This window comes from Nannobrachium achirus (assembly GCF_963921795.1).
Source record: "Nannobrachium achirus genome assembly, chromosome: 9".
Lineage (NCBI taxonomy): Eukaryota > Metazoa > Chordata > Actinopteri > Myctophiformes > Myctophidae > Nannobrachium > Nannobrachium achirus.
In genome coordinates, this window is record NC_137818.1 from 44135743 (window position 1) to 44279921 (window position 144179).

General features: G+C 42.6%; 4 protein-coding genes across 4 annotated transcripts; 3 read left to right on the forward strand and 1 right to left on the reverse strand.

The window, feature by feature from the left end:
• Nucleotides 1–832: 832 nt before the first annotated feature.
• On the forward strand, nt 833–7176 carry LOC308291565 (uncharacterized protein). The gene is made up of 6 exons (XM_080733597.1): nt 833–1058; nt 2239–2289; nt 4962–5243; nt 5907–6106; nt 6263–6389; nt 6570–7176. Exons 1-6 carry the CDS (start codon nt 879–881, stop codon nt 6987–6989), a joined length of 1260 nt encoding a protein of 419 aa, XP_080589723.1. The 5' UTR covers nt 833–878; the 3' UTR covers nt 6990–7176.
• Nucleotides 7177–8199: 1023 nt separating this feature from the next.
• Nucleotides 8200–71262, reverse strand: cfap74 (cilia and flagella associated protein 74; the record flags this gene model as incomplete). The annotated part of the gene is made up of 36 exons (XM_080732806.1): nt 8200–8325; nt 9169–9303; nt 10073–10206; nt 10685–10817; nt 11416–11570; nt 12085–12217; nt 12814–12975; nt 14033–14152; nt 14624–14679; nt 14798–14907; nt 16159–16287; nt 17449–17612; nt 18016–18159; nt 20535–20811; nt 22702–22835; nt 23483–23656; nt 25483–25570; nt 35382–35510; nt 40910–41031; nt 41858–41980; nt 48825–49058; nt 49308–49397; nt 50239–50305; nt 57778–57896; nt 58193–58381; nt 60714–60863; nt 61367–61571; nt 61713–61870; nt 62628–62730; nt 64396–64506; nt 66041–66214; nt 66913–67017; nt 67223–67321; nt 69272–69424; nt 70062–70137; nt 71163–71262. 36 exons carry the CDS (start codon nt 71260–71262, stop codon nt 8200–8202), a joined length of 4881 nt encoding a protein of 1626 aa, XP_080588932.1.
• Nucleotides 71263–77994: 6732 nt separating this feature from the next.
• On the forward strand, nt 77995–109814 carry gabrd (gamma-aminobutyric acid type A receptor subunit delta; the record flags this gene model as incomplete). Its single annotated transcript, XM_080733453.1, has 9 exons — nt 77995–78065; nt 93980–94095; nt 95967–96034; nt 98752–98972; nt 99898–99980; nt 103720–103857; nt 104559–104714; nt 107340–107548; nt 109497–109814. 9 exons carry the CDS (start codon nt 77995–77997, stop codon nt 109812–109814), a joined length of 1380 nt encoding a protein of 459 aa, XP_080589579.1.
• A 6313-nt stretch (nt 109815–116127) lies between these two features.
• On the forward strand, nt 116128–124809 carry LOC308290894 (transmembrane protein 26; the record flags this gene model as incomplete). The annotated part of the gene is made up of 3 exons (XM_080732807.1): nt 116128–116321; nt 121335–121479; nt 124033–124809. The coding sequence occupies 3 exons, from the start codon at nt 116128–116130 to the stop codon at nt 124807–124809; spliced, it is 1116 nt and encodes a 371-aa protein (XP_080588933.1).
• Between the last annotated feature and the right edge of the window lie 19370 nt (nt 124810–144179).

Consider the following 144179-nt stretch of genomic DNA (forward strand, 5'->3'; position numbering starts at 1 on the left):
AGTCTAGTTCTAGTAGCTTAATGACTAGTACTAGTCTTTTTAGGTCCAATGTATTTGTATTTAAGTTCATAAAGTTAACATAAGAACATATAAATGCATTTGAAATTAAAAACAAATGTTACTTTTCAGGATTCCAATTCAAGCGGAAAATAATTTAGGATTCCAATTCAAAAATAGCAGATCTACAAGCTCAAAACGCATCGCACTGCAACGCGTTTTGAGTTTGCAGATCGGCTATTTTTGCTAAGTTCGACTGTATATGCATTGTGGCCCTCTGGAGTGAGTGTGAAAATATATGGCCCTCTCTCCATCATCAGAGTTGCCCACCCCTGCTCTATACACTTGCAACTTTATGTTGGTTTGTTTACTGTTGAGTGAGAAAACCATGTTGCACATTAAGTTAATCATCTGGGGACCCCCCAAAATAATTTGGGCACCACCCTGGGGGTCCTGACTCACAGGTTGAGAACCATAGTATTAGGGTAATGTTAACTCCATAGACACATACAAAACAGAAAAAGTACAAAACTATGGCACCACCTCTTTAAAAAGAATCCAACCTCTGTTCTCTCAATGACCTGATTCAAGCAGAGAACAGAATAAAACGTATAAATAAACAAACAGGGAAAATAAATACAGCCTATTTGTCTATTTCTGTGCATATTTGCTTATTTTCAAATTAACCAAAACTGCACCTTCGTTTCTACAAGTATTTCTTCATCATTTCATGTATTCTTAAATCAGCAGCATTTTAAAAGGCATGCTACAGGAACAGGATATGACATAAATGTACGAGACAGACAGATGTAAACAAACCGGGCAACATGGCGCCAGTGGACGCCAGTCTCTCGTCTGTTGAGACTAGAAATGGCTTAATCATGTTAATGCTGCACAACATGATTTCGGCGGAAGTAAATTTTCGATATTTTCGACATTTATTTGATTCTAAACGACGCCTGAGGGACATCAGGAGGAGTCTGGAGGAGGAGCTGAAGACGTCCAGGGAGAAGTATGAGGCTGACAGGAGCCGCAGACGGAGGCGTCACATGCGGAGGAAGGTGATGATGTGCACTGTGCAGTGGTGTGGTGGAAAGTAATGATGCAGTGGTGGAAATTAAGTACATTTACTGTAGTTTTAGTAAACATTTTTGTACTTTACTTGAGTATTTCCAATTTCCAATACTTTTAGTTCTGCTCCATTACATCTCAAGAGGAAATTGTCGTACTTTTACTCCACTACTAGCCTTACATTAAGACGCATTCTGCCGAGACTTTCGCATTGTGAATTGGGGCGACGGCAGAAAGCGTCTTACCGACTTGTCAGACAGGTCCGGAGTATGGTCTGCAAAACTGCTACTGCGGCTCTACACATGCACACATGCGAGACATATCTTCCGTACAAGTTCTGCAAGGTTTTTGCGACTTGTCCGGAAGCCTTGTTTAAGTCCGTATTGTTAAATAAAATGAGTTTTTACTAAGTGTACAGCTTTTCCTCGTTTGCTACAACGTTAGCTGCAACAGCGCTCGTTGGTGGCTGGAAGCATTATTGTGCATTCTTCCGTCATGTCCTTGTATGAGCGAATGGGGGAATGGATGAACGTCACGTGATAAGTGCAGCCTTCTTTAACCAAACCAGAGATGCTAGATTTGGAAAAGACACACACTTGGTAAAAACTCATTTTATTTAACAATACTGACTAATACATTAAACAAGGCTTCCGGACAAGTCGCAAAAACCTTGCAGAACTTGTACGGAAGATATGTCTCGCATGCGTGCATGTCACGTGTAGAGCCGCAGTAGCAGTTTTGCAGACCATACTCCGGACCTGTCTGACAAGTCGGTAAGACGCTTTCTGCCGTCGCCCCAATTCACAATGCGAAAGTCTCGGCAGAATGCGACTTAATGTAAGGCTAACTCCACTACAATTATTTTTTAACTTTTAGTTTAATGCTACTTACTTTACTTTGCAGATTTTGATTATTACAAAACATACATTAACCACTTTAGCCCTATACATTGTGGCCTTTTGAAAACTTGTGAATTGGGACATTCTGCATAATTAGTACTTTCTACTTGGTACTTTAAGTAGCCTACATCTGCACCAATACTTTTGTACTTTTACTCAATAAAATGTTTAATTCCAGACCTTTACTTGTAACAGAGTATTTCTACATTGTTCTAGTATTGATACTTTTACTCAAATTAAAAATATTTGTACTTTTCCAATTCCAACTCAGGCGCTGTGTTGCCTCCTCAAGCTGAGAGGCCAGGAGAGAGACCAGTGGCAGGTAAACAAAGACAAAGCTTATCCTTTCCTCCCCCTGACCCTTTTACTGTAAATACCATTCATTTTTGTCTCCACCAGCCGAAGGCTTGGGGGAGAGTATGTTTTCCCCTTCGTCCGTCCGTCCGTGCATCCGTCCGTGTGTCCGTGTGTCCTCGCAGTTTGTGTGCAGCTAATCTCAGTCGCCGTTGGCCCGGTCGCTACCAAAGTGAGCACACACATTCCCTGGATGCCAATCTAGAACCTCTGCCCTAAATCTTTCAAATGGGCCTTTTCTAGCGCCACCTAGTGGCCGATGTTCGCAAAACACATTTCTGTGCACTACTCTTACATATTTTGTCCAAAAATCCTACAAATCGGTAGGCAGTATCTCGACAGTCATGTGATCGACACAGATCTGTCCGATTTTGCATATTCCATCCTGATTGGCTAAGATTGGCTTCCAAAGTTTGTAGGATTGAGCCGTTTTGAACAAAATGCCTCAAATCCCAAACGCAAAGTGCAATTATCATGAAATCGCGCACACACGTTCCCACTAGGCCGAGGAAGAAATGCCACTTATTTTTTTTAAATCAGCCTCATGGTGGCGCTATAACAGGCCGATTTGTGGTTTTACCTATAACTCCACCTATCAGTTTCAAACTTTGTAAGCGCACTCCCTAGAGTCTAAGGATAAACCTTTGCCCTGCATTTTTCACATCAGCCTTTTATAGCGCCACCTTTGGGCCGACTTATGTAAAACACATTTTTGGATATTACTCCTTAAGTTTTTATCCAAAAATCACGCAAATCGGTACACAGTATCTCTATAGTCATGTGATCAAGTCCGATCCGTCTGATATTTCATATTCCATCCTGATTGGCTAATATTAGCTTCCAAAGTTTGCAGGATTGCTCAGTTTTTGAAAAAAATGCTTCAAATCATCAACGCAGCTTGCGATTACCATGAAATTTGCCACACATATTCCCACTAGGTCAAGGAACAAATGCTACCTTTTTTCACATTGGCCTGTTATAGCGCCACCAGCAGGTATACTTTAGCAAAACACATTTTTGGAACACAATGCTTCAAATCATGCATGCAGCGTCCGATTTCCATGAAAGATCTATGGTGAAGAACATATGCCACCCTTTTTACATTGGCCTATTATACAGTAACACCACCAGGACAGACGGCCTGGTGGAGACCTGTGCTCGGAAGAGCACTGCTTCTAGTTTATTTTGTTTTCTGACTGTCTTATGATGATATTATTTGCATAGTACTGTTTTATTTGTCTGTCATTGTCTCCACCAGCCGAAGGCATGGGGGAGAGTATGTTTTCCCCTTCGTCCGTCCGTGTGTCCGTGCGTGCGTGCGTCCGTCCATGCGTGCGTCCGTGTGTCCTCGCAGTTTGTGTGCAGCTAATCTCAGTCGCCGTTGGCCCGGTCGCTGCCAAAGTGAGCACACACATTCCCTGGATGCCAATCTAGAATCTCTGCCCTAAATTTTTCAAATGGGCCTTTTCTAGCTCCACCTAGTGGCCGATGTTCGCAAGACACATTTCTGTGCACTACTCTTACAGATTTTGTCCAAAAATCCTACAAATCGGTAGGCAGTATCTCGACAGTCATGTGATCGATATGGATTTGTCCGATTTTTCATATTCCATCCTGATTGGCTAAGATTGGCTTCCAAAGTTTGTAGGATTGAGCCGTTTTGATCAAAATGCCTCAAATCCAAAACGCAAAGTGCAATTATCACGAAATCGCGCACACACGTTCCCACTAGGTCGAGGAAGAAATGCCACTTCAAATTTTTGAAATCAGCCTCATGGTATAACAGGCCCATTTGTGGTTTTACCTATAACTCCACCGATCAGTTTCAAACTTTGTAAGCGCACTCCCTAGAGGCTAAGGATAAACCTTTGCCCTGCATTTTTCACATCAGCCTTTTATAGCGCCACCTTTGGGCCGACTTATGTAAAACACATCTTTGGATATTACTCCTTGAGATTTTATCCAAAAATCACGCGAATTGGTACACAGTATCTCTATAGTCATGTGATCAAGTCCGATCTGTCTGATATTTCATATTCCATCCTGATTGGCTAATATTAGCTTCCAAAGTTTGCAGGATTGCTCCGTTTTTGAACAAAATGCCTCAAATCATCAACGCAGCTTGCGATTACCGTGAAATTTGCCACACATATTCCCACTAGGTCAAGGAACAAATGCTACCTTTTTCACATTGGGCTGTTATAGCGCCACCAGCAGGTAGACTTTAGCAAAACACATTTCTGGAACACAATGCTTCAAATCATGCATGCAGTGTCCGATTGCCATGAAAGATCTAAGGTGACGAACATATGCCACCCTTTTTACATTGGCCTATTATACAGTAGTACCGCCAGGACGCACACCCTGGTGGAGACCTGTGCTCGTTTAAATTATGTTGTATGAGTTAAATTGGGGGTCCCCAAAAGCTCTTTTAGTTGACCTTGTACCGGTGAACTGTATCTTTTCCTATGCAAACCTCTAATAAAATCTTCAATTAATCAAATCGATGTTGTATGAATTGAGGAAAAAATTGACCCCAATTTAAACAAGCCCAACAGCTTTCTTGTGGTCTTTGTCCTTTTAGTTGACCTACTATCCTATCCTATGTAAACTTCTAATAAAGTATTCAATCAATCAAAGGTGGAGAGGCCGTACGGGCAGAGGTTCTGGTCCACCGTTCTGAACAACTTTGACGCGGACCAGTGGAGGGAGCACTTCAGAATGTCGCGCAGCACCTTCGAGTACGTGCTGCAGCTGGTGGAGGCGAGCCTGCAGAAGAAGACCACCCACTGGAGGAAGCCCATCGAACCCCGGCGGAGGCTGGCCATAGTGGTGTGGTGGTACGCCACGGCCAGTGAGTACCGGACCATCGGCTCTCTGTTTGGGGTGGGAAACTCCACCGTGTGCAAGTTAGTGCGCCAGGTAACTTTGAAAAGCACAGTCTAAAGCAGGGGTCTTATTTGAGAGAGAGATGAAGCAAGGACCCCCACAACCTGTTCTTAGATTCCATATAGTTTCATTGTTTGACAGCACAATCGTCAGTGTATTTTTGATTCATGTCAATTTGTGTTTTCAGATATTTAACCACTTGATACTTACGGTAATAAAGTTGACCTTGCTTTCACTCTGTACTGCTCTTTACCCCCTATATGGATGTGGACGTTAGGGTTCAAGTGGTTAATATAAAAAAGGAGAAAAAAATTCAAGGTCTGGATCCAGGCAAACAAAGATTTGGAGGACCCCCTTTAGTAACTCTGAGGACCCCCTGGGGGTCCCGGACCCTGTTGAAGACCCATTGTCTAAAGTTCCATATACTCAGTGGTGGAAAATTTACTCACATTTTGTACTCCAGTAAAAGTATCAATACTACACTGCAATGTAGAAATACTGTGTTACAAGTAAAAGTCGGTAATTCCAAATTTACTTGTGTAAAAGTAGAAATTAGAAAAGTATTGGAATCAAAATGTACTAAAAGTAACAAAAGTACTTGCCTATAGCAACCACACTAATTATAATAGGGTAAATGTTTTGTCTACTCGCGGTGGATAAATTAACACAGAGGATTTTATGTGAACCCTATGGCAGGTGACCACAGCTTTGAAGACCACCCTGGCTGAACGTTTCATGTGCCTACCGAAAGGAGAGCGTCTTCAGGAGACACTTGGTGGGTTTTCTGACCGTGGCTATCGTATGTGTGCTGGTGCCATTGATAGAACCCACATTCCTATCATCGGCCCCGAGGATGACCACATTGTGCTGCAGGCTGTGGTGGATCACAAGTGCTGGTAAGTTGTAACAGGCATTATTGTAAAGGTGTGTGAGTGGTTATTTTGCCAAATTGGAGATGTGTTTTGTCACACAATTTAGCTGCACTTATTTTATGTCCAAAATGTGCTTTATATATAATTTTTTTTTTTTATACAAATGTCCTTTTTTCTTAGCTTCACAGATATATGTATAAGCTGGCCTATAAGCTGTCCTGACCACACACATGATGCTCAAGTGTTGGCCAACTCCCCCTTGTATAGAATGGCTGAAGACCAAGATGGTTATCTGTTCCCCCGAGAGGTTTGCCATTTATTTGTAATAACATTTACATCCCCACAGGTAGTCTAACTCCTGTGCATTTTAACCTGAAAACTATCTGACAGCAACATTTTTGAAAATGCCACTTTCTTGTAAAGCAAGGCACTAGTCAAAACAGAGTAACCCTACTTAAAACCAAGCAATGTTGCCATGTCTCCACAGAAATCCTTGATGGTGAATGGAGTAGAAATTCCTGTACACCTCATCGGAGACTCTGCCTATCCATTGAAGAAGTGGCTGATGACAGGCTTCACCAATCATCACAACCTGAACCAGGAACAGTGCAACTTCAACAAGCGTTTAGGCTCAGCTCGTGTGGTGGTTGACGAGGCCTTCTGCCGCCTCAAAGGCCGTTGGAAATGTCTGCTCAAGCGCAACGAGTTAGATGTTGAATTCATGCCGGACATTGTTACAGCTTGTTGTATCCTGCACAATGTGTGTGAACTCAACAATGAGGTATTCTTACCTGAATGGAACACAGAGCTTAAGGAACCAACACACAAGCCAGACCGTGATATTTACCAGGGAGAAATGTTGCAAAGCGCACAGGATATTCGACAGGCAATGATGACACTTTTGTAGGTGTGTTTCTGAGCATCAAGCATCGGCATTGAGGAAGGTGATACCAGGAGGCTGAACGGTCTTATTAGGAAAACTGGTTCTGTGCTCTGTATGAGGACTAAACTCCTGACCATCGTGGACAATCCCTCTCACCCCCTACTTCAGTAGTTCTCAAGTTTTCATGTCAACGACCAAATTGATACCTATTGGGCCGCAGACCCCCATTCAAAGAGAGTTTGTGCTAGGGACCCACCCCCATAAGAGAAGATTTTTGTTAGATCAGATTTTGTACATCATTCTATCACTGTCTATAGCTCGGGAAACAGTGCAGAGACTGAAACGTATGCTCTAATGTAATTCTTATCCATTCTCTCATTGGGTTAACTTCTAAGACGACGCAAGCTTCTATTTCCGCCGAATGTTTGCCTTCATGACATGCCCAGGCCAGAATACTGTATTTTGTTTCAGCTGTCAATGTTTTTTTAAATATTCTATTGTCTTTCTTGATGTGAGCTGCTGTAATCCTTCGGGGATGAATAAAGTACCACAGTTGAGCAGTAATGGTTTAGTGCTGTTTGGCTCGTTCCTAACAAATCATGTATAGGCTAGCCTACTTGTACTCACATTTGAGTATCAATATCAGAATGTGGAAATACTCAGGTATCAAAATTGTGCTTAAAATACCAAAAGTACAGTAAATGTACTTATTATGCAGATATTTTACTTTTAAGTAAAAGTCCTGTAGCCTACTCAACATTTACTTGAAGTGATAAATGTATGTTTTGCAATCAAAATATGCAAAGTAACTAGTTTTCAAATTATTGTAGTGGCGTAAAAGAACAATATTTGCCTCTGAGATGTAGTGGAGTAAAAGTATGGAAAATTGGAAATACTTAAATAAAAGTTTGAGTCTGATAAATAATGTTAAACAAGAACGAAGACTATCCAGCCAAACAATTTAATGACATGTAAATGGTACGAATCAGAATACAAATGTAAGAAGTACAAAATCATATAATTTCTTTACGTAAAATCTATTTGTGTTAGTCCAGGGGTCTTCCAACGTTTTCAGTCCAAGGACCCCTTAGTTGAGAGAGAGCTGAAGCAGGGACCCCCACAACCTGTTATTAGATTCCATATAGTTTTTTATAGGGGGTCCGACCCCCTGTAGTATCTCTGAGGAGTCGAGGACCCCCTAGGGGTCCCAGACCCCCTGTTGAAGACCCCTGTGTTAGTCTTTCACTGACTGACGTTCTGTAGGAGCCATGCAGGACAGAGCCAGCAAGGTGACGTTGAAAACCTCCGTCTCATCCCCCCTCAGAGTGAGTGGTGCACATACCTGGGCCACCTCATTGGGCTGAAAAGTACAGACACACAAAATCTGTCAATGTATACATTGTGTGTAAAAACACATTAGCACCGTCCGAAATCACATACTAACATACAGTACTTTTTAGTATGTGATGTATATTAACTTCAGGCAATTTTCTACTCTGTATAGAAAATGTACTCTACATTAGGGCATTCACCAACTATTCGAATATCAAAGTCACTATTCGACGTTGTTCACCGAAGTCAAATATTTTATTGTTTTCTCTTTAAAAAATATATAGTTTTTAATCTTGGCTAGATAGGAAGGAAGTCATAAGAATGAGTTGTCAGTGCCCCTGGTGGATGAATTTGTTAATGCTCTATACCAGGGGTTCTCAAACCTTTTTAGGCCGTGACCCCCAAAATAAACATATTTGAACTGGGGACCCCCACCCTGACAAGCACTTGGAATTGTAGGTATTACATTTAATGTGACTCGGTTCCGCAGATAAATATTGTAAAAATAGCAGATCTACATGCTCACAACGTTGTGAGCATGTAGATCGTCTATTTTCACAATGTTCGCCTCTTGCTTTCTTAATATTTGACAGTTTGGCCAGTCCTGTCGAATATTCTACTATTCGAATACTTTGAGGTCGAATAATTCGAATACTAAAAATCACTATTCGTGAATGCCCTACTCTACATACGTAGCTATAAATATTCTGCATGCATTGGTTGCGTCTGAAACCACATACTAACATACTACAGAGTATGTACATGCTATTTTCCTACCGTTTAGAATCTACTAAGCAGTGTGCTCTCACTTCAGACATACTGTACTATGGAGGTTAGAAAAGTATCTAATTTACAATGATTTACACCCTACCTTATGGCCACATTGGGGCGTCCACGTGACAGTGATGGTGCGTCTTTGGCCGGGCTCCACTGTGCCTCTGCTGGGCTCCACAGTGAAGCCTTGCTGCTGTAAGTTCAACAAGTTGTCCCAATGAAACTCTCCATTCTGTGGCGACAGACAGACATAGCCATCAACTAAAGTAGACTACTTACATTTTTGTGATAACTGTTCAACTAAAAGAAATGGTTAAATGTTGCACAGCGTTATAACTGGACTGTTTTGTATCCATTGATCCTTTACTGCAGGGGTTCCCAAACCCCTGCAGTAATAATAGCCATTTTGGTTAGAACTGACTAATAACTAATAACTAGGGCTGGGATGCGATTAACATTTTTAATCTAATTAATTACAGGCTCTGTGATTAATTAATCGCAATTAATCACATTTTAATCGCACATCAATATTTGACCTGAGAAGCATTTTTTTTTCAAGTAAAACACAATTTGTTGTACGAGTGAGTCAACAAGTGAGTTTTTTAAATCTAAATTTCGCATCCACTGGGCCAAGCAAAGCGCTCTGATCGGCTAATTCTCGCTTTGCGTTTGTTTTCTCTTCTTGGTTGGTGCATCACTATGATCGGTATGCCCGAAACTGAAGGTTATGTGGTGCAAAAACTAAGTGCGATTAAAATGCGTTAATTTTTTTAATCGCGTTAATTTTCTGTAATTAATTAATCGCAATTAATCAGTTAAAGTCCCAGCCTTACTAATAACTAATAACTTTGTACTTCAAGTTTTAAAGGATACTAAATATTTTTTTAAGTGTTCAAATAAATTCCAAATATTATCAAATGATCTCGCGGCATCCCTGGACTGCCGTCGCGGCACCCCAGGGTGCCCCGTCACCCACTTTGAAAACCCCTGCTTTACTGTACCTTTTTAACAGGATGTGTGGAGCGGATGCAGCCCACCTCCAGTTCTCTGACAGCGGGTCTCATGGACCCCTCGCTGTAGACCCCCCTCAGAGTCAGGAGCACAGGTACGATGGGCTTCTCTGACCTCTCTGAGTCTACACACAAGGACAGGAGAGAAAGATGCAGTTACTGCTACAACAGTAAATAAAGTGTTCACAAAATGTAACGCTTGATTACTTGGATGCCCATTGTGTTGGATACCGAAAATAGCCGAGCTACGAGCTCAACGCGTCACAGCATTGTTTTTTAGCTGGGAATAACATTGAACGTCCTCAAAGCTATCAATCAAAGCTATGACGTGATAATAAAATGAAAGATTTGCCCAGATAGAGAAGTAGGTTTAGGGTATGGTGGTACTAGCTTCTTCTGTTTCCAACATTCTTCATCTCCACAATGAATATTGTATTCTTTATTTCTTAACACTTGTGTCACATTATATCATTAAAGTCCTGATGAATCTGAGCACAGAATAAAAGAAAATCTGCTTGTGCAGACCATCTAAATTTTAGCAAGCAAGAGAGAGACAGAAAAGGACAAGGTAGAGAAAGAGAAGGTCGCCAGCCATGACTATACCTGTGAATTCAGTCCTCCTCTCTCCTATAGGGGGCAGCAGAGATTCAATGCTCACTGCCAGCGGGTCTCCTCCACACACATACATGGTGTGGGAGCAGGCAGCACCCTTCAGATCCATCACACACACTGTATTCTGTTGGATGAGAATGGCTGAGGTTAGGGTTAGTCTGGCTCTGTGTGCAGTGGTGGAAAAAAGTGTCAATACTGCAATATAGAAATAATATGTTACAAGTAAAAGTCGAAATGTGAGGAAAAACTACAAAAGTATTGGCATCAAAATGTACTTAAAGTACCAAAAGTGAAAGTACTAAATGTTTGAAAATAACAGATCTACAAGCTCACCGTTGTGGGCTTGTAGATCGGCTATTTTCAAATAGCCAAGGTTTAAAATAGGGCTAAAGTGGTTAATGTATGTTTATATTAATATTATAATGTATATCTGCAAAGTAACTAGTAACAAAAGTTTTCAAATAAATGTAGTGGAGTAAAAGTACAATATTTGGATCCGAGATGAAGTGGAGTAGAAGTAAAAGTATTGGAAATTGGAACAACTCATGTAAAGTACAAATGGTACTTAAAGTACAGTACTTAAGTAAATGTACTTAGTAACTTTACACCACTGTCTGTACGTATGGGCACACAAACACAACGCATTGTGGACTTTGGAAAATGCTTGCCTATACTGACATGCCCAAAATAGTGAAGGTGCATAATGCATGTGTTCCAGTGACCTTGTTGCTGAGCTCCACAGTGAGGCTGTCAGAGTAGTGGATGGATGGGTGGTCAGGCTGGAAGGTGACAATGATTTCCTGGCTCTTTCCTGGGGCTATGGAGCCTTTCATGGGACTCACACTGAACACACTGAGCCCACTGTGGTTCTGGGTTCCTGGTACAGGTCAACATGGAACAACAACAACCCCCATGAACAAACCTTGTGACATTGTGACGACCCCCCCTGGTGTCTCTGAGAATGTACAAATGTATAAAATGTGTTTGTTTTTTGTTTTTGTTTACTCTTTATTACTAACTGTTATCCACCCATGCTGTTCATAAAAAAAGGAGATTACTTTCATGTCATTCTTGATTTATTTTGTTTGTTTTTTCTATCATCTGCTCAAAATTCAATAAAGAGATATGTATAAAAATATATATACAATGAATAAACGATCCAAAAATATATATATATATTTTTTGTCACACAAAGACAACTGCCCTGAAGTGTATGGAGTAGGACCTTGATGCACAACCGTGTAGCGCACCAAAAAACGTCCATCTATAAGCTCCCAACATACTGTACAGTGACATGTGTGTACTGTGCTGTGCAGATCGTCTATTTCTGGTGCGCGACACAATATGCATCTAAGTCAGGCTTAATTGTCCTTGTTGAGGTCAGGACTTACCCACAGTGGGCTGTGTGTATGGGTAACTGCTGAGCAGTGATGACAAGCAGTCAGCTCCACTCTGAGGCCTGGACACAGCCTGGCTGGCCAGCAGTACTCTGAAACCCACCGCCACACACGAGCTGTTCTGCAGCTGGACGAGAAGGGGAGAACAGGATGGATATTTGACACCCGCCAATAAGGTCATACTTGGTTCAGTTGGTTGCATGCTGGTGTCATGCACAGAAAATAACAGATCTGCAAGCCACGATCTTGATGTTTATTTTCTATCCTAATTACTATGGAGGTTTGGACCACAACCTCATTTTCTTGGTACTCTATTTACTTGTCCACTTACCCTGTTGTTGGTTGACTACAATGACTAGGGTTCATGCCGTTTTCTCTGATCTTGCTCTTTCTAAGTTGCTCTGGATAAGAGCTTCTGCTAAATGCATACATGCCTAAATTGAAACAAATTTCACAAAGTTGAGATATTTACAACCGTTGTGTCTGACTTAGTTTCAGCTAAGTTTCAAGTAAGTACATTGGCGTGAAAGTAATTTCACTATATAAAGCCAGCCTAATTCCATTATAAGCAGTCCATAATCAGTGAAGTAACATTTACATATTCTAGATCTACAGGCTCACAGCACATCACTGCACAATGCTACTTTTGAGAAGTCCTGTCTACTACAACAAAAAAAGGGATGGCACATGGCAGGTTTAATGTTATACAAGTCACAGACTGACCGTGAGCACACGCAAGGTACTCTCCTGCTCCAACACGTAGCCCAGGTCAAGGAGGTCTCCAGCAGGGGAGCAGGTAACGTTAGACTGCACCCCCTCCCCACACAGAGTCACATTCAACGTGGTCCTGGGTGAGGGAACGTTTAAGTCCAGAGTCTCACGATACTGGGAGAGAGAGGAGGCATGGGGTTCATAAATGGGAGAGAAGAGTATCTTCCCTACTGAGGAGAAATTACTTTTCAGCATTCACCCAACAGATGGCTTGCTCAGTTGGCTCTTGAAGAGCGCTCTGTGGGTATCTATTGCGGGTTAAGTGTCTTGCTCAGGGACCCTTAAACTGGACGATGGGTGAGCCGTGTGTCTAATGTCTATACCGTCTCATTACCAGACTGTGCCTCAGCCCCCCCATCTACAGCGGCCAATCAAACGGGCCATATTGCGCGTTTTCGTGTTGTGTGTAGTAGGGCATTCACCAAATATTCTAATATTCTAATATCAAAGTCACTATTCGACGTTGTTCACCGAAGTCGAATATTCGCTTTTTTTTCTTTTTTTTTTTGATTTCTCTTTAAAAAATATATAGTTTATAAAGCTTGGCGAGATAGGAAGTCATAAGAATGAGTTGTCAATGCCCCTGGTGGATGAATTTGTTAATGCTCTATACCAGGGGTTCTCAAAACCTTTTAGGCTGTGACCCCCAAAATAAACATATTTGAACTGGGGACCCCCACCCTGAATTGTAACTTGGAATTGTAGGTATTACATTTAATGTGACTCGGTTCCGCAGATAAATATTGTGAAAATAGCAGATCTACATGCTCACAACGGCTCGCAACGCGAGGCGTTGTGAGCATGTAGATCGGCTATTTTCACAATGTTCACCTCTTGCTTACTTAATATTTGACAGTTTGGCCAGTCCAGTCGAATATTTGACTATTCGAATACTTTGAGGTTGAATAATTAGAACACTAAAAATCACTATTCGTGAATGCCCGGCCTAGTGTGTAGAATGAATGAATCTCAAAATCACTATTCGTGAATGCCCTAGTGTGTAGAATGAATGAATCTCAAAATCACTATTCGTGAATGCCCTAGTGTGTAGAATGAATGAATCTCAAAATCACTATTCGTGAATGCCCTAGTGTGTAGAATGAATGAATCTCAAAATCACTATTCGTGAATGCCCTAGTGTGTAGAATGAATGAACCTCATTCCATCTCACCTTCTTGCCCTGGTTGGGAGTGAAGGCCAATAATAGGGTATGAACCTCTCCAGGACCAAAGCGTCTAAGAGGGTTGAGCAGCGAGAATGGGCCACTCAGGTCCAGCACTGATGACCTCAGCTGGATGGAGGTCGGAGGTCAAGGAAAAGCATACATAGCTGAAAACCAAATCATTAAAACTAATGCAGTAACCATGGTTCAATTTGAAAAGCAACAACAAAACATAGTGGGAGCCCTAAACAGTATACTTCACGTACAACAAATAGTGCAATTTTTATTACTTTCTTTTTCAGGAAATGTTTTGACAATTGTTGAACATTTAGGGATGCCAGAGTTTATGTGGTTAAAGAAATGGTGCTATATATCCCCATGAGCAATAGAAGTGAAAGTATCCACCTGTTTCCGCAAGACTTTACTGTAGCATTATCTGCGGGACACTTCCGGGATGGGATGTTGGAAAGTTGTGGATAAGGAATCAGGGGCATGAATTGGTAACTTGGTATGGCACTGTTTTGTTTTTGTTAATTGTTTTTAAGTCAGTAATAGCTACTTCAGAAGACACTGGGCAGGATTACCCTAAAAAAAGGATACATCCAAACATTCCTTGGAAATATTCTTAACTGTAAACTTTTTGATCACTTTCTGTCCTAAGAAAATAAATGTATATTAAAAAAAGAGTACACAAAGAGAACATGGTGTACTCTGAACACAGTAACACATGTCTTATGATTGATATGATGATATGAAAGACTTTAAATGACTGACCCACTGCTACTTGATGGAAGTTTACAGTGGACTGTCCATTATTTGATACCACCACCAGGTGGGGCTGTGTGGCAGCACAACGCAGCTCCAGGTACAGTGTATTCAGTGGACTGAAACAACAACAGCAACAGCAACAGAAAGACATGGATTATGTCAAACAATGAAACAGCAGTAGTGAGAGATATCACTTTCCCTGACTGGCCACCAGATGTCACCCTTGTCTCACTTTCAATTTCCCCATGAATTGTGATTGACTTCAACTGTGTCTTGTCTAAATTATTCTAGATTATTTTGAAGGTTTTTAAATGTAATTGTAATTTGGGACGCCAGGGTTACTCTGAATTCACACCGCACAACGCATTCTGAGAAATTGGTGAGGTTCAGTACATTGTCTACGATGGAGACGGACGCTTTCACCACTGCCCCATCAAATTGCAAAGTGTCAAAGTTGAGAAAGTTCAACTTTGATGCTGTCGGTGAGACAGAGCGGCAAGCCAATCAGAAGCGTTCTGTGCTCCGAAGTAGGCATGGACTAGGTGTATGCAATTGACACCACAGAAAGTGACTACTGTCTGGAAGTAGCAAATATTGTTAATAGATGTATCTATCATATGTGTGAAATGCTTTGATCAGTTCGGAACACGGAGCTCTCGCTGGAGCACAACTCACTTACATACGAGGTTGGACACAGACAATTTATTGTATTTGACGATTGTTCACACATTAGCTGCTGGTGTGAATTGACCGTATCGTTTGACTTCTTGATTGTGATCAGTTTCTACAAACATATTTCAGAGGGTGACTTGTGACTGTGAATCTGATTTCATGGGGGATTAGAGCAGGGGTCTTCAACAGGGGGTCAGGGACCCCTAGGGGGTCCTCAGAGTTACTACAGGGAATCCTCCAAATCTTTGTGTGATAGAAACTTTTTTTTTCTCCTTTTTTATATTAACCACTTGAACCCTTGAGTCCATATTCTGAGAACTTTAGCCAAAAATAGCAGATCTACAAGCTCACAACGCCTCGCGCTGCGAGGCGTTGTGAGCTTGTAGATCGGCTATTTTCGTCAAAGAGCTCTGGTGTAGAGGAGAAAAAGAGCAGACTAAGTACATAGTGAAAGGTCAAGTTAATTAAGTATTGACGGTTCAAGTGGTTAAATATCTGAAAACACAAATTGACATGAATCAAAAATACACTGATGATTGTGCTGTCAAACGATGAAACTATATGGAATCTATGAAAAGGTTGTGGGGGTCCCTGCTTCATCTCTCTCTCAACTAAGGGGTCCTTGGCCTGAAAACGTTGAAGACCCCTGGATTAGAGCATAAGAGATGTGTGGAAGGAAGCTGACGAGATCCCACCTCCATGTTGGCTCAGAGTGCGGGTGGTCGGCTGGAGGGTCTGACACAAAGCAGGGTACAGTGTGACTGCTGTAGCAGGATGCAAACGAGTGAAGCAAAGAGGCCCGGCCCAGTTCATACTCCTCTGACCTGGAAGTGGAGGGGTTAACACAACAAAACAAATCAACAGATGTACTCTACACCAGTGTTTCTCAAATGGGGGTACGCGGAGGTACTGCAGGGGGTACTCAAAAATGCCCCCAAAAAAGAAAAATAGTAAAACTCATGATATTATTCATAGTTAAATAATTAAAAACCATTGAATTAGGAGAAACATTTAGTGTTATGTTTAATGTTGACACATGGAGAAACTTGGTGTGAGCCTGAAGTTGCTACCCCAAGTTATTGACATGAAAACTGGACTGAAATGTTTTGGCCACAGTGTTGATTTTATATTCTTGAAATGGGGCGTTATCAAAGCTTCATATAGGCCTGCCTCTATTTATGTGATTAATTAGTTTTATGAGCAAAATGTTGTCGGGTAAAGGGGGCTGGATTCAGAAATCATGGAAAGGAGGTACTCAAGCCAAAAAAGATTGAGAAACACTGCTCTACACAGTAAGACTATCTGTGTCATTCAGTTACCATTCGGTTATTCGGTGTCCATTTGTTTACAATTGTACACTCTCTATAAACAGTATACCGGTATGCAATATACTGTACAGGTATATACAATCGTCGATGTCGGGCAGAAAACTTGTATGTCCAAAACTGTTACTTTTCAGGAAAAAAAGAATAACCTGTAGTTATTATTTAGTCACATGCTCTTATTAATACGTTTGAGAGCGTAGCGATATTACAACGTCACATTTGTTCGACGTCCCATTAGTTCGACTCTCGTGGAAATACTAACCTGGTGAAGAAAAATCACGGCACCCCATATTTAACAGCCTGCATACGGGATTCTAAATACATGCCCATTTTCAAAATAAGGCTTAAGATATAGCTTTTGTCTACGATGCCTTTTACTATTAAATTAATTAATTTGTTTATTTTTATCGTTTACTTATCCAGGGTAGGTTTCCAGTGCACATCTTTGTCCAGCGTAACACACAGTTACACATTCACAACTGGGAGCTGCCCAGTACAACTACATACTTAGTCTTATACTGGTAGCTAATGAGTGTCTTTCTCCCTGCCTGGTATCATACTGCCAGCCTTCGTTGATTTTTCATTTTCTTCATATTTCTTTCCTTTTTTCTTTTCTTTTTTTTCCCCAAGGTAAAAACTGCCAAGGAAACAGCATCTTACCCAGGCTGTATGTCAGCAGGAGTGGGGAATTTGAAAGGCGTGTCAGTCTTGGGGCTGCTGATAGAAGCCTTGCTGTTCTTTGGGTTCACAGCCTGTTTGTGTTGTGGCCGTGACACATGCAGCTTCTTTCCTTTACTGGCCTCCCCTTGGAGTTCTTGTTTAATCTGACAACAAACAAACAAACAAAGATTAATGTCATTTTCACTACAAATATCATATGACAGTTGAATATCAGTTGGCAATCAGTTGCCGAGCAACAACCTTGTACGAGGAGGAATAAATTATGCTTTCGGGTTTCCTGGTGTCCCTATTTTCTTTCCCTTTTTTCTATAATGGCAAAAATAGCAGATATACAATGTCACAACTGTGAGCTTATAGATTGGCTATTTTGCTATTCATCATATACCGAAGTATACAGGCCTTAATTAGTTAGACAGACGCACTATGCGGATAAAATAAAGTTTCACTGGTGAAGACAGGATCAAACTTCTGAGGCAGAACTTAGGACAGACCAGATGGTGCCTGCTAGGCTTTGGCCACAATGTATTATGTACTGCCCCATCATACCTCCTGTTCAGCGGCTACTTCTGACTCGCTGCGGGTCATCTCCATCTCATGCTGACGGAGCAACTGACAGAGGAGACGCGCCGTCTCGTCTCTGATCTGACTCTCTGACAGTGTGGGTCTGAATGTCACCTGGACAAGACATCTCTGCACAGGGGTAGAGACACATATGGAGACAAAATACATTATGTTAAATATCTGGATCACATTATACATTCAGAGAGCAGGACACTATAATAATATGACCAACCTTTATAGCCTGATATTGAGGATATTGTTCTTTCAACCTGTCAGCATATTTTTGGAATCACAGTAAAAAAAAGGATTTGTCTGATATTGTTAAAATAGCCGATCCACAAGCAATGGCATGAGATTTTCCCATTGCTGTGCCTTGGGCACAAACAGTCAATGAATACACCATATTATAGGGCTATACATAGAGCTCGCCGTGACATACCCATGCCCATCAGAAACCTATGGTTCACTTTTATCAGGTGTCCAGTAGAGAGCATCACCACACTACGCTGCTGCTCTCAGATCATCTGTAATGGAAGGTTTTATTACTGGATAAGCTTAACATGGACTGTAATGATCTAATCTTAATACAATTAAAGCTATAATCCAACTGCACGTCATGTTAGAATAATCAGAGTATGTATCGTGTAATTACTAATACAGATTAATTCCAATTTATTTGAGAAGCTTTTTTTGGATTTCCACTAATGAACAGTATATGAGAAAACTATTCAAATTCTCGTTTTTGTTGTCTGATATGAATATGTCATGAACACACAGAAAGGAAATCTGACTCCATGTAAACTCCATGTAATCCATGTAAATGCAGATTACACACACAAATCAGTCTAATGTTAATGACGTAATAGAACTATCAATGATTACTCATAGTATCAATAGTATTTATGCATATTAGAATGGCAGCTGGCAATCACAATCACTGCTGCATCATTAGTAGTGAGACTAAACTGTGTTGTGTCACACTAAGGAGGGAAGTACAGTCCAGATGCAGAGATGAGTTACTGTATGTCTTCCTTGTTTCTAAGTAGATGATTTATGTATTCTTTGTTCCATTGTCAGCTGTCAACATTCAAAGTAATATTTCATATTGTTGTTGTCGGGTGGAAACCTTGTATGTCCAAAATCCTTCGTTTTGTATTGATTATTTAAAAAAAGGATTTAAAGTAGTGAAAATAGCAGATCCACAAGCACACAACGCCTCGCACTGCGAGGCGTTGTGTGCTTGTAGATCTGCTATTTTCCCTAGTTTTGTGCGACAATCTTGTATGATAAAGCAGGACTTTACTTTGCCTGCCCGACAGTGACGATATATAGATGTCTGTTTTTAGTTTTATAATTATGGATGCTTGTTTTAAGGTAGGGTGACCAGACGTCCCGTTTTACCCGGGACAGTCCCGTTTTCAAGCTACGTGTCCCGGTGTCCCGACAAATATCTCTAAAACACTAATATGTCCCGGTTTTCAACATTCACTACAAAATTGTCCCGGTTTTCGCCAGAATGAAAATATTAGTAGCTGTTTTCAGTGGTTGCATAGACCTTTATCATGTTCTTTTCATGAAAACATGCTCACCTAACCAATCAGAAAAAAGGAACAAATTCATTGCGTGTCTGAATTCAACACTGAGCCTGTTTGTCAATCACTCACTGCCTGTTTGCAACCCTGCGGTGCGTGTGTGCGCGTGCACGAACGTTAGAGAATGGGCACGCGCGTGCGCGGTAACGTGCGCATTGCTTTTAGGGTCCCAGTTTTAGGCAACAGTGTTTTGCGTCCCGGTTTGAGTGGCTGAAAATATGGTCACCCTATTTTAAGGTAACATGTTTATTCAACTGACACAACAACCCTATTAATTGATTGAGTAAATGAAGTTATTCTAACTCATAACTTTGTTAGAAACGGGCTATTGTTAACACATCTGGTGCCAACCCCGAGTTTCCAGAGTTTGTATTGATACCAACGCTGTGCCAACCCCGAGTTTCCCGAGTTTGGGCCGTTTTTGAAAAAAAAAAATGTTTTTCTTTTTTTTTTCTTTTTTTTTTCAAAAAGTTTTTTTGGACCTCCAGAAATGTATTAGGCATGATCGCGATCGCGAAATTGCATGTTTAACCCCCATACCAACCCATTCTTTCAAACATGGCAGCCATGTTTGTTTACATCTGAAGAAAACATAATGGCCCATAAATCATGAATGCCTGAACGGATTTCCAAGCGGATTTTTTTGTTTGAAAGCTGTGAACAGCATCTACACACGTGGTGCATCATCTAGGCATGGGCGTGCACTTTTTACACAATTGCACAATTACATGGAAGTCTATGGTAACCATGGCAACGCGAGACATTGAAGAGAAAAAATCATTGCAACATAAGTGTTAACAGGGTTCTTTCTTTGAAATGGACCCTTAAGAAAACTAAATTTGCAGTGTGGGCAAAACCTGGCCCCATTTAGGCCTCCACAGGGATCAGTCATAATGACAGCTGTTCCAGTACCTCTCCTGGCAGCACGTGTCCGGAAGAAGGAGAGATGGTGACCGGAGAACCCTCAGGCAGGGAGAAGGCGAACAGCCTGGTTCCTGCGGAGGCGAAGGCCTCTCTGTCTACCCGAGGCAGCATCTGGCCCAAGTCGCCGTGTCTGGTGGTGGAGTTGATCACATAGAGGACAGCAGTGGAGCAGTCACCCAGCGCTGTGGCCCTGAACTCAACCATGGAATGGGACAGTGCCAGCGGAGGATTCACACCTATTCCTCTGCACGATATGGGGACGTCTCTGGTGACACAACAATAAGAACGGTTAGATTTGCATTCTATTGAATATAAATTAAAGGGGAAAACCACCCATTTTCAATATTGAACCATGTCATTAATTGCGACCGTCAGGGAGCAGTTTACTATGAAAACCTCCACCGGCCGTCCGTCCGTCGGTCGGTCACACGTCACACCTTTGCCCTGCTCATATCTCCGCATCAGTATATAGGGCTTGTTTGTTTATTGTATGACATCACGCCACATCATCAGCTGTGGACTCTGTGATGTCATCGTATCGCATCAGTATATAGGGCTTGTTTGTTTATTGTATGACATCACGCCACATCATCAGCTGTGGACTCTGTGATGTCATCGTATCTCCATATATGGCCATCTCCGTATATGGAGATATAAGTCGTCCATGCCCAAGTATGGGCTGGTGAGGTCAGACTTTGTGTGATGCGTAGGTTATCTCCATATATGGAGATTCAACATTCCAGGCAATGCTCTCTTCCCTGGTGAGAATTGCCCCTTTATATAGGGCTTGTTTGTGTATTGTATGACATCACGCCACATCATCAGCTGTGGACTCTGTGATGTCATCGTATCTCCATATATGGCCATCTCCGTATATGGAGATATAAGTCGTCCATGCCCAAGTATGGGCTGGTGAGGTCAGACTTTGTGTGATGCGTAGGTTATCTCCATATATGGAGATTCAACATTCCAGGTGTAACTATGGCTACCCGTATGACGTGAGAGGTGGAGGTTGTGATATTTGTGGAGATAAGCGACCAACGGTCGCTTATCTCCCGATTAGGGAGTCTTACTGGTATACCTTAGAGGAGTTTAAGGAGCTTTTTTTAATTTCCACACAACTCCTCTAAGGTATATCAATGACATAGTTCAATATAGAAAATGGGTGGTTTTCCCCTTTAAAGGGACATGAAAGCCTCGGTGGATTTTTGCAAGCACTAACAATACTTTTGACTAGTACCTATCAGAGCCGTCTATTTGAGAGTTGTGCCACCTCCGTTCACTTCATCAGGCCAGGTCTTATACATAGACTTCCAAAGGCGAATAGTGATAAAGCGCTGAACCGGAAGTTTACAGAATACATTGGAGTCTAAGGGCATTTGTCACTATTTCAAGTTACATGAACCACGTGACCGGCACTGTTTTCTGCCCCGCAATGGTGCAACAGTTCTGGTATCTATGCTTGCACATTGGCACACCCATGGCTTTGGGCACGCATACAGTATATCTAACCAGATTCATTATAAATTGTAATAGCGGCAGCTGTGTTTTTTGCGGCTGTAGGTCGTTGAGACCGTAGGTCGCACCTGCAGCTCATGTGCGTCAGTCAGTCACGCCTCATGTCACGCTCCATACTGTATATGGCTAAGACAGAATTAATTTGCAAGTGTGACTCGCGTCACAGGCTCACGGCAACCACACTTGCAAAATGAATTCCGTCCTTGTCCCTTTTATGCCCATATATGGAGATCCCTGATGTCATTAATATTAAGCCCATATCTGGGAATGCCCATATATGGACCTATTGTGTCTGGTCTCATGATAACCAGTGTGGTTGTCACGAAGCAAGTCACACTTGCAAATGAATCCTGTCCTTGTCCCTTTTATGCCCATATATGGAGATCCCTGATGTCATCAATATTAAGCCCATATCTGGGAATGCCCATATATGGACATATTGTGTCAGTCTCAGGCCAGGTCACTTCTCGCCCTTAGGGCATCTTACTGGTACCCTTTAGGGAGTTTTTAACCTGTATAGAAAAGCAAACAAAAAAATTGTACTAGGGTTCCTGCTGTTATATGCTTGTCTGTAATCAATAAAGTATTAATGTCCTCCACTTAATCTCAACAAATTGTGAAAGACATTTCAGATTACCTGTTAATTCCAGATTTGCAGTTGAGCTGAAAGCGGTAGTCCTCTGCCTTCCTGGCACTGAAGATCAGATCCATCTCTACGGTCTCTTGTGGAAGCAGAGTGCCAAAGCCATCACTGGGCTGAACCTCAATAAACTAGAGTGAAGATTTACATTTTATTTCCATTAACACTTTACAGATCAGCAGGTTCACATAAGTTTGTTGATGTTTTATCATTAAACATAACAGTGAAATAAATCCTTCCATTTTCTATTTTCAATTTGATCCACTTGATCTTTGATGTTTGCCAATCCCTGACATTTCCATTTAGTGTTTGACTTCCTTTCTCCTTTTCCCTGTCCCCTCCTTTTTGTCTTGGAGCATGGAGCTTGCACAAAAACAACATTTCATCCACTTATTTACACCTTCCTGTAAAGTTGATTCAGATTCACTGTATTACCTTTGTGTATCCCTAGGAGTACAAGTACAATACCTCAATTTTTTAGATCCACCGTTTCAGAGCACTGCTGAAGAAATGATCAAATATGGAGTGTGTGGGTGTCATCGTTGCACAGACCATATGTTTAAGTATCAGGAAACATCCATTTGAATATCATTTCAGCATTATGGATGCAAATTTTGCTTACTGAACTTAACCTATGACATACACACTGGCTGACAAAATGATATTGCGGTTCCCCCGTTGAATTTGTACCTCTAATATCCAGCTCTGTTATCTAGTCATTTACACAATACACTCCTCAGTGTTCCTTTAACACACTTCCACATAACACATTCAATACCTCTGGAATCCCCAAAAAGCCAAAATCCTGAGGTAGCAGGGAGAGGTTTGTGAGACGGACGCTCGTCCGGACCGACTGGTAAATGGAGCAGTGACCAAAATCCACTTCGGTACGGTCAAACTGGAGGTCAGAGGATGTGACCACTGCGTGGACAGTAAACACTACAGGCCGCACCTGTGATGTGATGAAAAAAAAAACACACCTTCATGTCTTTCTCCCATCAAGGACCAGAATACATTTCATGCGTTTTCATACAGTACAAATGGAACCAAATGGACCCACTGTTTACTTGGTTACATTTGTACATTTGGCTGCAAATTGATACATTAACAGTGAGGATTACATTGTGAAAAGACTGCTTGATACCATAGATGCGATGTATGCAGCGTCAAAAGTTAGCTTTGTGACAATACTCCTATTTGACCTTAATTTGAAAATTACCCCTTCATAATCACAAACATGTTCAAACCAGCCTGCATATAACGACAAAAAAGATGGCTTGTTCTGTTATTTGATAAACAATGCTGTGTGTTCTGGAATCAGATAAAGGAATACTGTATGGCTGCCACAGTCCTGTTACCTTTCTTACACACCTCATATGTTTTTAGTCATCAGGCTAAAACATCCTTTAACTCCTTAAGCTTTATTGTGCAATGGAGTTGTGAAAGCTCTTCTTGTAAAACGTCTTTTTTGAGAAGTTCGTCGCAATCTTTGTCCAAAATAAGGAAGCCAGGTTGAAAGTTTGAAAGGGTTGAAAATGTAGGGCACAGTTGAGTACTTTATGAGTGAGATAATAGTACAGTATGCATTCCATTTTATGCACTTCACTGTAGAAAACAAAGTCATCTTTAGATGAAGCAGCATTCCATCCTGTTCCTCTTCCGATAACATCCTCTCGAGCCTCGTCTAGCAGCACACAACCTTGTTTATCTATCCCGCTCTCTGCAGCACTGCTTTCCTGGCCGGCGTGGGGTCTGGCGGCCATACGACAGCATTTGTGTGAGTCAAGGATACATGCTGAGAGCCGCTCACTTTTAGGCCTGATTCATACTTAGTCACACGACGGTGTTGTGCGTTGAAAATAGCTGCCCTACAAGCTCACAACGCATCGCAGATACGATGCATTGTGAGCTTGTAGGTCCGCTATTTTCTGCATGTGACACCGCCGTGCGGCGGAGCATAAATTAGGCTCAAAGGCGAGCGTGTTTTGTGGGAGTGTGTGACCGCGTGAGAGTGGGCATGGTCTAATGCCAGGAGCTCAGGGCCTGGGGCTGGGGGGCAACAGCTTTAGGGCGCCACAGGAGCATCCTGGTCCAGTATTTGGCACTTGGTCAGAGCCCTTACCTCCTCAAATCCTCCTCCTCTCCACTGCCTTGGTGGAGCTACAGAGAGTGGGAATGGTATGGAGGGTTGCGGGTAGAGGAGATGGCTTGGCATAGTGAGCGTGACTGCCAGCCAGAACTGGAAAAGAGGACTGGCATACATACTGCACCGAGGTCCAGGCAGCTGGTTCCTGTATTTAAACCAAGACTGCAGCTGATGAGTGTGAAGGAATTCAGTCCCACTTTATCCCACTTGTGCTCAGAGTTGTCCGAGTTGACTGCGCTCATATTTTGAAACATGAATGCAGGCTGGATTGTGGGGTGGGGAGTCTGGGGACACGCGACTTCATGTTGGTTGAGACGTATACACACACGAGACGAGGAAAGTGAAAATGCACAAACGACAAGATGCGTGTTTGTGAGGGTAACATGTGGAATAGATTCAGGAGACATTTTCAACGGAACAATGCCTTATAACCTTTATGCTTGGCTCATTAGCGTCCATGGAATAACTGGGCCTTCGGGGGTTTGAGATAATTTTAGCTTGTCACACGTAAAATAGGTTACAACCTTCAGAGCCTAGGCTTCTGATAGGGACAAAGTAGGACACAAGCTGCTGCATCACCAGATAAGACTGGGAAAAATAGTATAGCCTATGGCAGTCAGTTCACTACAAACCTGGTCTGCTACGTGCACAGTCACTGGGACCTCCAAGACCCCCGTATCTGCATCAAAAAACTCATTTCCGTCCTCAATCAAGGAGCATCTAGAAAGGAAACAGAAAGTTGGGCATTAGAATTGAAACTAGTTGTTTCACATGGAAGGACGTGTATCAGTTCATCTTTGTACTCTTTCCACACACTTAGGTAACGTACCATGTGGTGCACCAAAAATAACAGATCAATAGCTGCTCAAGTTGTGAGCTTGTAGATCTGCTATAAGTGTGCGACACACCTGAGCACAATTAAGTATAAATCAAGGGTCTTCAACAGGGGGTCCGGGGGTCCTCAGAGTTACCACTAAATATTTGTGTGATAGAAGCTTTTTTTCCTCCTTTTTTATATTAACCACTTGAACCCTAGCCTCCATATTCTGAGAACTTTAGCCAAAAATAGCAGATCTACAAGCTTGTAGATTGGCTATTTTCGGCAAAGAGGTTTTGTTTGGAGGAGAAAAAGAGTTAAAGGTCATGTTTATTACCGGTAAGTATTGACGGTTCAAGTGGTTGACATGAATCCAAAATACATGATTGTGCTGTCAAACGATGTGCTGTCAAACGATGAAACTACATGGAATCTATGAGAAGGTTGTGGGGGTCCCTGCTTCATCTCTCTCTCTCAACTAAGGGGTCCTCGGCCTGAAAACGTTGAAGCCCTGGTATAAATCATTATAGTAACTGCCTCAGAGTTATTTAGATTCTGTGGGCAAGTTCAGCTCACCCTAGCTGGGAAGGTGTAGAGGGTGGTTCCGAGACCTGCCAATTGTTTCAATAAATCACATTTAACAGATAAAAGCCACACACAACTGTCAAGCTACAGCTCAGAGAGAGATAAAGACGTAGAAATCCGAACACCCATTATTTCATTTTAACCCACGGCTGTGGGATCGGATCGCCAGGGAAAGCAAGTGAGAGCTAAAGAAGAGTGTGCCTCCGCACTCCTGTAGGCTGTAGCCATGACGACGAGAGACGTAAGTAGCCTACAATTCAAAGAGGCCCAGCAGTCAAGCACGAGCTTATGTAAAACAGTAGCCCGTCAATACTCATCGTGTGGAGAAATGCTCTCGTGAGGACAGATATATTTATGTATATTTCCACACAAACTAAGACTTGATTAGCATGAGAGAAGAAAACTGTGGTCAGATGTCAGCTCAAGCTCAGATCAAGCCCACTCCTCTCACTCTCTCTCTCTATGTCCTTTTCCCTTCCTCCCTCAACCCACCCCTCCTTCACTGTTGGAATTTTCCCTCAGCATTTCTTGCTTTTCCTTGCTCTTTCCCATCAACTTCTCCTCTCTTTCTCAAACACTGTTAATGCTGCTTGAAGGCACAAGAGCTAATGACGTTAATGTCAGTGGTTGGCACTTAAAGAGGGGGTTTCAAGGCAAGTAAAGAGGGTTTTCCACATGACAGGATACTTTTTTTTTCTTCAAATGGCAATAAAGCTCTAGGACTGAGGCTTCCTCACAGCAAATCTTTGTCAGATTCCAAGAAGGGGTTCGTTTCATAATTTGCGTCCCCTCTCTATCGCTGCACAGACGTGATGCCAACCAGCACTTCTGCTGTAAGGCCACTAATCGTTAAACACGAGTGTGAAAAGGCCACATTAAAAATGCATTTATGAAATTCAATATCTGCATTTTACACAAAGCAGTGGTGATCCCCATGTTGTGGAATAGCTTGACCAATGAGCGCACAGGGTGTATTTAACCCATTTAGGCAGAGAATTATTGAATGCTTTAACCAGTGAAAAATAGCAGATATAAAAGCTCACAGCGCAGCACCGAGTGCCGCGCTGCGAGCTTGTAGATCTGCTATTTTTGAAAAAGTCGTGAAAATGTGTGCAAATCTTTGAATATTATGTATTTTCAAAGCGAACGTTTGTAACTCAAATTTTGCTTCTGGGTGGTCCCTGGAACTAAATATTTTGAGATGGGGGTCCGTGGCCAAATAAATATCAGTTTGGGGGTCCTTCACATGAAAAGGTTTGAGAACCACTGACATAGTAGTCTCTCAAGAACAGACAAACTGAGCACCATTTAAGTGAAAAGGACCTTTTCTTTGATGATGGCTGGCCCGATTGCTGACATAGAAACATAGGTTTTTAAAAAAAACCTTAGAAGGATTCAAAAGACACTTATAGAATCGGGTCAAAATTCGAATTTTCACAAAAATAGCAGACCTACAAGCTCGCAGCGCGGCACTCGGTGCCGCGCTGTGAGCTTGTAGATCTGCTATTTTTCAATAGTTAAAGCATAAAATAACGATACCCAATAATATGTACCCGTTCTAAATGGGTTAAAGAAGCACTCTTGTTTTCCCTGCTAATAGAATCGCTGCTGGAGAGGCACTCTTGAATTAGCTTGGCATAGCAGAGTGGAAAAGCCTGGTGGGACGTCACCAGGCCCATATGCTGGGGAGAAGGCTGCAGATGGATGAGGTTTCAAGTCTGCTGGCACCCTGCAAAGATTGCCGTGTGCTACTCTTCTTCTCCGTTGCCAGATTTTCCACAGTCTCATCCAAAAAGTATTCTTTAATGATAAGTCTGCGGTTACTTTTAAAAGCAGAACACCATTGCTTAAAATGCTTAGTGCAACATCTCAAAAGGATTAGCATGTATTATACTGTATATACTTTCTTGCGTGTCACTTAAAATCCTAAGTAAGTCCGAGAAGCAGTAATATGAAGATCACCTGACGGAAGGAGATGAAACCATCTCACACAGAGAATGAGAACTACGTCCTGGAAGTGAACTTTTTTAGCACAAGCCGCTCACTCGAGTTTACAAATCCACCTGCTTGTGTGTTTCTTATACCTGATAAAAGGTACAATTGTATATTTGTAAAGATCCTTTGCACTTCGGTGTTGGACCCCTGCTTGGCTTTCGCTTGCACATTAAAACAGTCATTATGAAAAAGGATTACAAAAGGGATTAAGAGGCTTAAGGATTTCTCATCATAGGAAATGGGTGGGTAAAGAAAAAGAAAGAAAGGAAGAAAATAAAACCCCCACAAATAACTGAACAACATTAACACAACAATTTTGGGAAAAACAGTATTTAGTTTGCTCACAATTCAGTGAAGGTTTAGTTTACATTTGCCAATAGTCATTTCAGCAGTGTACTCAACTGTACTTCATTGTCAGAATACCGGAAACGTTGTTCAATGTAATCTGTAGTGAATCTGTGGTAAATCACCCATGTAATCTCCCTTTTACCAGCCAGAGATGACTGGCAGGACCGCGTTTCCACAGATTACACCTAAAACCATTCGTTAGCTGGAAGGATCCAATTCCCTGGCAAATAAACCCAACGTTGCTCTGGCCTTTAATATTATAGTGCAGTGAACTGTCACGAGTCACGACATGGGATATTTTGCTTCACCTACTTACTGGCTTAGGTTGAATAGGGACATGTATGTATGTCTGTATGGGCAAAGAGGAGAGGAGGTCCTGGTATGAACCACTGGCCCTGATAATGTGAAAAGAGCCATTTACCCTGAAAGTGAACCATCTAATAGATTACAAAGCAGACAGGACAAGTCTATGGGTATACAAAAGCATAGTAAAGGTTAAGACCTAGAACATAGAGGGCTGTATTTTGATTGTCTTAAGTACCAGCTCTTATGCCTTAACTTAAAGGCCTGTCCATACTGTCTCCGACCACCAAACTTTTTGTCATAGAGTTCAGAACTTTCCGACGTGCAGCTTTCCGAACTCTAATTGGAGTACGGTAATGCTTTTCAGAAGATGCGAGTGACGTCATTTTGTAGTTGAACCGGACCTTTCTGATGAAAAGTTGGACAGGCCTTTAAGTTAAGGCATAAGAGCTGGCTTAAGAAAATCTAAATAGAGCCCAGAGACTTTACATTGGCAACCACACCTAATTGCTTTTCTGGTTATTATATATCGGATATGTATGGAGATCCATATATATGGAGATATGGGCATATTGGTTGGATCGGCGGTTCTACAAAGAAATGTTGTTTCATACAAGTACAGTGACGGCAGGGGAAGCAGCTAAGAACATAGGCAAAAGTCTGAGCTATCCGTGTGCAAAATTAGAAAAGAAGAAACGGTAAATGTTGCGGGCAGTCCAATGGTGGTCCCTCGATGTGAGTTGGGGACTTGAGACACGCGCTCCTCTAAGCCCAGGGGATGTGGAGGCAGGAAAAGAGCTATAACAGAAGCTACATGTATGAGTCATTTTGGGAGCCAGATTTAATGTATGTGACTGTGAAATGAGATGAGGGCGAGGGAGTGAGAGCACAGGGATGGTGATGGTATAGAGGATTCAGGAATCCATTCCATAGTTTCTTGACATCCTCTTGACATCCTCTGCCATGGAAGAGCTGGCACTAGGACAATATGAACATTTCATACCACGATTATTGTGACAAAAGAAATCGCGATTTACGATATTATCACGATAATCAAAATCCATTATCCTGGGGCGGAACATTTGCCAAAAAATAGCAGATCTACAAGCTCACGAGTCACAACACGTCAAGCTCACAACATGTCACAAGCTCACAACGTGTCACAACATGACGCGTTGTGAGCTTGTAGATCAGCTATTTTTTGGCAAAGACATCTGATAGAGAGTGAAAAAAAGACTGTATCAAGTATGAAGTATCAAGTTATAAGTACCGGTACCTTTTACCAATTATAGAAGGTTTAAGTGGTACCGGATATGCAGCTCAGCAAATAAAGGGTGAATTGATCCCAGTGCATGACGGAGGATGATATCACGATAAATGAAATCTCCATGATACGATTATCGTGAGTGTTTTTTATCACGATAAACAATAATATCGCGTATCATCCCATCCCTAGCTGGCACTGCCAGTTTGAATGACACACCACAACAGCCTGAGCACAAAACAGGGGAATAGAATACCCTCTGAAAACAGACAGCAACACAAAGAAGCATCACTGTGACAAGAAGATGGTAAAGAACACAGCACCATGTCACTGTGCTGATGTATTTAGACACGTTTCTTTTCTTTCCTCCATCAGTCTGTTGCTTTGCGTGAATACTTACATCATGCTGATACTCATCTTGTATTTTTTTCCCCCCCTCCTCATTGCAGAACGGATTTCCTGTCTGAGCGGAGGATGCTCTTTAGGGGAGCTTAAGAGTGTTTCAAAGAACAGTCGTGGAAACTGGGCTTTGTGTCCCAGGTTATGTAAGCAGCGATGCCAGGGCCAACACACACGCCATCAGCAAATGGTCGGGTGGCGGGATGGTGGGCCATTCGAGATGAGTGGTAAAGACAGTAAATGAAAAAGGGATCTGCACAGAGAGTGCAGAGTAGCAGAGATTCAGTCGATGTGTGGAAAAGTAAAAATGGAGAGGAAAAAGGGATACATTTATAACGGAGCAGATAACACAAAGGTGAGAGGGCAAGAGGGTAAAAAAAGAAAGGTAGCGCAAGGGAGGGTGAGAGTGCGAGACGAGAGACAGAGAAAAACAGTGAGTGTGTGAGAGGAGGAGCGCTTGGAGGCAGCACGCTGCACCATCTCAGCAGCAGCAGCAACAGCAATGGTAATGTTCTGTTCTAATCCTCCTTTTAAAACCCTAGCTGATTCACTCAGGCAGATTATTACGGCTGAACGCTGGCTGTTAACTTTTGTCATGCACTGTAAACCAGAATAACAAAACTCTTAATTGAGCTACAGTACATTTTTTCTTTACCCAGAGCGTGCACACATCAATTAAATTGACTCTTAGAGGTCCATTTGGTTATCGGTTGGTAACTCTCTGTAACTCTCAGAGTTAACAACAGATAAATGGACGCTGAGGATTGTACGGTGTGTTGTCCACAAATCGCAAACTATTGATAGGCACCTCTGCTGTACTAAGAAACAAACGCCCACACACACACACACACATACATTTTTTTTTACACATACATACAGTACAATATCTCCCGCCTCTCATTGTTGCCCTGCAGGTCCTGCGTCCGCTCCCCCGGCATTCAAACCGCGCTTCAGAACTGCCTCGCCATCTAAAAATAGATGCCTCATGCATCCTCGTAGGAAGAATGACCGTGTCCTTTAAAGTCATTAGGCACCATTAAACTAAGCTTTCACACTGCGCCGGGCAACAGGGTTTGGGATTCGATAGGCTGTGTTTTACAATTGGCTGTCGAGCTCAGTTCTACTACAAATTTGACACTGTTGCGAAGAGCTTTGAGCAGTTTGAGGCCTTTACAAAAAGAAAAAAAAAAGAACATCAGATCACCTCAATGTACTGTAATAGAGATGGTACCAATGTTTTGGCCTATTGTTTGTATCATCTGATGATTGCCAAAGTTTGCACTATTGCTTATCGACCAATACAATAAAAAAATCACAGGTAAATCAAGTTGATAGCATTTGATTCCTGGGTCAAAACATTGCTCGTCATCCAATAATGAGACACACCTAATAACAGTGTCTTCCATGGGGACCTTGGATGTCCTGATGTGACCAGTGACTTATTGTGACCGTAAGTCGCAGTTAACTATGAAAACCGGCACATCCTGTCCGTAGAGTCGTAACGCCTCAATCTCAATGTCACATTGTTGTGACATCACATTGTTGATATTCTGACATCACAATGTTCTGACATCACCTCATTAAAGATCAAACCCTGGATTCCGAGATGATGCCCTGTTAGTGCAACCACACTAATAGAATCACTTTAGGCCCATCAATATTATTCCCATACATTAGAATCCCTTGTCTGACATGCATGGGCGCATGTCTGGGGTCTCACAGCACACGGTTGGTTCTACAGACAGGGATTGTATGTATGATGTCAGAACTCATAGACGTCATAGGACTTTCACATAACGAGTAATCGAGTAAGCATGTTTGGGGTCTCACAGCACACAGTTGGTTCTACAGACTCAACCTTTGCACATGGATAACTCCTATGTTCTTAGCTGCTTCCCCTGCCGTTACTGTACTTGTACAATGTACAGTTGTATGAAATAAAAAAGAAATTGTAGAACCGCCGATCCAACCAATATGCCCATATCTCCATTTACATGGATCTCCATACATATATGGGTATCAGGGATCTCCATAATTGGGTAACTGGTCCGATATAATAACTAGAAAAGAAATTCTGGGAAATTGCGAGTGTGGTTGCCTATTTGATGTCTCTATGTTCTAGGTCTTATACCGGTATACCATGATGTCACCCCTTTTCCCTGGTGATGTCCCCACTTATGGTTGTTGATGATGATTCTAAACATCTTCAACTGTTGGTGATGTCATACCACTCCCCCACCACTATGGATGCACTCTCCCATTGAACTCACTGGGCTTCCTCTATAATAGTGACTTCACTGAGAATGCTGCTTCCTGATTGGCTATGAGTTTACCCAGAACGAAATGATGATGTCAGGTGCTCTAACCTTCTGAAACCCTTATCACACTGTTTGTGTAAAGGATTTTTCTCTAGTGTGGATACGCTGGTGCCTCTTCAGGTGACCTAACACATTGAAACTCTTGTCACACTGTTTACACACAAAGGGTTTTTCTCCAGTGTGGACACGCTGGTGTGTCTTCCGAGTCTCTAACCGACTGAAACTCTTGTCACACTGTTTACACACAAAGGGTTTTTCTCCACTGTGGACACGCTGGTGTGCCTTCAGGTTAACTAACACACTGAAACCCTTGTCACACTGTTTACACACATAGGGTTTTTCTCCACTGTGGACACGCTGGTGTGCCTTCAGGTTAACTAACACACTGAAACCCTTGTCACACTGTTTACACACATAGGGTTTTTCTCCAGTGTGTACACGCTGGTGTATCTTCAGAGTCTCTAACAGACTGAAACCCTTGTCACACTGTTTACACACAAAGGGTTTTTCTCCACTGTGGACACGCTGATGTGACTTCAGAGTCCCTAACTGACTGAAACTCTTGTCACATTGTTTACACACAAAGAGTTTTTCCCCAGTATGGACACGCTGGTGATTGTTCAGGTTACCTAACTGACTGAAACCCTTGTCACACTGTTTACACACAAAGGGTTGTTCACCAGTGTGGACACGCTGGTGCCTCTTAAGGTGACCTAACCAACTGAAACTCTTGTCACACTGTTTACACTGGAAAGGTTTTTCTTTGGTGTGGACAAGGACATGCTGGACATGTGTGGTTACACAGCTGGTGATCGTCTGACAGGAAGATGAGGGCAGCTGTCCATTGCTCATCGTTTGACGGTAGAGGTTGTTGTGGCTCCTCGCCATGTCTTCATGAAGGGTGACCCGAGACGTGAAGGTGTATGGACACTCAGAACAGGACACCTCTGTCTTGGAAGACTGGTTCATGGACACCGCTTCTGCTACTTGGACTGTAATTTGGAAGACGTTCCTTTGTCTCTTGCAGGTTGGAAAGACTAATATATTCTCTGTCAATCTCTTTGTCTATGTCTCTATGTGTCCCTGACTCTCACAGTACACTCTGTCGGTAAAGACCTTCTCTCGGTCGTACCCAGACTAAATGTGACGTTTAGAAACTGTGTCACATCTTATTCAGGTTGACCAGAGCTCTGGTCTGACGTCACACAACACAAACCATTGACATAATTCCTAATAACATCGATTTGTACATCTGACAGTTGCAATTCATCCATCTGTGAATGCGCTCTGCTTGCGCACAAACAAGTAGGCCATGTATGGCAGGGCCTTTAGCCAATGAGGAGCAGCGTTCTTGGTGACAATGGGCATTCCCAGATATGGGCTTAATATTGATGGCATAAAAGGGATTATATTGTATGGGAATTCCCAGCTATGACAGGGGTGATAGTGCATGCACTAATCCACTCTAGCCCAGGTGCTGGACAAACGGCAATACAAAAGAAGAATAGAGTCTGCAACACTGGTTTACTCAGCTCTGTTTTATTGCTTCAACGTTTCGATCTGTTTGGATCTTCTTCAGGAATAATATATTATTCCTTAGCCAATGAGGAGCAGCTGAGTATTACCCGTGTTGCAGACTCGATTCTTCTTTTTTTTCTTTAATTCCCAGATAGGGGCTTAATATTGATGACCATAAAAGGGATTCTATTAGTCCTTGTCCCTTTTATGCCCATATATGGAGAATATCCTGATGTCATCAATATTAAGCGCATATCTGGAAATGCCCATATATGGCATATATGGCAATGCCCATATATGGATGCTCCATATATGGCCAAGACATAATTAATTTGCAAATCAAGACTGCTGACTATCATTGCCTGGATCTCCATATATGAAGATCACGACACTGACCTCATCAAACCCTGGATATCCATACATGGAGACGACTGGATCATCACATAGATCGCCATACCGGTATATGGAGCTGGTCAACAACTCTACATCTGACTTCATGGACTCCATATATGGATATAGCTGACCTGTTCTGACATCACAGTGATGACTTGACCAGCTCACCATATGGGCATACATGCCAAAGCACCCATGTGCGTGACGCGACCTTGGTCGCTTCTCACCCGTAGGGCGTCTTACTGGTTATATGTACTGTATAATAAAAAGTGTACTCAAGGTTGACAGTAGACAAAAATTATATATATTTGTTCTCAGCAGCCATTTTTATGCATTATTGGTTATCATCATATCAATTTTCATTTTGTGCCTTCCCTACTCTAAATGCTGGCAATGCTGGAATCAGTCCACTTTAGAGTGCAACATTTTGTACTTTTATAAAAGGTTTATAGAATCATAACAAGCTTACGGTATAAAATGAGATTATATGCTCCAGTGATTCCATTATCATTGTGTCCTGTGTCCTGTGTCCTGTGTGTGTGTGTGTGTGTGTGTGTGTGTGTGTGTGTGTGTGTGTGTCCTTTTCTTTACCTGGGCAGGAATTTGAGTTGAGCGTTGAAGCTGGATTTGGCCTGGATGAAGCCTGTCTTCGGCAGGATCTCCATGTGTTTCCGCATTTCTGGACACACGTCAAACGTCAGCGTCAGCGCCACGTTAGCCCTGTCATACAGAACACGCGGTGGTTTCATCAACTCTGTGCCACGTTGGCATACAAAACACGTGGTTTCAATAGCCCTGTGCCACATTAGCCCTCATACAGAATGTGTGGTTTCATTAGCTCCGTGCCAACTCACAAGAGACCATGCAGTCGTTCTAACCAGGGGCGTCAATTGGGTATGGCAGGGGTATGCAGCTGCCATACCCTGGGTCCAGGGGAGAGAATACAAGTTACTTTTAAATATAAATCCATGAATGTCTCATTGTCTATCTGTGCTGGTTATGTTGTTAAATTACATTAAAATAACTACAAATGCTAAATTTAACAAGGTATTATAATTATATTCTCCACACTTTTATTCTCCCCATCTTGACACAATAGTATATTCCCAGGTTCCGCAGGTCAGCTGCACAGGTGCAATTCATTATTGTTAATTGTGGCACGGTTACTATATTATGTCAAGTTTAGCTGCACTTGAACAACTGTTCCAGACTGCCATATCCAGCCCAAGAAGCCATAGACATTTTGAGGGGAAAAAATAGAATGTACTTCTTAAAATAAATGTATCATGCCTGTTGCTAAGGTATGGCAACATGACTGGTGTCTTGCACACGCGCCTTCGCGCGCTTGCAAGACACCAGTCATGTTGCCATACCTTAGCTTTTTCTGAACTGACGCCACTGGTTCTAACTCAAGAGGATGGCCGAGTCCACACCACTACCACAGCTATAAGACAACAGCGGCGAACAATATCGTTGGGATCCCTTTCAGACTGATTTGATGTATGAAAACACTTACTGTACAGCCAATCAACATCCATCAGAATTGACGGCCCTCGTGTTCAACAAATCACTTCAACATGTTTACAGGACATCATCGTTCATCAGTGTGGATGCTTACATCATTATCATTATAGTTAGGGCGAATTTAGCAGTTATCATTCTGCTGTGACAGCCCTGAACTCAGTGCTGTAATCCATCATTTGAAAAAAATAATTACCTGAGGTTCTGACACTTACGTGCTGACACACGTAAGTGCCCCTGCTGGAAAAGGTGCCGTGACAAGACAACAGCAGCAATCAGGGTGTGTGTTAATTACATGCTCTTGCAAGAGAACCCAGCAAGTAACCCAAATAGCTTGTAGGGACCCCCCACCGCACCCCCCTCACTCCCCTCTTATTACACTTAGACGTTCATCAGGCACAGAGTCTGCTGATTTTGCGTTTGAGTGACACGTACATGAATTGCATCGCACGAAATTGCCTCGCACACCAGGTTCCCATCATGTAGGTGACCCAATTCCTGGGAGTTCCAACAGATGGTTTCAGCCTTTAGCGAGAAGCCTCAGTTAGAGCAGGTGATATAAATGGCACTTCACCTTGGGAATTGGCAGACTTATGCGCTCACGCCCACGCACACATGCACGCACACACAAAACCACGTGAAAAGAAAACAAAATGTAGTGCCAGATCCAGTGGGGTCACAAGGGGGGGGGGGGGGAAGTGGGACTGAGACAAGGTGGAGAGACATGGAATTATTTGATACTTTAGCTATTGAAAAATAGCGCGGCACTCAAGCTTGGAGATCTGCTATTTTTGAAAAGTTGTGAAAATGTGTGCAAATCTTTGAATACCGGTATATGTATTTTTTAAGCAAACATTTGTAACTCAAATTTAGCTTCTGGGGGGTTCCCTGGAACTCAATATTTTGAGATGGGGGCTGTGGCCAAAAACATATGACTCGGAAGGTGAACGATGAGTGAGCCGTTGCCCTCAGCCAAATCGTCTGACAGTGCGAAAAAAGCGTGACGTCCCTCTGTTTCTCAATTCACCACTTAGATTAAGTGACCCACTTTGAATAGCAGGGTCAACCAGATGGTTTCGGTTCCCCAAGGCAAGGACTTCTCAGGGACAATCGGGGAGGTGGGGGGGAAGTTAAATCACTATCTATGTTTTGGCCAAACATTAACCTTCAAAGCGCTCTCTGAGGAATATTCATAAACCCATAATCAATTAGGAATTAGACATGCTAATTAGAGGGGTCGCTCTGCTGATCTCATCTAATTTTATTTTTTTCTTCTTCAAGCGGCAATCATGCAAAGCATACCGGTATAGAGGTTTTATGCGTTTTATACTGTGCTACACACTGGCTGGGTTTTAATAAAAGGCCATTGCAATTAAAGGTTCACACAGAGATCTCATTATCTCATTATTATCTCATTATCATTAATATAATCATCATCATTATAGTGCAAAGGGTTGGTGAAATCATGCCAATGCTGAGAAAATAACTAGTAGTGCAGTGATTCTCAACCTTTTTTCTGCATGGGCACACTTTCCATGTCCCAAGAATCCATGGGCACACCAACATAATACGGGGGTGTAAATATCGTCTTGTATCTCCAAGTTTCAAATGTGTACGTTCTTTCGCAAAGTAAAGCCCTGCTTCATCATACAAGGCTGTCGCACAACAGTAGTGAAAACAGCAGATCTACAAGCACACAACGCCCCGTGGTGCGAGGCGCTATGTGCTTGTATATCGCCTGTTTTCACTAGTTTTAAATCATTTTTAAAATGATAAATACAATACTGGCTTTCGAGCAGGTTCAAGGGGCACACTTGACCCTTCTCAGGGGCACACCAAAGGTCCCCAGGCACAGTGGTTGAGAAACACTGTAGTAGTGCATAGTACTGTGTTCTATCCATCTGTCATTCAATGTTATATGAAATACATCCCATGACAGTGGAATGACACATTAGTGTAGTTTGCCGATGTGAGCGTTGCTAGCTTTTGGTGTCTAAAATAAGCTGCCGTTTTGACACTGTCATAGTCACATTGTCAAATGCACTGGTGTGCCGGTGCACCAGATGGCGGTTGTCACAAATCCCCCACCACCCCCTCCTCCCCTCTGTGACGGGACACAAAGTCTCACTGGACGATGAAGCACGGTGCCTTCTTTAACCCCCCGTGTGCATCATAATGTATCACATTCATAATCAAAAAGGATTTGCTTTTGTTCAATCCCATGTATGGAGCAAAGAGGATTGCAGGGTTCTGTGGACCTGGCTTACCGATTGGTCCCTGTGACCCTCCTACATTCCTGAGGTTAGGTGCCGCCTAATAGCCTACTGTACATCTCATATCATCTGGGGTTTTTATTTTTTTCATACATATTCAACAGAATATGTTTCAATATGCTGCACTTTATCTGAATGAGGAACTGAGTTTTATTTCTGGATCACTCAAGAGTAAGCTGTCTCATTGTCACATTGAAGCAGTTTCCATTGGCTGTGTTTCTGTGAAAGTGTCTTCTTTTTGGCATCACATGAGGGAGGGTCAGTGTTTAGCAGATGGGTTGGTCAGCGGTCCATTCCCCATTGCCAAATAGCATCTCAATTATATTGCCAAGCATGGCAAAAAACAATGGACAGAATACTGTCCATCCAATTCCAATGCTCTGTTGTGCAGCCACCTCAAGCCCCATTTATACTTGGCTGCATACATTGACATTGAGTCTAAATTGAGCATCACCACAAGGCTATCATGTTTTTGTGCTTGTTAGTCTACAGCAGGGGTCTTCAACAGGGGTACCGGGACCCCGAGGGGGTCCTCGGAGTTACTACAGGGGCTCCTCCAAATCTTTGTGTGATAGAAGCTTTTTTTCTCCTTTTCTATATGAACCACTTGAACCCTAGCGTCCATATTCTGAGAACTTTAGCCAAACATAGCAGATCTATAAGCTCACAACGCGCTGCGAGGCGTTGTGAGCTTGTAGATCGGCTATTAGAGGTTTGGTGTATAGGGGAAAAAAGAGCAGACTAAGTACAGAGTGAAAGGTCAAGTTTATTATTTAAGTATTGACGGTTCACATAGTTAAATATCTGAAAACACAAATTGACATGAATCCAAAATACACTGACGATTGTGCTGTCAAACAATGAAACTATATGGAATCTATGAAAAGGTTGTGGGGGTCCCTGCTTCATCTCTCTCTCAACTAAGCGGTCCTTGGCCTGAAAACGTTGAAGACCCCTGGACTACAGGTTTCCATAGATCATAATTACCGTGTTATAAATATACTTGACTTTAGTTTCAATTGGTAGCTACTGTAGCTTCTATTCCATGTTTGGAAACACACAGATAATGAATAATCTGTCCACATCAGCGTTCATCACATTTAATGAAGCAATCATTCTCCAGTTTGATCTGTACACTTCACTGACACAACCCTGATTATGCAATAGGATCATATTTAATCTTAATCTTAATGACATTACTATTTGAATTAGGAGGAAGATCTGGACTGGATCCACAGATCCGGATCTTCAAATAGCCAAATCAACAGGAAGTTGACATTTCTATTTAAAAGAAATGCTGTGTCAGGCTTTGTAATGTTACATACTGGCATAATGCTTTCTAACAATTAAAAGCCAACACACAATCTGGAAATCAGAGCTGCTTAGCGGCCATGAACAGACGTTAAAGTCCCTGTCCACATGTCCCATGGTTTGGGACATTGAGGTTTAAATCCTCAATGTCAATACTTTTTCTCCCCCAAAAACATAGCCAAAGGAGCTTTACAGCATTTTATTCTTTGCTCTATCTTTTCCCCTATTATTACGTACTGTATATCCTATGAATTATGCAAATGTGTATCATCCAAGAGTATGCACCCCAAACACACCATGACCAAGCCAGTCACTGAGACTGACAGAATGCATGGTGGTGTTTGGTTACAGGGGAGGGCTTTTGTTTCACTCAGCGTCCCTGCATACTTCCTCATTCATTTAGCGAGGCTCAGATTGGCATTCAGTGTGTAAGTTGTGTGCCTTGTGTCAGACCTGTTTGTTTTTAGGTCAGTGTGAGGATAGACTTAGAGTTAGGATTAGGATTAGTTAAATTACCTACTGTATATATTTTTTTTCTTCTTTTTTCCCCTTTTTTCTGACTACTGCATAGTACTGTGTTCTATCCGTCTGTCATTCAATGTTATATGAGATACATAAATTTCCTGTGTAAATAAGCCAAAAAGCTAGGATCTCCTTTTAGTTGACCCTGTACCAGTGAACTGTTACTGTCATGAAACTGTACCTTTTCCTATGCAAACTTCTAATAGTCTTCAATCAATTAATTGATGGCTATTATGGCTCCAATAGTTATGATGCAGAACATTGGTCAGACCATGATTTGGAGAACCTACTAGGATTTTCATGGGCAAGATTCAAACAGACATTAACCACCAATTATTTGATTTATTTTGCGGAGAGTGGGAGTTCATTTTGCTGCACTCTGCAGTTGAATACAACAGTGGCCCGTACAAAATGTTCAACCATCAAAATGAGCTTCTCCTGGACAGTGACAATAAAGCAGTGTTGCTATCATTCTCTGGCTATGGGACTCACCTGCTTTGCACCATGATGCTGTCTTGGTAGAGTCGGTCATACATGCAGATCTTCAGGTCGATGCAGGGCTGAACCACCCATACAGGCACGCTGAGAGCCACGCCTCTCACCCTGACAGGTATCTGTGAGTGGAAGACTCATGTGTCAGACTGAGATTTCAAATGAAAATGGTACTGACATGTTACTGAAACCATATCCATCCGTCTATGACAGGGGTCTTCGCCATTTTCAGGCCAAGGACCCCTTAGCTGAGAGAGAGATGAATCAGGGACCCCCACTAGGGATGGGTATCGTTCACCTTTGAATCGATACGATAGCTTTTTCGATACCTGGGAATCGATATTATACCCCTTTCGATACTTTTTATTTAAGTTTAACTTCAACACGGAAAGAGTGGTGACTCGCTGCTGCGGTGGAGCAGAGGTGATGATGATGATCACACAGTGTGGCGGAGCGGAGAGTATAGACGTTGGATAATCATCATAATAATAAACATTATAGGCTATTGTCGGCTATTTTCCACAGTAACGAGTGTAGCCTACTAAAGCAGTCATTAAACTCTCATTAGCCCAACTGTTACAGATGCGACCGGCCAGGGGTGCGTTCCAGAGTATCGAAACAAGGTATAGTTCGTTTTTACGTGAACCGATACCCGATAGTATCGACGTCATGCGATCGATACCATTAAAAGTATCGCAGACGATACCCATCCCTAACCCCCACAACCTTTTTGTAGATTCCATATAGTTTTATTGTTTGAGAGCACAATAGTCAGTGTATTTTGGATTCATGTCAATTTGTGTTTTCAGACATTTAACCACTTGGACCGTCAGCAAAAGTTTCTATCACACAAATATTTGGAGGACCCCCTGTAGTAACTCTGAGGATCCCCTGTTGAAGACCTCTGGTCTATGATGAGCTTTGTGTGGGGCATTCATGAAATCTTACTGGTTTACTGGTTGGGTCAGAGAAGTTGATGTGGAAGTCCAGCATGACCTCCCCTGGAATAGTTGGTGTGAACACAACCTCTAGCTTAACACTGTCAAAGGGTCCAATGTTCCCCTCTCGCACCTGTGTATCCAATGAAACATAGCAACAGTGAAAAAGTACAATGTAAATTCAAATATTTTACATTTCAAAATATATTTACTACTATTAATATAATTAAAACATTATCTGTTTTATATTGGAATCTTGGAAGCTGCACTAGCAAAACACATTCTCACTCCCAACTCGTCAGATATGGACGCTTGGTCACAACCTGTTGGCGGACATTTTTATTGTACTGGTACTTGGTGATTCAATGTCTGGGGGACGCAATTATAACTAGAACTGCACTCTGTTGAGGTGCCAACTTGCGTCTTGTGCACATGTAGGCCATGTATGGCCTACTTATGCGCCAGCAGAGCATGCCATGAGGTGTCACACGCACGTCGCTTAACACCTACTCTACAGGAGTTAACAGGTCAGACAATGGTCTGTTGATGAGTATACAGGCTCGTTCCTTTGTTAAAACACCCTAATATGACACTACAATGTCTGTAAACGTTATTTGAAGTGTGACTGTGAACTTAAAGGTGATACACCATGCATTTAAAAAGTATTTATGTCATATTGTTTATGTCCCAAAAACGTTTTTCAAAAGGTTTGAGGCTAAATTACCACTCCTGAATAGAGAGCCTCTCTCATTTTTGAATGGCTCTCAGAGCATTTCAGCTGCAGTACCAGAGAAAAAAACTTTTTTGAAAAAAAAAATATTTTTGAAAAAAAAAAAAAAAAATGTTTTGATGATGACGTCACAATCGGCAGATGACGTCACAATCGGCAGAAATCTGGATAGCCTGTTTTGAGAACCCGTGGGATACTTTTAACCTTCGCCTTCTCAAAACCAGAGAAAAACACAACGGTCAGAAATGGGACTTTGTGAGGATAGAAGGTTTTAAAATAGGAAAAGTGAAATTTCATGGTGTATCACCTTTAAGTTGTTTTACAATCGATGCATGTCTGTGCGCGTGAGAGGCGTGACACAAGGCGTCTACATGCGTGACCAGACCAATGCAACACTGGTTGTCAGGGGAGTCTGTGCTGTCATGTGACTGATGATGGTATTAATTTAAAACAAGTTAAAAAGACAATTAAAACACTTTGAAAAGAAGGCAGGCACACCATCAGAAGCGGGCTTGAGCCCCATGAGGTGCACCCGAGTGGGCCGAAACCCCATGAGGTGCGATGCCTCACTCTGTGCGAATACTGTTTCTGCCAACTCAGCAGTATCCGATTGGGGTGGGAATCGGTTATGATCTGTCATCGTCAACATGATAGATGAAAGGGCCTCCTCGGCATCAGCATCGTATCGTCACTGTCGGGCAGAAACCTTGTATCTCCAAGTTTCAATATTTTTTCGTAAAGTAAAGCCCCGCTTCATCATACAAGACACAAAACTAGTGAAAACTGATCTATAGTGTGTGGCAATTGTAGTCCTACAGCGGCCATGTTTAGGGGCTAACACAGGTGTTCTGATTGGAGTAGAACATTATTGCCAATCAGACAACTGAAACACCTGTGTTTGCCCCTAAACATGGCAGCTGTAGGACTACGATTGCCACACTCTATAAGCACACAACGGCTCACGGCGGGAGGCGTTGTCTTGTAGATTTTCTATTCTATTATTAGTCTATTTTCACGTTTTTAAAATAGCAAAAAAATAAGGTTTTCGACACAAGGTTTCCACCCGACAACGACAATATACAAAAATACCTGAGCAAGCATCGAAACATGACGAATTGGGAGTGAGAATGCGTTGAGATTTCATTATTATTTCTCAACTGCTTTATATCAAAACATTTTGGGATGTGACACCAGGCCAGTGATTGGCCCTGTGACACTTCAAATCCTAAGCAACCTGTAAGCAATAGTCGTACATCTCCTGCACAACACAGGAATGAGGTGGAAAATATCAACCATCAACGTAAGATTCTTTTCATGCACACTCCATATTTCAGGGCCATTAAAACGCGTCTGGTAATCCACCGTTTAACAGGCCAGCCTTCATATACACAATGTGAAAGAATCAGTCAAAATGACAACCGACATAGGAACCATCAGTGCGCCAGCACACACACGCACGTGCATGCACACATGCACGCACGCACTCACACACACACACACACACACACACACACACACACACACACACACACACACACACACACACACACACACACACACACACACACACACACACACACACACACACACACACACAGAGGAATGGCAGAGGGAGAGGCAATGCACCATTACCCTCCACAGAGGCGTAATGAGCCCAGAACGTCCCCAGAACCTCACACGGGCCGCCGGGCAGACATGACATAAGTGATCAAACCAGAGCAGAACTCGTCTGAGTGTGTGTGCTGCAGTAGACATGCCGCTAATGTTTGTTTCTCTGTCCTAGGGAAATTGGGACGTTTAGGCCTACATCGTTCCCTCTGCAGTACAACCATCAGTGTTCATTTAACTCTGATGAGTATTTTTCATTTTTAAAAGTGTGGCTCAGGGACGTACTGGGCCCCTGATTCAGCCAGGGAAAAAGAGTTGGAGAGGCCCTCATTGCGCAATAGAGAGAGAGATCTCTCTATAGCGCTGCTGCTGCTACTCAAAGATTTGTCATTTCAGATCATGACAAGTGACAAGCCAGCGGGCCAATTACATGAGTTATATTTCGTTGTTGTCGGGTGGAAACCTTGTATGTCCAAAACGTCACTGCTGTTTTCACTACTTTTATGCGACGGCCTTGCATGATGAAGCAGGGCTTTGCTTTGCGAAAAAATGTACAAATTTGAAACTTGGAGATACAAGGTTTCTGACCGACAGTGACGATTTACTTTGTTGGCCGCCCAGCCCCCCAAATGGAACGAAGGCCGACATTTTATTTTTATTTTTTTCCTAATGGCCAGCCTGGACCGGCCGGGAATGAACTGGCCGTTCGGGAGTTGTCCCGCTTTTCCCAATGGCCACCATGTCCCTGTGGCTGTATTAATCACAGCCCCCTCGACACCGTTAAAATCATCACAGAACAGAACTGTCCATAAATTAATGCAGTGTGAACGGACTGCACAATGTGTAAGTTGTAGCTAATATTCTATGCAAATAAAGATGTATTTATTTCATTGAATCTCTAAAGTTATATTGATCTTGTGAAGATCTTTGTACTCATAAAGGTGTTGTTTTAAGCTGCACTACAATGTTTTTCACCCACAGTTTACTTTTTTATGTGATGTGACAATAAAGTTCTATTGTATTCTATTGTATTCTATTCACAAACTTGCACACATACACGTGCAGTAGTAACTTGTCAGTAAGAGAAGATTAATAGGAAGACTGCAAGAGAAGACAAATAAATAAATAAAAGCAAATGGGGCGGTGAGCCCCAGTTAGTTGACAGGTTGACTGATTATCTCTGTGTACCTGTCCTATGGTGATGTCACTGGTGTCTGACACAGCTTCCATCTGCTCCATGGGAACATCAGCTGGTGCTTCTTGATCCGGAGCCTCAGTCACGGCTAGGCACGCGCACGCACACGCACACACACACACACACACACACACACACACACACACACACACACACACGCGCGCGCACGCACACATAAACAGTTGTGTGTTTATTGAAGAGGCTTTGCTTCTGATTAACCACTTACAGTAAGCCCCCCCCCCTCCCTCTTTTTGCTCTACAACACTAAATGTCTTCACAGAAAATAGACAAGGTACAAGCTCACATCAGTCACAATGATGTACTGTGAGCTTGCACACATGCTATTTTCGTTGAATGTTCGCCACAGAATAGGGACGCTACAGTGTGTATTCACACTTGTGAACACATTCATCATGTTCATAAATATGTAGGCCTACAGTATTCTGACAGGAAAGCCAGGGAATTGGTTGAGGAATCAGATGCAATATGGCCTGGGTCCTCCAGAGCCAGGAATCCAACCGAGGGCATTTTAATTACATGGTGGTAACTGGCTGATCAGTACACCTCCATCCTTAATTGCAGTCTGGAACAGAAGCCTGGATCACTGCAACAATGCACATGGGTAAAAGAAATCAACAGGATATTGTCTTCAAAGCAGAAATTATCATCAGCATTGAGTGTAAAACCACCCGCTCCAAGAAGATAATAACTATCAACTTGAACCCTGCGCAACACTTCATCCCTACCATAAACCAGCGACTGTTGTTAGTCATGGCTGCCAGTGCATCCATGCACTGGCATGACAGGCGGGCAGCGAGTCATGACATCATGGCAGAACCAGAACTTGATACCGTGTACAGATGTCAAGACGTTCATGTCTTCAACACAGTGTCTTTACGCTGGAGGAAGGCCACACACCTGTGTTGATGATTGAAGATATCTATATCTGGGGTGGTTGTAACCTATTCATCTTAGACTCAAGTCCTAGTTTCAAGACGTTATGCAAGCTAGCAGTTATTCAGTACGATCTGGAGCAGTCAGAACTGATCAAACTCGTCATAAAGCAGTCAATGAGTGGTCAGATGTTAAGTGGTCAGATGGGTGGGCCACGAACGCTGTAGAGATTTTCAAGTGGGCCCTGATCCAAAAAAGGTTGGGAACCACTGCTTACTGTTTTTCAATTGAAATGTCAAAAGTTTTGTATCTCACTAAAATGAGAGTTGGGGTAAGAGAGTTTTGGGAGATAAAATAAGTTTGGGAACCACTGTACTACAGATCACACACCGTCTACTACTTTGACGGCTTTGGAGTGCAGAGTCAGTGCCTTTAAATTCCTTGGTTCTAGTTCTACACATCTCTGAGGAGCCCATATTTGCCACACACAGTGTCTGTACTGCCTCAGTCTGGCCAAAGAAATTCACCATGAGCTCCTGAGAGCAGCACCATTAAGACTGAGCATCCTGACAAGCTGCATCTCTGCCTGGTATGGAAACTATACCACCCTCCACCACAGAGCTCTCTACAGAGGGTGGTGCGGACGGCCCAGCACATCGTCAGGAGGTGAGCTTCCCTCCCTCCAGGACATGCATGCCAAGCGGCGTGTAGCCAAGGCTAAGCGGATCATCAACGACAATCACCGGCCCAGCCACAATCTGTTCACGCTGCTACTGTCAGGCAGGCAGGCGATACCTAAGTATCAAAGGCTGAACAAATAGACTAAGGTTGAATTTCCACAGCCAGGCTGTCAGGCTGTTGAACAGGCGCTGAGCCATGTCACCGTGTCAGTCTTACACGCTCCCATTTAACTGGACTTATGTATACAGTATATGACTGAATACAAGCATAGCCACACATTTCATGCATATTTGACATCGGTTGCTGATGTAGTTACTTGCACTGAGGTACTCTGCCTTTATACATTTTTTAGTACACACTTTGTTATTTGATACGGTTTTGATTTGATATTTTCTTCTCCGCCTTCTATTCTTAGTATTATTCATAGTAACATATTTATATAATATTGTATTTATAGTATTATGCAATTTGTGTACAAAAAATAATTTCACCCACTTTGCTTTCGTAACCTTGTGCTGTGACAAATACATATTAACTGATTGATGTTGAATGTTTGCATTGTATGTTGCATTATCATGGAGTATATTTGTTCAACAAATTACCTACTGTATATTATTTGTTTTTTCTTTACCCTTTCCACAGTCGGTTCTTGACCACTTCAGCTTCGGAGGCAGTACAGTACTGCGTGGTGTTAAAACTATTGCTACTGTATGTGTTGCAGAGCTATTCCTTCCAACCTTATGTTGTACAGTAGTAAAGTAGTCATAACTAATTTAATTTCAGTGACGCCAAGTTGTAAAAGATGACGCCTCTACAGACAAAGGACAAGACAGTGGAGGACAGTCATTGCTACAGGGCCCAAAAACAACAGAGCGGAGGCATAAATACTTATCTAGGCATCAGTGGAAAGTGCTGAGTGGAATGATGAAGACTGTCTAATTAACAGGATGCCATCTCCACACTTTTCAATTCTTGGAAATAGGTCATTTTTGGTGAGTGAAATGCTAACACCAGCAGTGGTGAACCCGTGTGTGTGAGAGCACGCACACACACACGCATGCGTGCTTGCTTTACCCGACTGCTCCTGCTGTGAGGCCATGGAGAGTTCCTGACTGTTTCGTTCTCCGGTGCTTCTGGATGAAGGGCTCGGCTGGTTGTCAGGTGACAGGTTTTGACTACAAGTCTCCTGTAAGCCCAACACATACTGTATGTTATTCAAATGCACTGATACAAAAGGCAAATGTTCATTCATCATATTGCATTGTTGCAATTGTTGCAGTTTAGTATGTGAACACTGTAACATCACAGGTGACATCACTGAGTGTCAGGGGAACCGCTCTAACAGAATGGGTTTGCCGCTCTGACATCACACTCTGACTTCGCTGTGATGTCAGGGGAACCACACAACAGAATCCCTTTTATGCCCATAAATGGAGATCCCTGGTGTCATCAATATTAAGCCCATATCTAACAGGACTTCATATTGGAATGCCCATATATGGAGGCCACATCGGCCACATACCACACTAACAGAATCCATATGGCAAAGACAGCCTATATTTGTGGCTGATTCTACAGACAGGAATCTCCATGTGCGGGCATAAAAGGGATAAGCATGTTTGGGCTCTCACAGCATATCTCCATATACAGTACATGGATCTCCATTTATGGGTACTAGGGGCCTCCATATATAGGTAACTGGTCTGATATACATCACTGGCCAGATGGCCAAGACATGGCGCGACCTCGCCCTTTAGGTCGCGAGGTCACATGTCGCCCTGAGGCGTCTTAGTAGTTATTATTAATTTTTGTTCTAATGGCTGCCCCTCGGGTCCTACAGAACAAACTGTTCGGCATGGTAAATCAGACCTGCTGTGTGCTGATAGACAACTGGCACAGAGCCTCAGCATCACTGACCTGCTGTATGCTGATAGACGACTGGGTCGGAGCCTCGGCCCCGCTATCTCCTGCCCCGAGACGTGCAGAGGGGTCCAGGCTGAACAGGGTACCCAGGGCCCCCCTGTTGGTCAAGGTGATGGTCCGTGAAATAGTCTGGCCGACCACGTGCATCCCAAAGTCTATGAGGTGGTTATCAATCTCCAGCTGGGGTGGGGGGGGGGGGGGGAGAGTATTTATGCATTGAAAGCACGTCACTGTTTCAATGAAATGGGTTTAACAGCACACAGAAACACAATCAAAGTGGGTCAAAGTGTTCCCAGTGTTGTGTTGTGAAATACACAGTTCTGTGCTATGAATTGAGCTTCACAGATGCTGCTGAGTTCGGTAGCCTCTCTTCAGCTGAAGTTATTCCTCTCTGCTGCACTCCCTACTCAAAGCAGCACCAATACTCACATCACATTTCTTTGTAGTGCATCTGACGGCCACAGAGAAGGGGCCGGTGGCTGACACAAAGTGCACCTCTCCCTCCAGATCCTCATTGATCTGTGGGGATCAAATAATGGAACATTGGGATAGTTAAGAGCTTGGTGTGTTACGCTGACTTGTAATTTACTATTAAAATGTTTTGAATCGCATCTGTATGGATCAATGATGCTGGTATTTGTTTAGATAATGGACATGGTACTGTATATTGTCCTGGATCTACTAAGAAAGTACGGCACAAATTATTTGGAGCAAAAAAGAATAGTGCATGCGGCCGATTCCTGTGCTTAACCCAGTTTGCTAATACCTGTCATGTAAATGAGGTCAGCAAATATGTGCCACTCTCCTAAACTTAGGTTGCTTTTGAAAAGCCGACCGACTTACAGCCGTGCTGCTGCTAGTGGTGCTAAAATGTTGTGTTAATTGTGGTAAAAGATCAAAATGGTCACTGACTGAATTGGGTTAGCAAGACAGCTTCCTTCATTTCCACCTGCAGAAATATGTTAACCACTGGTGTCCCTATTTTGGGCATGTAGGCGAAGATTTTCTAAAATGTTGTAATTTCTTTCAAAAGTAGCAGACATTAGTAGATCCAGGAGGACCTGCAGTAAACAGCATAGCGTCACTGTCGGGCAGAAACCTAGTATCTCCAAGTTTCAAATGTTTTCAAATGAAGTAAAGCCCTGCTTCATCAGACAAGGCCGTCGCACAAAAGTAGTGAAAACAGCAGATCTACAAGCACACAACGCCACGCACCGCGAGGCGTTGTGTGCTTGTAGATCGGCTGTTTTCACTAGTTTAGTTCATTCTTTTAAACGATGAAAACAAACGGTTTTGGACATACAAGGTTTCCACCCGACAACAACGATAGTCTAAAAAAAATATTATTGGTTTGACAAACCGTGGGCTGGAAAACCGCCTGCATGTCACAGGACATTCCAGCCGGCACAGAGCCAGGGGGCTCAAAGCTGAAATGCAAAGGAGAGATGTTGAGAAATAATGATGAATGTCGAAGTAAACACAATCAGTTCCAAGCAACACACACAAGTTACAACACATGTGCTGTATGCAACATGGAACAAAGACAGATTCTCCAGCACAACTAGGACAAACTTTTGGTGAAAGGACCCGGGTGAACGGTCACCCTGATGCTCAATTTGTACTGCAAAGAAAACCAGAACAATGGCGTTCACATCAAGCACTATAACTCTAATGATAACCATAAAGATATAGTTTAAATAAATCATTCTGTCAACCTCAGTCAGATGACAACTATAACAAAGACAACGGAGAACAATATAGTTATACTTATAGCTATCATTACAGTTATAGTGCTTAGTGTGAATGTCCCTTAAAACGTAATTACTGTACGTTTAATCATATTCTATAGCTTAAACCAGTAAGACTCCCTAATCGGGAGATAAGCGACCGTAGGTCACTTATCTCCACAAATAGGGCAAAAATTAGTTTTTCCAAAATCTTCCTGATCCATGTTGATGACATGAGTGTAGACATACTGTGTAGTGATTTTCGTGATTTTAGGGCAAAATCTGTAGGAGCAGTGTCCAAAAATGTCTTTTTAAAAATCGGCCTGGAGGTGGCGCTATATGGGACAGATTCATGTTGATGGGATCAGTGTAGACATACTGTGTACCGATTGCGTGATTTTAGGGCAAACATTTTTGGAGCAGTGTCCAAAAATGTGTTTTGCAAGAATCGGCCTCATGGTGGCGCTAGAAGAGGGCCATGTGAGAAATGAGGGGTGGGGTCTCCGCGCCGCCAAGGCGGACGAATAGGTACCGGCCCCGGCTGTCCCGGTCGCTCCTAGCCGGAGTTACGGCATTTTATGTGAGCTGCAGTGTAGGGGGTCCTCCACTGGGGGCGCCACCACTTTTGCATCCGTTCTGGAGCACCAGGAGTCGGTGGTCCCCGGGAATTCCCCGTGAGCAGCCCCGTTGGGGTGGTCATTTGGTCAGTTTAGCACATTTGGTCATTTTTTACATCTGGGGGTCCCCCAGGGACCTGGGGGTCCCTGGAGCTCCGGGGGTCCTTGGAGGTTGTAGTTTGGCAGGTAAGGAGTGTGTGTGCAAAATTTGGCATGGATCGGGGCAACGGTTGCGGAGATATGAGCAGGGCAAGAGTGTGACGTGTGACGTGTGACTGACGGACTGACTGACTGACTGACTCACTCACGGACAGCCTGTGGAGGTTTGGATAGTACCAGTAAGACTCCCTAATCGGGAGATAAGCGACCGTAGGTCTCGCTAGAAGAGGGCCATGTGAGAAATGAGGGGTGGGGTCTCCGCGTTGCCTTGGCGGACGAATAGGTACCGGCCCCGGCTCTCCCGGACGCTCCTAGGCCGAGTTAGGGCATTTTATGTGAGCTGCAGTGGAGGGGGTCCTCCACTGGGGGCGCCACCACTTTTGCATCCGTTCTGGAGTAGCAGGAGTGGGTGGTCCCCGGGAATTCCCCGTGAGCAGCCCCGTGGGGGTGGTCATTTGGTCATTTTTGCACATTTGGTATTTTTTTTACACCTGGGGGTCCCCCAGGGACCTGGGGGTCCCTGGAACTCCGGGGGTCCTTGGAGGTTGTAGTTTGGCAGGTAAGGAGTGTGTGTGCAAAATCTGGCATGGATCGGGGCAACGGTTGCGGAGATATGAGCAGGGCAAAAGTGTGACGTCTGACGTGTGACGGACGGACTGACTGACTGACTGACGCACGGACACCTGGTGGAGCTTTCTGTAGTAAGTGCGACCTACGGTCGCAATAAGTAACTGCGACCTACGGTCGCAACTATAAGATTATTTAAGAGACTAAGAGAGTTAGAGCAGGGTTCTTCAACGTTTTGAGGCCAAGGACCCCTTAGTTGAGAGAGATGAAGCAGGGACCCCCACAACCTCTTCATAGATTGCATATAGTTTCATCATTTGACAGCACAATCGTAAGTGTATTATGGCTTCATGTCAATTCGTGTTTTCAAATATTTAACCACTTGAACCATCAATACTTAACCAGTAAGACTCCCTAATCGGGAGATAAGCGACCGTAGGTCACTTATCTCCACAAATAGAGCAAAAATTTGTTTTTCCAAAATCTTCCTGAGCATGTTGATGACATGAGTGTAGACATACTGTGTAGTGATTTTCGTGATTTTAGGGCAAAATCTGAATCGGCCTCATGGTGGCGCTAGAGGGCCATGTGAGAAATGAGGGGTGGGGTCTCCGCGCCGCCAAGGCGGACGAATAGGTACCGGCCCCGGCTCTCCCGGTCGCTCCTAGCCCGAGTTACGGCATTTTATGTGAGCTGCAGTGGCAGGGGGTCCTCCACTGGGGGCGCCACCACTTTTGCATCCGTTCTGGAGCACCAGGAGTGGGTGGTCCCCGGGAATGCCCCGTGAGCAGCCCCGTTGGGGTGGTCATTTGGTAATTTTTGCACATGTGCTCATTTTTTACACTTGGGGGTCCCCGAGGGAGCTGGGGGTCCCTGGAGCTCCGGGGGTCCTTGGAGGTTGTAGTTTGGCAGGTAAGGAGTGTGTGTGCAAAATCTGGCATGGATCGGGGCAACGGTTGCGGAGATATGAGCAGGGCAAAAGTGTGACGTGTGACGTGTGTGACGAACGGACGGACGGACAGACGGACACCTCGAGCAGTTTTCTGTAGTAAGTGCGACCTACGCTCGCAATAAACTTGACCTTTCACTCCCTACTTGGTCTGCTCTTTTTCCCCTCTATACCAAACCTCTTTACCAAAAATAGTCGATCTACAAGCTCACAACACCTCGCAGCGCAAGGCGTTGTGAGCTTGTAGAGCTGCTATTTTTGTCTAAAGTTCTCAGAATATGGATGTTAGGGTTCAAATGGTTAATATAAAAAAGGAGAAAAAAGGTTTCTATCACACAAAGATTTGGAGGACCCCATGTTGTAACTCTGAGGACCTCCTAGGGGTCCCGGACCCCCTGTTGAAGACCCCTGAGTTAGAGAGTTAAGAAACATCATAAATGTGAACTTGTTCAAAGCAACATTTGTATCTGGCAGCGGATGCCAGCTCTGACCCTGGTGAAGCCCTGAAGTGGTCCAGCAGATCGATAGTGAGGAAGAGAAAAGGAACTGCGAAAAACAAAGAGTTACCAACGCACAACAAAAAGCACCCATTTGGAAATAGCTATTGCAGTGTTTCTCAAGAATTCAATGACCACCAGTTTGATAATTATGCATTAGGCCACTGCCATTTGATCTTTTTTAAATCTCTTAAGACCCCAATATACACTGTCCTCCATGTTAATTGAACTCTGTACACATACAGTAGAAACAAATGGACCCTAACAGGTCTGTTACAGGGTCCATTTGTTCCTTTTTTACAGAGTTAAATTAAGGTATGCATGTGTTCCCAAACAATCATTTAGCTGTGAACCTCCAGGAACCTCCTGATACTCTATAAGTATGACAAAGCTCATTGATGGACCCCATAGATATTTGACCATCCAGAAAAACTATTTCTAGTGTAACCAGGAAAACGATTAAGGAAAATAATTAGATTCATGAAATAAAACAAGCTTTGAGCTATGACTGAATTTAGTTCATTTAGTTCATACACAATCCCCAATTTCTGTTATTTTTGGGGAGACAGAGACAAGCAATATGAAAGAAAACGAGTAAATGGTTCATTTGAGATTAAACAAGGAGTGAGGTCTTGTTTCAAACAACTTGGCGATGTGCTGTATTTTTAGCTGCAAACCAGGCCATGTTTCCAGTGCAGCAGACCAGCTACAGCACATTATACTGTATGTCTGAGAGCATGGTTGCATATCATACATCCTGGCTGCTTCCTCTGCCACAGTACTAACTATAATGTGCACTTAAGAGTTTATTATTCAGTTCAGCAGAGCTGAAACACGCTGACGCTTACACTGAGTTCTGAGCACATGGCATTATGATCAAGAGTCACAACAATATGAACATTGTGGCGTTATTCTGCATTATAGCGCATCTAGCTGTGACACAATAAGTTACGTTTTAAAAAAGGATCTTTAATCGTGGCTCTGAAAGGGGGCTAGCTGTCTGTATGTGTGTATGTATGTGTATGCACGTGTGCGCGTGTGTGCGTGTGTGTGTGTGTGTGTGTGTGTGTGTGTGTGTGTGTGTGTGTGTGTGTGCGCGCGCACGTGTGCGTGTGTCTGTCTGGAGAAATCAGTGCCACATTTCTTTTGCATGCTGCCACCAAGCAAACGTGGGAAAAACAATGTGTTTTAGACTTTTTAAAATATTTAACTTTTCCCTTTTTTTCAATCACTTATAATGTGTATTAGCAGCACATAAGTATTTTATTTATCTGCCTATCGTAAGTAGTTGTACTCATTCAGAGACAAGCACTGTTACCAGATTTGGACAGAGAAAAAAGCAGAGGTTTACTGATAATAAGTGGACTTGGCAACACTGGAGCTAAGCTGTTTATGAGGAAGTGAATGCTGGTGGAATGGGGACTGCCCCATGGTTCCAACTGCTGGTCCCAACAGGTTAAAATTCACCAGTGTTAATTAGTATCACTGGTAACACCTGTAATAGAATGTAACATTATCCTAGTACTAAGTATGTCAGTAACATTAGCCTGCTAATTATGTCAGTATGACTGCTGTGAGAAAAAGTCTGTTTTTCTGCTGTCTATTCCTTTATCCGAGACTTCGGCTCACAATCCCACAGGGCACAGGGGGATGTCCTTCATTCAGCCACACAGGGGTGTCGCACCAAATTCTGGGCCCCGGGTACAAGGATTCACTGCGGGCCCCCCATGAATGTTCTTCATAGGGGAGGGGGTTTAACCCATTTAGACTGGAAACGCATTATTTTGTGCTTTAACTGTTGAAAAATAGCAGATATACAAGCTCACTGTAGATCTGCTATTTTGAAAAATCGGACCCCCAAAATGACATGCATTTGACCACGGACCCCCATCTCAAAATATTTAGTTCCAGGGACCACCCAGGAGCAAAATTTGAGTTACAAATGTTCGCTTAAAAAATACATACAGTATATTCAAAGATTTGCACACATTTTCACGACTTTTCAAAAATAGCAGATCTACAAGTGCCGTGCTGTGAGCTTGTATATCTGCTATTTTCAATAGCTAAAGTATAAAATATTTAAGGCCCCTCCACCTTGGGCCTTAGTAACTCAGTCGGTCCCACTTTCCCCCCCCTTGTGACGCCTCTGGGTGTGAGTTTGTGAACCCACTGCTTTTTGTTCATGCTGTTTCTCCGAGCATGGCAGGCAAGCAAGCCTGGGCCAATGGGCCATGCACCTGGCGCGGTGCGCTGGTCCCGGCAGTGAGACGATAAAGCAGTCAGAGTCCGTTCTGGCAACATGCTCTGCTACTGTATGCTGTATGAGGGAGGGGGGAGGAGGTTGGGTGTTGAAAGACATTTTTAGAATTTCAGGGGGCGTACAGGGAACCATGGGCTTCTGTGAAGAAAAAAAAGCCTAACATGTTCCCTGGTTCACATTTCTCTCTCTCTCTCTCTCTCTCTCTCTCTCTCTCTCTCTCTCTCTCTCTCTCTCTGCTGCTGTGCAAATGTTGCTTATTATATTGGATGCGTGAGCTGCCAAGACTTTGCCGTGGTCACGACTGGTTTCAATCATGTGATATTCGGAGTGTGAACAAGTGCTGGGATATGTCCACAACACGGTTGCATAATTAGAGTTGCTTTTCTGTGAAGAACCCTGAAGAACTGCAAGAAATGTATGCAATGTATCTTTGTAACTCAGAAAGGGTCCATTTGTTACATTCGTACACTCTCTGATTTAAATGAACACTCAGGATGTTTACTGTGTAGAATACAGTGGTTACAGTGATCCTCTGATTCAGGTCAGGAAATAATGAAGTGTGACACTTCAGAAACATGTAGGAGATTCCTGGTGGCAGGAGAGAGAGAGAGAGCGAGAATGAGAGAGAGAGAGAGAGAGAGAGAGAGAGAGAGAGAGAGAGAGAGAGAGAGAGAGAGAGAGGGAGAGGGAGAGCGAGAGAGAGAGAGAGATTTTTGACTTGAACGTTATACACTGCAATATCCTGAGTGCTAATTTACCTCTGAGAGCGTGATTTTCTCAGCATGACATTAACGCTCAGGAGTTTCTAGTGCCTACATGCAGTAAAAACAGAGACAGTCAGAAGGAGAGGGCGGGCTGTGTGTGGGTGTACTGTACCTCTAACCACTTGAACCCTAGAGTCCCTCCTCCAGGGTTTACATTCGGCAATAATAGCAGATCTACAAGCACGTGTCATAACCTGACATGAGCCGACCCTCATCAACTAAGTAATACTGTAGCTAAGAAAGAATAGAGAAATGTATAGTATAGGAGTACTGTATAGTATCCATGATGTGCGAGAGTATGCAGACCAGAGTGGTGGAGACTTATGAGTTCAGACAGTCCCTACTGAGGCTGGGCGGCGACAGCGACAACTACTGTATAGTCTCCCCTTGACCCCGCAATGTAGCCTGGGAGACAATTGACACGGTCAGGCAGAACGAAAGAGAAGAGACGAGAATATATGAGAAATGGTGAAGAGAGAGGTCCGGGGTAACCGCGTCAATTGGCATGAAGCTAACGTGGAGGAAATTGATATATTGCGAGTGGCCTGTGGTACACACATCGCTTGCTCGGGCTGTGGGCTGCTGGCAGGCATGGAGATGGGCTCATGTCTGCTAGAATGAATAAAGCAAATGCACATTTCTGGTGCGACACGACGCATTGTGAGCTTGTGGATCTGGTATTTTCACATTTTCAGGCTTTAGGCCCTGGCATGGTCTGTCGCTACACCCTTATGGCCTGACTCATTGCAGTGACTCTATGGACCGACTCACTGCACTGACTCTTATGAGAGGAACTGAGAGCGTGGTGCTCCAAGCTGGTGTCCATATGTAGGACGGCTAGGCTTCATCTCATCTTCTCTCAAACATTACTTACTTTCCAAAGTGCGATACCCTCTCTGTTTATAAACCTTTCATTGAACATTAAAAGAAAATCCAGACAAAGATGCTGTTGTCGATTTGAAAATGTCACATTTTATGTGAACAAACTTGTTCTACAGTATTTCCCAGAGTTACTTTGGACAGCCAGTCACTCTTATAGAAGGGTTTGGGTTAGGGATACTATAGTATTTGAGGTGTAATTTTCCTTTAAAAATACATAATACAGCCTTGTTAAAAGAGCTTTCCCATCAGTTGTATTTTCATTTCAGACATTATTACTTAGACACCATCACACAGTGCAGGGTGTCCGTTTTCTTAATCACCTAAACCCTCTATTCAGGGCCTAACTGTTCTTTGACCATTTTTTCCCATCTAGACGAAAAATAGCCGAACTCACTACGTGATGCGTTGTGAGCTTGTATATTTGTATATTGTTGGTACAAAACCTGGTTGGTAATTCCACCTGTAGCAAACTCTTACCTGATAGAGATGAATTCCATCAGTTGGGTGGAGAGGCCCAGAAGCTTGCAGTAGTTTGTGGTGTAGGTGATGTTAGTCAGGAGAACCTTCTTCCTGTATGTTTTCCCCACCTCAAAGTCCTGGGATTGCACATTTTGAGTGACACAGTAAATCTAAGGCTAGTATGATTGATATACAAACAAATGGAGCCTGCGGTAGTTCTTTTATTTGTGGAAGGCAGGATGTGTTGTTGCCATCTCCCCGGACCCCCTCTTCATTAAGTAGTTAATTCATTCACACTATAAATGGTTATATCATTGCAATAAATGGTATGGTTAATCTTAATTGGTGTCGTTCATCCTGAGCTGAAACATATAAAAGAACTGAACAAAGACTAAAGACATTAGAAATGTGGGGGTTTGATAAAAAACTGTACCTTGAAAATGATTACGTCAGGTTTACTGATGAATGGTGGCCCTTTCATCTCTTTCCCACAAACAACTTTTTTAGCAGGCATAGTGAGATTCCCAGTGGGTACGGGCACTGCAGGCACGTTCTGCTTCTCTGCCGTTTTCTGGGGCAGCTTAGCCAGAGCGTCCTCATCCAGACTCCTCTTTGATTGTACCTGGAGATGTTAAAGTCATTTTCAATATTCACTTTTATCATGACTCGACACTTGACAAAAAACGTTGAAGAAAACGTTGAAGAAAACGTTGAAGAAATACAGTGTTCTTTTCCACAAAATAAATAATATAACAGGCACCTTTGTCCACTTTTTGCTGGCAGTGTGTGTGTGTGTGTGTGTGTGTGTGTGTGTGTGTGTGTGTGTGTGTGTGTGCGTGTGTGTGTGTGTGTGTAAAAAATACACAGAATTGGTCGTAGTGAGCTCAATTCTAGGCCCCCTCTAGGCAATTTAATACAACTAGTGAAACATTGCGTCTTTATGATATATCTAGTTATTATTAACCTCAAAATCCAAATAATATACTGTACAGTATAATAATAACGTTTCACAATACACAAAAATGCTTATATGCACTGCCATGAACATGTTTTCTTTCTCTTTAGTTTAAACATAATCTGAGTCTGGAGCTGTTTCCAACAGATGATACAGTAGTGCAGTACAAGCTTTCTCCAAGCAGATGACCCTAGGAACACGCTGCCCACGCATGTCTCTGCTGTGTACTAGTTGCCTACTTACGATATGATCCAGGTAGAACTAAGCCCCACAATCCTGACCTACCTTCAACACACTCTGCTGCAAAATAACATATATCCATATATCCACATAAAGCAACAAATCATCCTAAACAGCATGCATGCCCACAACTTCATCCATATGTTATCATTTTCCCTAATGTAACGTTTGTTGTGTTCAGAACGTGACTGCCTGCGATGACAGTGTCTTCGTAGGCTGCCACGATCATGACATTTGAATGATTATTAATGATTTCATTATGTTTTTTGTCATTGAACATTGGAACATATCAAGGCTTCATAATTAAAGAATCCGCAGTGCAGATATGACACATCCTATATTCAAATTGGCTAATGGGAGGGAGGGCTCATGTTCATTGCAATTGTAATGCATTGTCCGGTGTCTCCCAGGGTATCTGTACTTGGTACACCCCTTTTTGCCCCCTACCAAATCCCTTCGTCAAAAATAGCAGATCTACAAACTCACAACACGACACGTTACAAGCTTGTACATCTGCCATTTTCAGTGAATGTCAACGTATTAAGACGATGTTTAAGTGGTTAAAGGTGCCTCAAAGTACGATCAAAGTAGTTTTTTGAGGAACCATTATGTGAAAAACAATTCATTGACAAAACAAGAAGGTTCTATAGAACCATACATGAAGTGATGGTTCTTCATGGAGCCTTTTAAAGTACCATCTAAAAAACATAATTTTCCTGTGTGTAGGAGGAAAGATCCATTTCCACTTGGCTTCACACTAGTGTAGAGGTCTGAGCTGTAGTGCTGTGTTCCTTCGGAAGTCCTCGGCGGCTCTGGCACAATTAGAAGTGACGCCTGTCACCGCAGATCTCGAGTGTATCGGGACAGAGAGAGAGCCTGCGCTCCTCTCTGATGGAACTGGAGAAGCTCCTCTGCCTCAGTAATGACCAGTGACTGTCTCTTGAGCACACACACTCCTCCAGTGCATTGTTCAGTGTCCAACAGCACAAGCAAGTTGTGCACCAAAGATAGCAGCACTACAAGCTCACAATGGGTTGCAACGCCATGCGTGGTATGCTTGTACATCTGCTATTTGGTGCAAAACACCCGTGCGCAACTACTGTAAGTATAATTCGGGCTTAGATGGAGTGGTTGTACTGGCCATCTCCCAGGAGTTTAGTAACTCCCTGTTCATTTTGGACTGAGTTCACCATATATGGTAATTAAACGGACATTCTGTTTTTGAAAAAGCCTGTTCATTCTGGACTGAAATTACCATATATGGGCGTGATACACACAAAGCCATTCATTGGAAGCGGTTTTCACCGCTTCAAAAAATAAATATAAACTCTATCAGTCAGTCCTTCCATCCTCAACCATTTGCTTCAGTGGGTTGCCCAATCGATCTCAATTTGCACCCAACTTTTTATTTTTTATTTTATTTTTTGCATTTTCACCCCAGGCTTTGGGATCTTTAGTTGTCCTGATCTCATAGCCCAGATGGACGGTGAGTGTAAATAGCTTTAAAAGGCTCCGTGCATAACTGTAGTCCAAGGTTTTCAGAAGGTGGCATACCCATTTCCTGTTCCAGTTCCCATGCACAAAGCTTGTGCATGGGATAACTGGATAACTGGATGCACGTGTCATACAGTATGTTCAAAGCTGTTGCCAAGCCAGTCAAAGAAAACCATCTGAGAATGAACTGGAATAGGAAACGGGAATGCCAACTTCTGTAAACTTAGCTCGCCGGGAAGGATTGTTAGATAGATTTTATTTTTACCTCATACGTTTGATCCCAAAGGCCAAAAAACTCAGGCTCAGCGAGGATCTGGGCCCCACCCGGTTCCTCCTCATGGGCCCTGGGCTCCTGCACGCCTTCCTGGTCGGAGAGATCCGATGAAGAGCTGCCATCGTCACTCAACTCTCTGTCCTGATGGTCGGATACACACAGCAATGTCCAGAGTGTTATGAAGTAATTGAAAGGTGATTTTGTCGTTACTTGTTTATGTTAAAAACTACAGAAGGCTAAAACATGGCAGACTGTCCTTAGATAGTAAGTACACAGTGGATGAGTCCAAAATGCCTAATCTGTTCTCCCTCTACAGTGAGTTCTATTGGGGGAGACTATACTATACTATATATAGTGAAATATTGGCGAATACATTTTGTTAGCTTCAGCTACATTGCTTACACCAGTGTACTAGAAGAAGTATGCAGCTTGTCCTGCTGTGTTGTACAGGATATTAAAAGTTCCATTCCCCGTTAACTATAACTTTGTTCATTTACACTTTCAGAATTAAATTAACATGTCATTTTAATTTAATGGGTTTTCACTTTCCATCGACACTAACATCTGTCTCTGTGCAGGTTGCTCTCGGGCAAATGAAATCTCTCTATGTTACAAATCACATTCAGACATTATGAGCCACCCACTCCTCTGGTCCTCTCCTCTCTGGCTGGTGGGGGTTTAGGATCCAGGTAGTGTAGGACCTTCTCCCTGACCCTCCCCGGCTTCAAGGGAGGGGTGCGGGGGCACCGCAGTGCATGGCGCCTCTTGTTTTTCTCTGCCAGCTGATCTTCCTGAAGGATTTTGGCCACAATCTCCACCCTCTTTGACTTCTGCCTCTCCTCGAATTCTCTGAGAGGGAACAAATCGAACAACATCACATTATAGTGAAACAGGGTCATGTTTTGCTCAGCGCACAACGAGAGAAAACACCCACACGCAGGCTGCATGGAGTGGGTGTCGAAAAGAAACATGTGGGAGAGGAGAACGCACTCTTTCTTTCGCTGGAAATCCTGTATTCTCTTCTTTTGGACTATATGCTTGATACTGTTGAAGCCTTGAGCCTGTAGAGATTCTTTCAGTTGTCGCTCTTCCTGCTCTTTCCTCTGGGCTTGAGACTTGGCCCTGCGCTGCTGAGCCTGCAAGCTCTCCTGGAGAAAAATCACATCATTGAAATTTGTTCAGGCATGTGAAACAATCACAGCAAATTGACTTCAACAGAAGAGCGAGTTCCGCTGAACTCTTATGATGATGATGATCATCTCCCACTAAATTACAATTCATAACCTATTTTAATGGACATTTTATCAGAGTAGGTTAATACCATATAGCAGGGGTCTTCAATGTTGTCAGGCCAAGGACCCCTTAGTTGAGAGAGAGATGAAGCAGGGACCACCACAAACTCTTCATAGTTTCATTATTTGACAGCACAATCATTAGTGTATTTTGAATTCATGTCAATTTGTATTTTTCAGATATTTAACTACTTGAACCGTCCATACTTAATAAACTTGACCTTTTGCTCAGTACTTAGTCTGCTCTTTTTCCCCTCTACACCAAACCTCTTTGCCAAAAATAGCCGATCTACAAGCTCACAATGCCTCGCAGCGCGAGGCGTTGTAAGCTTGTAGTTCTGCTATTTTTGGCTAAAGTTCTCAGAATATATTATGGACGCTAGGGTTCAAGTGGTTAATATAAAAAAGGAAAAAAAGATTTCTATCACTCAAAGATTTGGAGGACCCCCTGTAGTAATTATGAGGACCCCCTTGGGGTCCCGGACCCCCTGTTGAAGACCCCTCCCATACGGCAAATTTGTTACAGGTGGTCTCTCTATTCTTCCAATGAGAAATTTAGAACCTGGTTTTTGGTAGGATACTGACTAGTTGACGTTTGAGAGGGCTGGCTTACTTGTGTGGCTGCTATATTCTCCTTCAGTATCGTCACCGCCTGCATCCGCTTTTGCATTAGCTCTCCCCTCTGACGCTCCTTTTCAGCCTGTTGCTGATGCAACCTGAATGTTACAGGAAATAAATATAGCACATACTGTACAGTACACACACACATACACAGCCAAGTCAAAACATGTATACATCCAAGATGATATGTTTACTGTAAAAAGCATGCATTGGGCTGATGGTACTGAAGCATGTTGACTGTTGCCCTGGCTAGGGCATCCGACTGTATAGCGAGTAATACACTATAAAAGTCCTCAGTTCATTATTTGGTTACATTTGTACGCCCTTAAAGCAGAGTCCTGCAACGGGTCGGGGCCCTGGATACCCGTGTTTGACGGGTGAAAACGGGCAGAATATATACTATTATAAATGTGCGGTTACGGGGACGGGCGCTGCGCGACTAAACCTGGGCGGTTGACATTTTATTGTGAAAATCAAACTGTTTCTGCCTAAACAACGTCACAAGAGCGCACACAGTGAGCAGCAGGACAGAACCACGGCATGCATACAGCACTGTTTCCACCTAAACGTCACAAAGTCACACACAGGAGCGGTTGCCGGCTGGAGTGCAGTGAGGCAGCAGCCTGCTGCTGGCAGGAGGGCACAGACACACACAAACACACAACCACAGCAGGCACTAGCACCTTAGCCCATGTTCTCATCATAGCAAGGGTGGTTTAAAAGGCTATCTAAAGGAATTAGGAGTGGCAGCCGACCTGGCGTTTATGTAAATACTGTATATTGCGTCGCAAACACTGAGGACGGCGATCAAGTGCGATGCCATTTGGAAGAACACTCGCACGGCTGTAGGCTATTTACTTTACTGCATGTAATCAGGGGTAGACGGGAGGGCAACGGGTCCTTTTTTGACGGGCGGGAGCGGATCTGGATTAGATTTTTATATAGGGTGTCCCAATATGTAGTTCTACAGTGGCCATTTCTTGGGTCAACACAGCCTTACACAGGTGTTCTGAGTTAGCCTGATTTCAGACTCTACGCTGGAGCTTGAGTCTGAAGTTGTCCCCATTCTATTTGATTGAAAAGGGGAGGGGATTTAAAATTTGAAATTCCCAATCACAAGAGATCTGGTGGGAGGGGTTGTGTTTGACTTTTGCACACAAAACATTCCCTCCTCCCCCTCCCCTCAATGACATGCACCAAACAGGTCATTGTCTTTGATGTTTCATTGATTAGAGAGAATCACTAACGAGCTATCGACACTTTTAGCTGTAGCTCTTTTGAAGTTCAAAGGAGGCAATTAAGAACTCTGGTGAGCCACCCCTCCCTCCACTGTTTCTGTTGATTTTCAAAAGTTAGACGCACCCCTCCTCCGTATTGCATTGATTTCATTGGTCGGTTTCGGTCGGTTTCGGTAGAAAGAGACGCGTCATATGACAAAACCAGACCAAGAGAAGCAGTTCACTCAGAGAGTGGGCGGGTCTATTGGCTGGAGCCAGGCTAGTTCTGAGTAGAGCATTAGTTCTATGCCAATCAAACAATTAACAGGCCGCTCTAGGACTACAATTGCGTCACCGTTGGCACACACTATAATGACGGGTAACAGGTCGGTCCACAGATCTGATTAATGGTGGGCGGGGCGGGCACGGGTTGTCAAAATTGGACCCGCGCAGGACTCTGCCTTAGAGTCACTAATAATTCCAGTGAGTGTATTCTCATTCATGTTTATGACTCAATGACTGGCTTCTTGCCATCCAGGATACCTTTTAATGGTCCCTCTCAGGTACTTGGCAACTCTCTTCCGACTGGCCTGGGCCTGTTCAATGTTCTTCTGGCATTGAGCTTCCTCTTTCTTCTGCATGGCTGCCTGTTTCCTGTCAACACACACATGCACAAACACACACGCATGTGCACACACACGCACACACAGACAGAAAATGTATGGATCTGGATATGACCATCCTCTTGGCACTACCTCCCCTTCTGACACCAAAGCCATAGCCCATATTCTGCAAAAATGTCAGGGTTCGAAAAATATCATCACCAACTAAGCTCCTAGAAAGAAGAGAAACAATAGTAATTCAAAAGAAAGGTATCTTGTTTTACTATATTGATTTACTATATTATTGTGATGTTAATGTTGGCGATTCAATTAATCGATTTTCAAAGTTCAGAATTTTCCAGATTTTCTTTTTTTTTAAGGCGAAATTAACCTGAAGGTGAAATAACCACTTTCAGTCAGAGTAAGTACAGGTCCTAAAGGAACAGTTTTAGGTCATGATGATGTCATGTTATGGCTAAAGCTAGCACAGTGCTGTAGGCCTGCAGCACAGCGATTTATTTTTTATTTCTTTTATGACTGTTGTGTTCTGTGTTTTCTGGCATCTTGACCAGCAACATGTTGTTGTAATGTTGTACCACTGGCACTTTGGCTGAAATAAATGTCAGAAAGATTGACTTTATTTGGCTGCATTGATTTGAAGTATATGATTCAACTTTTAATGTTTTATATTGTTTAGAATTGTTTTAAAATGTTTCAATAACTGCTGTGATGATATTAACGAAAAGCAATAATCGTGATTCGAATCGCAAATTGCAGGAAAGCGCAATAATCGTGATATAATCGTCACAGGCCTAGTTAACTCTTTGCATCGTTTTTGAGATAATTTATTATACGTGCAATAGGACCCATCATTTTCTCTTTTGCATAATAGAAAATGTGCATATCCTGTTTTAAGACCTATCTAAAACATAGTTTAAGGCAAACCAGAACTGTGATAATTTTTAACCGTATATGTTGTGTGATGCATTTTGTTTTGTTTTTCTAAGTACATAGACTTGGAAACGATGTTTGGAACTTGTAGATTGGCTATTTTTGCTATTTTTGTGTGACATTGTAGTATGACAAAGAAGGGCATTAATTTAGGGGGGTAAAAACTTAAAATATCGAGATACGTTTCTGGTTTCTGACCGACAGCGGCGATATAAGATAATAATACTATATATAATACAGCGTTACTACAGGGGGTCCTCCAAATCTTTCCTCTTTTTTATATTAACAACTTGAACCCTAGTGTACATATTCTGAGAACTTTAGCCAAAAATAGCAGATCTACAAGCTCACAATGCCTCGCAGAGCTTTGGTGAAGAGGGGAAAAAGCGCAGACTAAGTATAGAGTGAAAGGTCAAGTTTATTAAGTATTGACGGTTCAAGTGGTTAAATATCTGAAAACACAAATTGACATGAATCCAAAATACACTGATGATTGTGCCGTCAAACAATGAAACTATATGGAATCTATGATAAGGTAGTGGGGGTCCCTTGCTTCATCTCTCTCTCTTGGCCTGAGTGAAAACGTTGAAGACCCCTGCTTTATAGAATGGTTTTAGTTGTTTTTTTTCCCTTACGCCTTGAGATGCTGCATCTTCAGCTGCAGGTTGTGGGTGGTGGTGTTCTCCTGCTGCAGCCGGACCGCAGCCCTCTGGGCTTTCCGGGTCTCGTAGGCTCTCTCCTCCTCCTGCACCTCCTGTCGCAGTGAGGAGAACCTGCCCAGCTCCACCTCCACCTCACACAGTTGCAGCCTGACGGGGAGGAATTCAGGGGGAGGAGGGGGACTTGATGAGCCAGATGGTGGGTTTAATACATGTTAAATGTGGATCCATGCAATCTTTTTAACCCATTTAGAACGGGTACACTACACATTATGTGTATCATTATTTTATGCTTTAACTATTGAAAAATAGCAGATATGCAAGCTGCCGCGCTGCGAGCTTATAGATCTGCTATTTTTGAAAAATCTTGAAAATTTGAATTTTTACCCGATTCTATAAGTGTCTTTTGAATCCTTCTAAGATTTTTTGAAAAACCCATGTTTCTGTCAGCAATCTGGCCAGCCATCGTCAAAGAAAAGGTCCTTTTCACTTAACTAGCTCAGTTAGTCTGTTCTTGAGAGACTACTATGTCAGTGGTTCTCAAACCACTTTCATGTGAAGGACCCCCAAAATGATATTTATTTGGCCACGGACCCCCATCTCAAAATATTTAGTTCCAGGGACCACCCAGAAGCAAAATTTGAGTTACAAATGTTCGCTTTAAAAATACATATATTCAAAGATTTGCACACATTTTCACGACTTTTTCAAAAATAGCAGATCTACAAGCTCGCAGCTGTGAGCTTGTATATCTGCTATTTTTCACTGGTTAAAGCATTCAATAATTCTAGGCCTAAATGGGTTTTAATTAACACTCCGGATTGTGTTGTGTATCCGGTGAAACTCACTCTTGTTCCCTCAGAGCGGTGCTGATGCTGGCCTCCACCTCCTCCTCTCTCAGCAGCTCTCCGCACAGACGCTTGTGTTGGGCTCGTAGACGGAACGCCGCCGCGCTGCAAACAGTGCAGGCAGATGGTTGGCTGGCTTAGTTTTGTAAGCAGTTTGACAGAGTTTGCAAGTATGGAACGACTAAACAACTAAGACTTAATTTACCAAGTCTAAACCCGGAAATAGTCGATCTACAGTACAAGCTCCATCGGCTATTTCCGGTATACACATGTAGCGACATCGTAAGACGAAGTATAAATCAGGCTTAACCTGCTATCTGCCTCTCTCTGATGCTCCATCTCTTCCTCCACTTTGTCCCTCTGTTTCGCCAAGTCAGCAATGTTCTGATGGCAGATTCTGAGCTCTTCTCTGGAAGAGAAAACACACAAAGCCAAAGGCACAAGGCTCACTGTTGAGCTAGCACAACATCGCAGTTTGAAATCCGTTCAGGGGGACCTTTTCAAGGCCATCGATGACGGGATGGGTTTGGGGCATCAGGCAAATGAATTCCCTCAATGGTTATCAAACAACATAAAAGAGGGTGATTCTGTTGGGCCAAAATGGATTTAATGGGCGCGCGCGGACACGCACGCACGCAAGCACGCACACACACACACACACGCACACGCACACTCAGACACACACACACACACACACACACACACACACACAGCCCAGTGTTCTTTTTGGGATCTAATGAAGTGCAACTCAACGATCTGTGCCCAGGATAAAGGCCTTCCCTGAAAAGGAAAAACTAAAGTCCTGGCACTTTTCGATCGGGGGAAAAAACACTGTTTATTGGTTAAACAGTGATGTTTTAATGGTCAGAACACAGAATGACTACACTGCCCCATGTGCTACATCTCTATGCGTTTGTGGGAAATGACAGACATTTTATCCATGCTATGGCCTGCATCACGGTTCATTGGGTGCTTAATGGCTTGCGGTGCAGACAAATAAAAAAGAGCGAAGCGATGTGGGCAGACGGAACATTATAGGAAATGTTCTCCTGTCGGCTGAAGTGATTTTCTACAAATTGCTGAATCTATTGGCACAGAAATGATCTGGGCCTCGTCACGGAGGTTCAGGACACGAGAGTCTTTTAAAGGGAGGAACTGCATGCATTGCAGAACATTGAAAAGAACCACTGCTTTAGATTAAAAAGTCAAGTAACTAATTCCAACCCTATCTGTAAACAAGTCGAACAGTGCTGAGTGCTTTTTTTTCTCATAGCATTTAGGATTTACGGTACATGTGTATAATCCCAGACAAAATTAAAATACAAACTACCTACTATGACATGCCCAGAATATGGACACTATAGGGTTCATGTGGTTACTGTGTATCGTTAAGGACTAAGAATCTTCAACAAAATGCTATGGGGGGGAAACATACAAATAGAACTACAACAACCTCACAACGCATCGCGTTGCGACGTAATTTGGTGTAGAAGGAAAAAAGCAAAGATTTGAGATAAAAAAATCTGCTTTAAAAATACGTATATATATTCTAAGATTTGCACAAATGTTCACTATTTTTCAAAAGATAGCACATCTACAAGCTCATCATAGCTTGTAGATCTGTCACGAAGTGACGCGCAGTGAGCTTGTAGATCTTCCAGTTTTGAATAGCCCAAGAAATCTAAAATGACACAGATGCTTCCCCAGTCGGGTTAAAACCAGGTGAGCATGAGTGTAATTTTAGATTTTTGTGTTGGTGGTTATTCAAAAATAGCAGATACAAGCTCACAGCGTGTCACTTCATGCCGTGCTGCTTAGAGTCAGCCTCAGGTCTTAAAGGGATATTCCACTTTCAACAGGGAAAAAGCTTATGGGCTTCTCTCCACATACACTCCCATTGTAACTTCACTTTTTGGTGACTTATACTACCTTCCTAATACGTGAGCAGACCGTATTTTATCCATAACTTTTTTCATTTATTTTTAATAATTATTTGGGAAAATTGAAAAAATGAAAATAAATGAAAAAAGTTATAAAAAAAACACGGCCTGCTCACGTATTAAGAGGGTAATATGAGTCACCAGAAAAAATAATGGGTGTTTTTAATAAATATATCATGGTTAAAATGAAGTTTGAAGTTACAATGGGTGTGTATGGGGAGTGACCCTGGGCCTGGAGGGCCTGATAACATTTACCTCAAATATCTAAATATTGAATCAAGCAAATTAAAAACTGCCCAGGGTGTTCATAAAAGCCTGATTAGATGATAAAATGACCAAAAGTTTTTTTGAAAGTGGAATATCCCTTTAAGGGTTTGCTGGTGCTAACTCCAGAGGTCCGCCGGTTGCCATGTCCAGACCTGACTTTCAGCACGTCATGCTCCTTCTGCCGGTGAAAATTGTCCAGCTGGTCCAGGTTTCGTCTCAGCTTGAACATCCGTGCTGTCGCTGCATAACTCCTCTCTCCACCATCGCCGTCCGCCACCACCGCAAGGTCACCGTCACTCTCATCCCTTTGGGGCAGATGCAAAAAACGGCATTTGGAAAAAGGTTGCATGGTTAATGTGAAAACAGAGCAGAACATAATGTGCATGCATACAATTATGTTATTGCGGGTCATGGAGGTGTCACTCCACAAAATGGAACTTGGATTATTTAAATGGAAACACATCATGCATGACGGTGTGTAAACCATAACATACAAGATTCTTTGGTATGAAATAGAGCTTGTATGTATGTGTGTGTATGTGTATAGAGGGTATCTGCACATTTCTAAAGTTACAATTTAAGGACTTTTTAAAACCTCTAAAATGTTAAATTAAACACTGGCCAAATCGTCAAATATTAGAGGCAGAAATTGTGAAAATAGCCGATCTACATGCTCACAACGACTCGCAACTGCTATTTTCACAATAGAACTGTGTTATACAAAATGTAATGCCTCAACTCTTAGTGCTTGTCAGGGTGGGTTAGAATATGATTATTTTGGGGGTCGCGGTCTGAAAAGGTTGAGAACCACTAACTTTTTTCTGCATTGCAAAGGAGGCTTTATGAGATGAGAGAACGATGGAATAGCCTTTTGTTCCAACTGAACGTTTAACAGATGGTGACAGAACGGTGACTATAGCACTTTTGAGACACTAAACTCACAGATCTTCAAGCCATTCTAAATCGGCAGGAAGGGCTGCATCCTCGTCCCCAAAGGTCTCATCATCCATCCCTTCGTCTGAAATATAAAAACAAACTGTTACACAAGGACATCTTCAGCAAATACTGGAGCCATTAAACAAGACAGGCTGAATAAAACCTAGCAGTCGGTAGGAAGCATTATGACAAGAATATGTAATCAATATGGGACATTATGAGTGAAAGAGAAGTGAAATAGTAAGCCAGGCCCGGATTTATATGACATGAGGCCCCTGGGCAAGGGGAAATAAAGAGGCCCTCGTGCGCGCGCAAAAATTCCACCTCCGGTCCACCTGACCACACCGTGACCTCACCTTCGGACCGGCCCGTGCATAATCTGACTGTGTATCCTCATTGGCTCATTGGAAGGGTCTAAAGCGGATACAGAATTGGAGTTTGCGTGCATGTGTGTAGCCTATGTGTGTGGAAAGTACCGGATACATAGAGTGGGCGGGCTTTAGACTGCACTAAGCTTTCAGAGCAGCTACATGCAGTGCGGCCAGCAGAGCAGAAGCTCTCAATAATAAAACAAAATGTACTGTAACTAAACACAAATATCACTTTATTTGGATTGCAATACTTTAAAATGTCATCATTAAATTTACTCATTCAGGGTCTTTTCAAAATGGCTTCCAAGTTCCACAACGCCTCCCTCTCCATAGACTTCCATGTAATTCATAGTGCACGGATCATGCACGCCCATGCCTAGATCATGCACCACGTGTGTCCACACTGTTCACAGCTTTCAAACAAAAAAATCCGAATGGAAATCCGTTCAGGCATTCATGAGCTAGCAGCCATTATGTTTTCTTGAAATGTAATGTTTGTTGGTATGGGGGTTAAACATGGAATTTCGCGATTGCGATCATGCCTACTAAATTTTTTGGGGTCCAAAAAAATTTTTTTGAAAAAAATTTTTTTTTTTTTTTTTTTTTTTGAGGCCCCCCTCCCCTGAGGCCCCTGGGCTCGTGCCCACCCTAGCCCAATGGTAAGTCCGGCCCTGAGTAAGTCCTACTGTATGTATATGGAGTATTGATAATTAAACACATGGGTTGATTGATTCACCTCCAGTGTCCTCCTCATCATCATCATCAGTCCAGGTACAGGTGTGATCTGGTGGGTTTTCAGACACATCTGAGATCACTTCTGAAGGACTATCCATCATGTCTGCCTGCTTCCCCTTTCACCTGCATTTGTAAAGTAGGTTAACGAGTCATGAGCTGCATTTGTAGGTTCATAAAGGTGTTCATATCAAATGAATGCACGAGACGCATAGTTAATATATTAGCCGTGTGCTTACTAGAATGCTCGATCCTTAAAACAAAATCTTCAATGTGTTGCATAGCGACGCGTCGTTTTGCTTTTCTACCAGCGACAGCGCGTTGTGCGTGCGACGTACTGGCCTACAAATTAAGCTTAAAGTTAGCCAGTTGTTTTAACTTCACAACAATACTACTTACCGTTTGGTTTTATCACGGCAAAATGCTGGTGTTGTAAACTTTCTTGCTGCAGCAGTTGTCAGTCCGCCACTGTTTTGTGTTGCCATGGAGACCTAGGGAGGGAGGGGGCGGGGCGACTCTCTCCAGCAGCTGCAGGTTATTATGCAAGTTTAAAAACTAAAGTGACTTCATGATGCAACAACCAGTGGTGGTAAAAGTAGGCCTACTCATATATTATAGGCCTACTCTGTTACAAGTAAAAGTATTGGTATGAAAATGTCCCAAAAGTAGAAAGTATAGACGATAGACCTACCCATTATGCAGAATGTTTCACATGCAAGTTTTCAAAATGTGTAAAAAATCTTTCTACAAGCTCACAAAGCTCACAATGCATGCTTTGTGAGCTTGTAGATCGGATATTTTCAAATGGCCTAAATATAGTAGGTCTACTGAAATTTGGAAATATTCTAGTAAAAGTACCTCAAAATTGTACTTAAGTACATTACTTAAGTAAATTTACTTAGTTATACCACTGGCAACAGCGGTCTTTGTGAATTGTGACATAAAAAGAAAGGGTAAAATGAGCTACATTGTTTTTTATTTTTATATTTAGCTGATATCATCATCATTGCTGAACCCTAAACCGGACAGGAATGGCAAACAAATACATGAATAAATAAACAAATGAATGAATAAACAAACAAATAATAAATACTGAATAATGAAACAGTATCACTTCAAGACTGAAAATGATTCTAATCTATTCAATTGTATATTGTTATTTCTCTCCCCACGTGGCACACATCAATTTATAGAAATTATTATTTAAAAAAGCCATTGCATTAATTATGGCTTCAAGCTGAAGTACATTTTTACTGCATAATTTAAGACACCATGCACCAAATACCATACAGTATAGTAGGTCACGTGAAAGCTATTACTTGAATTTCAAGCCATGAATTCCATTACATTTATTTTGGTAAAAATTAAGATTGTTAGAATAAGCAGCTCAATGGAGCTGCATGTACAAACGACCCCTTGACGTTTTTCTCCCCACGGCTGTTACCTTTGGAATTACCTTCATTTATCACTTTATTTCTATGCACTGATATCAATCGAGTCGAGCTCAGCATTTTTTCCCTCAACTGCAAGCTGCCACAAAAGAGATCAAATCTGTGTTAAATTATGCAAAGTCATTATGTCAGCCAGGTATTTGGAACTTCAAGATATGACTGTATTCATTTCACTAAATAATGCAAGGCGTTCTGTCCCAATTACACAGTAAACCCCTCTGCGTTAATGTAGTGAGTTGCAAATGTAACCGTTTATATACACATTTATTCACTCTGCAGACTTAGACTAACACTGAGAATTTTACGGTGATGCTGCTGCTACACAGCAGTCTTTATAAAGGCATTGAGTTAGACTGTATCTATTAACCCTTAAGTGCTGTTCGGGTCATTTTGACCCGTTTTACATTTTCATTTGGGAAAAAAAGGGAGAAGTTTAAATTGTTTCCACTTGAAACTCACTGGCCTTAAAGATTCTTCTGAGATGAACATGTAAAAAAAATATTTTTGCACTACACCCATGCTACACCCCCCTCATATTTTTTGAACCTTAAGTGCTGTTCGGGTCATTTTGACCCGGAAGCACAGATGCACAGAAATACACAGTATTATGCCAAAACACAGACACACAGTCACCCACACTTCTAACACCCCCCTTCTGAAGCCCCATTCCGAACCCTCCCCCCCCCCCCTCCCCACACTTAACCCCCCCCCCCCCCCCTGATGCACAGAAATGCAAGGAATCATGTACAAACACAGATACACAATCACCCCCTAACCCCTTCCACCCCTCTTCCCTCCAACCCCCCTCACCTCACCCTTACCCCCTCCCCTCCCAACCCCCCAACCCAACCCCCCCCCCACCACCCTCCCACCCCCCTCCCCCCGCCACTCCAGATGCACAGAAATAAAAGAAAGCATGTATACTGTATACTAACACAGACACACAGTCACCTCCTCCCCCCCTCCCCCCTCCTGTCGCCCCCCCCCCCCCCCCCCCCACACCCTTCACCCCCTCTCCTCTTCACCCCTCCCCTCCTCACCCCTCACCCTCACCCCTCACTTATCTGAAGTTTTCCTTGTGACGGTACTGTATCTTAGGGGAAATTTTACATTATTTTACATAAACATAAGGTGCTGTAAAGTAACACTGTAATTCAGGGGTGCTGTGGATGAAAATGATGTTTACAGGGGTTCCCTGAGACCAAAGTGTTTGAAAACCTCTGTCCTAGTGTATACGTTCAAGTGTATATTCATATGTGATGTTCATGTGTGTTCACGTGTGTTCAGCTCTTGATGTCCTGTTCTTGAACCACAAGTATTCAATTAATGGGCATGTTGAAAAAAAATGTTCATAAAAATATTGTCTGATTTTCATTTTGTCCTATAAGCATGAGAAATATTGCCCAGTATTAAATAAAGTAGTTTTTTTACATGAATTTCAGCTAAATCATTAAAAACGCCTAGCTCTTTCAGTGTTTAATGTGATATAGCAAAGCAGAAATGCAAACATTTACCATATATATCATATGAAATGATTGGTATTGAGTCAAAGTCAATGTATCATGATGATTTGTTAAGTTAAAATTTATATTAGTGTTGTTTTTTTTAAACCAAATATCCCCCGGGTCAAAATGACCCGAACAAAACGAAGGTGTAGTGAATCTGAACAGAACTTAAGGGTTAAGGCAGGGGTCTTCAACGTTTTCAGGCCAAGGACCCCTTAGTTGAGAGAGAGATGAAGCAGGGACCCCCACAACCTTCTCATAGATTCCATATAGTTTCATTGTTTGACAGCACAATCATCAGTGTATTTTGGATTCATGTCAATTTGGGTTTTCAGATATTTAACCACTTGAACTGTCAATACTTGACCTTTCACTCTGTACTTAGTCTGCTCTTTTCCCCCTCTACACCAAAACTCTTGGCCAAAAATAGCAGATCTACAAGCTCACAACGCCTCGCAGCGGACCCCCTGTTGAAGACCCCTGTATTAAGGAAACAGCAGATATAATGTGGAGAATGAGGACTATGACCTAATTAAATGAGTGTAGGCCAATAGTAAAGCTATTGACCTGTGTGTGTGTGTGTGTGTGTGTGTGTGTGTGTGTGTGTGTGTGTGTGTGTGTGTGTGTGTGTGTGCGCGCGCGCGCTTAGGGGAGATTTTAAAAACATTGCGAATTCATGTACTAGCGACGGAGTAGCAGCAAATGGAGGGAGGGAGAGAGAGAGAGAGAGAGAGAGAGAGAGAGAGAGAGAGAGAATCTCCCATCCAGTACATTGTTTGCGTTTTTTGATCTTAATATCAAAGGAGTTCAAGACAAGTCCTAATGGAAGAAGGTCCTTGGGGAGCCAGAGACACTTGGTTTTAATTCAGAGTCAAATCCCTTTGCTTCCCCAGGGTGAGGCAGAGAAACCAGGGCAGGTGCAGCATTCTGACGACACTACCAAGTCCCCACAGAACATCAATGAGAAAAGGCTTTTTAATGGTGGGGGGACTTTATACAGGACTGAGGAAAGATGGCTCATGTCTTAACAGTTTACAGGATTATAAAAACCACTCATCCCCCCCCCAAGATAATATATTGTCACTGTCGGGCAGAAACCTCGTATCTCCAAGTTTCAAATGTGTATGTTTTTCGCAAAGTAAAGCCCTGCTTCATCATACAAGGCAGTTGCACAAAAGTAGTGAAAACAGTGTGCTTGTAGATCGGCTGTTTTCACTAGGTTAAATCATGTTTAAAATGATAAATACAAAACAAACGGTTTTGGAGATACAAGGTTTCCACCCGACAGCGACGATATACATGTTTTATGGTGTGTGTGTCCTTCCATTATTGACACCAGAGGTGTTGATTTAAATAGTTATGAACTTTCAAGTTGCTGCACCAAGTTAAAGCTTCTGAAACATCTGCTGACGCTTCAGCAATGTTCATACAGTAGATAGCTAATAGAGATTCAGTAACAAGGACTGCAATAGGAACACAAAGGACAACTCTGCCCTAAATAAGATCTAGGCTCATTTTCTTCTTATATTGATCCCAAATGACTGTCCATGGGGTCTATTAGGCAGAAATGCCCCTGTTGTCCAGTTTACCCATGCAGCAGAACTCGGCAGCTGTCATAGCATAGAGTGGAGCCTGTAAGCCTATCGCTTTTGCACTATTGTTGCGGTCAAAAGTGATTTTCTTTTTCATGAATGTGTTACTAGTTGTCATTGCAAACACATCCATGCCTTGATTGTCCCACACAAGCCACCACCGTCTCATAAATCATGTTTTGGGGTGAGAAGTTTGGCACAACTGTCAATCAAAGTGACTGTACTGGCCAATCACAGCGCCTCTTTTCCGGGACTTGGCAAAACACATAACAGCATAACATCTGTTTAGCATGTGGCGGCTAGTGTGGGACAACGATGGCATGGATGTGTGTAATGACAACTAATAAGAGATTGATAAAAGAAAAACACACTTTTGACCGCAAAAAATGATGCAAAAGCGATAGGCTTATAGGCTCCAGTCTATGCTATGAGGACTGCTCGGTTCTGCTGGGGAAATTGGACAACAGGGGCATGTCTGCCTAATAGACCCCATGGAGTGTAATTTGGGATCAATGTAAGTAGGAAAATGAGCCGAGTTGTCCTTTAAAGCCACATTTGCATTTCAGTCTGGGGAAGACATAAGTAAATTAAAGGCCTGATGCCGATTCAAATGCCTTCTAAATCAGTATTATCACAATTTTAACGATTTTCTAGAAATGTTCAAAAGTAGCCGATGTACAAGCTGGCAGTGCTACACAAAGTGACGCGCAGTGAGCTTGTATATCTGCTATTTTTGAATAGGCAATGCGAAAATCCAAAATGCTTTCCCGGTTTCATGTTAATTGCACTCTGCATTTGTGATTTGAGGCATTTTGTCCAAAATGGACCAATCTTACAAACTTTGAAAGCCAATATCAGCCAATCAGGATGGAATATGGACAATCAGACAGATCCGTGTCGATCACATGACTGTAGAGACACTGTCTACCGATTTGCGTGATTTTTGGTCAAAATCTGTAGGAGTAGTGTACAGAAATGTGTTTTGCAAACATCAGCCTCAAGGTGGCGCTAGAACAGGGCCATTTGAAAAATGTGGGGCAGAGGTTCTGAATTGGCATCCAGGGAGTGTGTGTGCTCATTTTGGCAGCGACCGGGCCAACGGCGCCGGAGATTAGCTGTACACAAACTTGGAGGACGGACGGACGGACGGACGCGCGGACAGACGCACGGACAGGGGCGAAAACATACTCTCCCCCTGCCTTCGGCTGGTGGAGACAAATATTGGCTACCATGGCCTTTGCACTGCAGTCACCAACCAGATCAACCCAATGTGTTGTGTTGGTGTTCCATGTCGCTCTCCATGGTCCTGAAAGTCAACAGGGCCGCTCTCAGCCACTGTCCATGGTCCTTATTTTTCCACATCACCCGGTGGGTGGTGATGTGTTTGGTCTTTGACGTCAGACATCTATGATGTCAGTCAGTCATCACCATATTTGGGAAAAGTTACATTTTGGCATTTTCCCATTCAAGTCAATGGAGAAAATTAATTCACCAATAAATTAATATAAATTAAACTACGTAGGCCTACCTCTTAGCAAAGTGCAAGACAATTAACGAGCCGGTCGATTTGACATTATGGCGCAAGTGCGCAGTGCCACCAAAACGGTGGGAGGAGTAGCGCGGGAAAATAAAGTTTATCTGGAAAGGACAGAAGAGGGCAGATTATAGCCCTGTTAGGGCAACAACACTATTTGGCAATTTGAAATGTGGAGAAAATAAGTAAACATGTAGCCTATTTCCTTTAGTCATGATAGCGTGTTTCCAATTATGTGCAGACAGAGCAGACACGCGTTCACAATGTGTTGGACGATTTAATCTGACCCAGCCAGCAGCAGACCAAGCAACAACACACAGATTAGTGACTCTCTCTCTCTCTCTCTCTCTCTCTCTCTCTCTCTCTCTCTCTCTCTCTCTCTCTCTCTCTCCTCCCTCTCCCTCTCAATCTCCCTCTCTCTCCCCCCTCCCCTCTCTCGCATGCAGCGTGATGCCACAGCGAAGCAGAGAGTGAGCGTAACGAGCCTGCTTCGGCAAAGTCTTGTCGGTGTGTGAGAGAGAGTGAGAGAGAGGAGTTTGCGTGGTGCGCCTGAAGGAGCGGAACATGGGTCGTCATCATCATCATTATCATCATCACCATCTTCTTCATCATCACCACGGCACCAGTTTACTTTCTTCGTCGCAACGCAGGATCACAAGAACCCATCAGATGCAGTGAAGAAAACAAAAACAACAACATTGGTTTTGCCTGATAGCTTTGTGATTTGGGGAAACTTTTGGTGAGCGGGTGGAATATGGAGGTCCTAACTTTTCTCCTGTCATGCCTTGTTGCCCTGCTCTTCATCGGAGGGAACGATTTCACAAGGTGAGATAAGTTATTGTTCGTATACCTCCCAAACCCCCTCCTCCACCCACCTCCTCCCTCCCGGTTTGTAGCCTGTTAATTAAGGATATGTCTTTGTAATATTATAGCCTATATGCAACACAGTACCCGTCCCGTATAGAATATAGCCTTCCTAATATAACACAATGCGTTTTATGATGTATGCCTATTTATTTAGCTTAGGCCTATTTAATATTTATTTATAATGTATTTATAGAGCATTTGCATTTTTACAGGAGGTGAGTTGTTTCCATGGTTTTCGATTCCAGCTTCTGTCTGACTGCGTGGTATGTGAGAGATGACACGCGCGCATTTCTCTTCCAATTGCGTTTTTAAGTTGGATAACTTGGGTTTAATATAGCATTTTTCATAATCGAGGTCATGGTGTCATTTTGTCTCAAGTTCATCCTGTTTTTAAAACTCATATAGCAGGAGCTCAGCTGTCAATTTAGGCCAAATGATTCAAGTCAATCCATATAGCCTAGACACCAGAGACAGCTTTGCCTGCATGATTAAATGATCAGTTTTCAATAGTCTATAAGCCTATACTGTTTCTCTCTATGAATGTCTTCAGATGATAGTCTTCACATGTTCTATTCTTCTCTAGTTACTTATTAATTTGTCCATATACATGCATACATTGCATTCTATTTAGATGACCATGAGGTGTCCCCATCATTATACTCTAGGTAGCTCGATGCATTTTTTTCTGTGGCATAATATCACCCACCTATACACAGTAAAATCCTCAGTGTTAATTTGGCCATTTGTATAGGCTAACTCTGGGAGTGTACACCTCATTTCCATGTGCACACTCTCAGAGATGAATTAACCACTTGAACCCCAGAATCCATATTCTGGGGGAACATAAGCACAATAAATACTTCAATAAATGAATAAAGAAATAAAGAAAAGAAAATAGCTGATCTACAAGCTCACATCATAGCCGACATTATTGTGTTGTGACACGGTGTGAGCTTGTAGATCAGCTATTTTCGGTGAAGAGATCAAGGTGATAGACAGAAAAAAAGCAGTCCAAGTTCAGAGCCAATTCAGGTTCAGTTTGGTAATTCTATAGAGGATTTAAGTGGTTAACTCTCAGAGTTGTACTGCACATGCCCATCAGTGATGGATGGTGCACAGTTGAGCATAGACACTTGGGCGGTTGCATAATCAAGTCTCATCTAATGAAAAGTACTGCACTGGTTATTCACCAGTACAGTTGACTGAACAATCCTCTTTTCTGTTAGACTGATCATAAGCTGCTATGCAGAAACTTGGATTGGATGTGTTAAGGGCAAAGGGTGATTACTGGTAGGCTATATGTCACTGGCTTTATCAATGGGGAGGCCCGTAACGGATGAGATACACATGCAATGTTATTCAGTCTGCTTCTGTTTATGCTGACATTTGGAGTTTTTTCAAATTCAGCTGATATTGCACAGCTTTGGGTGAAATGAGGTGAGACCCGACATCAGAAATTACTGCTAATCATTGTTTGCTAACATGCTCAATGCCTCTATTAATTCTATAATATAGTCCTGTGCCCGGGGGTGAATGATGAGGGATTGAATGTAGGAGTCTCAGTTGGAGAACCCAGACCGGTGCCCTTTGGGCAGAATAGTCACCATCGATTGTCCAGTTGTGCAATACCCATTTTATCCGTCTGTCTGTCTGGCACTCTTTTATGCCCATATATGCTGTGTCCAAGACAGGCTGTGATGTCACCTCCAAATTTGGGCACTGTAGTGATGTCAGTCATTGATGTCAGTTGGGCTTTGTCGATGTCAATTGGGCATTGTTACCATGGTGGCGACAAATGTTTATAGTTTCAGTGATGTCAGCATGCAGACAGACGGTCAGACGGACGGTGGACAGACAGACATTCTGTAAATTAATAGTTAGATGTGGTGATATTATACTGTATTTAGTACAAGCCATCATAGACAGGTTTACTTTGTAAAAAAACTAAACAAAAACACACGCGCACGCACACGCACACGCACACACACACACACACACACACACACACACACACACACACACACACACACACACACACACACACACACACAGTACACTATAGGTTTATCTAGGTGGTTTTAAGCCAGTTGGTTTTTGTTAGTATGAAATGTCTATTTATGTTCTTTTTCACCCGCCAACAAAGAACAAAATCCCCTGCAAGAATATAGGCTATTCAACTAGGTAGACTACCATTTGCCTCATCTGCTCTATTTCAATTCTCAGTGCAGCAGACATCTACTGTATCCTACAACTAATCTCTAATTTGCTAAAGCCCATGTGCGGAAAATAAAATGCCACAAAGTGCTTCTGGTGAAAAGGCCAAGAGGTGAACCCTTTTAAGCTTTGTGGGGGTTTTGGACAAAACGGTACCTCCAGCCATCCACCGGTAGAGGGAGTGATGGGTAGTTTGACTTTCTTAATGTCTCGACTTAATTTACTCTGTGGCTGGCACAGTGTAATTCTTTTTTAGGCTACAATGAATACCATACTGTGGGCTTTGATTTTGCAATGGTCATCAATCATGCGTTCCCTCTGCAACATGCACATACAGTACTCTAACATAAACATAATGAATTTAACTCTGAGAGTGTACAAATGTAACCAATGGTTACATTGTATCCATTACGCTATCAAAAACAATGGGCATGAAGGGGAGGACGTCTCATTACTTGCGCCAGCAGAGCGCAAATACTGGAGAGATATTGACAAATAGCTCATGATTCATAAAACAGTGCTTAAGTTTTACAATTTGCAGCACATACAAAATTAAATCCAGATTGTTAGAGATTATTTAATTTGACTCTAATCAACACACCAGACTTTATTGTGTACCAGACCACAGGAGCACAGGACCTCACATTGAGTGAAAAGGGAGAAAGCAAGATACAAATTATACCCAGCGGACTGTACATAGTAGACTACAGTAGAAAGTCCATATGAAACAAGACTTTGTATTTTGTGCCTTTGTAATCCATTTGAAAACCAGAGTGTACCAATGGGGCCATGCATTTTGGTTACATGCTGAGAGTTAAATGAACCCACCAGATTCTACAGCGTAGGGTGTCAAGTGGTGTGTGAGTGTGACAGTTATTAGTATCACACAGCACTGATACTATTAACCGATGCACTTATCCAGATTGACTCACACTGTTCTTACACCCGTGACATCAAAGGGGTGATGAGTTGGGACAGATTTGACTGTCCTTCTACTTTTGACGTGACAGGATGCCTCTCTGCGTCACATGTGGACGAGGACGTGTCGATTTACCGCCTAATATCGATATGTAACTGAAATGGTGCTGAAGCGGATTTCGCACTGCACGGCAGATCTACTTAAGGGGCGTCGTTTGGGTCATCAGGGAATGGCAATTAGCACTTAGTGTTCTCATTTAACCTCAAATTCAGTTATTTTATGCATATTGCCCCCAACTCTGAATTGTCAGATGAATCTGATTTCATTGCTATCGATATCTGTCCATCTACATGTGACATGTGTTATAATTTAGACAAGCCCTTTATTGTATGCAATGCAACCATTCATTTATTAATCACTTTCAACGTGGCGTCCCTATTTTGGGAATTTCGTTATAGGCGAACATTTTCAAATATTATCTCTTTTCGCCACCTAAACAATTAGTGATAATAATGGATTTACAAGCACTCAACATGTCGCTTGGCAATATTTTTTCCACCTCCTATTTCTTTCTGAAATTACGCCTCTCAAAGGTGGGACTATTGGTCCCAATGTGTAGGAGTAACAGGAGTAAAAGTTTGAACATAAGCGGCCAATCCATGATATGAAGGGTAGAGTAAACTGGACATAGCACTGCAAAGTAAGGAATATGGCACTAACATGCAAACAACGGCTAATTTGTTTGTTTGTTTTACACAAATGGAACAATGCAATCATCTTTTTTTCAGATATACAAAAACAGTGTAACTTATTCCAGACAGATTAACAGAACACTAAATAAGTAACACTACACAAATAATTTAAAAAGAGATTTCACTAGTACCAGAGCATGCCTTCAAACCAAAGATTATTTAACATTCTTTATTTGGAAAAGAAAGAGATGAACGTGACAGGATAAGGAAATGGTTATGCATGGATGGAGATGGCAGAGGGGTGAGGGAAGAAGGGTCGGGAAGGAGGGAAGGGCACAAGAGGGTTGGAGGCGGGGATGAAGGGAGGATGAAGAGATGATGATGTGAGGACAGGGAAGGTGGGAGCGTGTCGCTGTTAGTACATGTCATCTTTTCGACACCCAACTCTAACCCTCACCCCAACCCTAACCTCCGTGGAGTGAGTCGCTAACCCTCCGGTCGAAAAGATGGTCGTTCGAAAGAGCGCGATTTTCCCAGGGAAGTTGAGGATAGGAGCGGTGAGGATGAAGAGGCGAGGATGAGGTAGTGAGCTGAAGGGGGTGACGGTGAGATGATGGTTACGAAGGACTCAAGGAGGGAGGTGTGGTGGTGGGCGTGAATGAGAGGGGGGAGAAGGCTGGAGGACTGAAGGACTGTAGAGCCCAGGAAAGGCATGAGCCTTGAAAGCACGCAGACGGGCACAGGCCCTGTAGGGCTGTAGAGCCCTGAAATGGGGGGGAGAAGGGAAGGGAAGGAGGGTAGGGATGCATAACGACTGGCTCCAGGGGGGGTGGAGATCCTGAGTATTGGCATGGGATCTGGAGAGATAGTGTCCATCTCAGCCGTCATCTGAGGACACGCCACCCCCCCCCCCCCCCCCCATCTGGAACCTGAACTTGCAAATATGTTAGTACTGTAAAATGGGTGGGAGGCGGAGGGAGGTGTGCAAAGTACAAAGCATAGCAAAACTGTCAGTTTGAAATACTCCTCACTTATTGACAGAAGGGGTGGAGCACTATCAGTTACCATGGCAGCAGTGCCACTGAGAAAGGTGGAGCTATGATCGGTTAACATGGCATATGATTTGACTCGGTTACCAGGGTGATTGATAGGCTTGTTACCTGAGGAGTAGACTAGGAAGGAATGGGGCTTGGGAGTAGAATGGGGAGAATGTTCTTATTGTTGAAGGTGTAGTCTTCCTCCTGAACATATGTTGTACCAACTCCATTAAAGCTATGTGTAAGTTGCTCAACTAGTGGTCAGTAGTGTCCGCGTCTTTCGGCCGTTTTTCGCCGCGGACCGGGCCTCACACCCCCCCGTCACCCCCGCGTCTGCCTCCACCTCGCCGAGATCTATCTTTGGAGGGGTCCCTGGTTCCTGTGCGTTCAGGCATTCCGGAGAAACGGAGTGTTTCACCCGAGTATAGATAGAGACACACGGGCGCCTACAAATATGGCCGCCCTATTGTGATAGCTAGCGACCCCACTTCAAGATGCGCTGTGATTGGCCGGCAGTGTATAACCCTCGCTGTGATTGGCCGGTAGTGTATGATGACGTCATTTTGCCGGGAAATCCCGCCCCTGTCACTGCTAGAAGAAAATATATAAAGAGAAGGCTTCAGAAGCTGAAAATAACGGAGTGGGTGTTCTAAAACTTTAGCGATTTAAGAGTTAGGACAATTTTAAGATTTGTTTTATAAAAAAAGTTACATGGTATAACTTTAAATATAGTGAAATAAAATAAGAAAAACTCTTTATATCAGTGACGATATTATTTTAGATATCGTCACTGTCTGGCCAAAACCTCCTAACTCCATTTTTGAGGTTTTATGATTTTTTTGGGCATAAATCAGGGCTATTGAACACCCTTTACATGTGAGACGTGTGAGTGTTGTTTAAAATAATATTGAACCAATGGAAAGAAGTAAAAAGCCCTTCGGTCAAAACCTCCTAACTCCACTCATTTTCCAGAAAATGAACATTTTGGAGTTAGGAGGTTTCGGCCCGACAGCAGAGATATAATCTTTCAGGGGTATATTTTTCACAATAACCATTCTGTAAATGTGTTTTTTCCCCTTTTTTTTATTTATAAAATTGACACAAATGATGCTGGCCCCAAAAATCTACCGGAAACTGCATTTTTATTTATTTTGAAAGTTAATACATACGGTTTCTAAAAATGTTGCTTTCCAAAACATCCTTGGTACTAAGACACTGCAGCATTCGTTTTGGAGTAGTACTCACCTGGTTTTGTTTCAAACTGAATTCTGGGAATCGCAGTTCTAACAGACATAGGCAGATGCTGTAATGACAAGCTACCTGAGGCGTCGCTGAAAAGACTATTAAAATGAATGTTACACTTACACAGTACGACCCGGACATCAGTATTAGCCTAGAATGGAGCCAGTTAAAAGGGCACAGAGAGCCCACAGCTGACAGGGGTAATGTTTCCTCAATGTATCCATCTACAATTCTCATCCCAGTGTTCGCGCGCTGCGCGCTCGAACACGCACACACTCACACTCATGCGCGCAGCTGCTACAAGGCATCGCTTGCACATACATACAGACGTGCAAATTTGCAAAAAGAGATGTAGTGGAAAACATCATACAGACACTGCGCGGACACTACATACACTGAAGTAAATGTTAGCTGTTGCTCCATGGGCGTATAACATGTCACCATGGCAACGGCTCCTAGCCAATGAACGGCGAGTCGGTACCGTACCGTCTCGTCTAGGGCCTATCTAGTGCCTATGAGTGAGAATGGGTCTGAAATCGGTGTGGAGTGGGCGTGGAATGGGCATGGCCCGTAAGCCAAATGTATAAGATAAAAGCCTACCAGTAAAACAATAATAATAATTTCTGTTCTATTTTCATCCATATTCCTAAACTTCTTCGCCTTTTTTTTTTTTTACTATTTTGAAAAACATTTTAAAATACTTCAAATAGCCGATCTACTTCGACACGTTGTGAGCTTGTAGATCAGCTATTTGAACTATTTAAAAAATGTTTTTCAAAATAGTAAAAAAAAAGGCAAAGAAGTTTAGGGGTTTAGGGTTTAGCATGGACGAAAATAGGGCCCTAAGTCCCATTTCCTTTAGACTAACTAAATTTCACTGTCATAGTCATTCCCTACTTGTCCCTAACTATTCAAATGACAGACACAGTAGACTGAGCCATCACAGTTTAATCCTCCCACCTTCCTGGAGAGCATAGCTTCTAATAACAGATTGTCTCTCTCTCTGTGTGTGTGTGTGTGTGTGTGTGTGTGTGTGTGTGTGTGTGTGTGTGTGTGTGTGTGTGTGTGTGTGTGTGTGTGTGTGTGTGTGTGTGTGTGTGTGTGTGTGTGTGTGTGTGTGTGTGTGTGTGTGTGTGTGTGTGTGTGTGTGTGTGTGCGCGCGCGGGTGCGCATGCTTTTTTTTTCTTTTCTGGAAATGCTGGACCAATTTCACAAATCTGCTCTTACTGCAGTATATAGATAGCAGCCAGTGAGCAGGGATTGCTCAGCTGCCCTAATGCTTTATTTATGCTGAAAATAGCTGATCTGAAGCTCAAAAAGAAGCCGCAATGCGAGGCCTTGTGAGCTTGTAGATTGGCTATTTTGAGCATACACCGTCGTATGACAAAGTATACATCAGGCCTAAAGCCTTGTTAAGGTGCTCTCATTTGTACTGTGAGCAGCAAGCTTTATATCATAGTGGCTAACGCTCTGCAGAGTAGATCTGTGCCAATGATTCATCCCAAAATGATGGGAAATTAAAGAAGCTACCAATGACTTAACGTTCCCTGGTGCTGTACATGATTGATTGACCAAGACATAAATGTGTGTTTTTGTCATAGTAAACTATACAAACTGAAAGTAATTACATCATTGAAATGCTGTGGGCATCTAAATGTTTATAAAGGTCTATTACTTCAGTCAATATCATGTAGTAGGGGTGGGCGATATGGAAAATTACAATATCACGATATTTTCCCAAGCTGTATCACGATACACGTTTTTATCACGATTCTTTTTCACGTTGGTTTTTATGGTTATTTTGACTAAAATACTTTACTACTTGACAAAAACTAGACTCTCTGGGTTCCTTTTGGGAGGTTTAAAAGTGGAGACCTTGACATTTTAACGTTTGAGAACCACTGATTTAGACCAAAATGCAGGTTTAAATTGAATTCTGCAATGAATCTCTGTATTAACAGGATTTTAACAGGATTAAACAGGATTTTTTACAAGGCTTTCTCAATTGTATCATGATATATACGATACCTCTGAAAAGGTATATCGTGGAGACAACATCGTCTCAATGATAATTATCACCATATCGCCCACCCCTATCACAAACGTTGTCCCAAATTTGTAACACTTTCTGTGAAGTCCATGTGTATAAAGCATTATGAACCTAATGCATTTGAATCTGCTCATAACGCTTTATAATTATAGGCACTCATAAATATCCATAACGCTTAAATCAACTCTGTTGTAAAGTATCTTTTTAAACACATTATAAAGCATGAACTATGTGGCTCATAGGTCACCTATCTATCTCCTGTTTCCACAGTGTGAGGCAGCTTCTCCCCCTACAGTTTCTTAATAGGTTATGATATATAGTATATCGTTACTGTCGGGTAGAAATCTCGTATCTCCAAGTTTCAAATGTGTACGTCTTTTGGCAAAGTAAAGCCCTGCTTCATCATACAAGACTGTCGCACAAAACTAGTGAAAACAGCCGATCCACAAGCACACATAGATCTGCTGTTTTCACTAGTTTAGTACATTTTATAGATGATAAATACAAAACGAACGGTTTTGGACATACAAGGTTTCCACACGACAACGACGATATGCAGCACACTATAACACCCAGCATGTTGCATGTCTATTAGGCAGACACAGTTATTGAAATAAGCTCTATTTATACGCCATTGAACAATGGCGTAACTTGCCGAAAATAACTGATCTTGCATGTCGGCAAGCAACATACTGTATTGTGTGAATATATATTGTTAACAGGCATGGCATTTTCAAATTGTGCCTTGCAGTAGCCTAAATCGGATGGGTGGTTGTTTGTTTATCCATGATGTACTGTAGTTCCACTTAGAAATCATAGTATAGTTGGAAGCACGTTTTAATTAGTTATTTCTGCTACCTGCCTTTGTGTCAGGCTCAGCAACACCAACACAGCAAGAGAGGATTGATGTTCCCTTTGAACAGGTGCAAATTGATGTCATTGTGCAAAGCTAATTAAGCTTGTTAGCGAGTGTGGCAGTTGCATTCCAAAGACATTGTAATTTTGAGATGGGTCTTTTGTTGCCTTTGTAGAACACTTAAACAGGATGCTTGACAAAACAAGGCCTCAGGAGATGCAGTTAATGAAGTGGAATAAAATATTAAGTGGAACGAGCATCGTATCAAAATGTCCTTTGAACAGCAAAGGTTGGGAGAATCATGAAGTGATACTGCTTACTGAATCTCCCAGACAACCAATCAAATGTTTAAACCCTGTTGGTGTTTTTCCCCCCCTTTTTTAATACATTGCATTTGTCTTTAGTGTGCCTTTGAAGTGAATGCTGTGATGTATGTAGAGCAGTGCTAACACTTTTGTCAAAACACTTGAGTGTAGTGTTTTGATCTCGATGTTAACGTTACATGCTATCATTTTAAACACACCAAATGGCAGTCATGTAGCACAAGTATGCAACATTTAATATGCATTACAATTATGCCACAAACCCCCATTTTATACTGTACTCTCTGAGTTACAGACCTGTAAAGAGTCCATTTTGGTTATTAACTATCATTCATTGAGCTCAAGGACCCCAGTCCTCATGTTGAGACTAGTGAAGTGGTAGACCAGTGGTTCCCAAACTTTTTAGCTCAAAAGAGAAACTAGACGTTTGCCCGGGACCCAAACTAGCGAAAACAGCAGATCTACAAACAGATCTACAAGCTCACAATGTGAGGGGGCAATGTTTTTTCAATTACTTTTTTATTTAAATGTTGTATATTTTATTTTTGGAAAAAGAAAAAAAAAAGGAAAAAGATTAAATAAAGAAAACAGTTTTGGCCCCCTCACGTATAGAGCATCGCAGCGGAAGTGGATGCCTGGGGTCACTTTCACTTTCACCATTCATTTTCGCCATAGACTTTTACAAAAACATTTATAACAATTATGTTAAGCCTCGAACCAAGCCATCCAGGATGGAGGTGAATCATGATCATATAACCTTTTTTTCTATGAAAAGAACATTTTGAAAATCGCTAAACAAAGGGTAGTTATTAAATGTAGTATATCAAATAATGTAATATTAAAATATGTTTTCACATAGGATCAAAGGTTATATGGTCATGATTCACCTCCATCCTGGATGGCTTGGTTCGAGGCTTAACATAATTGTTATAAATATATTTGTAAAAGTCTATGGCAAAAATGAATGGTGAAAGTGAAAGTGACCCCAGGCATCGACTTCCGCTGCGATGCTCTATTAGGAGGACAGTATGAATCACTAGAACTAGGATGTTTTCAATGAGTCTAAAATTAAAATAAGGTTAAAATGGAGTTTGAAGTTTGTATAGGAAGGGAGCGTGTCTGATAATATCTAAATACTGAATCGAGCAACCTAAAAACTGTGCTCCCAAAAGTTGACAATAAAATGTTTTACTTGAGTATTTAAACGTGTTGATACTTTTAGGCAAATATTTTATTCTTTACTCCACTACATTTATTTGACAGCTTTATAGTTACAACTTACATCGCAGATTTAGATAATTAATAAGGAATATAACCAGTAAGACTCCCTAATCGGGAGATAAGCGACCGTTGGTCGCTTATCTCCACAAATAGGCCAAAAGTTTGTTTTACCAATTATTACACTCTATGTGAACATTTACATCAACAAATCCCAAGTACTATGCAGAACGACCCATTTCAAGTTTTTAATGTACAACAATATTTAGAAAATAGATCTACAAGCTCACAATGCTACGCATTGTCCTCGTCCCTTATATTCCCATAGGTTATATGGAGATCTCAGTGTTTGTCAGTCCTTGTTCATGTATGCCCATATATGGACATCTCTATATCTACTGTAACAGTCCTTGTCCCTTTATGCCCATAGATGGAGATCTCTTAACTGTAAGTCCTTGTCCCTTTTATGCCCATATATGGATATTCCTGATGTCATCAGTATATGAACATATATGGGCTTTCTGATATGCCCATATATGGAGATCTCTTAACTGTAAGCCCTTGTCCCTTTTATGCCCATATATGGATATCCCTGATGTCATCCGTATATGCCCATATATGGGCTTTCTAATATGCCCATATATGGAGATCTCTGTATCTCCATATATGGGTATAAAAGGATACTTCAGGTCTGACATCAGGTTTGTTTATATTGGGTTGCTAGGTTTGACATCACAAACTCCATGGGCCATCTGACCTAGAAATCTGGCCATATATGGAGATACGATGACATCACAGAGTCCACAGCTGATGATGTGGCGTGATGTCATACAATAAACAAACAAGCCATATATACTGATGCGGAGATATGAGCAGGGCAAAGGTGTGACGTGTGACGTGTGACCGACCGACCGACCGACCGACCGACCGACCGACCGACCGACCGACGGACGGCCGGTGGAGGTTTTCATAGTAAACTGCTCCCTGACGGTCGCAATTAATAATCTAAAGTCTTTTAAATGTTTGTACAGAGCTTTGTGGGCTTGTGGATCAGCAATTTCTGAATAGCCTAAGTATAAAATAGGTTCATGGTCAATAATTAGTTCAGTAACGTAATACAGTATAGGCTATGTGTATTTTGATACCAATACTTTTGTCCTTTTACTCAAGTAATTTTTTTAATACAGGACTTGTACCTGAGTATTTCTAAATAATAAGATAAAGTAACTCCTGCACATACTGTAGAGCAGTGGTTCCCAAAACTTTTAGCCTGTAACCCAAAAGACAAATTAGACGTTTGCCGGTGACCCAAACTAGTGAAAACAGCAGATCTACAAGCTCACAGCGTGTCGCTTCCCGCCACGTTGTGAGCTTATGATCGGCCATTTTCAATACTTCTAAAACATTTGTTTTCTAATTTTGGGAATTACTTTGAGAGAGCATTGCATTTTATTTTTATTCATGAAAATCTTTCAATAAACTCAGAGCGTGTCGCTGTTACTACATGTCATCTTTTCCACACCCGACTCTAACCCTCACCCTAACCCTAACCTCCGTGGAGTGAGTCGCTAACCCTCCGGTCGAAATGTTGGTCGTTCGAAAGAGCGCGATTTCCCCAAACTCAGCACAAAAATAACTTGACTTCTGTCCATTATATCTCCCCTTTAATAATACCAAATTGTATTGTATTTTATATCGTTTTTATCATTGATCCGTCACCTTTATAACGAGGTACAGCATGTAAGCATTTGGCATTCGAGGCATGAGCTACACAACCAAACGTGTGGGTAGCGCCAACCAATTTTTTGCCAAGATGACTTGCAATACTGTTCTGTTGGCATTTAATTTCGTTTTGGGCTTCCCTGACACTGAGCTTAACATTAACAAAGTGTAAAAATGGCCAATATGTGTTGTTTTTTTTCTTTTCCTTATTACTGTGGGAGAGTGCTCCAATGCTCCAAGCAAATAAGGTGAACACCAAAGAACAGTATTACATGTCGTCCAGGCCATTTTGACCATTTTCTGGAGGGGTGCTATACCCACACGTTTGGCTGTGTTGCTCATTCCACGAATGCCATATCCTTACAAGTTGGACCTTGTTGTCAAGGTGACAAATACAAATGATATAATAAACACAATACAAATTGGTATTATTAAAGGGGAGATATAATGGACCGAAGTCAAGTTTCCTTTCTTTTTGTGCTGGGTTTAAGGGCCCCATAAAAATGTGTCCGTGACCCACAAATGGGTCCTGACTCAGTGTTTGGGAACCAGTGCTGTAGCCACACACAGACATTAAAACCCTTTGTTTGAGTTGACTCTGGGTTGAACGTGATCTGTGGCGCTGCCTCTGGTGTTGTAATTGTGGACATCCTTAATGTTTTTTAAGTATTTTGTCAGGTACATGGGTATTCACTTCCCCAGGCAGATTGTTCCTGGCAGTCCAGGGAATGGGACCGGGAAACTTCCGGCAACAAGTGCGCTCCAACCCATTCAGAACGGGTACACATTATTGTGTATCATTATTTTATGCTTTAACTATTGAAAAATAGCAGATATACAAGCTTGTAGATCTGCTATTTTTGAAAAATCGTGAAAATTTGAATTTTGACCCGATTCTATAAGTGTCTTTTGAATCCTTCTAAGATCTTTTGAAAAACCAATGTTTCTATGTCAGCAATCTGGCTATAACCATCGTAAAGAAAGGGTCCTTTTCACTTAACTGGAGCTCAGTTAGTCTGTTCTTGAGAGACTACTATGTCACTGGTTCTCAAACTTTTTCATGTGAAGGACCCCCAAAATTATATTTATTTGGCCACGGACCCCCATCTCAAAATATTTAGTTCCAGGGACCCCCCAGAAGCAAAATTTGAGTTACAAACGTTCGCTTTGAAAATACACATATTCAAAGATTTGCACACATTTTCACGCCTTTTTCAAAAATAGCAGATCTACAAGCGCGGCACTCGGTGCCGCGCTGTGAGCTTGTATATCTGCTATTTCTCGCTGGTTAAATCATTCAATAATTCTAGGCCTAAATGGGTTAACCTTTAGGCCACGGCTGCACATTGTGGTGACTGGTGTAAAGTAACTAAGTACATTTACAGTAAGTACTGTACTTTTTGAGGTATTTGTACTTTACTTGAGTAATTCCAATACTTTTACTTCTACTCCACTACATCTCGGATCCAAATATTGTACTTTTATTCCACTACATTTATTTGAAAACGTTATACTTGTTACTTTGCAGATATATATTATAATATTATAAAACATACATTAACCGCTTTAGCCCTATTTTATACCTTAGCTATTTGAAAATAGACGATCTACAAGCTCACAGCGGGTCGTATCGCGATGCGTTGTGAGCTTGTACTGTATATCTGCTATTTTCAAACATTTTTGTACTTTTATTTTTGGTACTTTAAGTACATTTTGAGGCCAATACTTTCGTACTTTTACTCAAGTACATTTTGAATTCTGGACTTTTACTTTTACTTGTGTATTTCTACATTGCAGTATTGATACTTTTACTCAAGTAAAAAATCTGAGTAATTTTTCCACCACTGCTGAGTACTTCTTCCACCACTGGGTCCAGGGTAGTGTTGATTTTGTCGACTAAAACTGACGAAAACTAAACAAAAACTAAATAAAAACAAAGCTATGATGACTAAAACAAAGACTAACAAAGACTATTAAAAAGACAAAATATACTGACAATTTTGTTAACAAATAAAAACTAGATTAAAATGTTAGGAAGAGTGGAGAAGAATCCAGTAGAACTAAAAGACAAGTTTGGTGGTGGTCGGGTGTTGCGCAGTGTTGCAGCAGATCTACAAGCTCTCGGTGTGAGGTTGTACATCTGCTATTTTCAGCATGCAACCAAGTGTAAAAATTGCAGATCTACAGCCTCACAGTGTGTTGCGATGGGACATGCTGTGAGCTTGTAGATCTGCCTTTTTTATGATCTTTTCTTATGGGAGTCCCTGGCACAAAAAACCTTTCAAACTGGGTGTCCGTGGCCAAACACATATACATATGGGTGTGCTTGTTTGACAAACACTGGTCTACATTATGGATTCTTTAAGAAACCTCTCTTCCCAGAATTAGCAACTGTCAATTAGTGGTGAAAAAGTCACACATTGATTCATTAATTAATTCAGCGTTCCCCTCTATTCGTGTCACAGCAGTGATTATGAGACTAAAAATACAGCCGCAAAATCAAAACAGTTTCAGGGAGGAAATGTCATCAACAACATGCCTGGAATTAATTGGTGATTTATGTCATTGTTTTTTACTGTACGATTTTCCTTTCATGCTTAAGGTTTATCCATAAGCATGAAACTCTCTGAGTTAAACTATAGTAACACTCAGGATTTTACTATAGGCAGTCTATATGTCATCGTCATGTACACATTGTACAGCACGATTACCAAAACCACTGACATTTTCTTTTGTACAGGTTTATACGTTTGTAGGCCCAGAATTTTCCTCACAATGTTTCTTCATTTCAAGTGCTTTGTTTCAAATGTTACTGAGTGGGTTTTCATGGTTGGTTAATCATAACCCACCCAATCTGTCCCACATGATGACTAGTCAATTGTTGTTTTGAATGTAAAAGTTGTATCTATAAAACTGTTTTATTTTATCCAAATATAGGTGATTATAGCTTTAGACTAGTGTGTGCACTAGAATAATTGGCCCAGTGTGGACAAAGCAATTTATGTACTGGATAAATGCATAAAATATAATGTATAAAGCAACTTAGCCTTTTCTCATTTATTATACATATACTGTAGTCTTTTCTCATTTATTATACATAATAGTCTTTTCTCATTTGTGGTCTGCAACTCCTCAAGTTCAACCATAATTGTCTTGAACAAAGAAAGCTCATAATGTGCCTTGTCTGATGTCATCTGCTGAGACGATGCCTACTCTTATATAATTAAACACTGCCCCCTGGTGGTACATCTATTGCTTTGTAACGCCCAAACAGTCACAGATAGATTCATCAGCTGTCAGACAAATCGATCCAGTTTCCCTCGGCTGTCGCATGTCTGACAGACAACGTCTCTCAGACATGCTGCAGAAACACAACCCGCAAAGAAATATTAGGGTACAATGAATGATGTATGATCCATAGCTGCATGAACAATGTTATTTGGTGTGACAATCTCCTGTATTCAAATGTTTTATTCACCCCTGCTGCCGATAGTTTGTCACTGTCTCTCTCTGTGCTGGAGTTTCTTCCAGGTTTGTCCCCGTCACAGTGTGGGAAGGATGAAATGAGCTCAAGCCTGCTGTGTATTTGTCTCCCTTAGGGCCATGCTGAGTGACATTGGGGACTATGTAGGTACAGACATTGAAATATCCTGGTTGCCTAATCTGGATGATTTAATGAAGGGGTATGCCAGAAACTTTCGCCCTGGGATAGGAGGTGAGTACGAGATCTACAGCTCGTGGCATTGGATTGCATTTCACCCCCTCACATTTACAGCCATCCTTAGCATAACTCAGCCCCAGACTATTATGGGAAAGCTTAAGATTTATAGTTGTCACTCTTCTCCAATTCCATAACCCTGAACATTATGTCACTGCCTGAATGTCTTTTAATTTCTTAGGTTTTTGTTTGATTTAAAGCTGCAATCCGTAAGTTTCACGTCCTACAGATTCATAGCATGGGGCTCCCGTGCGGGAGAACACATCTCCACTGCTCTTTCTGCTTGGCTGGGGGAGATATTGTCATTAAGAGTTTCACAGGTTCAAACCACTGATATCCTAGTTATAGCCTTCTCTACAGATTGGTCAAAGTAACGTTTCAGTCATTAAAATAACAAATACATTCCGGATTGCAGCTTTAAAGATCTAGTACAAAGCTTAAGTATTTAAATAATCAAGCTGAGCCATTTGAACGAGACGAGTGTACGCAAATAATTCAGCGCATGCAAGGAAACATGTTAGCTCGAGGGGATTACTGAAAATGACACCTTTTAAGTGCCAGAGAGAGAGGCCAGGGGGCGCTGTGATGGAGACCTTGTTAAGAATGGCTGCAGAATGTGAAACGTCCAATGACCACAGTGATAGATTTCTCAATCTCACAGCTTAACTCTCAGCTGAGCAAAGGTGAAAACAACGCTATTCAGGGATCCAACTGTCACCAAACACCACAGCTTTGTATGCGACATCCATATGGTCCTTTACTGTCTATGTTCAATGAAACTATCACAGTGAAAAGTCTGTTTTATACTCGTCGTACGCTGGTGTCGCGTGCTGAAAATGCCCTATTTTAGGCACACGACATCACCGTACGACAGACTATATAAGCATTAAGACGACAAGGTCCAAACAAAAGGTTATTCATGGCCATTAGGGAATCATATGACAGTTGGCACAATGGACCTTTACTCGGCTCATATCCCATATTAGCCATTAATCACAAGGGAAGGGGTATTGTTATTCTAAAACATAAATCAGGGATTTGTTTAGACTGTAATTGAATACGTCTTGAAACATTCCCTCGTTCTCATTTCTAATGATTAATGGTAAACCTTCATTTAATGCATGATGCAAAAGTGTCATTAATGTCTATTATGTCTTCTAAAGGACGACCAGTTCATCATTTTCCAGTTATTGCACCAGGAGATAAGAAAGTTGGCTCCTGTAACACCCTCTAAAAGTCAGCTCCATTGACCTTGACTTCCAATCAGCGTCACACTGAAAATTGCCTCACTCTCTCCTACGCCCACAATAAATGGGCTATAGAATATGATTTGCCATAAATGGTTATGGGATAAGTGTTGAGCGGTGGGGGAACCGTAATGTATGATTCCTTAATGTTCAGTATAAATAGCCTTTCTGCTCCGCTTCACCGACCTCCTATCTACTCTTGCTAGAGTTCTGCCTCAAGCATCCCCATATCAGTGGCACAATCCATGCAAATCACACGCGTGCACAAGCACGCCCACGTGCCCGCAAACACACAGCACACGCACACACCCCAAAACAAGCTGTAGCGTGCATGAATCCACTCACACTCACTCCATGAAACTTCATTCGAGGTCAAGGTCACATGTGTGAATGTCCACGGAGTGCTGTGCCAACAGAGAGCATGGTTATTGGTTAAGAAGGATGATGCTTAATCTATATGCACTGCATGAGTCTCAGACGTGGGGGGGCGGGGGGTGTCTGCAGCTGTAGAAATTGGGTGATGTACAGAGGCTGGGATAAAGGTAAAATTGATGGGGAAAGAATGGAGGGTTGGGTGGTTGGGAGGGTGTTGTTGTTCTTTTCTCACTTGTCTTCCTGCAGGCCCTCCGGTGAACGTGGCCATGGCTATTGAAGTAGCCAGTATTGACCACATCTCAGAGGCCAACATGGTAAAGTATATATATATATATATATACAGTGCTGTGCAGTACACTCCTCTTCACTATTTGTTTAATATATCGTCGTTGTCGGGTGGAAACCTTGTATGTCCAAGACAGTTCATTTTGTATTTATCATTTTAAAAATGAACTGAGTAACTAGTGAAAATAGCAGATCTACAAGCACACAACGCCTCGCGGTGCGAGGCGTTGTGTGCTTGTAGATCGGCTGTTTTCACTACATTTGTGCAACAGCCTTGTATGATGAAGCACGGCTTTGCTTGGTGAACAAAGTACAAATTTGAAACTTGGAGATACGAGGTTTCTGCCCGACAGTGACGACATATAATTTTATTTTTTAAATGAGTCGGGCAATTAAAAAGTCAGGAAATAAAAAACTCAAAACTACATTTAAAAATATGTATTCACAGTTTAAACTGGCATAGCTGCGAAATTGGAAGAAAAGTAACTGGAATGCATATTTTTGTGTTATATTCCACATTTAGTTTTTGTTATTTATATCCTTGCTTTTTACACACGCTTGCCACAGAGATTCTCCACATTTCTCCCATTCTGCATTGTTGCAAAGATTAGCATAATCCAGATGTATGCCCTTTGAGGATTTGGATAACGGCTTATAGTGAGGGACCTGTGTAAGACATCAACCTTTTTTCTGTTTTATGTACAGTATATATGATTTGACATTTAATTGGATTTTACAGTACATGCTTTGGGGCTATTCACTATTCAGAGATATGGCATAGTTCATGTTGCTAAGAAACACGTTCCTCCTTTGTGTAAAATCTACGTTCAAATAGAATTTCAATTGTTTGTAATCATGAACTCATTCCTGAAGTTAATCAAGGCCTACGTTTTCCCCATGGAAGCGAAAACTCCACTGACCATGAAATAGAGACAAAATTTAGGATGTTTATCTAAAGTGGTTCTAACCGAATGGGTTTTATTTCGGTAGTTTGAGCACTTATGGAGCAGAGCATGTGTCCATACTCCCGTGAAATTGTTCTGGCTATTGTCACTGGCCCTAATGTCAGTGTCCCATTATCGATGGAATGAGGCTGGGACTTTGTCGTGATTACCGTACCTCATCAAGAGACCATCGTCACGTCTCTTGTTTGAGTTCTTAGACAAAATGCAGTCCCCATTCACGGATCCACACTGTCTGAGGAAGTTCATTCTGGTGTAGGCAGGGTGGCTTTACCCTTTAACCCATTCAGAACGGGTACACATATTGTGTATCATTATTTTATGCTTTAACTATTGAAAAATAGCAGATATACAAGCTCACAGCGTGGCACCGAGTGCCGCGCTGCGAGCTTGTAGATCTGCTATTTTTGAAAAATCGTGAACATTTGAATTTTGACCCGATTCTATAACTGTCTTTTGAATCCTTCAAAGGTTTTTTGAAAAACCTATGTTTCTATGTCTGGCTAAACGTTGTCAAAGAAAAGGTCCTTTTCACTTAAATGGAGCTCAGTTAGTCTGTTCTTAAGAGACTACTATGTCAGTGGCTCTCAAACCTTTTCATGTGAAGGACCCCCAAAATGATATTTATTTGGCCACAGACCCCCATTCAACATATTTAGTTCCAGGGACCACGCAGAAGCAAAATTTGAGTTACAAACGTTCGCTTTGAAAATACATATATTCAGAGATTTGCACACATTTTCACGACTTTTTCAAAAATAGCAGATCTACAAGCTCGCAGCGCGGCACTCGGTGCCGCGCTGTGAGCTTGTATATCTGCTATTTTCAATAGTTAAATCATAAAATAATGATACACAATAAGGTGTACCGGTTCTAAATGGGTTTTAATCCAGGTGATTATGGATGCAACGTGTGTTGGCCTGCTGACAGGAACAGACAGAGTACGACCTGTCCTGTTGACTTGGATCCAGGATCTAAACGTGGCGCTGCCAGGCCCATCATCTCTGATCTCTTCAATGTGTTCAAAATGCCCTTAGAAATGTCCTTGGCTCAACTGCATCCCGGCGTGTGGTCTCTGCGTGTTTGTGTCGTGCGTGCGCGTGTGTTTTTGTTCGTTCATGTGAATGTGAATGAACATGCCTGTCCTTGTCATGCTTGCTGTGCTGCATGTCCTTTTGTGTCTGTGTGCGTGTGCGCGTCTGTGTGCGTGTGCGTGTCTGTGTCAGTGGCGTCAGTTCAGAAAAAGCTAAGCTTAGAAAAAGCTAAGGCACGCGCGCGAAGACACCAGTCATGTTGCCATACCTTAGGGCATGATACATTTATTTTTAGAAGTATATTCTATTTTTTCTCCCGTTTCTACGGTTTCTTGGGTTGGATATGGCAGCCTAGAACGGTTGTTCAAGTGCAGCTAAACTTGGCATGTTAGTAAACGTGCCACAATTAACAATAATGCATTGCACCTGTGCAGCTGACCTGCGGAACCTGGGAATATGCCATTTTGTCAATATGGGGAGAATACAAGTGTGGAGAATATAATTATAATACCTTGTTAACCTACCTTGCATTTGTAGTTATTTTACTGTAATTTAACAACATAATAACCAGCACAGACAGACAAGGAGACATTCATGGATTTTTTTTATTTAAAAGTAACTTTTATTTTCCCCCCCTGGACCCAGGGTATGGCAGCTGCATACCCCTGCCATACCCAATTGACGCCCCTGGTCTGTGTGCGTGTGCGTGAATGCATGTGCGTGCATGTGTGCCATTTGGCTGTCTGGCAGGATTACACCATGACCATATTCCTGCGCCAGAGCTGGCGTGACGACCGCCTGTCCTACAACCACACCAACAAGACTCTGGGCCTGGACAGCCGCTTCGTGGACAAGCTCTGGCTGCCCGACACGTTCATCGTCAACGCCAAGTCGGCCTGGTTCCATGACGTCACCGTGGAGAACAAGCTGATTCGCCTGCAGCCTGACGGGGTCATCCTGTACAGCAGCCGGTAGGGGGCGCCGTAGGCATGGGTGTCGTACCAAATTCTGGGCCCTGGGTACAAGGATTCACTCACATTTTGTGCTTCAACTATTGATAAATAGCAGATATACACTGCGAGCTTGTAGATCTGCTATTTTTTTTTAAATCTTGACAATTTGGGCTTTGAATAGTTCAAATCCTTCTAAGGTTTTTTTTTTAAAACCTATGTTTCTATGTCAGTGGTGCTCAAACTTTTTCATGTGAAAATGATATGTATTTGGCCACGGACCCCCATCTCAAAATATTTAGTTTCAGGGACGCCCCCAGAAGCAAAATTTGAGTTACAAATGTTCGCTTAAAAAATATATACAGTATATTCAAGGATTTGCACACATTTTCACGACTTTTCAAAAATAGCAGATCTACAAGCTTGCAGCGTGGCACTTGGGGCCGTGCTGTGAGCTTGTATATCTGCTATTTTTCAATAGCTAAATAATTAAAGCCCCTCCACCTTGGGCCCTAGTAACTCAGTCCCAAATTTTGCTTCTGGGTGGTCCCTGGAAATAAATATTTTGAGATGGGGATCCGTGGCCAAATACATATCATTTTGGGGGTCTTTCACGTGAAAAGGTTTGAGAACCACTGACATAGTAGTCTCTCAAGAACAGACTAACTGAGCTCCAGTTAAGCGAAAAGGACCTTTTCTTTGACAATGGCTGGCCAGATTGCTGACATAGAAACATAGGTTTTTCAAAAAAATCTTAGAAGGATTCAAAAGACACTTATAGAATCGGGTCAAAATTCTAATTTTCACGATTTTTCAAAAATAGCAGATCTACAAGCTTGCAGTGAGCTTGTAGATCTGCTATTTTTCAATAGTTAAAGCATAAAATAATGAGTACACAATAAGGTGTACCCGTTCTGAATGGGTTAACTGTCCCCCGTGCTTATAGGATCACTTCAACGGTGGCGTGTGACATGGACCTGACCAAGTACCCCATGGATGAACAGGAGTGCATGCTGGACCTGGAAAGCTGTGAGTGTGGTCATACTTTCCTCTGGACATAATCTTACTGCTTGATACCGGCCTTCCCTCGTCCCCCTATCCCAGGGTTCCCCAGTTAGAAGGGCCGAATCATGTCTAGGGTACCAAGCCGAGGGCCACAGCATTGCAAGGGGCGACGGTGGCGTTCCCGCTACTCCAGCGACAGTTCAGATATCGTCGTTGTCGGGTGAAAATCTTTTATGTCCAAAACCGTTCGTTTTGCATTTATCATTTTAAAAATGATTTAAACTAGTGAAAACAGCCGATCTACAAGCACACAACGCCTCGCACCGCGAGGCGTTGTGTGCTTGTAGATCTGCTGTTTTCACTACTTTTGTGAGACGGCCTTGAATGATGAAGCAGGGCTTTACTTTGCGAAAGAACTTACAAATTTGGAGATACGAGGTTTCCACCTGACAACAACGATATACTCGTTTTGTTGCTGCTCTTATACCACCATTATTACTGGGGTTGGTGGGGGCCTGACAGTAGCCCCCCGCGGGCCGCAAATGGCCCGCCGGCCGCCTATTGGGGAACCCTGCCCTATCCCCATCAATACACTGTGTTATTGTAGAGGTCATTTTAATGTGTAACTACAAAAAGTGCTCCTCGGAGCACAGGTCTCAGCCAGGTTAGGTAAGTTATTGTGGGCCAGCAATGTTTGTAACTCAGTCATTACTCATTATAGAGGGGAGGAATCTGTAGAAGTTGAGAGATTAATCTTGATGGCGTTACTGCAGTGATATTCAACTGGAGGCCACTGGGCCAAATTTGGTGGAGTTTTCTTGTGGCCCTGTAACACATCCCATATTACGAAAATACAGTATATATTGGATGGTTGGTTGTACAGGATGAACATTTTTATGCTTGTCATAACCGTTAACCAAAACTCATTACATCAACATGTTACTGTGCAGTGTTTTTGTGCTATTGTACAAAACTATGTCCATTGCACTGTACAGTATGCTACTGTATGTACTATAGGTAGGCTACGATAGGACCATGACCGCTTCATACATTTCTGCATTTTGATGTTTGAAAGGATAATTTCTGTTCCAATCCAAACCTTTTTAGTGCACAGGCTTTGTTCTTTATGTGTGTTCTGTGTGTTTCTATGTTTGTATGAATGAACGTTTTATTTTATTTATTTGAATACCTGGCTGCAAGGGCACAGGCTCTTATGACTTAATGACTGCTTCATACATTTACATATTTTGATGTTTGAGAGGATAATTTCTGTGCCAGACATTTTTTGTGAACAGGCTTTGATTTTTAATTTGAGAAAATAGGAAGTATGCAATTCAATGTGTTCTGTGGTCCCTGGCAGCTGGCACGGAAGCGTCTTTGTGAGAAGAGTAGCGAGGGCAGGCTGATATGGTTCTGGAGTGTTTCTATGTTTGTATGAATGAAAGGTTTTAGTTTTTTGTTTATTTGAGTACATGAGGGCTGACAAGGGCAAAGGCTTGTATGATGTGTTTCATGAACCATTATTTGGGATTTGACATTGAGTGATTGGGGGAAACACATGACAGTGTAAAAAGTAATGGATGAGATGGAGAATGGAAAAAACTCAGAAGTAGCTACAAATGGAGGGAGATGTTTGATGTTGATGATGTGTCACTGAAATAAATGGTAAATGGTGCATTTATACAGTATAGCACCTTTATTCAATGCGCTTTACAGAGATTGTGCGTTACATTCACCCATTTACACACACTCATACACCGATGGCAGAGGAAACCATGCAAGGCACCAACCTGCTCATCGGGAGCAATTAGGGGTTCAGTCTCTTGCTCAAGGACACTTTGACAGCAACTCTGGGGGAGCCGGGATCGAACTGGGTACCTTCCGGGAACCTTCACTGCTATCCCGAAAAGGTAGCAATGTAGCTTTTTTCAAGCTACCCTATACTGCCCAAGTTAATTATAACAGATCCATCTTACTACAGAATATAGACACCAGTAAGACTCCCTAATCGGGAGATAATTGACCGTCACGTTGCATACACAAACTTTAGAAGGCAATCGTAGCCAATCAGGAGGGAATATGGGAAATCCATGTTGATGACATGACTTTAGAGATACTGTGTAACGCTTTGCGTGATTTTAGGGCAAAATCTGTAGGAGCAGTGTTCAAAAATTGTTTTGCAAAAATTGCCCGATGGTGGCGCTAGAAGAGGGTGATGTGAGAAATCAGGGGCGGAGGTTATGATTTGCCATCCAATTTGCGTGATTTTAGGCCAACATCTGTAGGAGCAGTGTCCAAATATGCGTTTGAAAAAATGGGCCTGATGGTGGCGCTAAATGGGACAGATCCATGTTGATGACATGAGTCTAGACATACTGTGTCATAATTTATACAGTATTTATGTCTATAGACATACTGTATGGACATAAGACATAGAAGACGCCCCTAGCTTCCACTGTGGACTGAAGACTCACCTCTTCAGACTCCACCTAAACCCATAGCAGTACCACCATGAGGCCAATTTGAAAATCGTCTTGTTTTCAAAGTTCATGATTTGAGGCATTTTGTTCTAAACAGACCACTGTCCATTGAGGTAAATAAAAACATGTGAAAAGGAAATTCCTTGAGTGCTCAGTGCTGGCAACTTCTTCTATGTCTCATGTTATTTTGAGCTGTGTGCCAAAAAGACTATCTAATTAGGAGTGTTGCGGGCTTTCTGCTCTGTTGCAGATATCTTTCTCTTCTAAACAGACCACTCCTGCAAACTTTGGAACCAATTGGACACATTCGTCTTGATCACATAACTATAGAGATACTGTGTGCTGTGTGATGTTTGTACAAAATCTATTGTTCTATCAAAAGAAAAGTTTTGCAAACATCGGCCTCCTAGTGGCGCTATAACTGCCTATCTTGAAAATTGTTGGCAGAGGTTCTGCTCTGCCATCCAGGGAGTGTGTGCTCACAGTTTCACATCAATCGGACCAAAGGTGCCAGAGATTAGCTGTTCACAGACAGAAGGACGAATGGATGGACGGACGGACGGACGGACGGACGGACGGACGGACGGGCGGGCGGACGGACGGGCGGGCGGACGGACGGACGGACGGACGGACGGACGGACGGACGGACGGACAGGCTGACTGACAGGGGGCAAAACATAGTCTCGGCCACGCCTTCGGCCTGGTGGATCAAATATCATACCAAGATACTGTGTTATTGTAGAGGTCATCTCAAAGTAAAAATATTATGCCCAGTCGATGGCTGTTAAATGGGCCACTGACACGCTGGATCTGAAGAGAAACTGTCTGCTATGAAAATCCACAGAATAATGAGCCGTGTTACAAGCTGCCTGCTCCTGTCCCCCCATGCAAAGATAAAAAATGACACTGCGTCAAAGCACACTGAGCAGACCTGGGAGCGTAGTATCATTTCACAAGATGCATAATGTCGTTGTCGGGTGGAAACCTCGCATCTCCAAGTTTCACATTTGTATGTTCTCTCGCAAAGTAAAGCCCCTTTTCATCATTCAAGGGCCAAGGCTGTCGCACAAAAGTAGTGAAAACAGCAGATCTACAAGCACACAACGCCTCGCGGTGCGAGGCGTTGTGTGCTTGTAGATCGTCTGTTTTCACTAGTTTAAATCATTTTTAAAATGAAAAAATGCAAAACGAACGGTTTTGGACATACAAGGTTTTCACCCAACAACGACGATAATGCACCACTAAAATGTCTTGTTGTCTGCCTGCATCTGTGTTTATTCCAGATGGTTATTCCTCCGAGGACATTGTTTATCACTGGTCGGAGAGTCAGAAGCATATCCACGGCCTGGACAAACTGGAGCTCTCCCAGTTCACCATCATTGACTACCGGTTTGTCACAGAGATGATGAACTTCAAATCCGGTGAGCTTTTCCACAAGTTATTGCTGGAGTAGCCTTTATAAAGTCTTTTGGATTTGCATTGAGTGGATGTAGTGTGGGGGGGAAAAATAAAGAAAAATAAAATAACTTTCTTGGTCTTCAGCACAACTCTACTCATGAAAGACCTCAGAACCTTTTCACATTCGTTTTTGAAGCCGTCTCTGTGGTTATAATCTATGCATAGGCCATGCATCATTAGGAGACTTCCTAATGGGTAGGCAAATAATTTAAAAGATGACAGGACATCATTCTTAAAAGAAGTATGCTTCAAGTATTTATATACAGTATATCGTCACTGTCGGGCAGAAACCTCGTATCTCCAAGATTCAAATGTGTAAATTTTTCGCAAAGCAAAGCCCTGCTTCGTCATACAAGGCCGTCTCACAAAAGTAGTGAAAACAGCAGATCTACAAGCACACAACGCCTCGCGGTGCGAGGCGTTGTGTGCTGGTAGATCGGCTGTTTTCACTAGTTTAAATCATTTTTAAAATGATAAATGCAAAACGAACGGTTTTGGACATACAAGGTTTTCATCGGACGATGACGATATATAAATGATATAAAAAAAAAGACAGTAGGAGCAGTGAAGTGCTTTGCCGAAACTCTTTTCATAAGTGAGACGTTATAAAATGTGGTCATTGTACAGAAAAAGTAATGGTGGTTTCTGTCTTCTGTTTCCCCAGCGGGACGCTTCCCCAGACTAAGCCTTCGTTTCGAGCTGAGACGGAATAGAGGCGTTTACATCATCCAGTCATACATGCCTTCTATATTATTGGTTGCCATGTCCTGGGTGTCCTTTTGGATCAGCCAGTCAGCAGTCCCAGCTCGGGTGTCCTTAGGTGATGAGCGCTGTTTCACCAATGACAGAATTTAAGTCCCAGTGTCCCACGGTGTGGGTTAAATTAATCCCCCTTAAACGTACCCACCTTTACACTGTACAGTACCTTTTTATTTGATCTTTGGCCTAATTGAGTATTCCATATAGGTTATGAATTATGCATACATTTGATGCTGGAGACATCATCCTGGTCCTGCTAATAAGCTCATAAAGTCACATTGATTCCTAAAACTTGGAGGGAAAGTCAGATAGTGGTCCGTAGCCAAATAATAATACGTCTGGCCAAAACCTCTTAACTTAATTTTTGAGGTTTTTTATTTTTTGGCATAAATCAGGGCTATTGAACACCCTTTACATCTGAGTGTTGATTAAAATAATATTGAACCAATGGAAAGTAGTAAAAAGTGCTTGGGACAAAACTAGGGATGCCCCGATCACGTTTTTTTTTGCTCCCGATCCGATACCGATCAAATATTATTGCTTCTGATTCGATCCCGATCTTTCCCGATCCGATCTTTTGGCAAGGCATTAAGAAAAAAAAAGTTCTATTCATTCTATCACTTAGTGCAGCACTGAATCAACAAATTAAAAACAGCTTATGAGTAGTGTATAGTGATATAGGCCTACTAGTGCAGTGTTTCTCAAGCATTGTGCAGCGGACCTTTGGTGTGGCCTTTGAAATTTGGCAGTGAAGTCACGATTTAAGGACTTTTAAAACCTGTTTAATACCTCAAAGAATAAAATAAAATAGACCATTACAGCATCAAAAATAATCAACAAACTATATAAAAACTGGTAAAACATTGGCCATTTTTTAAGTTGAAACAAAATAAGTTAAGAACCAATTAACCAGTCTGCTTGAAAAGTATGCATCTGTAGCAGCTAGTTGACAGTGCAGAGAGACATAATTGCCTTCCTTTGATCCATTACAAGGGGCCATTACTACTTATTGGCATCAGCTGCCAGCTGGACACAGAGTCTGACACAATCACCTCCCCTCTGCAGGGCTCTGTGTCTGTCTCATTTCTCCAAAAGCCCTTAAATATGATTGAAAATGATTAAGGATTACTGTGATTATGGTAAGCTTACGTTTCATATCGCATTCACCTTACCTGTAACTTTCACTACTCCCAGAAAATATATATTTTTTCCGATAAAAATGACCATATCGGCTGGCCGATCCGATCACGTGATCGGAATCGGGCAACACTAGACAAAACCTCTTAACTCCACGCTTTCTGCCAACCCAGCTAACTTCACGTGATTGGCCCTCTCTTTTTTTCTCTTTTTCAAAACCTCCTAACTCCACTTGAATTCATTTTCCCGAAAATTAACATTTTGGAGTTAGGAGGTTTCGGCCTGACAGCAGAGATATTAATTTAGGGGTCCTTATTTGCTACTAATTACTTAGTAGATTTTGATTATAATTACAAAACATACATTACCCACTTCATGCCTAACGTATACGGTATTTCCAATTAATCGCCAGGGCGCTTAATTCACAAAATCGATTTGAACGCCCCAAGGCTGTTTGCGATACTTATGTCCATTTGAATGGCGGTCGATGTGCAAGATGATGTCAACTCCCAGCGGGTATTTGGTGCCTGACGGCTGTTTGACCCCGGGCGATTATTTGGAAATATGCGGTATAACATTTCAGCCATTCAAAAATAGCCGATCACAAGATTTTTGTACATTTTATACATTTGAAAACTTGTGAAACTGCCTGGAATTTCGTCATTTTAGGGGCATGGCGACTTGGCCTTTGGTGTTGTCTATTTTATGAGGGCACAAATAAAACAAGATTTTAGTCCATTGAAAGAATTTGTTGAATTTAAGGGTTAGAGATGATAACCTAATCTGCAGTGAAACAGATAAATCATGGTATTTACAATCTGATCCATATTCAGCCCTATCCTCCACCAATCAAAGTAACTGGATTGGTTTAAAGATAGGGACTCGGGGGAGAGGCCATGGCCTCCATGAAATTCCTGCCCCACTTCTGTATAATGAGTACTTTCTACTTTTTGGTACTTTAAGTACATTTTGATAGCAAAAACAACTTTTGTACTTTTACTCAAGTAAATTTCAAATTCTGGACCTTTACTTTTCCACCACTGACCTATGTACAGGTTTCCCACGGTCATGAAATTCCTGGAAACATTTTGAAATTAGAAAAATATTTTTCCAGTACTGGAAAAGTTTTGGAATTGATCAAGGGTCCTGGAAGGTCCTGGAAAAAATAGCTATGCATTGTCTTTGGTTATTGATTTTGTTAATACCTCTGAAATGACAAATTAAACATGGGCCAAATTGGCAGAAATTGTGAGGCGTTGTGAGCATGTAGATCTGCTATTTTCACAATAGAAACGTGTTATACAAAATTCCACAACTCTTAGTGCTCGTCAGGGCGCCGGAAAAGGTTGAGAACCACTGGCATACACTACCTGTCTTTGGGCATTGCGCATAGGAGTAAGCGACTTGTTATTGAGCTGAATTATTGTTATATAGTCCTGGAAATTGGGTTAAATATTCTGGAAAAGTTTTGGAAAAGTTTTGGAAATGAATTGGTAAAAATGTGTGGGAAGCCTGTGTATGTACTGATGTTCCTCTGTACATTCTGCAGGGATCACCACAGTCCTCACCATGACGACACTGATGGTGAGCGCTCGCTCCTCCCTGCCTCGGGCCTCTGCCATCAAGGCTCTGGACGTCTACTTCTGGATCTGTTACGTGTTTGTGTTCGCCGCTCTCATCGAGTACGCCTTCGCTCACTACAACGCCGACTACAGGCTCAAAGAGAAGGCCAAGGTGAAGGAGAACAAGATGAATGAGGTGAGGAGAACCTTCAGCTCGCATTATGCATTTTTAAATTTTGACAATTTAATCTATTGATTATTTTTGGGTTAATCAAATAATCAAGAAACACGTTCAATTTGTTTTCCTTACATATTGAATCGATACAATTGTAGTAATAGTAAAAGATGTTTTATAATCTACTAAATTGACGTGTGGTGTGGAAATATAGTCAAAATATATCCTCTACAAGCTCACAACACGTTGCATCGATCTTGTAGATCAGCTTTTCCCCCGCTATTTATTAAAATCAATATATAATTTATAAAATCAATGAAATAGATTAGTTGGATTAACTGTTGCACCCCTACATTCATCTCAATGTTCGCTGTCTTGAGGTTACAAGCCACTCAATATGAGGGTCACAGGTCCTATAATTCAGAATTCAGGACGCCAGACTCAATTCTGGTCAGAGAAACAACTTCCCTGAATTATCACAGGTTGTATAATTAACCATCTGTCTCCAGTCTCCACCAGCCGAAAGGCATGGGAGAGACTATGTTTTCGCCCCTGTCCGTCCGTCCGTCTGTTACCAGCTAATCTCCAGCGCCGTTGGCTTTGGTCTCGGCCAAACTGTGCACAAACACTCCCTGAATGCCAATTCAGAACCTCTTGTATGCGCACTCCCTAGAGGCCAAGGAAAAACTTTTGCCATGCATTTTTCATTTCTGCATTTTATAGTGCCACCAGGTGAGGTGGCCGACTTATATAAAACACCATTTTTTCCTATTATTCTTTCAGATTTTATCCAGAAATTACACAAATCACATCAGTACACAGTATCTCTATAGTCATGTGATCAAAACGGATATTTCATATTCCATCCTAATTGGCAACTATTGGCTTCCAAAGTTTGCAGGATTGGTCCATTTTGAACAAAATGACTTAAATCATGAACGCAGCCTGTGATAACAGAGAAATTCTGCATGCACATTGCCACTAGGTCAAGGAACAAATGCCACTCTTTTCACATTGGCCTGTAATAGAAACACCAGCAGGTTGACTTTTAATGTTTGGAAAAAAAATCCTCAAATCATGCATGCAGCGTCACATTGTCGTTAAAGGCTGAAGAAGACATGGCACCCTTCTCACATTGGCCTATTATAGCACCACCAGGAGGCCACAATAACCTACCTGACCTGGTGGAGACCTGTGCTCGGAAGAGCACTGCTTCTAGTTCCCATATTTTTTCCCCAGGCAGTGTCTGTAGATGTCATTAGGTTGTTGCCAGAGGAAGCTAGCAAGGAGGTGCAAAGTCTCACTTTCTAATCATGTCATTTTGATCCTCACTGTGACTTTGACCTTTGATATTTTTGGCCTGGAAATGAAAACTTTCATACAGGCAGTCAAATGAGAGTTGATTCATGAGGATGTGTCTAGACTTTTACAAAGTATGTCTATAGTGCAGTATTGATACTTTTACTTAAGTAAAACATTGGAGTGCATTTTCCACCCCTGACCATCCCATACAGCAGTGGTTCTCAACCTTTTCAGGCCACGATTAGAAATAATATATTTTAACTGGGGACCCCCCATCCACCACCCTGACGAGCACTAAGAGTTGAGGCATTACATTTTGTATAACACGGTTCTATTGTGAAAATAGCAGATCTACATGCTCACAGCGACTCGCAACGCGAGGCGTTGTGAGCATGTAGATCGGCTATTTTCACAATTTCTGCCTCTAATATTTGACAATTTGGCCAATGTTTAATTTGTGAGGCCAATGTTTACTTTTAGAGGTATTAAAAAGTCCTTAAATTGTCACTTTGGAAATGTGCATATGCCCTCTATACACTTAAACTTTATGTTGGTTTGTTTACTGTCAAGTGAGAAAAACAATGTTGCACATTAAGTTAATCCCCAAAATACCCACAGTTGAGAACCACTGCCATACAGTACCTCTCTTCCTCTCGTCCCCCTCCAGTCCATCGTGAAGAACGGCAAGCAGGCCATGGTGCTCTTCTCCCTGTCGGTCACCGGCATGAACCAGGGCGTGGTGATCTCCAACCGCCACTGCCGCGGCCAGCCCCCGGGGGAGGGCGGAGGCGAGGAGGCGGAGCCGCCACGAAGGAGGCGGTCCTCCCGGCAGACGGAGGAGAGCGAGGAGGAGAAGAACAAGTGCTGCTCCAAGTGCACCTGCAAGCCCATCGACGCGGACACCATCGACATCTACGCCAGAGCCATGTTCCCCCTCACCTTCGCCGTGGTGAACGTGATCTACTGGGTGGCCTACACCATGTGAGCGGGAAACCCACGGGGACTCTGCGATTGGCCAGCACTCACGGCTGTATATATAGAAAAGGGAAATGAGGGTGGAACGGTTCCGCTTTGAATTCTAGGAACTGTGGAGATCAAAACTCAGGCCTCTGAGATTAAAAAAAAAAGAAAAGAAAGCTTTAAGAGAAATGAATTATGTTATGGCCTATGAATATGGTAATTAAAGGAAGTGTTAGAAGATAAAACTAATATGGACAGGAGGGCATCAGATTAAGTACGGGCACCTCTTCTAAGTACAAATACATAAGTGTACTCTACTTGAAGGTGACCCTTAACCTGTTTGAATGCTTTAACCAGTGATAAATAGCAGATATACAAGCTCACAGCGCGGCACCGAGTGCCGCGCTGCGAGCTTGTAGATCTGCTATTTTTGAAAGAGTCGTGAAAATGTGTGCAAATCTTTCAGGTTCACTGTATCACAGCTTTCACTCTTGAGCTTCGAACCTCTCATCAGCCAATCCGCAACAACGTTGACACCCACGACTATACTGTACAGCTCGTGCACAGACAGCTGCGGGACTCCATCACGATTACACGCACCCACTGTAAAGAGACGTCCTCAGACACACCACAGTTCCAACACAAGATATGTCGTTTTCTGGATGGGGGCCCACTTAGAAATTCTCAAAAGCGTACGCGGCCCACCCATCCGATATTCAGAGCATGTTTGTTTTAATGATCAATCAATTGATTGTGTTCTAGCTTGTATCACTGGGACTAACGTAGAATACTTTGCTGTTCATCGGAATCACAAGGAAAACTCTTTTTTTCCCAAGGTTTTCAAAAAAGAATACCATGTCTTTTTAGTTTTTTTTAAAACATGTATTTATTTTATATTAATGTTATATTATCATTCAAATCGTAGTGTTTTTCCAATTGTTTGGGGGCCCACCTGCAATATCCACACCCCCGGGGGCCCAGGTTGGGACCCACTGGCTCAACTAAACTCACAGCTATAATCTTAGGTGGGCCTGCCTGTTGACTTGAAAAGTAAAAACAGGACGACACGATGAGGTGTATTTCTATTCTGCATGGCTGATGGCTGATTTATACGTACTTGGCCATATCATTGCTTGTCGGACACATCTGATGTTCAACGCAAGGAGACAAGTTGTTTAGTTGAAACTCAATCATCTGCGGGCAACACGGTTGTACGATGAAGAATAAATTAGGACTTACTGTACGTCGCTCACCCCTCGCACCTCCACTTTCCTTTTGTCCTCCACCCATTTTTCCAATACATTTTTTCATTTGGGATGCAGAGTGGATTGTCTTATCTCCTTTGCCAGTTCTGCCTGTTTCCGGGCTATTCAAAGACTTTCTCCACTGTGTGTGTGTGTGTGTGTGTGTGTGTGTGTGTGTGTGTGTGTGTGTGTGTGTGTGTGGGTGTGCGTGCGTGCGTGCGTGCGTGCGTGTAAGCACGTGTGTGGGTGAGTGTGTGTGTGTGTCTCTCTCTCTCTGCTGGATGGAAATGTTAGCTTTATCTTTAATAAGTTGTTGGTCATGATTACCCTGAAAGCTGAGATCCTCTCTAGCACTGACATAATGTAATCAAAACATTTCTCACAAATGTTCAGTAAGACTGCAGATGTGAAGATTGATTCCTCGGTGTCTGCAAAGATATGATAAGGATATTAGAGCAAATGTATTCCTTGCAGCAGTAAATGGGTTTCTCCAAGAATCCACTTTGTTGGTACAGAAACTTCATTTGAAGAAATTCACTTATTTGTAGGATTCTGAATAATTTAAATTGACCCACTCCCTCAGACTAAAACCATGTGGAAATGTTTAATATTTATATAAATTCTTAAAATGATCTAATGTTGCCTGTCCGTGTCTTAGTGGTAAATGGAAAAAAAATATGGTTTCAGCTGACTTAAAATAGTCCCCCTTGCACCTAATTAAAAGTGATTTGAAACTGCTTAACAACCTCATGTTATATTTCAAACCAACATCACAAGAAGCTTTACAATAAACAGAAAAGGTGGTGGGCAACTGTGTTCTAAACATCTGTACACACTGGTGTCTTTCTTGACCAATTAACAATGTCTGTCTTATAACTCTGCATCTCATTGGTGGGCTGTGGACAGTCCAGAAACCTGTCTACCAGGGACATCATTGAGGAGGGCCCCAAGCTAATAGAAACTACAGCCTTTCTCTCCCTGGAAAGGTAGCATGCACATTTTTCGTCCATTAATAAAACATGCTTAAAAAGTTTGAAATGTTGTTTGGGTTTACCAAACCTGCCTACCAATGATGTCACTGATAGGTAGGTTTCTGAACTTCCATATCCCTCCACTAAGACAGTCCGTGACCCCCAAAATAATCATATGTTAACTGGGGACCCACCATGACAAGGACTAAGAGTTGAGGCATTACCTTTTGTCAAACACGGTTCTTTTGTGAAAATAGTTCACAATTTCTGCCTTTAATATTTGACAATTTGGCCAATTTTTAATTTGTCATTTTAGAGGTATTATAGACTTCTTAAATTGTCACTTTAGAAATGTGCATACTGTATACCCTCTATACACTTAAACATTATGTTGGTTTGTTCACTGTTGAGTGAGAAAATAATGTTGCAATTAAGTTAATCATCAGGGGACCCCCAAAAATAATGTGGGGGTCCCGACCCACAGGTTGAGAACCACTGCTCTAAGACACAGAGTAAGTAAATGGTGCCAACTTATAATGAGCATTATCAAGGACCAGAAGTCAAGAAGCTTATTACAATATTGCCAACCAGGAACCCTAACCCAACAGTCCCTGGACAGTCCTGACATCAACCTGCGCAGCATCCAATTTCAAAAGCCTCAACAGCCACACAAGCCCCAATCCTTCAAACGCACACATGCGGACCCAGACGTGCCGGGTCCGCATGTCTGACTGCACCGTGCTGCTTGGTGTGTGGAGGCTGGTGGAGCCAGGCTCTTATCAGGCCTAGCAGTGCAGAAGCAGACCAGGCTATGGGTGGGAAAAGGGCAGGGTTGAGCGCTCTTTGAACGAGGCCCATGGCAGGACCAGGGAGATAACTTTGTTCTGGGCCAGGAGAGATGACATCATGACGGATGAGGATGAAGATGTGGGAGCATGGGCAGGAAGCGTTATCCACTGGGCCTTCACTTCCAGTGGCACCACGTGGACGGGCACGGACACGCACAGACGGCACACGCATGCACGCGCACACACGCATGCACACACACACTCATCACGGTTCCGTTACTTTTCTACCGTACATCTTCCCACACTTATATGCCCCCCACCCCAATGGTGTACGATTGTACGTAAAACTACACAAGCAAAGAAGGTGATGATCACCCACACCATGTGGAAGGGCATGTACTAACACGCACGCACACACACACACACACACACACACACACACACACACACACACACACACACACACACACACACACACACACACACACACACACACACACACACACACACACACACACACACACACACACACACACACACACACACACACACACACACACACACACACACAGTGACTTTTGCAGTGTGCCTACTCATCCAATGGGGTTACCCCCCACAGTCAGGACTCAGCGGTGAGGTTGGAGGTGCCTCACTTCAGAGCCAGAACTTCGTAAAGAGAGAGACGCGTGGGACTGTGGCCCCGTTTTGATCAACTGCTCCGTCCCCAAAGACAGCTGGGAACTTTTGGGAGATATATAAAAAGGGACATTCAACTAAGCATCTGGCTTTTATATCTGTAAGTGAAATCAGTAAATGTACGTATTGCATAGCAAAGTTAATAATGTGCTAACGTTTTACTCGTTTGAAATAGTCTGTTAAAGGCTTTAGAGTTATTAAAGGCTTTAGATTCAGGGGTTGGAGACTTGATGTTGAATTTCTAGTTCAGCAACAAAACTCGAGAACGATTACAGCAAGAATCATTAATCTTTAACCTGGAATGATAAATGACAAACATTTCAAATAAGTGGAAAAAAATGTCAAGAGATCAAATGTAGAGAACATCAACACTAGAACAACACTACACTGGAGTATAAATATGAATCATTGCCGTAGCAGTGCCTTGCTAATCAGTGCTGGCATAGTACATATGTGCTTCACTCACAATGTTCCGGCTGGATGAATGTTGTCCTTCTGATTATCCAGCTAGGCTGAACAAGACTCTTGCAGTCTGACATCACTTAATGGTAAATGACAAATAAGGATGGACTCCGGCTATAATGACACTATGATTTGTCTTTTTTTTTAGTTCATGGACCGTCACTCAACATAAATCCACATGTAGGAGCTAGGTCTTCTATTGTATGACAATATTATGTCAATTTATATGACTTCAACTAAGTTTAAGTTTGAAAATGGAATTGCCCTTGCAAGATCAATACATTTATCTAAAATGACAGAAACACATTGTTCTTACATAACACAAAACATCCAAAGAAATGTATTACCGTAGTTTTTGATGGCAAATAATGATAGTAATAATAATAAGAAGAAACCTTTTAATAATTTCCATTAATAATAACTGAATTAACTTTCTTCTCTTGCTCAATGAGTGGTTGTGAAAGATTCATTGTTTTATATTACTTTTACTTGGAGCATAATTTTCACTTCAGTCTCCCTTCAAAAGGTTCACTTGAGATTGTTCATTTTATTATAACCTTGGTCCTGACTTAAGCAGCAAGCTCTTTTCAACCAATTAGGGGATAAAGCTGTCCCCCCAGGCAACTTCTCATGAACGATCTGCTCTGAAAAATCCTTATGACAGGGGATTTTCACCCTGACCTACTGAAATAGGGCTGAAAAGCCTAATTGGGTTCAAAATCTGTGAGGATAAGAGCTGCAATCTGTACTTTATCCACACGAGCTGCACAGTTTTTATTCTTTATTTTTTACATGAACCCATGAACCAGTGGCATCAGTTCAGCAAAAGCTAAGGTATGGCAACATGACTGGTGTCTTGCAAGCCCGCGAAGACACATTGTCAATTTTGAAGCAGATTTACCTTTACAAAAAGTATAATTAACGTCAAATTAACTAAGTAGTATAAATCAACAACAGTTGGTTTATACTATCTCACCAACAGATCAACAATGTGCCATATACCCAGAAGAGTAATGGAGTCCATAGCCTCATCACCTCAGTTGTCTTTGCATTGAGAAAGAGGAAAGCACACATGGGCCATTCACATTGAGCACTATAACTATAACTATAAAAATAAGTCCAATGGATGGCAGTGTCCACACACCAACTAGACCTATAACAAAATACAATGGTTAAAGATATAGTTATAGTTATCATATCATCATTATAGTTATCGTGTCCGGTGGGAATGGCGCTTTCCACTGTAAGGTGTCTGTTCACTTCCCATACAGTATTTGTGATTTGTGTTACCCAGGTACTGCAACGCAACTCTTTTCCGTTAATTTAAACTGACCCAATTACAGAGCAGCATTTACTAACCTAAGAGGACTAATATTTACCTAATGCAATAATTTAAGTTTAATACTTTTTTCCAAGGTGTTTCACATACAATAAAAAAGAAAGAACTGCGCTGATTGGCCAGCTGCCTTAGGAAAGATACGGCAGCAGAACAAACAGCTCCAGCTTATCACCCTCTCAGTCCTTTCATCACCAGGGTATGTGATAAGATACACAATAAAAACAATGGAGTGGCAGAGTAGCTTAGTGAGCAGGGAAACAATCTCATGATCACAAGACCTCATGGAACCATGAACTGAGTCTCTAACCTGCTCAATCACAATGTGAAGCCGTCAAAGTAAAGTATGAATCTTTAATCTATCGGCTATGCCATACATGGGCAACTGGTGGCCCGAGGGCCACATGTGGCCCCCACCTTCACATAATGCTGCCCGCAGGTTAATACCGGAATACTGAATATATTACTGATTTCAGCTGTTATAATTCCAAACATGAGCTGCTTTAATTCTGTCAGTCTTAGCTTAATGACTATTATAGTAGTATTACGTTAGTAATACATTAGTATGTCCAAGCTCAAAAGCTCAAAACGCAAGCTCAAAACGCATCGCAGTGCGATGCGTTTTGAGCTTGTAGATCGGCTATTTTTGCTTCTTTTGTATGAGATACTAGAATGACAAAGTATCATCAAAGTTGCCCACCACTGGGCTAGAGTGTGACTGCAAGAGTTCATTGTAGAAACACATGAAGCAACAGCACTAATCAAAGAGATAAATCTTAATTCTAGATGTAAATAAGGATGAAAGCCTATCTTCCCCACACAGGCTCTCTGTTGGACAGAAATGTGCCGTATCCTGAACATCCTGCTGGCTCTCCTCAGCCGCTTCCTGTTTGCCGTGCACGGCATGGTGACAGTGTGGCGCGTGGTGGCCGTCAAAGGGGAGCCTCTCTATTGGCTGCTGCTGACGGGCGTGGCTCTGCTGGGCGTGGAGATGGCCGTCACGCTCAAATGCACTCGGAACGCTGAGTGGAAATGGTAGGAATAACAGAGTAACGCTAGAGCAGGAGTTCTCAAACCTTCTTAGGCTGTGACCCCCAAAATAAACATATTTGAACTGGGGACCCCCACCCTGACAAGCACTTGGAATTGTAGGTATTACATTTAATGTGACTCTGTTCCAAAGATAAATATTGTGAAAATAGCACATCTACATGCTCACAACGCCTCGAGTTGCGAGGTGTTGTGAGCATGTACTGTATGTCGGCTATTTTCACAATGTTCGCCTCTTGCTTACTTAATATTTGACAGTTTGGTATTAAAACTTCTTGAAAGTCCTTAAAATTTGTCACTTTAGAAATGTGCAGATACCATGTATACACTTATACTGTGTGTTGGTTTGTTTACCATTGAATGAGAAAAAAATGACATTAAGCTAATCATCTGGGGACCCCACAAAATAATGTGGGGACCCCACTTGGCCCGACCCCAAGTTTGAGAACCACTGCGCTAGAGTAAACACACTACTACTAACACAGCAGCCTATTTTGACAGCTGAAGTTAATAACATTAATTATACAGTAAGTGTGTTTCTTTTAGGTGTTTCTGTGGGCAAGCATGAAGGAACTGTACATGCTGGCAGACAGGAACGTCTAAATAAAACGCCCACAAGTAATGTTATTACCTCCAGCTGCTGTGAAAAGGCCTGCATACCAAACATACCAATCTAATACACATTTACTGGCTACAGATTGTATTTTAGAATAGTAAGGGGTTGTTTCTCAAGTATCTTTTAAAATGCTCATCGAAAATATAACTCTCTGCAACCAGATAAAAACTCAGCGCCTCGTCATACTACTGGTGTTCCCAGCCAGGGCCGGTTCCTGGCATAAGCAACATAAGCGGCCGCTTAGGGCCACAACCAATAAGGGGGCCACATCACAGGAAGAAGATATTTTTTAAACATAGTATTACATTATGTCATGTATCCCATATCCAATAACTAGCATTATTATTTTAATATGCGCTCCCCCTCCTCCTTCCTCATAATCCCAAACTTCACTCTAGGCCTGGCTGCCTGTACTTGATTCATGAGCAAGTCAATATGCCTCCAAAAAGAACATTTCTATCTGGTGCTACAGATTATTTTAGGTGGCCACCTAAAATAATCTTGCATAGGGCCACTTGAGTCCTAGAACCGGCACTGTTCCCAGCATAGTGTAAATACACTGCCCTCCCATTGACAAACAATTTAAATATAGCCTAGGGCCCTAGGCTGTGCTACGCTCAGGGAAAAAACGCCTTGGTGGACACCCCCTAATAGTTGAGAAAACCTCTTTCAAAATTACAGAAAGAAGGAGCTGAATCGAAAATGTATGTATTTCTGAATTCACATTTCTGCCAAGCAGCAAACAAGCTATAGGCTTTGACTTGTTTGTTTTCCAGTATCCGTTTTTTTCAGAGCTTCAGAATTACAGATGGTTAGCGGAAAGCGTTTGAAAGCATGTAATAGGCCTATTATGATGTCAAGGCTGGACATGTTTGTAGCGAAATATCCATCCGGACATAACACAGCTGTTTAATGAGTAGCCTTGGGAACCAACAGTTCCCGAGCCATGTGGCCCTTAGGCCGTAGCGTGGCAGCTTGATTTACAAGTTCACCCCCTGGACTAGTGTGTCACAGGGACTTACCCCCATTCCAACCCTTGATGCTGAGTGCCAAGCATTGGGTACCATTTTTCAGGGACATGCTGGGCCCCTGATTCAGCCCGGGAAAAAGAGTTGGAGAGGCCCTCATTGCGAGAGATCTCTCTCTATAGCGCTGCTGCTACTCAAAGATTTGCCATTTCAGATCATGACAAGTGACAAGCCAGTGGGCCAATAATTACTATACATGAGTTATATTTTGTCGTTGTCGGGTGGAAACCTTGTATGTCCAAAACCGTTTCTTTTGTATTTATCATTTTAAAAATGATTTAAACTAGTGAAAACAGCCGATCTACAAGCACACAACGCCTCGCACCGCGAGGCGTTGTGTGCTTTTTATAGTGCCATTTTTATAGTCTTTGGAATGGGGAATTGGGGATTAAACCCCCAAGCTCCCAATATCAAGGCGGACATTGTGTTTCACTAGGGAAAGCCTTAGTATTAATCTAACTCTGAGTGAGAGTGTACAAATGTGGTTACATGTGTACAGTAGGCCTACACAGTTACAAATGAATACATAACACTGAGAATGTTGCTGTATACGTAGACTGTGAGACATGCACCCTCCTAGGCATAACTCATTTTCAGCTCTATTAAAAACCGCATGACAATATGGCTGAGGTTACAAAGCAAAATGTAACAATGATTTGACAACACAAATGAGCTCGTTAATTTAATTGCTGGAAATGGTTCCCTCTCCTGTCCCTATTGGGATAAATGAAAAATTGTTGCTGGGCTGAAAAAAAGAAAAAGAATGAAACCAACCCACACACGCGCGAGTCACGCCGTTGGCTCATCTTCTGCACTCTCATAAAAATGGGTGGCGGAAGGAAGGATTGAGGAGTTGCAGTCGCCTCCACGTAAACCTTTTTTGTGAGGCAAGTAAATAACTTGTGACCTTGTAACAGGGAAGAGCAATTTACAACTGCCCGTCCAAGATGGTGAGAGGCAGATTCTGTGTGAGGCGTTTTATGTTCTCAGCCACACACACACACACACACACACACACACACACACACACACACACACACACACACACACACACACACACACACACACACACACACACACACACACACACACGTCACACACACACACACACACACACAAAACACAACCAGTAAGACTCCCTAATCGGTCGCTTATCTCCACAAATAGGCCAAAAGTTTGTTTTACCAATTATCAAGACATACGGGCAGTTGACAGTTTGCCATGGTTACTCATTGAGGTTGAATCTCCATATATGGAGATAACCTACGCATCACACTAAGTCTGACCTCACCAGCCCATATTTGGGCATGAGCAACTTATGTCTCCATATATGGAGATATGATGACATCACACAGTCCTCAGCCGATGATGTGGTGTGATGTCATACAATACACAAACGAGCCCTTACAGTATAAAGGGGCAATTCTTGCCAGGAAAGAAGCATTTCTTCGACTCAGACCTTATCGCCAGGGTTGGCTTATAGCAGCTGTCGGTAGGACCATATATGGATTCTGTTAGTGTGGATCTCCTAACAGGGCATCATCTGGGATACAATCCCTTTTATGCCCATATATGGAGATCCCTAACAGAATCCCTTTCATGCCCATATATGGAGATCCCTAACAGAATCCCTTTTATGCCCATATATGGAGATCCCTAACAGCATCCCTTTTATGCCCATATATGGAGATCACTAACAGCTAACAGAATCCCTTTTATGCCCATATATGGAGATCCCTAACAGAATCCCTTTTATGCCCATATATGGAGATCCCTAACAGAATCCTTTTATGCCCATATATGGAGATCCCTAACAGAATCCCTTTTATGCCCATATATGGAGATCCCTAACAGAATCCCTTGTATGCCCATATATGGAGATCCCTAACAGAATCCCTTTTATGCCCATATATGGAGATCCCTAACAGAATCCCTTTTATGCCCATATATTATGGAGAAATCCCTGCTCTGAGTATCTGACATCAGTGTGATGTCACCTGTTTATGCCCATATATGGAGATCCCTGCTCTGCGTATCTGGTTGCTATGGTAAACAGTTGGTTGCTAGGGTAAAAAAACATGGTTGCTATGGTAAACAGTTGGTTGCTAGGGTAAACAGTTGGTTGCTAGGGTAAAACCATGGTTGCTAAGGTGGTTGCTAACGTACACTAACAGACCAGCAACAACAGACTGTTGCCACAGCAACGTACACAAAGGTTTGTGTACACATGTGGTGTGATGTCATACTGATGCGGAGATATGAGCAGGGCAAAGGTGTGACGTGTGACGTGTGACCGACGGACGGACGGATGGACGGACGGACGGACGGACGGACGGACGGCCGGTGGAGGTTTTCATAGTAAACTGCTCCCTGACGGTCGCAATTATTCCTGCCGTGTAACCGTGTTCCTCTCACTCTCACTCACTCTCTCTCTCTCTCTCTCTCTCTCTCTCTCTCTCTCTCTCTCTCTCTCTCTCTCTCTCTCTCTCTCTCTCTCTCTCTCTCTCTCTCCATCAACACCAAAGCTAGTCCTTTGAAATGTTATTGCACTGTCTCTCTGTCTGCTGCTTACATTGCACCATATTGCCTCCATTACATCTCTCTTTCTCTTACTCTGTCTGTCTGACCGTCTGTCTCTCTCTCTCTCTGACTGTCTCATCCTTTCATGGAGAAATACCTACTAGCTCAAGTAATTGTTTGACCAGCCAGGGCCATGCCCATTGCCCATGCCCATGCCCATGATATTTCTGCCCCCCTGGGGTCTTTAGTAGAGTAAACATGAACTGAGGTCAACCGTTATAATACATACTTCAAAAAGGTACAGCAGTGTGACGCCAGAGCTCATTCCCAAAGCCATGGTTCCTCTGTCAGAATCATTTGGTTGCGGCTCGGCCCATGCCGCACTCACACATGCAGGGAGCATTTTGACACGAGCCTTTTCCAGCCTCTCTCTCTCTCTCTCTCTCTCTCTCTCTCTCTCTCTGAGTCTTTACTTTGAAGTTCTCTCTTCATGGAGAAGGCTTTGCGCTGTCAAGTGGGATTTGCATATATGATGAGAATAATTGCCTGTCTGAAATACGATGCTTATTCTGGAAATAAAATAAAAAATTTAATAAAAAACACGCCTAGGCTATTCTGTGTGTGCATGCGTGTGTGTGTGTGTGTGTGTGTGTGTGTGTGTGTGTGTGTGTGTGTGTGTGTGTGTGTGTGTGTGTGTGTGTGAGAGAGAGAGAGAGAGAGATGGAGAGAGAGAGAGAGAGAGCTTTCTTCTTTAATGATTACGGGGGAAAACTCACCATCTACACATCTCTCTCTCTCTCTCTCTCTCTCACCCCTTTGGGTGTCTTCTTTTAGGTTCTCCCCCATGGTTTTCCTCTACCTGAGCACAGTCATCCCCTCCATTTGGTTCCTGGAACTGAGCCTGTTGCAGTCCAAGCTGCCTGTCAACGTCTCCTCGGGACCCGAGCTGCATCTGCTGGCTCACATCCCCATCGCAGCGGTGGGTGTCAAACCAACCCCCCGCCCCCCACCCTGGCCGCCGCCGCCACAACCGCCACGCTTACCTGATGAGAGATAAAGATTTAAACCCATTTAGGCTTAGAATTATTGAATGCTTTAACCAGTGAAAAATAGCAGATATACAAGCTCACAGCGCGGCACCGAGTGCCGCGCTGCGAGCTTGTAGATCTGCTATTTTTGGAAAAAGTCGTGAAAATGTGTGCAAATCTTTGAATATGTGTATTTTCAAAGCGAACGTTTGTAACTCAAATTTTGCTTCTGGGTGGTCCCTGGAACTTGATATTTTGAGATGGGGGTCCGTGGCCAAATACATATAATTTTGGGGATCCTTCACATGAAAAGGTTTGAGAACCACTGACATAGTAGTCTCTCAAGAACAGACTAACTGAGCTCCATTTAAGTGAAAAGGACCTTTTCTTTGACGATGGCTGGCCAGATTGCTGTCAAGAAACATAGGGTTTTCAAAAAATCTTAGAAGGATTCAAAAGACACTTATAGAATCGGGTCAAAATTCTAATTTTCACGATTTTTCTAAAATAGCAGATCTACAAGCTCGCAGTGAGCTTGTATATCTGCTATTTTTCAATAGTTAAAGCATAAAATAATGATACACAAAATGTGTACCCGTTCTAAATGGGTTTTAATCTGGCAAAAGGGGAGAAAGATAACGTAATGTCTCTTGCAGGAAGTGCATAATGCCCTAAGATGAAGTCCAGATAGACGCTGCTGTGCTCCCAACTAAAAACAACGCCGTGCTCTCTCTCAGATCTTGTACCTCGTGGGTGGTTTTAGTGCTGTTGCTTTCATGTGGGATTTGGACGGGTTTGTTTTGGCCTCGTGGCTGTGCTTTGTGCTGGGTGACAGCCATTGAATCTTGAAGATGTAGATGACGCATAATTGTCAGGATAAATGCAACAAACGAAATGCCACAGAATCACGCCTTACACCGGTGGTTCTCAAAAATGTTCATGTCAAGGACCCCCACATTGATACATATTAAGCCGATGAACCTCATTTGAAAGGATTTTGTGTTTGTTGTTAGATTTAGATTAGATATAGTACAGGATTCTACAACGGTCTGCAGTATGCGGGGAGATAAAAGTGGCCTGTCATTCTTTCACTTCTAGCCTGTGAAATAATAGTGTTATAATAAAGATGTCACATGCAGGTATCGCTAATTAATTCCTCATCATATACTGCAAATTAACCACTTAAGCCCTGATTCAAAATAGCAACAAAAATACCAATCTAGCCCTCTAAGGCCCACTGTTGTAATATTACAACGTTTGTATTTTATCCAAAAAAAGGTTTAAATCATTTTATTTTAGCTCCCCCTACCTCCTAAACATCACCATTGGATTCTATTGTTTAGTATTACAATGCCATTGGCCACAATATTTGCATAAATACCCCCCACAGGGGCTGACATTCACACCCGCCACACCCGCTGACATTCCAGAGTTTTGACGAACAACATCTCACTTTTTCATGGAAGCTATTCCTCACAAAAACATAAGTAAAATGCCTGTACTATTTTTTTTTTGTGATCATTAGAATGTCTAGAACATTTACATATGTTATTATTGTGAAAAATATCCCCCATATGTAAATTAGAGCATGATTTATGATTTATGACTTATGGCTATAAAACCTTACAAAAACATTTTTTTTTAAAAAACATTACATTTTCCTCTTATTAGGACTCCTACAACACCATCTGATTTTTTTCAATTTTTTATTTCAAGTATTTCTATATTTGGGCCTTAGAGGGCTAGATATGCTATTGTAGATCTGCTATTTTTCAAAATGTCAGAAATGTGTTGAAATGTGACATGTCCAAAATAGGGATGCCAGGTTGAAAGTGGTTAATGCACTTCATTGTCTGAACTATGAATTACACACAGTATGGTGCATGCTATAAAGCAGGGGTCTTCTACAGGGGGTCCGGGACCCCTTGGGGGTCCTCAGAGTTACTACAGGAGGTCCTCCAAATCGTTGTTTGAAAAAAAAAAAAGTTTTTGCCCCCTTTTTTATATTAACCACTTGAACCCTAGCGGCCATTCTGAGAAAAGAGCAGATTCTGAGAAAAATAGCAGATCTACAAGCTCACAACGCCTGCGAGGCGTTGTGAGCTTGTAGAGCTTGTAGAGCTTGTAGATCGGCTATTTTTAGTGAAGAGCTTTGGAGGGGGAAAAGAGCAGACTAAGTTCAGTGAAAGGTCAAGTTTATTAAGTATTGACGGTTCAAGTGGTTAACCATCTGAAAACCCACATTAACATGAATCCAAAATACACTGATGCATCGTGCTGTCAAACAATGAAACTATATGGAATCTATGATAAGGTTGTAGGGATCCCTGCTTCATATCTCTCTCAACAAAGGGGTCCTTGGCCTGAAAACATTGAAGACCCCTGCTATAAAGAATGGTCAAAATACTAAATAGGGGGAAAAAGGTTAAGCCTTCTGAAGACTGATCTGAGTGCAGTGATCCTTGAATGTTCTGCGTTGTGATTCTGGTGTGTCTTCCACTCAGGGAATCGCTGAGTTGGACCCAGAGAACTGGGCGGCGGGTCTGGAGCAGACGATGCTGATCGTGCTGGTGTTGGGCCGATGGCTGATGCCCAAGGGGGACATGTCCCGCGACCAGCTGTCCCAGCTCCTCATGGTCTACGTAGGACTGGGCGCCGACATCCTCGACATCTTCGACACCTTCAAGGAGCCCGAGGTCAAGACCAACCGGGTGGTCATCATCGTGGGCTTGGCCCTCTTCTCCTGGGCCCTCATGCAGTTCCCCCTGGTGCTGACCCAGACCAGCCCCCCCAAAGGCCACCACCGACCTGGCAGCCCGCCACAAGAAGAAGAACGATCTCCTCCTGGGGGGAACGAGAGCGCCTCCTGCTGCTCCAGCGAGGTGTGGAGCCTGCTGCTGACCGTGGGGCTACAGGACGGGCCTTTCCTCCTGTACCGCCTGTACCTCATGATCAAGGAGCAGGTGCTCAACCAGCTGATGATCTTCTTCACCTGCAAGAACATCCTCATCGTCCTCCTGGAGCTCTACCGGATATTTGTGGTGCAGTGCGAGCGCCGGCCGGGGGAGGAGGAGCGGTGCGCGCCGCTGGCGCCCTGGTGTCGAGTCTGGGAGGCGAAAGGGAAGGAAGGAGGGGAGGCGGTGGCGGCAGGTGACACAGTCAGGGGTCAACACGTGGACCACCAGAGCCGTCACACGGAGATGGAACACGTGGGCGAGAGTGACAGCGAGAGAGCGAGATTAGAGCCGTTTCTAGGTGCAGAGAGGCTTAAAATGCCGTAGGGCAGGACTTGCGCCCTCGGGCATCACAAGGTGGGCGAAAAGTGGGACTGTGTTACCAGGGCCCAAGGTGGAGGGGCCTTAATTATTTTATATTTTAGCAGATATACAAGCAGATATACAAGCTCACAGCGCGGCACCGAGTGCAGCCCTGCGAGCTTGTAAATCTGCTATTTTTGAAAAGTCGTGAAAATGTGTGTAAATCTTTGAATATACATATTTTTTAAGCGAACATTTGTAACTCAAACTTTGCTTCTGGCGGGTCCCTGGAACTAAATATTTTTAGATGGGGTCCGTGGCCAATTACATGTAAATTTGGGGGTCCTTCACATGAAAAGGTTTGAGCACCAAAAAAACCTTAGGATTTGAAATATTCAAAGACTAGACAAAAATAGCAGATCTACGAGCTTGTATATCTGCTATTTTTCAATAGTTAAAATACCCAGGGTCCAGAATTTGGTGCGACACCCCTGCTTGCGCCCTCGGGGGGTGCATTAACTTAGCGAGAGAACAGTCAAACACATCTTCCATCTCTCTCACCACTACAGCCCAGTTCCGTCGTCTTACACAGGATGGCCTCGGCTCTCTCTCTCTCTGGAGGCATGGTTCCTCGAAATAGACCACGGGAGAGAGGAGAAAAGCCCTAGTATGTAGAGAGAGATACTAACTTGAATTTATGCAATGCCTTTGACAGGTGCCGCGAAGGAGAATAAATCTGGCTCAGGTTCAAACAAGGTTTAATGGTGGATGAATGTTCTGTTAATTGGGAGTTTATGTGCATAAATAACACAAAGGTTGAATCTACTGTTAACCAGTGTACCTGCTGTAGCCTATATGTCGCATATTCAACAACTCAGTTGTAAACTACACTAATGTATGATTTTCTTATACAAAATGTCATCACTTTTAGACTTAGAAACTACTTAAATACAGCACATACTAAAAACAAGAAAAGTCACAAGAAATATTATTAGTATTGCAATATTATATGCTGTTTCAACACATACTGAAGAATACACACCGTCAATCATATGATATTGAAATATAAAGAAATGTCAACCTTGGCTGTCTTTTCTGTAACTGCCATGAGATGGCACTGTTGCCAAGTCAACCAAGGCACCACAAGAATGTTTATTTGATTGGGCAGGGGCATGCCAGTTAGAGAGAAGACGGTGCAGAGCAACACACACACACACACACACACGCACGCACGCAACACGCACTCATGCACGCACCCCGCACGCACAGATACACACACAAGGCTGGAGTAAAGCAGCTGTCATTTAATGGTTAGTCTCTCTGTGCCAATGACCTGCTAGATGTATCAGGGAAGGTAATGGAGTACATTGAGAGGTTAACACAGTTAACCATTAAAGAGGCGGTTCCATAGTTTTGTACTTTTTCTAGTTTTCATGTGTCTAGGAGGTTGACAGTACTTCATTAGACCCCCTGGTGTGGTTGATATGAGCAATTATGTATTACCTTTCTATTTGGGTTTTAGCTGTAGGCTGCCACCTTGTGGGGTCAAACGTGCCGGTCCAAAAACACAGATACTTATTGCATCACAGAATCAACCCCTCCCCTATATACCATTCACCCAACATACGTGGGTGTGGCTAACTTCAGCTGGGTCACCACCCACCATGACAACCACGCATACCAATGAACTGGTGGGTGTGGCTACATAAAACATAATTTTAACTCTTTCTGTACGCTTTTTTGGAAAAAAAATCTTCCTCCTGTATAATCATAATAGTAGATAATCATGTTTTATAGGGGGAAAAATCATGGCACCCCATCTTTAAGTCGGTTTTATTACAATGAATTAAAATAGCTTGATCCAAACAAAACATCGGCCTACAGGAGAGGTTCTAGTGTCATGTGCCAAACGTAGATCGGCTATCTGGCGCACAACATCATCACAGTATCAGTATGGGACAGTGTTTGCAGGTCTTTCAGTCCGAGTGTATCAAAACAGGAACTCGGTTAAGGCAGCGGAATCTTGTGATTGGCTGCGCGGACGGATATACCCCTAACCTCAGTAAAACTATTACGCTGGTGAATGCTAACCTGGTGAAATGCTAACCTGCCGAAGCTGGTGAATGCTAACCTGGTGATTGTTAACCTAGTCAGACCCAACGGTAGGGCGTCTCCACCTTAACCGAGGTGCTTTTTTGATACACTCAGACTGAAAGACCTGCAAAAAACACTGTCCCGTATCATTATAGCCTAAATTAAGCATGAAGGCACCTCTGAGACAACCAGGCCCAGACTACAAAAGTAGGCTAAAGGCTCTTCCAGAACATACAGTAGCACGAGAGAGGACGTAAAACAAAGTAGGCTATCCAAATATCTCTTCTTCACGGCCATTTTCTCCTCTGATACACACACCTCCCTTGACCCCCCCTCCTCCTCCTCCTCCCTCTTCCTCCCTCCCCCCAACCAACGCACACACACACACACACACACACACACACACACACACACACACACACACACACACACACACACACACACACACACACACACACACACACACACACACACACACACACACACACACACACACACACACACACACACACACACACACACGCACACACGCACGCATGGGTAACAGATCCTTTCGCCCGTTTGTCCGTTCGCCCAAATCTTTTCCGCCGGTCTCACGCTCACCGCGCTGACAGCTCGGTGGGGCTGTACTGTACTGTACTTAACTGTACAAAAGTACAATTTTGAGGTATTTCTCTTTTACTTTACTTGAGTACCGTATTTCCAATTTGCAATAGTTTCACTTTGACTCCACTAAATCTCGGATCCAAATATTGTACTTTTACTCCACTACATTTATTTAGGTTTTAACATTACGCCGGATAGACGCACTGGGCAAATGGCCAAATGGGCGAACGGATTGGTATTCCACGCACGCGCACGCACACGCACACACACTACAATACATCAACTGCCAAACGGTGCCAGGGGCCGGTGCAGCAGTAGGACTTATAACCCTGCTGGCTTCAAGGATGACTTTCACCGCCTTCTCTCCTAAGCACTCACACAGTGGGTGCACAGCAGCACAGGCCGGGGGTGCGCGGCATCCAGCTGAGGGTCTGCGGTGGGTAGGGCTCAAAGATCAGGCCCTTCTGCGGAGTTCCCCTACACATCTGTGCTCATCAAATAGCTGTATTTCACCAAGCCTATCCACTTATTGATGCTAGGGTCGGGTCTCAGGCTCCAGGGTGAACTAGGAGGCACTGCTAGAGAGAGAGAGAGAGAGAGAGAGAGAGAGAGAGAGAGAGAGAGAGAGAGAGAGAGAGAGAGAGAGTTGATGATGGTGAGAAAAATACTGTAGGTTGTTGTGTATTGTTTTGTTTGTAACGTCTGAAGGGCAACCAGACTATAATACTTGTCCGACTTTCTTTCTTTCTTTCCTTCCTTGTTTCTTTCTTTCCTTCCCGGATAAACTTTTGCCGCGCTACTCCTCCCACAGTTTTGGTGGCACGCACTTGGGCATTGACTTGAATGGGAAAATGCAAAAATGCAACTTTTGCCAAATATGGAGATGACATGAGACAGTATGTCCATATATGGACATTCCAAGATATGGGCTTAATATTGATGACATCCGGAATCTCCATACAGTATATGAGCATAAAAGGGACAAGGATGGAATGGTTAGCACCGCTCAAATAGGGACAAGGGGCCCGATTCATCATATATAGTGTAAAAAACATTGCTGAATCTGACCCCTAACTTGGGAATTGTCCTAAATGTCGGTAAGATCAAAATATGGGTGTAATTTGGCCATAAAGTGCTTGATGAATCGGGCCCATTGACAAATACAGAGATATCCATATATGGGCATGAAAGGGACAAATGATATACATTTCCCAGCAGATTCCTCGTGACTCGCGTCAGGACAACCACACTGTGTGTATGTTCGTGCTTCCTTGAATACGAGATTTAAAAAGCTCAACGTTTTCCAAAGAAGCAGACTACCTCCGTCCTCCGATGGATTTTTGGGAGAACCTGTCTCTGCTTTGTAGCTATATGCTTCTTTTCAACTATTGATGGCGGACCCGACAGGTACGGGCAGGGGAAACATTTCACATGTTAGTACTAGGGATGGGACGATAAGCGATATTATCGTATATCGTGATAAAAAACACTCACGATAATCGTATCGTGGAGATTTAATTTATCGTGATATCATTCTCCATTGTGCACTGAGTTCAATTCACCTTTTATTTGCTGAGCTGCATATCCGGTACCACTTAAACCCACTAGAATTGGTAAAAGGTACTTCGAATATACGTACTTGAAAAAGTATTTTTTTCACTCTATCAAATGTCTTTGCCAAAAAATAGCCGGTCTACAAGCTCACAACGCGTCGCAATGCCGCAAAGTCTTTTTTTTCACTCTATCAAATGTCTTTGCCAAAAAATATTGTCAAATGTTCCGCCCAACGATATTGGATTTTGATTATCGCGATAATATCGCAAATCACGATTTCTTTTGTCACAATAAACGTGATATGAAACTTTCATATTGTCCCATCCCTAGTTAGTACTTTGAGCAAAACAATGTTCTCCACACAGATAAATCCCTTCTCTACCCACACATCCCCGGGCAAATTACGTCATAAATATTTACCAAGGCAGGCTTTTTGGAGCACCTGCTGTAAATCTTCCGGGTGAATCCAACTTTTGTGTGTGAGAGCGTGATGGAGGCAACACCACAGGCTGATGAAAAGGCCCACTTCATTGCAAAAGAGTCCTTTCCCTCCTCAGATTAGCTGTATGCTTTAACAAGATTGTGCAGGCATGTGGGTGGATGGGTGATGTCAGCTGATCGTGCCTTGTTAAACCGCGGGCTGCCCTACTTAGAGCGGAAGGAGAGCGGTGAACAGCTTTGAAATGGCACGACTCTAAGATCAGGCAAGTCTACTGTAGCGCGCCACGGATCAGAAACAAATCAGCCCTTGCGACCGCCTCGACTATAAATTATCTCCTCCACGCGGAGGGAGAGGCAGTTGGCATATGGAGGCAGGAGGGAAACTCATGAGGGAAACGGAACAGGTGCATTTCAGTAGCATGGAGCGTTTCCATTGGCTGTCACGATCCCCTCTCTTCATGTCAGCTAATCATGAAGGTCAAACATCCAACCGTGCACCTAATCAGCCAGAAATCCCACAGATAAACCCAAATGGTGTTGACAACACGCCGTTGAGATGCTACTGAAATGGAGGAGTGAAACAAAACAAAGGCAAACTTCAAATAAATTCCCCAACTTTTGACAGCTGGCAAGAGTAGCCTGCCTCGCACTGCCTCATGTAACACTGTGGTTGGCAAAATAATGAGCCTCACTACGCTGGTTGTGCAGGGCGGAATGGTCTATGTTGTCTTGTTTGCAAATGATGACTCAAAAGACAGAGTCAGTAGTATGGCGTAATCATGCATTTTCTATTGCCAGGTTGGTAAGACAGCTTTGGGATGTGTTAAGAAGACTGAAAAAAGTGAAATACTGCAACAGACAATATTTCATTTCACTTTGGTTAAACATTTGGTCCTGGAATAAATTCCTTATCAAAAAATGTCTTCACCAATGTGTTTGTAAAGGTGTCACATCTCACAAAGACTGAAATTCAGTTTCCCTAGGAGAATCCGTTACAGCTGCTGAAAGTTGGGGTCCCATTAACTTAACTATACAGGAAAAAACACACCAAAATAAATATTCTTTAAGTCACATGTGAGGGGTCAAACTATAACCTGACTTTCGCCAGATGGTGACAGCATTGCGTTGCATTGCTTACCATCTGGGCTCGCAGAACCGATGTAAGGGGCGGGCCATTTTTTCAAATTCTATAGCAGGTGATTGGATATGACCGTCTCTCTGTCACAGTCTGGGAGTGCCAACTCCAACCACTCATATTGGCCTGTCTGCATGACGTTGCACCCAGAATCTGCCTCCTGGGTTTCCACGTGGTCTGCAATCAGACTCTATTGGCTCAGAGCCGCTCAGAGCCCGCCCATAGCTGCCGCTGATTGGTCCGGCCCGGGACTTTACGAGTGTTATCAACTCTGCCGGACCGAGCCCAGATGGTAAAGCAATGCAACGCAATGCTGCCACCATCTGGCGAAAGTCAGGTTAGTCAAACTAGGGTTTTTTCATGATTCAGAATCCATTGCAAGCATTTGTTTTGCACAAAAAAACATTCCTTGGGGTAAAGGCGATTCCCACAAAACTGTGAAAAGTGATGACTCATAACTAAACAATAGTTTCATGGGGCCATTTTTGGCCCAAGGAATGTTTTTCGTGCAAAACAAATGCTTGCAATAGATTCAGAATCATGAAAAAACCCTAGTTTGACCCCTCACATGTTACTTAAAGCATATTTATTGGTGTGTTTTATCCTGTAAAGTTAATTTAATGGGACCCCAACTTTCAGCAGCTGTCAAGGATTCTCCTAGGGAAACTGAATTTCAGTCTTTGTGAGATGTGTTACTAGACACCTTTACAAACACATTGGTGAAGAATTCTTTTGGTAAGGAATTTATTCCAGGATTTGACATTATTTCTGAAGATCCCCTGACTATGTCTCCATTGGCAGTCACTTTGGTAAGTAACCAATGTCAAATATGGCTGTTCTTTCTCACAGAGCTCCATATTGACAATTTCAAACAATTTATTATTTGAAATTGCAAGACAGAGTTTGGACACAAAATGAAGTAATACTTGGGTTCACTTTGAATGTGTACAGATTTTTTTAAGTTAATTATATTGTACAACAAAGGAGTAAGTCCTCAGAACATTCTAAATAGTTACAACATTACAATTACAATTCACAACAAAGTAACCTATTGTATATTTTCCAAACATGAAATCAATGAACAGCTCTCCCAAGATTAGTCAAAAGGTTATTCTTTTCTTTATAGTGTAGCTGACTTTATTGTGCCAGAGACGGGGGTGGTTGTGACATTTTTGACATTTCTCTCTGTGTCTCGGAGCTCTTTTAAGCCAGTGCTTTCAAAATAGTTACATGTGTCTGCTATTAAATGATAGAGGTGTTATCTCTGTTACACAAATGAAGTGAAATGTTGCTATTCACCCCATACTCTGGGTTAGTGAGTTAACATAGAAGCTTGTTATTCAACACTTAAAGGCCAACTTCACCCATTTTCAACCAATCTTCATATACAGTAATTGGTCTTCACTAATGCTCATGATAATGTGGTATATTTTTGTCTACTAGGTCTGTGTCTCAGAAGAGGGCTTTGGACAGTTCAGAAACATCATCGACGGGAATCCAAGCTAATAGCATTCTATAATTGAAGCCATTGCTCTCAGATTAATGAATAAAAAAGAAATTATGATCCTCCTATGAGACAAAGATCAAGTAGTAAAAAATGCCATTTTATCATAAGGACCAATTATAAGAAGATAAGGTTCTAAATGGGTGAAGTCATCCTTTAACATACTTTTTTAATGTGTTTTGTGTGTGTGTGTGTGCGTGTGCGTGCGTGCGTGCGCGCGTGCGTGCGTGCGTACGTATGTGTTATTTGTTTGTGTGCCAAGTCTGTTAGTCACTGTCAGTCACAGTGGTGACAGACTGTGGCATCCTGGAGAGAGATGTTCTCTTGAAAATGTTAAGAAGCACCCCCCTGTCACTCTTTCTCTTCTAAAAGACACAAATCTAAATACAGATAGAATAGGCCATGCCACGTGCAGACTTCATACCGTGACTGACTACTGATTTCATAGCCTGTGACAAAAATGCTAATCAACACTGTAACAACAACTTTCAACCGTGTCTCTAATTTGGGCATGTCATTATAGGAAATTTTCAAAGAATTTAAAAAATAGCTAAAACAACAGACCTCTTGATGCTGTGCTGTGAGCTTGTAGATGATTTTCGAAATGTTTTGAAAGTATAAAATATTGATTTTTAAATTAAATTTGAAGAAAAAAAAAAGTCCATGCATATGCCAATGGTGAATACCCACACAGTGTTGCAGAAAAAAACATGCTGCATTTATTTAAAAAATGTTTTGGGTTTGATCAGGACTAGGGCTCTAGGTCGTCTGAGGATGACCAAGAGAGAGAGAGGACATCCCTACTGAATTTAAATATGGCATGTTTGCGTTTAGAGACAAATCTGTCTCTTTGCACGCACGCACGCACACAGGTCTGAGGTCTCATTCCTCAGGACATGCTGTCATGGTCTGTCACCTTTCACAGCTGTGTACATCTCATTCTAAATGCCATTACTCTTCATTTTCATGTACAATTTATTGACTGTTAACTCGTGTAGTCATAATGCCATTGACAAAGCAAAGCAATTGGTGCAGCAAAACCCGACACATAGGCCTCTAATCCAAGCCTTTGATTGACTGGTGATACAAACATACTTGACACAAGGAATTAACATTCACACATTGCAGATTACATTGAACAATGAATGACAGAAATCTGTTCAGGATATTACTGAGAATACTGACACTGGAGCACGGAGGGTTGCGCACTCATGTTGCAATGTAATAGGCTAGAACAGTGTAACGTCATGTTTGTCCTTGTGATGACAACATGCCACACTTACTTACTTATAGTCCATGGGCCATACGAGATGTCGGTATCCGAAAGGTGGCAAAGGTTACCATGCATTTTTGAAAAGCTCTATATCTGTAGATTATATTTTGGTATGATAACCCTTTCTGAGAGACACAGCTAAATTGGTGTTATCAGCCGCTAGAGTTGGTGTCCCATTAACTTTACTATACAGGAAATAAAAGCAAAGAATGTATCTGCTTCAAATGGCATATGAGGGGTCAAACTAGGGTATTTTCATGATTCTGGAACCATTGCAAGCATCTGTTTTGCACGAAAAATATTCCTTGTGCCAAAATGGCCCCCACAAAAGTGTGAAAAGTGATGAGTCATCATTTTTCATCACTAAACCATAGTCTTGTGGGGCTTTTAGCTCAAGGAATGTTTTTCGTACAAAACAGATGATTGCAATGGATTCAGAAGAATCATGAAAAACTCTCATATGCTACTAAAAGCAGATTAATGTTTTGCTTTTATTTCCTGTATAGTAAAGTTAATGGGACACCAACTCTAGCAGCTGATAACACCAATTTAGCTGTGTCTCAGAAAGGGTTATCATACCAAAATATAATCTACAGATATAGAGCTTTTCAAAAATGCATTGTAACCTTTGCCACCTTTCGGATACTGACATCTCGTATGGCCCATGGACTATTATTCATGTGTTCACTGTCCAAAGACTTGTTTGCATCATAATGTAATGATGTAATGACAGTCCCAAAAACATTATCAACAACACATGCCCCAGACAGAGAGAAAGATGGAAAGACGTAGGGCCTAGCTACCTCCTGGTGGAGATTTGTTAGCAGCCCATTCCAGATCCTTATAAACTAGGAAATGTCTGCCACAGGCTACTAATTTCTCCCATGAGGAATCGTGGCTAAACTGAGCATGTGCAGAGTGAATCAGGCAATTTATAGCTTGTTCCCGATTTGATAGATTGAAAGTGTTACAACTTATTCCATGTTACAACCATTCCCGACTTCCCCTGCTCCAAATGATAAAACACCTCAATGTGTAGAACATCATGGTTGCTCTGAGCCATTCTATTACATGGAAGAGCTGGGTAAAAAGTCATCTTGTATTGATGCAGTGGTGGCTTCCCCAAGTCCTTAAGGGGACAGTGCTGCCTTATCACTGGCAGGACCAACCCTTATCTCGGCTGAGGAAAGTATTTGGGTCGTTGCTCAGACAGAGTTATTACCATGGGTCTAGATGCTGATAGGGCTGCGGTCCACTGGAGACCACAACAATCATAACAAATGCAGTTTGGTTGTTATACAAGCTGAATATAATTTATACTTTGTCGAGTAACCGTGATATTTTCAATGCATTTTTTGCAAATATTCAATTCTAGCCCTGCAGTGAAGTTCAAATTAGCATGTAGGGCCACCATACGGTTCAGTACTGAATGAATATCATGAAACTTAATGTATACTTCATCATACGTCAAACAGCCGATCTACAAGCTCCTGTACCAACGACGAAAAGAGTATAAATCAAGCATAGCTCAGTAGAGACCTCTAAACGTCTTTCAGTCATTATGGCTATGGCTCGTCAATTGGTTTTTGCTTTCGGGCACAGTATAAAAAAAAAAGAAAGAAAATGCTGACTTTCTCAAATGCTATCTTCATCTTGTATTTGTCTGCCGATAGTGTACTGTACAGCAAGTAATAGTCAGCAACTGTCAGTCAATACTGGTGAATGCTATTGAAACTGCTCAAAGTAGTAGAACAAAACAGCTCCCTAATTTATCTACCTCTGTTACCCGCTTTTTTTAACCATCTCCCGCATTCACACATGCATCCATGCCACATGCCAGTCTATGTCTCTCAGGTTGTTTAAGAGGCAGTATCTTAATTTGAAGTGTGAGTGAGTGTGTGAGAGTGTGTGTGTGCGTGCGTGCGTGCCTGCCTGCGTGCGTGTGTGTGCGTGCATGCATACGTGTGTGAGATGTGCACACTAATCTGAGACACCACAAGACCGATCGGCATAAAACCAACTTTGCATGCACACTCTCAACTGTTTCTTCAACTTCCTGGATCTCTCTAATCAAACGGAATTACATTGGTCTAAAGGTAGACACTGAGACACTAATCTAAACACTGCATATTGGTTTTGGCTATAAGCCGACTTAAGAACACATTATTACATTGTACAAATAAAAGTGGGGTATTGTATAGCTGATTAAATGGATAATGACATGTAATGTATTCATGTTTAACTAATCAGGACTCCTCATAATTTAATAATAATGTTAATTTAGCTACTGATTAAACCTCATTACCATTTAAAAGTAATCACTACGAACTATACAGAGTCTTCCAGTTGCCAATGGAATTCATTGCCAGTTACATCTAAAGCAACAACACACTCAGCAAAGCATTCAATCAACCAATTGAATGCTACACTCTTTAACTATAAACTTAGCTTATCTATCTATAAATGCGAGAAGTCTCTGCGTGTGTGTTTGTAATCTGCGTATCTCGAGAACCGTTCGTCCCACCGGCTTCAGATTCGGCACGCGCGCTCCCCGCCGCGGCACGGAGTGCAGTGCCGGGCCTCGACCCGACCCGACGCGCGGTTTTCCCTAACCGGCGCGAAACGTTCGGAATCTCCTTATGCGGGGCTGATTGTTGACATCAGGCTGTTCCGGAGGAAATCGGCGCAAAATCGGTCATTGTGACATCACTGCAGTGCCGGGCGCAAGCGCTGACTCATTGTGACATCACTGCAGTGCCGGGCCTTGCCTCGACCCGACAGATATCTCCGTATATGGGCATAAGACTGAGAACTCCATATATGGGCATATGGGCAGATACAGAGATCTCCATACAGTATATGGGCATATATAGACAGATATCTCCGTATATAGGCATAAAAGGGACACAGACTGATACAGAGATCTCCATATATGGGCATATGGGCAGATACAGGGGCCTAGACCCGACAGATATCTCTGTATACTGAGAACTCCATATATGGGCATCTTGCCTCGACCCGACAGATATCTCCGTATATGGGCATAAGACTGAGAACTCCATATATGGGCATATGGGCAGATACAGAGATCTCCATACAGTATATGGGCATATATAGACAGATATCTCCGTATATCTATCTATAAATGCGAGAAGTCTCTGCGTGTGTGTCTGTAATCCGCGTATCTCGAGAACCGTTCGTCCCACCGGCTTCAGATTCGGCACGCACGTTCCCCGCCGCGGCACGGAGTGCAGTGCCGGGCCTCGACCCGACCCGACGCACGGTTTTCCCGAACCGGTGCGAAATGTTCGGAATCTCCTTTATGCGGGCTGATTGTTGACATCAGGCTTTTCCCGGAGGAAATCAGCGCAAGCGCTGACTCATTGTGACATCACTTCATAAAAGGCTCTGACATCACGTACGCCACATGAGTCAACAAAAAATGGACGCATAGTGCAGTGCTCGGCCTCGACCCGACCCGATACACGATTTTCTGGAACCAGCACGAAAGGTTCGGATTCTGATGTCTGACATCAGCATTTTCCGGAACTGGCACTGTGTCTGCATAGATCTCCATATATGGGCATAAAATGGATGCAGACAGACAGATACATATATCTCCATATATGGACATAAATGGACACAGGCAAACAGATGGTCAAAGATCTCCATGGGCATAAAGTGGACGCAGACAGACAGATACAGATATCTCCATATATGGGCATAAATGGACACAGGCAAACAGATGGTCAAAACGGGTCCTATGACAACAGGTATAATGGGGTTTGCATTAAAGGGGGAAACGGCACTGTGTCTGCAACACAGTCGGAGGCACAGACAGATACTCCATATATGGGCATAAATGGACACAGGCAAACAGATGGTCAAAACGGGTCCTATGACAACAGGTATAATGGGGTTTGCATTATGGGCATAAAGTGGACGCAGACAGACAGATACAGATATCTCCATATATGGGCATAAATGGACACAGGCAAACAGATGGTCAAAACGGGTCCTATGACAACAGGTATAATGGGGTTTGCATTAAAGGGGGAAACGGCACTGTGTCTGCAACACAGTCGGAGGCACAGACAGATACTCCATATATGGGCATAAATGGACACAGGCAAACAGATGGTCAAAACGGGTCCTATGACAACAGGTATAATGGGGTTTGCATTAAAGGGGGAACCAGCACATGTGTCTGCAACACAGTCGGAGGCACAGACAGATACAGAGATCTCCATAATGGGGATAAAGGGGACACAGACAGACAGATACAGAGATCTCCATATATGGGCATAAAATGGACGCAGATAGACAGATAACTCCATATATGGGCATAAAATGGACCCAGAACTATATCTGCAGTGATCTCCATATATGGACATAAAATGGACGCCGACAGACAGACAGATACAGATATCTCCATATATGGGCATAAATGGACACAGATGGTCAAAACGGGTCCTATGACAACAGTATAATGGGATTTGCATTAAAGGGCGGGGCATTCATTCCCTATTTACATCGTTCCCGAGTTGGCCAGGTCGCCGACTAGACGCTGGGCCGCCCGAAGGGCGGCCCAGCTTCTAGTTGTTCTAATTAGCAGTCTACAGTATAATGTGTAAAAGCAATTGTGGTTTTCACTGTCTGACACTGGTAGATCTTGGCAGCCTTGTAAGACGGCTAAGTGATCTCCCACCCCAAAAGGTTGTCCACCCTTCCTATAAACTAATGGCTCCTCTGAGAAGACTCAAATCCATTTGTGAGCAGAGGAATTTAAGTGCTGCTGAATAATATTAGGCAATTTAGCCTGGGGAAAAGAAGAAGCTCCAGGATTTTTGGCACACCAGTACGTTTCCCTGACGTGCACGAAGCTATACTATTCCCAGACAAAAATAGATAACAAATGCATGAAGAGCTCTAAAAGTTCATCTTGACGTGTCTCGTACGTATAAATAGAAATCTCTGTCCATTGATTGTCTGTAGTAGGGAGACTAGAATTTAAAGGCTAGCCAATCACTCCATCATATGGCGATGTTGCACAATGAAAATAGCAGATCTCACAACGTGTCACATCACAACACGTTACTTATGAGCTTTTTTCTCTAAATCAGGCTTCAGAGAAATTCTTCCTACCAGGCTGAGGTGGCTGGGTTCATCATCAAAGTGACATCTTTGTGATTGCGGCTCAGTGCCGTTTCAGGTGGGAGTATTCAAATACCCTTTTAGTACTTTATTATGGGAGGAAGCATTTCTCTACAGCAGTGAAACCATCTGCATGATTTGGATAAATAAAAGTGATAAACAAATATATGCATCTCCTTTAGATATATTATGCCAAAATAAATCATTTAAAACCTAAGCTTTATGCATCAGAAAGAGTGATGGGCACGTCTTTGAACATGCCACAGTAGCGGAAGTGAATAAATACATAAATTGTGTGTGCTTTTTTGCATCATTTGAGCATGGAGGAGACCACTCGCTTGAAATTACAGAGAGAGGATGAAAGCGGGATGCGATCAGGAAAGCTTTTTAACTCCTGAAAGCCTGATTTATACTTTGTCGTACGACGGAGTAGGCCTATAAATTAAGCATAACGGTGAGCACTATATAAACATAATAGGACTTGTGAAATCACAGATGCTGCCTTTCAGAACAGAGACGACAACGCAGGCATAAACGGCTCCATAAATTGCACGTTTTGCCTTTGACATTTTTGTGTTCAAAGATTTGATCCTACAAGCCACGTATAGGCCTATTGTCTTTGATGGCATATTATAATACTAGCACATGGCTTTCCAAGAAGGCGTGCTTCAACAGCTATACATACTTCATAGGTTTATTCATAGGTTTGGAGCCGCGGTGTGACACATTTCTTCAACAAAAGAAATTAAGCTCTTTAATTCAATACTTGTGTGGCTCTTCACAATGTAAATAACTAGGCTTCACTGCTGAAAAAGAGAGATTCTGTACAAATGTAACAAAATGGACCCGTTAGGCTTACTGCACTCACTTAGAAAATGGTGTGAAAGACGTTTTGTGTAAAGAGATAAATCAGCTGCACCAAGACACGTCCTTCAATGTATACAACATCCAGTTAAATCTTCACTACTTTTCAACCTATCCTATCCTCACTAATAGTAGATTGTATATGTTGTTGCTATTTTATCATGCACATTATTAGGTTATTGTATTCTATGACAGAAAGAAGCTTGTGTGTGTGTGTGTGTGTGTGTGTGTGTGCGTGCGTGCGTGCGTGTGTGCGTGCGTACGTGTGTGCGTGCGCACGTGCGTGTGTGGTCCATGCAACCACACATGGCTCAACCGTTTGAAAATGCTTGCATATCATATGTGTTAGCAGTCACTTAGTGCTATGGCAGGCTGAGCCATGCATACTTCATGTCAGGTTTCTCTCTAATTGGTTGCAGTTCAAACTATGTTGTCGGAGGCGCTGTGTTTCCGATGTCTCGGGGTGAAAGTTTCCTGTATAATAACAAAGCAAAAAGATTCTCCCTGAGCAAGAAGCCACTCGGCTGTGAGCCAGACTCTGAAGGAGCCCACGTGCTGTATTAGATGAAGCCATGGCTTTGTAGCTTCTGCAAAGAAGGCAAAGGCAAAGACCATGGCTCAATGCTCATACATTCAGACGAGATGACCAAAAGGGGAAAAAACATGTTATCCTCGATTCAAAAGGCCACTAACTAACAGGCATAGCCATGAACCTCATCGATACACTTAATTAGCATTGGGTGTATTCGAAAAATCGTTTGAAATATTATCTGCTTCTCAGGTGAAGGTTGCGAATGTTGACTGTGATAGTTCAAATCTTAAAATGTTCATCCATTTTCTTTTGTCTCTTCTAATTATAAGAAGAGGATGGATGGCTTTTCTTGCCTTCTCTCCAGAGCCAATGTGTGCACAGTCTGCACACGTTTTAACATGTTGTCTCCCACTTTTGAAGCCTTTCACTGCGGTCGCTTCGTTTAACCTACATTTTGACACCATTTCCGAGAGCTTAGTGCAGACAACAAAATAGAGACAATGAGGACACGCCTGTTAAAGTAAATCTGGGCAGCTCGAGTGTATCAACTTTTGATTCCTATTTCTAGAATCCTCTCATTTCAGGAGGCAACACAACCAGGGCCAGGCGAGTGTCTTGAACAATCCGGCAGCTGTGTCACTCGGCATGTGTATTTCTGTGGTCTCATGCAGTACACACACATTTAAGGGGGCCACCTCCTTCCATTAGTACAAATGAAGCACTATTCAGGCACTGGAGGTTTTGACTCACCACAGAACACTGCGCCATTGTCTGCTATCCGCTTATCGTAAGGAGTGTGCTGGTGGCAGACACATACAACAAAAGAACTCTCCCAGACGGGTCACTTGTGTGTCAGTGGTTATTTTCCCGCGAAAGATGGAAGTGAGAGATGGGAAGGAAGAGAGAGAGAGAAACATGGTGAGAGAGAGAAAGAAGGGTAGCCAAGAGATACAAGGTGAGGAAGGTGTGTTTGTGTGTGGGTGAGAGGCAGAGAGAGAGACAGAGAGAGAGAGAGAGAGAGACACGCACGCACGCACGCACGCACGCACGCACGCACACACACACACACACACACGCACACACGCACACACAGAAACGAAAGACACAGAGAGAGAGAGAGAGTCCTTGAAAAAGAGTTATCACTTGCACCTTTCTCTGGCCCAGAGGCTGTTCTTGATTGACCCCTCTCCTGCGTGGAGACACTGCTATCTCTCCTGCGTTTCCCCTCAGACCTCACAGCACCTTCCCCTGCTGCAAACGCACAAGCAGGAAAGAGACATTAACTAATGAAGCATCCCCGGGGACACGGAGCGCCTGACTGGATGCTACTACAGCGGAAAGCCTGCATCCACTTGTCCCCCTCCTTTGATGATGTACGCCGCCAACTCTGAACACGCCAACGCATCATCTACAATAATCACTTCAAAAGCGCGATGAAATTGCGCTGAGAACAGTTAAGATCAGGAATGATACAGTATGACAAGTCCATGTCAGCGCGCCGGAGCGACACTTTAAAGCGTGGGAGGGAGGTAGACCATGCGTGACAATTAGGACGTAGGCAGGCTTTGGTATTCACTCACGGACGCGGCTGCTCTTCCTGACGCGACTGTTCTTCCTGCCCACAAGTGGCTGAGGGTATTAGCTGTAGTGTAGGAGTGGGACAGTGATTAATGTGGTTATAAAACCAGTCGTCTGACTTCTAACTGTTAGACTGGATCAGGCACCCACGAGGAACTCCACCGCGCTCACTGGAGCAACAAGAAACTGGGTGATGTGAAAAGTGCACATGAAACAAAAGTCTAATCCAACTTTTATTGGGTCCTGGCTCCCGCTCAACCCAAAATGTAGGCTATACTCTGTTTCAAAACTAACCTCCAGTTGGGGACATTTCAGGTATTTGACCACCATCATACAATACATTGTCCAGAGAAGGTTTGGCATTGGAGGGTTGAGTTGCATTAACATGTGTGCACATTACATAATTAGTAATTAGGCCCGGAGAGGCCAAATAGTGTTTTCAACCTCTCTCAATAAGAGTTAATTTATATAGCTACTAGTTCAATTTTAGTATAGCAGTTGATACAAGTCATTACCCAATGCAGAATTGCAATGGAGTCAATGAATTAATCAACTAAATTAATTCTATTTAAGAAGAGTTAGCCGGGTGCTCGGCTGATGCAGTGGTTAAGTGCCTGCCCACCAACCGCGGAGGTTGTTGGATCAAATTCACAGTGGTGCATCCTGCTTTTTCAAGTGTCTATACGAACACAATTGGCCCTTGTTTTGGGGAGGGAATCTTATGGGCAGGGGCAGCTCGGGGAGTGTTGGGCGGGAGGAGTAGGACGAACGCTCTACGACTATACGTCCTCCCGGTGGGGGCTCCTCACTAGCAGGTGAGTCAGTAGGATACAACAACAGCAGTGACAACACACAAATGTGTGTGGGGAGGAATCAATTGGCATTAAGACTAAATTGGGGAGAAAAAGTTAAAAAGCAATAAAATAAATAATAATAATAATAATACAAATCTGAAGGGTTAGCTCAGGGTTAGTACAGTGGATTTTCCTCAAGCATTATTATTTTTTTTATTTTTTTTATTTTTTAGGAGATTCAATTACCGTTTCACGGTACAGTTAATCCCAATTCATTTATTTTTCCTCTCAGTGTCAACTATTGACTGAACATCTGTCTGGGTACCAAATTAATGATGCTGATGATACCGCTTTATCCGTTTGCAGCAGCACAATTGTATTGATGTGATTTCTTTCCCCCTTCTCCTGCTATCCTCCGCTCTCTTCCTTCCACCCCAGAGGTGTTCGGTAGATAAATACAATTATTTGCTCGAAACAAAAGATCAGCAAAAAGGATGTGGTTCCGGATTAAGCAATCTTTTTCATATGCTCAGGGGCAAACAATACAGCAAGTTCGCCAGAAAATGATGTGAGTGGAAAGAAAAGCTTAGATAGTGTTACACGGTAAAATCCTCAGTGTTCATTTATCCATTTGTAACCAGGGTAACCAAATGGACCCCTATGGGTTCATTTGGTTGCATTCATAGCCGTACTCTCAAATGAACACTCAGTGTACCAACTAACAGTTAACCATTTATGAATATCTTAACCCATTCAGAACGGGTACACTATATTGTGTATCATTCTAATGAAAAATAGCAGATATACAAGCTCACAGCGCGGCACCGAGTGCCGCGCTGCGAGCTTGTAGATCTGCTATTTTTGAAAAATCGTGAAAATTTGAATTTTGACCCGTTTCTATAAGTGTCTTTTGAATCCTTCTAAGATTTTTTGAAAAACCTATGTTTCTATGTCAGCAATCTGGCTAGCCATCGTCAAAGAAAAGGTCCCTTTCACTTAACTGGAGCTCAGTTAGTCTGTTCTTGAGAGACTACTATGTCAGTGGTTCTCAAACCTTTTTCATGTGAAGGACCCCCAAACTGATATGTATTTGGCCATCTCAAAATATTTACTTCCAGGGACCACCCAGAAGCAAAATTTGAGTTACAAACGTTCGCTTTGAAAATACATACAGTATATTCAAAGATTTGCACACATTTTCATGACTTTTTCAAAAATAGCAGATCTACAAGCTGTGAGCTTGTATATCTGCTATTTCTCACTGGTTAAAGCATTCAATAATTCTAGGCATTTATGAATATCTTAAGAGCAATCAACCTGTTACAGTACATCCCTTTATTCCCCACATAGGAGGAGCACGGTGACATGCACTCATGTCCTCACACATGCTTCGCCTGCTCACAGACCCTTTTCGCTTGTTATCCAATGCCAAGTAATCAGTTTGAACAAGTTCTCTCATTGATGTCCATATTGGATCCACGCGGGCCACGCAGTGCTGACAGTGACAGATGATGGCTGTGGAGGGCAGGAGCCACAACAGAGGATGTATAGGGAGCTGAAGCATGTTGCTGACACTAGTACTGTACGGTATCTCCTCCGTTCCTCTGTTCGTCTGCCCTCCATTCTTGGCAAGCACACTAGGGGAATATGTGAGGCGATGCCTTCAAAGGATTTCCTTTTTGAGCACTACATACCTGCGCCGCGGAACTTCAAAGTGAATGTATCATTTATCATTTCAGAAACATTGCTCTAATTCGAGTTAACCACTGCCGAGCGTTACAGACGCCACACCCCAAATGGTTACCTGTGGATTTGTGTACAACCAGTGATTGATGTTGCGTTAAAGAAAGCTGTTCAAAGGGCAT

Coding starts and splice junctions, on each gene's coding strand:
- LOC308291565 (XM_080733597.1), top strand. CDS start 879: ATGTTAATGCTGCACAACATGATTTCGGCGGAAGTAAATTTTCGATAT. Junction 1,059..2,238: donor GGCGTCACATGCGGAGGAAG/GTGATGATGTGC, acceptor ATTCCAACTCAG/GCGCTGTGTTGCCTCCTCAA. Junction 6,107..6,262: donor GTGGTGGATCACAAGTGCTG/GTAAGTTGTAAC, acceptor CTTTTTTCTTAG/CTTCACAGATATATGTATAA.